Source organism: Peromyscus leucopus, chromosome 15 (assembly GCF_004664715.2).
Source record: "Peromyscus leucopus breed LL Stock chromosome 15, UCI_PerLeu_2.1, whole genome shotgun sequence".
Classification (NCBI taxonomy): domain Eukaryota; kingdom Metazoa; phylum Chordata; class Mammalia; order Rodentia; family Cricetidae; genus Peromyscus; species Peromyscus leucopus.
In genome coordinates, this window is record NC_051076.1 from 13,740,842 (window position 1) to 13,883,521 (window position 142,680).

The window sequence follows — 142,680 nt, forward strand, 5'->3', positions numbered from 1 at the left end:
TGTTATCTAGTTCTTATATCTTAAATTAACCCATATCTATTAGTCTATAAATTGCCACGTGGCTCGCGGCTTACCGGTATCTTAATATCTGCTTCTCATCATGGCGGCTGGCAGCGTGTCTCTGCCTCAGCCTTCTACTTCCCAGACTGAGTTGTTTTGTTTTATGAATGATAAAGGTTTCTGAACATTTGGTCACAGAAGATTTCAAAAGAAAAAAATGGGGAAACTAAAGAGTATTGGTGGCGGCCTGCTAACGGTGGGAGCAGGTGAAGGCATTTGCTGCCAAACCTGACATCGTGAGTTCAGTTCCTGGAAGCTACACGGTAGAAGGAGAGAACCAATTCCCAGAGTTGTCCTCGGACCTCTCCTCTAACCTCATGGCCTTCAAGCACATAGGCATGCATGTGCCCTTACAAACATATGCACAATAAACACATGTTTTTTTCAAGGCAGGGGCCTGAGATGATGTCAAGGCTAGCTTTGAACTCCACATCTTCCAGCTTCAGCCTTTGGGTGCACCACCAAGCCCAGTTTATTTATTTCTGCTCTAGACTCAATAACTCTCTTCTTTCTGCTTCTTTAGATTTAGTTTGCTCTTTTTCGGCCTTTTCTCACATCTTAAGCTAGAACATTAGGTACTGACTGTGCTGGCTGGTTTTATGTCAACTTGACACAAGCCAGTCATTGAAACGGGGGAGCCTCACTTGAGAAAATGCCTCCATAAGACCCAGCTGTAGGGCATTTTCTTAATTAGTGGTTGATAGGGGAGGGCCCAGTGCATTGTGGTGGTGTCGCTGGGCTGGTGGTCCTGGGTTCTGTAAGAAAGCAGGCTGAACAAACCACGATAAGCAAGCCAGTAAGCAGCACCCTTCCATGGTCTCTTCATCAGCTCCTGCCTCCGGGTTCCTGCCCTGATTGAGTTCCCATCCTGGCTTCTTTCCGTGATGGACTACAGTGTGGAAGGGTAAGCCAAAAAAAAATCCTTCCCTTCCCAATGTGCTTTTGGTCATGGTGTTTGATTACAGCACTAGAAACCCTACGTAGGACAGAAATTGGTACCAGGATTGTGGGGTACTGCTGTGACAGACCTGATCGTGTTGTTTGTGGGAGGATCGTGGAAAGACTTTGGAACTTTGGGTAGAAAGGCCATTGAGTGTTCAAAGCTTGGTGAGTGTTCTGTGGGAGCTTGGAAGATAAGAAGTGCTGAGAGAAGTGCAGAGGATGGAGGCCTGGCTTGTGAAATTCCAGAGGGAAGTTTGAGAGTCACTCAGAGACTCTGTTGTGAGTTACGAATCTGTGGTTCTGGTCAGCTGGGATTGAAAAATCAGCTGTGATTAACAAGTGACCAGAACCAATTAAGTAAACCTTTGCTTCACCGGGACAATAGATGTTGGTCAGCTGGAGCTAAGAAACCAGCGATGATTAAGAAAAGACCGGCATCACTGAGGTGAAATCTTCTGGGAAGTGTTTCCTCAGAGTCAGCACACAGAAGCTGTGTTCCAGAGGTGGCCAAAGTTGTAAACAAAGTTGTACTGCCTGGTTGTGCCCGCTAGTTTTATGTTAACTGGACACAAGCTAGAGTCATCTGAAAGGAGAGAACCTCATTTGAGAAAATGATCCTGTAAGACCTGGCTGTAGGCATTTTCTTGCCGGTGGTGGTGGTGGTGCACACCTTTGATCCCAGCACTTGGGAGGCAGAGGGCGGATCTCTGTGAGTTCAAGGCTGGCCTGGTCTACAGAATGAGTTCCAGGACAGCCAGGACTGTCACACAGAGAAACCCTGTGTCAAAAACCCAAACAAACAAAAAGACAAAAACAAAAAAATCTGGCTGTAGGCGTTTTCTTAATTAATGACTGATGCGGGAGGGCCCAGCCCATTGTGTGTGGTGCCGTCCCTGGGCTGGTGGTCCTGGGCTCTGTGAGAAAGCAGGCTGAGCGAGCCATAAGCAAGTAAGAGGCCCTGCTCCCTGGCCTCGGCACCAGTTCCTGCTTCCAGGTCCCCGCCCTGCTTAGGAGGTCCCAATCCTGACTTCCTCCAGTGATGGACTATGATTGAAGTGTAAGCAAAGACCCCTTTCCTCCACAACTTGCTTTTGGTCATCGTATTTCATCATAGCAATGATAACCCTAAGTAGAACACTGACTTTGGAATAGAGATACAGATATAGATATATAGATATTGAGACAGTATCTCAGTGTGTAGCCCTGCTTGCCTCAAATTCACAAAGGTCCACCTGTCTCTGCTTTCTGAGTGCTAGGATTAAAGATCTGTGCCACCACACCCAGCTAATAATTTTAATGTTGTGTGTGTGTGTGTGTGCGTGCGCGCGCGCACGCGCGCACATACACACATGTATGTGTCACAGTTTATGTATGGAAGTCAAAGACAACTTCTCTCCTTCAACCTTGTGAGCTCCTGGGTCCAAATTGAGGTCATCAGGTTTATGGCCTCGAACTCACAGAGATCCACCTGCCTCTGCCTCCAAGTGTGGGGATTAAAGGCATGCGCCACCACTGCCTCAGCTAGGTATTTTCTAATCCCCCTCGTGATTTATTCTTTGACAGGCTGCTATTTAGGAGTGGGTGTTTGGGGTTCTGAATGTTCACTCTTTCCCCATACGTATTTCTGACTCTGCCTTCCCGTTCCCCCAGGCTGCCTGTGTTCCTTGACTCATAGACCTCCACGTTTTCAAACCTGGGACTCTCGTCAGTCCTGTGTCCCGGCCAGCATTGTGTCTGCTCCTATTCTTTTGTCTCCCTCTTTCCTTTGTAAGAACCCTCAATAAACTGAGTCATTTGAATGAAGCAGAATCCTCTCCATCTTGGGCTCTTCAGCTTAAGTGTCTCTGGTAAGTCTGTTTTATCACAGATGTGAACACACTCACAGGCGCAGGAATTAGGATGCTGTATCAGTTGCTTCTCTGTTACTATGATAAAATGCCATGACCAAGAGCACCTTACGGAAGGACAAGGGTCTATTTTGGCTTATAGTTCCAGAAGGGGAGTTCATGATATCAGGAGAAGCATGGCTCAGTGGTTAAGAACATTGGGTGCTCTTCAGAGGACCTGGGTTCGATTCCCAGCTCCCACATGGTGGCTGACAACCAAGGGCATGGCATGCTTGTGGTTATACACATGCATGCAGACAAACACTCATACACATAAAATAAAAATAAATCTCAAAAAAACCCTAAACAAACAAACAAAAAAACCAACAATATTCTTAAAAATTAAAGGCCAGGTGGTAGTAGCTCACGCCTTTAATCCCAGCACTCAGGAGGCAGAGCCAGGTAGATCTCTGTGAGTTTGAGGCCAGCCTGGTCTACAGATCGAGATCCAGGACAGGCACCAAAACTACACAGAGAAACCCTGTCTCAAAAAAAAAAAAAAAAAAAAAAAAAAAAAAAATTAAGACAATGCCAACACTTGTTACCAAGTGTTTGGATGGAATTGGTTGCACCTTCATACTTACTGAAGATGCTCACGGGAGAAACACAAGAATGAATGAATGAATGGATGGATGGATGGATGGATGAATTAGAGCTGGGAAACAGGAGTTGTGCTGTGATTAACCATGTATTATTAAAGCTCTGTATATTTTTCAATGTTGTATTATAGTAACACTTTGCATGTTTCCCCCTTGGGGTAGTGATAGGAAGACAGAGGTTGTAGGGAATTACCAGCGGGCATTGACTTACAGATGCCATGCTTTCGAAAGGGCACCCCCACACAAGGATTTCTTCCCTCCAGACATCCTGCCCTAGCCCTCTTCCTTCTCTCAGAGACAAAAAGCTTTCACAGCAAACTCCCAGCGGCAGCCAAAGAAAACAGAGCCAGGAAGAAGCAGGGTTCTGATCCCTGACTGATAACATTCTTCAAATCAAAGCCGCAGAGCCTGCCACAATGGTGGAGGCGTTCAGGGGACACCCAGGGGACACCCAGAGCAGGTTGGCTGGAGGTCAGAAGGTCCCTGGCTTCCATTAGTCCAAGTCCCAGAGCTCCAGGATGGATATGAAATAGAGAAAACAAATGCTTTCCTCTACACAGGTAAAGACACTCCTCCCCACCCCCACCAAATCCTGGGCCATTTATTTAACAAATGTAAACTGAAAATTTTTACCGCCCTAGGAGGGCAGTCAGATCTAATGCACCTTGCTCCTCCCTCACCGGCTGGCTCATTGCTAGCTCCCTTCCTCAAGGCCACACATTCGGGGCAGTCTGATCACGACTTTGAGCCCTCCTTCCCTGAGATGGAGAAATGCCAGTAAGCCACCCCTGCAGGGCACCTGTCCTTTTTTCCCCCTGCTGGCTCCAAGTTGAGACTTGGAGCTCTTAGTGTCTGGGCTGCCGTGGGAGCAGATGTTGTGTCTGTTGTGGCGGTTCCCTTTCTGACCCTAAAGGAGCGACCCTCTGGGGCAGAGCATCACAGACTGCAGACTGTCCCTAATGTGTCAGGAGCATCGGCGTGTTGGCCTGTAGCCTCGCTTCTCCTCGGCTTTTGAAAACACGTATCCTCTGAGGGCCTCGTGAGCCTGACTCTTCGCTGAGCGGAATCCGGTGAAACTGCTCCTTAGGACGACTCATTGGCCAGGAAGGAAAGGAGCATTTCCTTCACTTCCCCTTGGAACTTCCACAGCACTTCCTCCCCACCCTTTCCTCCAAATCCCGGGCCACAGCGCCCCCTGGTGGAATCATGCGGCAGCGGCCTGGGAGAATGCAGCCGCAGCCTCCCACTCCCCAGGCCCAGGGAAGTCAGGTTAAGTTGGGGAGCAGAGCTTCCTGGGACCTAGGGGCTATTGGGGGTGAGGGTGGGGCAGACAGCATAGAGACAGACCTCCCTATAACCAGATATTGTGAGTTTTCAAGACAAGCTAGAAACCCCCAATTAAACCAACTGTGTGGGGCTGGAAGGATGGCTCCGGGGCTAAAAGCAGCATTCCTCGCTTTTCCAGAGGATTCGGGTCCAATTCCCGGCACCCACATCAGGTGACTTGTAACACCCTGTAACTTCAGCACCGGGGGATCCAAGGCCTCTGTAGGTACCTGTATTCACATGCCATCACCCACATGTACATATAATTTAAAAAAAATCTTTAAAAATAGAAAACATAATTTCTACTCAGGGCCTATAATCCCAGCACTCTGGAGGCCAAGGCAGGAGGATTGATGTGAGTTTGAGATCATCCTGAACTATATAGGAGACCTCATTCCCAAAGAGAAGCCAAAAAATAAAAATTTCTGTTAAGCTAATAATTTTTTTTTCTATTTGAGGCAAAATCAATTTTCCTAAAGGTATATATTCATTAACTTCCAGAATACCAATATTTGAACATTCTAGGAATTTTATTCCCCTAGACAACATGTAAAACCTGCACAGTGGGCCCTGGTCCCACCTGACAGACCCTCCTCTTCCCTACACTTCCCTGGTCATAACTGTTTTCCTTAAGAAAACAAAACAAAACAAACAAACAAAAAAAAAACCACTTTAGATGTTTCCAGAAAGTTGTTATGTTGTGCTGCCTCTGCTTTCTATTTTTGAAACTTCTATATTACCTTCAAAACCCCATTTACGTGCTTGCTCCCAGGGGTCTTTCAGGTAGCCTAAAAGCTACTCAACCTTGTGCATAAACCCTAATCCCCAGTCTCTAGAAAAACAGCTGTTATATCACACACATTCGTTACTTGTTACACATCTTTGTTTAAAAGTTTATTTAAGGTGCGGAATGTTTTGCTGGCACATATGTGTGTATGTGCATGTGTTCCTGTGCCCACAGAGGCCATTAGATGGAGTCAGATCCCCTGGAACTGGAGTCACTGATGGTTGTGAGCCACCATGTGGGTGCTGGGAATCGAACCCGTGTCCTCCTGGGAGAGCAGCCAGCACTGCTAACCACTGTATGGTCTCTCCACCTCGTTTATACATCTTTTGATGTATCTCCCGAGTTATCGGCTCTAGAACTTCAAAGATGCCTGCTAGGTGGAGTCAGGTAGGATTATCTACTGCTGTTGTGTTCACCCGGAACCCCAGTGACAGTCTGCCTTGAGGTAGGGCGGCTCATCTTGAGACAGGTTTAAACATAATTTTTGTTTCTGAGCATTTGGACCAATGACGACAATGTTTTGATTCAGAGTTCGGGCTGCGGTGGTATGTGACAGTGAAGTTCCCCTCCTTCCTGAGTCTCCAGTCAGTTGCTTTGCTTTCTCTACGAGCAACTAACAGTGTTTACTCATGGCTTCAAATCCGCTGGATAAAGTCCACATTCCACTGCGTGGTGCGGCTCTGTCCTGCACTTGTTTATCTGCTGCGGCCTTTCCTTTCCTCTGGCTCTCCCCAGGCTCTCCAGCAGAGGGACTCACAGGGCAGTGCTCAGGTCTCCTCCTGAACATTAGACAGGCCTCATGGCACTCTATCTGGTGCAGCGGGTGCCTGTGGCCTCTCTCTCTCTTCCCCAGGGCGAGCAGCTTGTTGCTCACGTGTGGACTTGCAGTCTGTTAACCTCTGGAGATGGAGGATACACGTGGGTGCTGAGAAGGCCGAAAGGGAGTATGGAGGGCCATATCCAGACAGATTCTTCCAAGGCCACATGTGCGACACCATGTGATCTATGCCAGCTCCTTCCAGTAAAATCGCATAAGCCCTGGTTGATAAGATCCTTCCTGACGAAGACAGCAGGACAGTGGGTGCCTTCCACATCATCAGACCCCTCTGAGCCATGTCTACTGACTGACTTGCGACTTGTGACGTCCTCTGACACCGCATGGTGAATGGATAGTAACCAAGCTTTGCAAATAGCTTGGTCCGTGTTTGATGACGTCCTCTGAAGAAGGCAGCAGAAGCTTCCTGGCTCAGGCCAGGCAGAAGACCTGCTGGAAGGAGAAAATCGTCTGTACAGCCTTGAGAGAACTGTGGAGTTGACGTTAAAAAGAAACATGCCCCACGCTAAGGCAGGTCAAGAGGACAGGCTAACGGCCCCTTAGTGGGATCCGTACTTCTCCGCCTCAGGAGCCCCTCCCTCCACAGCTGCCGCTCACTGCCCCACACTGCTAAGCCTGTCTGCATTCTAAGTTCTAACTCAGAAAGCGGAATCCTTTCTATCTCCTTTTCCTAGCTTCAACTGAAGTCCTAAACCCGACGCCCGAGCGGCTCCCTTTCTCTGAAGCCCTCCGTCCCCACACACCTGTTTTGTGTTCCCAGCCTCGAATTCAGACAGCACGATTTTCTCTTTTTGACTTTTCCATTCCTCTGGTCCTGCTGATATCTCTCACTTATCTGCTCCCTTTTCTGTTTTGTTCTTTATTTCTGCCAAACTCTGGTAACATTGTCTTTGATTTTCCTTCTGTTTAAAAATTCTCCCATCAATGAGACAGAACTGGCAGACAGGACCCTGTGTGCTCTTCCCTGTGTCTGAGGAAGTAATGGCTTATATTGTTCTATTGTTAAATAAAACTCAGGAGTCAGATATTGGGGTAAAAAACCTGATAGATCGAAAGAGCGATGGAGGAATGATCAGCTGACCCAGCCTCTCCACACTTCCAGATCGAAAAGACCCCGCACCTTCCCAAGTCTCCCCTCCTACTTTCTGTGCCATCCTATATTGGTCCTCCAAAACATCTATGGCTAATTCCAGACAGCCAATCATCGATGCCACCCTCTGATTCAAGGTAAACTTCATTACCAGTCTCAGAGTATCATCAGTGTGAACAAATACCTTGAAACATTTCCTCCATTTTGTTTAAATAAAAAGGAAGGGTTTTAACTTTAACACAGTAAAACCATATACAATAAGAACAATTATCAAGTAAGAATTACATTCACAATATTCAGTTCATTTGTATTTGGCAAATTTGAAGAAAATACTCTATTATCTATCTTGATGAGTCCAAAGTCTTGTACCTAATTCACTTTCTATCCTAATTTGTATTACCAATCAAAAACTATCTTTTTAGACCTCAAAACATTTTCTTAGATAAACCATTTAAGCTTTATGTCGCTCAACCTTATACACTTCACACCTCTTTTGTGAGTTTCTTTTCTGAATTTGGTAACAAGGAAAGATGTAACTATGACTATCTTGTCTTTAGCTCCACCAGAGACCCGAGATGGATATAATATTACCTGAGTAAAGAGGGAATGTAATCATCTTCCAAAACTATAGAAATGACAGAAGCAGCTGGCTGCCTGGACAGTCACTCAAAGTTCCTCTGCAATGTTGTGGCATCCATTTTCAGCTTACAGGCCTAGAATATCTGACAGAATTGTTTTTGTGAGGGAGGAACTTTGAGAGACTGTCCTACCTTGTCTTAGTAAAGTTCAGCAATTGCCTTCTGCATCCTGCTTGTCCAGTTTGGACAACATACTGGCAGCAGTTGAGGCAAGGGCAGTTTCTTGCCCAGTGGCTAACTTCACCACAATGAAAGCGAACTCCATATGGAGGTTCTTCGATGCCCATCAGCCTTTTTTGAAGTTAATTGGTACTGCCAGAAACAGATGTGTCTTACTGTCATGAAAAGTCTTATGTTATTAAAACATTTTAAATGCCATATTCTATAGGTCTCTGAAGTGTTTGAAGATCACCTATTTATCTAAAATGTATCTCTGTTTGACCTTGAAAACATACCTAACATGGCCTCAACTTTGATTGTTCTAGATGACTAACTATTAACCTGTATTTCTTAATTATCCTAAATAGATTGTAATAATAATTTTCAAGGACTAGAACATTACATTACATTATTAAATGAGCTGCATAGGTACAATACCTTAAACAAAAGTAGAAACATATATATATGTATGTATATGTACATATATAGTATAACAAAAATAAACTTAAATTTGTATTAATATATGAAAATCCATACCAATATAAAATATTTGAGATTAGTTGTTGCTTTTTTTAGTTAAAAAGTAGATTCAATAATCTACCCTTTTTTTCCTACCACTCCTATATCCCTCCTTTTTTCTTTTCAGAACAAGATCCCTGAATCTAATCTCCATTGCTTAGTTTCCTCCCTGATCATGACCAATAACAACTTGCAACCAATCCCCCTAAATGATGATAAACATCCATAATCCGCTGAATGGCCAAAAACTACCCATCCTACCTCTTGGGAATGTGAGCATCATGTTCTTAAAATTACTTCCTGTTGTCTGGGGACAACTGCCTTTTTAAGGGGCCCTGAGAAAACTGGGATAATGGTCAAGTCTGGGAGAGCTAGCGCTTGTCCAGTCTCGGTGTGATGGGGAAGTGCAGGGCTAATCTGAAGTCCCGACTGGAATAGTCTGTGAGGCTGGACCATCTTAGCTAAGCGCTTTGAAGTTGTCCTAAGCAGTTTGTAGTCCAAAGCTGAATCTCTGGGTGGTGTTTGTCAACTTAGTGGTATTTCCACAATCCAGGTAAATTAATTGTTGCAGGGCCCTATCATCTTCTTGGAAACCTCCAAGGTTGCTGTTAGGAATGGTCACTATTCACTGCAGAAAACTTAAACAATTTAAATGTCATATGCAGTAGATCTCTGAGAGATTAAAGGACCACAGTCTGTTAAATACATCCAGGGTACACAAGCTTAGTTCCTAGTTACCTGCTTCAGATTCAAGCCCAAAATCATGAACAGGAAGCTAGATGAAGCCTAATTTTAGAATTAGTATTCTGGGTTTTTTTTTTTTTTTTTTTTTTTTTTTTTTTTTTTTTTTTTTTTTTTGGTTTTTTAAGACAGGGTTTCTCTGTGTAGCTTTGCGTCTTTCCTGGATCTCACTCTGTAGACAGGCTGGCCTCGAACTCACAGAGATCCGCCTGCCTCTGCCTCCCGAGTGCTGGGATTAAAGGTGTGCACCACTACCACCTGGTAGAATTAATGTTCTATATGAACATTAATATCATGACATAAAGTTTAAATATGTATAATGATCTTATAAATCTTGAGATAATATTTATATCTTAAGAAAAATTTTAAAGAGTCAAAATAAAACCAAAGGATTATGAGATTTGTAGCAATAGAATAGTCCCTTAATTTTGTTTTTTCTTCTGTCCCATATCAGGTGGCTCTTATGGCATGAGACAGAGATTTTGGATTTTTCTCTAACAAGCATGCTTGGGTATAACGAAGGAGAGAGTCATATTCCAGTTCCAAAGCCAGTTTTAATTCTTAATTGAATAGAGACTACAAAAAGACCATTTGCCTTATATGTCTGCGAAGAACATCAGAAACAAACATTTGGGAAGATTTATGAAATTCTATCCTGTTGGAAGTGTGCTATGCCATCAGGCCAATTTTCTCAGCCAGCCACGATGAACAAGCCAGTAATCAGCAGCCCTCTGTGGTCTCAGCATCAGCTCTAGGTTCCTGCCCTGCTTGGGTTCCTGTCCTGACTTCCTTCCATTGTGGACCACAATGAGAAAGTATAAGTCAAACACACCCTTTCCTCCCCGCCTTGCTTTGGTCATGGTGTTTCATCATAGCAATGGTAACCCTGACTAAGAGACTGTAACTTGGAACTGTGATCTAAAATTATTCTCTTGTGCTCTAAGTGACCTTACTTCAGGTATTTTATCATAGTCACAGAAATGACACAGGATCCCGTCACTGTCACAGCCTCCAGTTCAGCATCCTTCATCATGCAGCAGGGCCGGAAGGAAGATTGCTCCCCACCTGAGAGCTCTTTACCACCTGTCCTCACGGCAAACCCAAGTCTCACACAGTAGCAATGTGCTCCCCTCTTTGCAGAAGGAGGCACAAGTGACCATAGAGCTTCCCGGCCCTAGGGCACATAGCTGATTTTCCCTGAGAATGGACAAGGCATGGAAGGAAGCCCTGTTAGCAAAGTTTGGTGTCTTTAGGGCCAATCCACCGTTGACACTGTAAAGTGAGACTTTCCACGCTGAAAGGTTCAAAGGCAGACTCTGCAGTGAGGTGAATTCAGTCTCTTCGGGTTCTGCCCAGCTCCCTCCCCCAAAAGGTAACTGATGGCTTTCTAACTTGAGCTCCTGCCTCACATGTCAAATGGTTAAATTGTAAAACCCAGTGTGTTTCTTTTGTCACCAGAATCATTTTAGGTCAGATTAGTATTATTATTAATTTTGTTTTGTTTTATTTTTCAGGCCAAGGTTTCTCTACATAGCCCTGGGTATCCTGTTACTCACTCTGTAGACCAGGCTGACCTTGAATTTATAGAGATCCGTCTGCTGGGATTAAAGGTGTGTGCCGCCATTTCCTGGCCCTAGGCCAGATTCTTAATGACACCATTAAACACAGAGTTGATTGGAGATAACACAAAATCCACTATGAATGATGAGGTCCCAACGACTTTGTTCTTAAACTTTTGCTCTACTGTGATGGTAGTATAATGTGAACAATGGCTGCCTTCTTAAAAATTAGCATTGTAGGGTATAGTTGGAGTTTCCTTTGGGCTACCAGCTCACAAATAACAACATGGAGACTTCTCACTAATTATGAAAGCTAGGCCTTATCTTAGGCTTGTTTTCAACTAGCTCTTATAAGTTAAAGTAACCCATTTATATTAACCTACACTCTGCTATGTGGTGTTACCTTTCTCCACACTCCTCATCCTGCTTCCTCCCCATCTGGTGGGCGACTCTGCCTTTCTTCTTCCCAGAGTTCTCTCTGTCCCCAGAAGTCCAACCTAACCTCTTCCTGCCTAGTTATTTGCCATGCCGCTCTTTATTAAACCAATCACAGTGACACATCTTCCCACAGTGTAAAGAAATATTCTGCAATAAGTAAGAGTCTGGAGAGACGGCTCATTGAGTAAGAGCACTGGCTGCTCATCCAAAGGACCCTGGGTCAGTTCCCAGCACCCACATGGCAGCTCACAACTTCCTGTAACTCCAGTTCCAGGTCCTCACACAGAGATGCCAGCAGGCAAAACATCAATGCACATAAAATAAAAAGAGAACCATTAGAAAATTATTGTATTTCCTAAAGTTTCAAATTCAAAACTAGGGCCTGTGAGGCAGACTGTGCAGTCATTGCTGTGGACTGATACCAGTACCCTGCCTGTAGCAGGGCTGGAATGCGGGAGCTTGCTGAAGCCAAGTGCTCAGTGAGTGAACACTCCCTCACGATTGCTCATTCTCTCCCCATCGTTTCGACCAAAAGGGGGAAGAGAAAAGCAGATTGATGACTAGTGGCTCTTCAGTGTCCCATCAGCTGCCACCACAGACAAAGATGATTGACAGGAGTGATTCTCTATTCCAAAGTCACCGATGACACCATGGCCCAGATGATCCAACATCCAGAGCGGTTTCAAGGCAACTAGTTCACACAATACAGTCTCACGGACTACCCCATAGGCCTAAAATTTTCTTTGCGTCCCCATAAGATACAGCGCCCCCCTCCAGCAGGAAGTAGTAAGAGATGCTACACCCAAATTCCCAAATATACCAAGCTGGCTTTAGAGGTGGAATTGGCTCACCCCCCCTCTAAACCCAGACATATTGCTTTAAAAAAAAATGGTTAAGAGATTCTTGTGTCCCAAATCAGAAGAGCCCTCTGGTGTGGGACAGAGAAAAACCAATATTTTTATTTAAAACAGGTTGATTATAAATGTGATCTCTTTCTAAAAAGAAAAGGGATATGATATAGATATACAGGAGGATATAGAGATGATAAGATAAAAGGGTAGATTAATGAACCTACTTTTAAAGAACAACTTGTTTAAAATGTTTTACATTGGTATAGATTTTAGTTTATGTTTAAAATGTTTTACATTGGTATAAATTTTAGATTATTGATACAAACTTAAAGTTAATTTTGTTATACTGTATATATATATTTCTATTCTTGTTTGAGGTATTATGTTTATGTAACTCATTTAAAATTGTAATGGATAATTAAAAAATAGGTTAATAATTAGTCATCTATGATAATCATATCTGTAGCCATGTTAGTTAAGTCTTCTAGGTATACATAGATATATTTCAGATAGATAGGTAATCTTCAAACACTTCATAGACCTAGAGAATATGGCATTTAAATAACTTAGAATTCTGTTGACGTGAGACACAATTGCTCCTGGCTGCACCAATTGATCCCGAGAGAATGTTGGGCTTCTAAGACATTTCCATTTGGAAGTTTGTCTTTTTGGCACAAAATGGCCTACTGGGCAAAGAACTGCCCTTGCCTTGATGGATGACAGTACAAATATAATGCTGTCCTTTCTGGACAAGCGGGACACAAGGAAAGCAACCACTGTACTCTGCCAAGACAGGGTAAGATGGTCTCTCAGAATTCCTGCTTCTAAAAATGATCTGTCAGATGCTCTAGGCCTGTAGCCAATTTGAATGCACCAACAATGCTGAGAAACATTAGGTGACTGTCCAGGCTGCCAGCTGTCTTGGTCTACTCTTGCAAGATTCCTGAAAGTTGCTTGCATCCATCTACCATTTCTCAGGTACCATTATGTTCCTTCTCAGGTCTTTGATGTGGTTGAAAACTAGATAGTTGTAATTTCCTCAGTTATGATAAAAGATAAGTTAGATATAAAACCTTAAACTCACAAATATAAGATAGATAGGACATCTTCTTTAATATTGTAACTGTTATTCTTGCTCAATAATTGTTTTGTTATATGTAATTTTACCATGTTAAAGTTAAAACCTTCCTTTTTAAAAAAAGAAAAAAAGGGGAAGTGCTGTGGATATTGTTCTATATAAATAAAACACTGATGGCCAGTGACCAGGCAGGAAGTAGGTGGCCAGGCAGGAAGTAGGTGGGACAAGGAGAGAGGAGAATTCTGGGAAGCGGAAGGCTGAGGAGAGAGACACTGCAGCCACCGCCAGGATAAGCAGCATGTAAAGACTCTGGCAAGCCACCAGCCACGTGGCAAGGTATAGATTTATAAAAATGGGTTAATTTAAGATATAAGAACAGTTAGCAAGAAGCCTGCCACAGCCATACAGTTTATAAGTGATATAAGCGTCTGAGTGATTATTTTATAAGTGGGTTGTGGGACTGCGGGGCTTGGGGAACCTGGAGAGAAGCCCTCCAGCAACAGTCCCTAGCACCGGGATGAGGGGATTTAGACAGGACACATAATGGGTAATGGTGAGCTAACAAAGCAGAGAACTGGCAGTCTCTATGGTGAAGGCCCTCCCTAGTCTGATCAAAGAGCCAAGCAACAGCCTAGATCTGAGAAATCCAGCATCTACAGCTGATGTCTTAACAATGTGCCCCATCACTTTACAACCAGGGCAGCTGGAGCCCAGAAGATTCAGCTTATCTGTCCTGGTAGCTATTTCTTCGTGGATAACTCAACAAACGCTCATTCTCAACAGCAAGGGCTCACCATCTCCATCTTCTCTCCTAGACCAGTCTTTTCTCTTAGGTTTTCAGTCTCCGGAGTGTGGTTCACCCACACCCATCCCAGCCTGCTGTGCTGTGGAGCTGGGGGCCACCACGCCTTGCTACCGCCATCTGACTATGTTACTCAGTCCACGTCTATCCTCAGTGTTTCCCCTGGTTTGGGATGACTTCAGCTGGAGCCAGGGTCTTGGGTCTTATTCAGTCACTCCCTCCCAGAGCAATCAGGTGACATTTTTGATACCCCCTCTGTCCATGCTTTTCAGGTGTCAACATACTAAATCAAGACAAGTGACATTTCCATCTGCGCTCACTGTCCCCCTCACCGAATGCGCTGGAACATTCTAACCAAGCTGAGCAAAGAGCGTTGTCTGACTGTCTGGGTCTCCCTCTTCCAGCTTCTTCAGGCCGTTACTCAGGCTGTGTACAGAATTCCTTCCTCCAGCCCGTCCCCACTCCTCCTGGAGCTTACATCACAGGTTAAAAGCTCTGTCTTGGCTGGAGAGATGGCTCAGTGGGCAAAGCGTTTGGCATGTAAGTCTGTGCACCTTGGTTCAGATCCCTAGAATCCACGTAAAGACAGGTGTGGTGGCTGCTGTAGTGAGATGGGAGGTGCAGACAGGAGAATCACCAGAAACTCGAGGGCCAGCTTGCCTGGCCTACACAGGGATGAACAAGAGACCCTGCTTCAAGGTGGGAGGCAAGGATCGATAGTTAGAGGTTGTCCTTGAACCTTCACACTCAAGCTGTGGCATGCCTACACACACACACACACACACACACACACACACACACACCCCTACACCCCCCCACACCTACACACACACCCACACCTACACACCCACACCTACACACACACACAAACCTACACACACACACACACACACACACACACACCCCTACACACCTACACACACACACCTACACACACACACACATACACACACACACACACACACACACACACACACACACAAGCTCTGTCCTTGGAGAATGCAGACATCTGGGATTTATTTGCTCCATGTCTTGACCAGGCTGTCTGTCTGTCACTGTCCCGTGGACTTGAAGATGGGCTGTCAGTCACACAGATGGACAGGCACTTCATCTAACTTTAAATCTAAGGAGAAGCCCGGTGAAGGATCAATGCGGGTACTGAAAGGAACAGATAAACTAAAGAGACATGGGGTTGGCTCAGGTAGCTCTGTGATGAAGAGCACTGGCTGTTCTTACAGAGGACCTGGGTTCAGGTTCTAGTACTCACGTGGTAGATCACAACCATCTGTAACTTCAGTTCTAAGAGACTGGTGTCCTCTTTGGCCTCTTCAGGAACCAGGCATGCACAAGGTGCACATACATACATATGTACACTCATATACATAAAATAAAAATAAATTTATTTAATTTTATTTTGCCAGGCATCATGGCTTATACCTTTAATTCTGGCACTTGGGAGGCAGAGTCAGGCAGGTCTCTGTGAACTTGAGATCAGCCTGGTCTACCTTTTGAGTTCTGGGTCAGCCAAGGCTACAGTGAGACCCATCTTAATTTGTTTGTTTGAAATAAAGAGACGTTTACCCTGCCAGGAGACCCACTTCTAGTGTGGGTCGTGACTTTATAGGCATGAAGCTCTCACAGAAGCTTGTGGGCCAGGAGGGCTCTGGCCCTCCTCAGGACTGGGCCACAGGATGCTGGAGAGTAGGTCAGGGAGTGAGGCCAGGAAAACCTCACAAAACTAGCAAATGAAAAGAGCACATTGATATGAAAAGAGCACATCGGCAATGTGCAGCTGGAATGACCTTCCCCACCCCCACACGGAATCCACTCATTCCAGTCACTGTCCCATGGAGCAGTGGTTGTCAGCCTGTGGATTGTGACCCCTTCGGGGATCAAACGATCCTTTACATATCAGATATACTGCATATCAGATATCTACATTATGACTTATAACAGCAAATTACAGTTATGAATTTGCAACAAAATAATTTTGTGGTTGGGGGTCACCACAGCACGAGGAACTGAAGTAAAGGATCGCAGCGTTAGGAAGGTTGAGAACCACTGCTCTAGAGTATGGAGGTGACCTATGGGTCATTATAATTCTGTAACCCACACTCCTGCCAAGAGTTATTGTCTCTGGTGACAGTCCAAGCAACAGAAGAATACTTCAAAATTCTACATCCTTAGATTTTTTTAATTTTTAATTTTTATTTCAAGTGTCTGGGTGTTTTGCCTGCACGTATGCCTGAGCATCACCAGTGTTCTGGGTATCTACAGCGGCCAGAAGCGGCTGTTGGATCCTCTGGAACTGGAATTTGTAGACAGTTGTGAGCCTCTGTGTAAGTGAAGAGAGCCCAACCTGGGTCCTCTGCAAGAGCAGCCAGTGCCCTTAACTGCTGAATCCTTTCTCCAGACCCTGATATTATTATTATTATTATTATTATTATTATTATTATTATTATTTTATTATTTTGCATTTATCCCCACTGTGTGCGTGCGTGCGTGCGTGCGTGCGTGCATGTGTGTGTGTGTGTATAAGACTTGGTCCCCCACCTCTCCCCACCACGGGGGTCCCAGGAACTGAACTCAAGTCATCAGTGTTGGCAGCGGCACCTTGACCTGTAGAGCTCCTTTCCACGGATCAGTTAATCACTGACGTTTCTGAGACAGGGTCTGGCTATCGTAGTCCACGATGGTCTTGAACTTAGAGCTACCCCCGCCCCCTGCAGCCTGATTTTTAAATCCTGTTTAGAAAGTTGTCTAAGAACTTTCTTAGACAGGTCCTCCATTCTGGTTTCCCCAGGACGCATCTGAATTGGCCTATGTGCCTGTCACCCTGGGTCACGTTGCTAGAAGCCACTCCGGTCAACTCGGCTCTCCACCTGGAGAGGTTTAGGTCGAGCGTTCAAGAAAGTTCCGTGATCTTCTAGAGACCTGCCCAAAGCTGCTCCCACAAAATCTTCCATTCTTCCTTTCAGTGCAACTTCCGGTGCAACTGAGTGCGACTGTAGAGGGCTGGAGGGTCACTTGGCAAGGGGGCGGGATCGCGTTAAAACGGGGTGGGGGGTGGGGGTGCGGTGAAGAGAGGAAACATAGGCAAAGTAAAATAAGAGTGACCACCCCAAGGCAAGGCTGCCACCCGCGATGGGCTAGGACCTGGCTCCACCGCGGGTCGCGACTTCAGCTGCAAGTTTGACAGGCAGGCGGTGCGGCTGCGCCAACTCTGGCTCCTCCCACCCACCCCGAGCCTTAAGCCCCGCCTCGCCATCGCGGCCCGGGAGCCCAGGCCTGCACCGGATAGTTTAACATGGGTGCCTCCAGCTCCTCGGCTCTGGCTCGCCTCGGCCTGCCCGGGCAGCCGCGGTCCACCTGGCTCGGCGTCGCCGCGCTAGGACTGGCCGCGGTGGCGCTGGGGGCCGTGGCCTGGCGTCGCGGGCGGCTCCGGCGGCCCCGGCAGCTGCGGCAGGTGGGGACGGTGTCGAAGGTCTGGATCTACCCCATCAAGTCCTGCAAGGGGGTGTCGGTGTGCGAGACCGAGTGCACCGCCATGGGGCTGCGCTGCGGCAAAGTGCGCGACAGGTACGAGACCGGCCGGGACGAGGGAGGTGGGGTCTTGCCTGTCCTGGCTTGCAAGTGTGAGCCCTAATCCGGGCGCCCCTCGGTGAGTGTAAACTTTGTGAGCTGAAGCATGGAGAAATTCGTGAGAGGGGTTCTACGCTGCAAGGCTTTGCTGCATCTGAGAAACACGCACACACGTGGGGAAGAGCTGTCACCAACTGTTAACACGGGGCACATTTGTGAGCATGTTCAAGTTGAAATCGTAGTTTGTAAGTTCAAAAATGGCAGTGGGGGGAGGCCTTCCGGGAGGAGAATTTTAGCTTTACAATATGCGAATTTACTCTAGAGTGGAGCAGAGCACCTTGATTTTGATCCCTCCCCTTACCGCTATCAAGACAACTGCAATTCAACTGCTGGCAGAATTCCCTGGGCTCTCAACTTTTGATCCTTTAGCTGCAAGGCCTCTGCTTCTTGGTAAGGTAGTTTTGGAAAAGTGGATTAGGGCAATCCTGGACCCCTGGACTAGAGAGAGACTCTTCTGTCACATGGCCAACCCGGTTGTCTGCCCAGCTCTACTACCTGTAGGATACTAGAAATACAAAAAGCCATTGGCTGAATGTTTTCAAGAGCGTTGGGTCCTTCCTTCCCTCTAGTTCTGGTGACCGCTTTAAGGAGTAAGGAGCGGGATTACATGATTTGCGGGGTGGGGGAGGGGGTAGTGAGGACAGGGAACTAGTCACAAACCGGGGTGTAAAATAATCATAAAGGAGATTAGAATGAAGAAAAGCAAAGACAGTTTGCTGGCACAGAACAAATATATAGATCAGGGAACAGGCTCAGCCAGACTGGGTGAGAATTCTGCTGAAGGAGGGCCAGCCTGGGCTTGTATGACATCCAGCTGTTACTGTGACTGAGGGTGAACCCTTGGAAAGCTTAGGTCAAGAGGCACAACTGAGCACATAGATATTTCTCAAACCTTGAATGGTGGTGTTAGGGTTAGCAAAGTTGTTCCCCGAGGCAGACTCAGCGTCACATGTGTCCTGGTGGCGGTGTACCCCACCCATCTCCTTTTCCTCGCCCCACAGCGGGTTCGATTTTTATGCTATCCAAGGGAATGCCTGTACCCTTCTCTTGCAGGTGGGTGGTCCTCACCGGGCTGAGCACATAGAATTCGTTCTTATAATTAGGATGTCATCTTCTATGGCAGACATGGTAGTTGTACTTCCATATCTGGGCAAAGGAGGGAGTTTGCAAATGGCCATTTCAGGAACCTCATAGCAGAGGTCATGTGCTGCCCAGTGTTCATCCCAGGACACCTGTGTGTACGACCCTTGCAGACCGTGGTCCTAAAAGAAACGCTGGTTCCTGACGCATTGGAAAACGTCGTCTGAAGTGTCTTGCATGAGGGCTTTTCGGCTCATGGGCTTTCCATTCCTCGATCCCATCCTAGGTTTCTAATGCTGGGGAGGTTTTGTTCGTTTTAACATACTGACATACTCAGCCTATCTAATACTGACTTCTTAGGTCCCAGGGATGGAGACATTCATATCTAGCCCACAAAACCAACCTTAGACAGGCTAACTTACAGGACAGGATTTAGCCCAATGGCAATCATAGAATCATTTCACTGACTTTTCCTCCTCTCCAGACCACATCATCTTAAGAACATATTGCTCGTGCTGAGGCATGAAAACCTGTATTCCCAGCACTTAGGAAGCAGAGGCAGGTGCATCCCTGTGAGTTCAAGGCCAACCTTGTCTACACAGGGAGTTCGGTCCAGCCACAGCTACATAGTGAGGTCCTCTGGAAGAAAAAAAAAAAAAAAAAAAGGAAGGAAGGGAGAGAGGGAGGAAAGGAAGGAGGGAGGGAAGAATTTATTGCTCAAAACAAGAGAAACATCCAGTTCTATTTATTTTATTGAACCCCAGGAAGCAGAAAAGCAGGAAAGGGCAAAGGACACATTTTCTCTCTACGCTAGCAATATTTACAAGGAGGCCATGATAGTCTTAATGGTGAGCAGATGTCCCCTGATGATCTGAAGAAACACAGGTGGATAGTGGTCACCTGAGAGATACCCTCTCGTTCTTAAATGGGAAGGAAAGCAGCTGTGTCGGCCTCCTCAGGTCAGCGTTCTGAGCTCCAGCACCCTCTGGTGTTTGGACAACATCCAGTGCCCAGTATCCAAGGTCTTTCCAGCCTCAAGCACGAGCTCTTATCCTTCACACTGTAATAAGTTCTAAACATCCTCTCCTTCACAATGGACTCTGTAAAACCCTTTTTAATTACAGCAGATGAATCACCCGGGAGAGACTTCAACACGCTACAAAAGCCTCCTTCATTCTTGGGGATGTGAGTTCGTCTGGACAGGAATGGGACTCTCGGGAAATGACAATATTTTATTTTGTTTCAGTATACAGACAAGTTTTCATACAGCCCAGGCTGGTCTTGCTCTATGCCCATCTGGGAATGACCTTCAACTTCTGACCCTGCTCTGTGGAGATGACTGGCACGTGCCACCATGCCTCACTTATGTGCTGGAGGATAAAATCCAGGGCTTCATGCACACTAGGCGAGCACTCTCTCTCTTACTGACTGAGCTACACCCCGAGTCCCTCAGTAAATGATAATTCTTTTCTATGAGGAAACTAGTGTATGACACAGGGATGTGAGAAGTGCATGGGAGCAGGAGACCTTGAACAAAGGCATTTAACCTCCCTGAGCCTCAGTTTTGTTTGGAAAAAAAAAAATGAACTTGAGTATATTTATCAAAGGGTGATTACTATTCAGAAGCAGGCTTGCCAGCCAGAACTCTGCTTAATGACTGTGTTTTCCGTCCCGAGAGCAGCACCACCATTGGTATTTCTGGAGGGCAGGGAAAGAGCCCCTTTGTTTAATTTGTGTCTGGATTTTCCTCTGTACTGCCCGGTGCCTCCAGCTACTGAAGGTTTTTGCTAGTGTTCTCAGCCCATTTGGGCTGGACCTTGTGCCAGCTCCCTGAGCTGTGAGGTCAAGGTCCTCCCAGAAGTTGCTCACATGGGCTCTCTGCTTCGGGAGTAGCTTCCTTCCTTGACCTTGTAAATGTCCTTAAGCAGCCAGCCGTGACTCAGTCACCTTCTCTGCCCAGACCCTTCCTTGCAGCCGGCTGTCTATTTCTTCTGCACAAATTTATCATCTATTGATAAAGGGGACGTGTCCCCCCCATGTTTATTCCCGTTCTCACCTCCGTCTTTCCCCTCCCATCTCCTCTTTCAGGCTTAGTCCTTCTTGCTCCTAGCCCCTCCACCCCAGCCCTGCTGGCTGGTGTTTAACTTGAATGGGATTTTTCGTTTGCCCTGGCTTCAGCTTCACCGTTACATTGGTCATTCAAGGCCCCGTTTCCGGTGGGGATTCTGAGCGCTGGGCTGTGGCACTGGCCCAGCTGTCCCCTGCTTGTGCTTTACTGTAAAGTCAGGGTGCTGACTCTTGCTGCAGGTCAAGTTGGGGTAACTTGGTTATGAAACAACCTAGTCTCATCCTTTCTCTCAGCCTTGGCAGAGCACAGCAGATCATTTGTTTACGGGAATCATTTATGTGCACAAGATAAAAAAAAAAAGTAGCCTGAAGGTTGGCAGGGTAACGAGGTGATTGAGGTTTGTTACGTGTGGCAGCTGTCTTCCTTAATTGTTCTTATTGTTGAGACAAGAAGCAACTTGAGGAAAGAAGGGTTTGGAGCAGGATGGGGAGGCAGAGAAGCCAGCGTTCAGCTGGCTTTGTCCTTTTACTCAGTCTGGAAGCCCAGCCCATGGTATGATGCCATCCGTGTTTAGGGTGAGTCTTTGCACCTCAGTTAATTTAGACAATTCCTCAGGTAGGCCCAGAGGTGATTCAAGATCCTGTCAAGTTAACAGTTGCTATCAACCATTACGTTAGCCTTTTAACCTTTTGTCTGTTTTGTGCAGTCCCAAGGTTGGATTCTCTTGCAGTGGCCTTTCGTCTTTTCAGTCACAGCCATTAGCAGGGGGCCACTGAGCATCCCCTCCCACTTTTAACATCAGTATGTAGTTCCCAAGTCATTACACAGTGGCCTGGGCTAAAGCAGAAGGGGTATCCGCTGTGAGAGGGGCTATTTTGGGTGGATGGGAGCTGAGAAGATTCAGCCTAGAGGAGGATTGGTGGTCAGTGATGGCGTGTCTGGTTGAGTACACACCAAGTCTTGTCTGGGGCTGGGGCATGCTGGGAGTTACTGTGTCCAGGAAGTCTAGGGACACACACTGGCGTCTGGTGAGGGCTTCTTGCTGCATCTTAAGGTGGCAAAGGGCATCGCACGAGTGCCAGAGGGAGCTTTTTTGGGGCCAACCACTTTTGGACCAAAAGGATCTGTCCAGACCTGCACAATCTGCCATCAGCTCTCACACCAGGGGGATCGATAGTTCTGAGGTGATGGAGAGCTAAAGGAAGTTCTTGAGGGTCGGGGAAAACTTTCTGAATGTACACCTCTCTGCCTCTCTGCAGGTTTTGGATGGTGGTTAAGGAAGATGGACACATGGTCACTGCCCGCCAGGAGCCTCGCCTTGTGCTGGTCTCTATCACCTTGGAGAACAATTATCTGACCCTCGAAGCTCCAGGCATGGACCAGATGGTTTTGCCTATCAAGTTGCCTTCTTCAAATAAGATCTATGACTGCAGGTGCTCTGCTTGGGGGCAGTGGGGAGGTGGCAACAGACCTGAGTCTTCCTTGCATTTGTTACAGTTTATGTCAGAACTGTAGATGAGGGAATTGGTGTAGGAAAATACTGAAGAGGGGTTAGTCTATAAGGTAGAGCTCAAGTGTGAGCAACTGTTAAAGGTATCCAGGGCATTTATCTATCTATCTTTCTTTCTATCTTTCTATCTTTCTATCTTTCTTTCTTTCTATCTATCTATCTATCTATCTATCTATCTATCTATCTATCTATCTATCTATCTAATCTATCTATTTATGGTTTGGAGATGGGGGGGCTGACATCCCAGGTTGACCTCCGATTTGCTGTATAACCAAGAATGACTTTGAACTTTTGGCCATTAGGCTTTACCTCCTGAATGCTGGGATGACAGGTCTGCACCACCACCACGCTCAGTTTGTGTGGTGCTGAGGATTGAACCCCGGGCTTTGGGCGTGCTAGGCATTCCCTGTACCAAGCGAGAGCCACAGCCTCCAACTCGGAATTAGTTTTAAGCAGGGACGGTGAGAGTTGCAGATGATGAAATGACTGTCATCCAGGAAAAGCTATCATTACATCGATGGGTTCCTAGAATTAGGCTGAGCTAACACAGGGAAGCTGGGGGTGGGGGAGGGTGGGAGGGGGTGGTAGTGGCGGGGCTGGCCAGAGGTAAGTCAAGGAAGGGGAAACTGCAGCCAGAGCCTTTGCTTGGTCTTCTGCAGGAAAGGATTAAGCAGGGTTCAGGTTAGAGTAACTTCAGCATGGGGTGGGGGTGGGGGTGGGGGGGTGTCCACACATAGCAGCTGTGTGGCTTATAGTCTGACATGCTCCTTGTAGGTAAGGACTCCATCAAGGAGGGTTTGCAAGTCATGCGTGCATGTGACAAGACTATTGTCCTAGGAGTATGTCTCTAGCTGTGGCTGTCCCTTCTCCGAGACCTTCAAGATAGCAAAGCAGAAGGTGTAGTTGACCCAAGTGTAGTTTATTTAATAATGTGCACATATGCAGCAGTGTGTGTGTGTGTGTGTGTGTGTGTGTGTGTGTGTGTGTGTGTGTATGTGTGTGTCTAGGTACATATGTAATAGCGCATATGCATATGATAAGAGTCACTTCTCTTCTTCTGCCATGTGGGTTCCGGGGATCAAACCCAGGTCTTCAGGTTTGACAGCAAGTCCCTCACCCACTGAACCAGCTCCCTGGCCCTTGGAGAGATACTGTTTAGAGTTCTTAGCCTGCCATCTAGACAAGAGAAGTTACTGGAGACTTTACCAGTTGGTCTCAGAGCTGGATAGATAACAAGCACGTTGGAACTTTCCAGCCCCTGAAGTGTGCCGCTGAGATTGAGGACTTAGAGCAGGGGTATGTGTGTGGGCAGGGGCGAGGCCTCAGGTCTTGGCATCCTCTCTAGATGACCCATGGCCTGCTGGGTCTTGCCCAAATTTCTTTGTGTGTGTATGTGTGTGTGCACACACATGCATGTGTGCTACTGAGGATTAAAGCTGAGGAGGCCTTGCTCTTTGATGTTGGGAAATCACAGAAACATAGGTGCTTGCTGTGGGATGATGCAGTGTTGTGGATCCCTTGGTAACCGGCTGAGTGCCAGGGTTAGAACCGGGGTTTTGTGCATACTAAGTGGGTGCTCTACCCTTGAGCTGTGCCCTCAGCTCTCAGCCACGCTTTTCTTTTCTCTCTTCTTTCTTTCTCTTTTTTGAGGCAGAGTCCCACTGTGCGTCTCTGGCTGGTTTACCATAAGCTGTTGAGGGCACAGTGTTTTCTCTCAGACTGTTTTATCCTCACTGCCATAGAGGAAGGGGGCAGCCTGTCCCTGGACAGTGGGCCTCGCAGGGCCCTTTGAGACACACATGCTTTGGTCTGGACTGGGCGAGGAGGCCCAACCCCCTTCCAGAACCAGCTTCCCAGTGAGCTCTAACACCATGTGCTAAGCAATCGGGAAGCTCTTTGAACCCAGCCCGTTGGACTTTTATTACATAGTTATGATTGATAAAAATAATTAGCCATTCATCAACTCAGTCTTCAGCCTCTGCCCCCTCAGAGGTCGGGGGTGGGGGGAGTCGGGGTGGCACTAGAGTCCAGACCTCCAATCTTGGAGTAGGCTCCCCTGGCAGTCAGTTCTTGAGGGAGTTGGTTCCTCTATCACAAGGGGCCTGGGAATTGAACTCAGGTTTTCAGGCTTGGTGGCAAACATCGTTATCATCTGAGTCCTTGCCAGTCCCATGCTTTTGTTTTAATGGAAGAGGAAGGAAGAAATTATCTTTGGTCTAAAAAAGGCCTTTGAGGTCTAGCTTTAAAGACTACCTAAGTTATAAAAATAAATACATAAATATTTAAATAAATATATAAATTTAAAAAGATTAAAAAAAGACTAGTTAACTAGTAACATTTGATTCTTACATGTAGTTTGACATACATGTATACATGGGTATAATTAAATTAGGTACAGAAGTGACAGTTGTCTGTCTTGTTAACCATTGTTATCAATTTTTTTCCTAAAAGTCAAAAACAAAGAAAAGAAAATAGTGACTTCAACCTTGTAAAGTCCAACTGAAGTTTGATTTCTCTGTAACTGAGGAGAGAAACCAAACCAAAAGTGGGTGTGATGGGGTGATGTCTTAGTTGTTTTTCTGTGGTGATGAAGAGGCATCATGACTGAAGCAACTTGGGAAAGAAAGTGTTTAATTGGGGTACAGCTTCATGGAGTAAGTCCACTTATTTAATAAGACCGTTTTTGAATTCAGCTGTCCATTCTTCTTGGCTGTGTATATATGGCTTCATCTCAGCATCCTCTTCTTCTCCACATCCCTCTATTAAATGCCAGTCTACTATTGAGAGGCATGAACTTTCAGCTGCTGTTCCATTGCACAACAGAAGCCATCGGCCCTCTGCCTGTTAAGCTGCCTTCAAAGAAAAGGGCACCGTACCTTTTCCGGATGCAAAGGCCACTTCAGGGATGGTGCCATATTGTCCTGGCCTCAGAAGATGCTTTTTGATAAAACCATAACCACACTTGTTTTGGCAGGAATCAGTAGTCCTTTGTTTCGTGTTCTGTCTGTCCATTTTGTCCTGTTGATTCGAGGATACTTTGTTGTCCAGTGGCTAACTTTTGCCACAATGAAAGTTAACTCCATATGCAGTTTCTTCAATGCCCATATTTTCTCTGAAGTAGATTGGTACTGCCAGGAGCCGACATGTCTCAAAAAAGAAAAATTTCTAAGTTATTAAAACATTTTAAATGCCATATTCTGTAGATCTCTGAAGGGTTTGAAGATGACCTGTCTAAAATATCTCTGCTCAATTTTTAAAACATATCTAATATGACTACAAGTTCTATTGTAATGTCTAACTACTAACTTTCATTTCTTTATATCCTAATAGTTGGTAATAATAACATTCAAGGATCAGAAATTTGCATTACATTGTTAAATGAATGGTATAAATACAATTAGAAATATACATATAGCATTTTCTAACAATATCAGTTTCAAATTTGTATACAATATAAAACAATCCAATCCAATGTAAAGTATTTAAAAGTAGTAATTGTCTTTTTCTTTTCTTTCTTTCTTCCTTTTTTTCTTTTTTTTAAATAAGAACCTTAAATCTAATCTCCTTTGCTTAGCCTTTTTCCTAACCCTTGACAACAACTTGTAACCAACCCTCCTAAACAATGATTATTATTCCAGACCCAAAACCCAATGAAAGACCAAAAACCACCCACCCCATACCACCTCTTTGGGAATGTGGGCGTCGTATTCTTAAAATTGCTTCCTGCTGGGTATGGGCAAAGTTTTCTTTATCCTGAAAGAAAAATTTTAGGTTAATTGTCAAATTCTAGGAAAGGTAACTATATCCTTCATTATCCAGTCCGTGTATAATGCCAAAGTTCAGGGTTTATCTCAAGTCCTAATTCAAGTAGTCTTTGAGACTGGATCATCTCAGCTAGTCATCTCAAAATTGCTCTGAGCACCTTGTAGTTCAAAGCTGATCTGTAGATGATGTTTGTCAGCTTAGTGATATTATTATTGTCCACGTGGAATTGTTGTTGTTGTGGGACCCCATCTTCTTCCTGGAGACTTCAGTTGATGTTAGGCCTGGCCGTGATTTCCTGCAGAAAACTGATAAGAGACTCGAACACAAAGTTCGAGTCTAATTGCAGCTAATTGAAGCCTTTTTTCTAGAATTAGTTAGTACTCTATATGACCATTTATATCTTAACAAAGTTTAAAATGTATGTATATATATTAATCTTGTAAATTTTGATATAAAATTTATACTTTAAGAAAAGTTTAAAGAATCAGAATAGAATCAAAGAGTTGAGATTAGTAATAGAATAGTCCCTTAATTAATTTGGCTTTTGTCCTGTCCCATGGCATGATACAGGGAGTTTGCATTTTCCTTTTAACAACATGCTTGAGTTTAAAGAAGGAGAGAGCCATTCTCCAACTCCAAAGTCAGCTTTAAATTTTAATTGAACTGGGACTATTAGAAGACCAATAGTGTTAAATCTTTAGAGAAAAGCAGAAACAAACATTTATGAAGACATAAAATTTTTTAGATAATATATACCCATATGCCGTTTCACTCTGTTTCCTGGGATAGATGATTTGTCCCTTTTCTTCAGTTGTCTCATTTGTCTTGTGTTCTTCAGATTCCTTAACCTTCATTCTTCTAAAAGACAAAAACAAAAATCTTTCCCCAAGACTAATTTTGGGGATGTTCCTTTTTGGCAAGTTATTATCTGATTAAATGAAAAGGCATGTGTTACTGGTACAAGTTAGTTTAAATTGGGTGTTCATGCTGGTTGATGAACTATCACCTCCTCTAATTAAGAGGTTTCTCTTGTTCAAATCAAACCTTTATCAGTTTTGATGGTACCCACAGCTTATCTTCTCCTGTAGAAACAAAAGCAAAACCTCGTCCCCAACGTAATACATAGCCTGGTTTCCATTCTGAGGTCAGCATATCCTTAAAGTATATAGGCTGATTTAATTCTGTAGTTTGTTCTATTATCCAATGTCTCTCTGCAGCTGTTGTTCCTTTCTCATTGGCATTGAGAAAATTCAAAGTTAGAAAAGCATTATGCAGTCTATTTCTGGGGGGTTTAGTTACCCATTTCTGTTTATTTAGCATATCCTTTAGAGTTCTGTTTGATCTTTCTATAACTGCTTGACCTGTAGGATTATGTGGTATGCCTGTAATACGCTTTATATTGTAATAAGCAAAAAACTGTTTCATTTTAACAGAGACATATGATGGAGCATTGTCAGTTTTGATTTGTGCAGGTATACCCATGATGGCCATAACTTCTAGCAAATGAGTGATTACAGAATCAGCTTTTTCAGAACTCAAAGCAATTTCCCATTGAAATCCTGAATAAGTATCGATGGTGTGGTGTACATATTTCAATTTTCCAAATTCTGCAAAGTGAAACATGTCCATCTGCCAGATTTCATTTCTCTGAGTACCCTTTGGGTTACATTCTGCTGGTAATGGTGTTTGATTGTAGAAAGAACAAGTAGGACATTTTTTTTACTATTTCTTTGGCTTGTTGCCAGGTTATGGAAAAATCCTTTTTTTAAACCTTTACTATTGACATGATGTTTTTTATGAAATTCTGAAGCCTCCAGCACATTTCCTATCAATAATTTATCAATCTCATCATTGCCTTGTGCTAAAGGGCCTGGCAGACCAGTATGAGATCGGATGTGAGTTATATATAAAGGATGACTCCTTTTCTTGATTGTATCTTGTAATTGAATAAATAGTGAAGTTAATTCTGAAGCATCAGGGATAAATTCTGCAGTCTCAATATGTAATACCACTCTTTCAGCATACTAAGAGTCAGTTACTATGTTGAGAGGTTCTGAAAAATCCATTAATACCAACAGAATAGCATACAATTCTGATTTTTGCACTGAATTATAAGGACTTTGAACCACTTTACTTAAATTTTCTGATTTGTAACCTGCCTTTCCTTGTTTGTTGGCACCTGTATAAAATGTACGAACTCCAGATATGGGTTTTTCCCTTACAATTCGAGGCAAGATCCAATCAGCTCTCTTTATAAGATCAATTCTATCGCTTTTTGGATATTTGGTGTTAATTTCTCCCAAAAAATTACTGCAAGCTCTTTGCCAAGGTTCACTTTCTGTCCATAATTTTTCAGTGTCCTCCTTAGTTAAAGGTACGACAATTTCTGCTGGGTCTATTCCTGCTAATTGATGAAGTCTCAATTTTCCTTTCCAAATCAAGTCAGAGATTTTTTTCCCCATAAGTTTTTAATTTTTTATTTGGTTTATTTGGTAAAAATATCCATTCCAATATAATATCTTCCCTCTGCATTAATATTCCAGTAGGAGAACGCCTAGAAGGTAAAATAACCAAAATGCAATCCAGCTTTGGATCAATACGGTCCACGTGTCCTTCATGTACTTTCTTTTCTACCAAGGCCAATTCTTTCTCAGCTTCAGGTGATAATTCTCTTGGACTATTTAAGTCCTTGTCACCTTCTAAGGTTTTGAACAAACTAGTCAGTTCATCATTTTTTACCCCAACAATAGTTCATAGATGAGAAATATCTCCAAATAATATTTGAAAGTCATTAAGAGTCTGTAGCCTATCTCTCCTAATTTGCACCTTTTGGGGTCTAATTTTTTGTAGCTCTATTTTATATCCTAAATAATTAATAGAATCTCCTCTTTGTATCTTTTCAGGAGCAATTCGTAATCCCCAGCAAGGCAAAATTTTCTTTACTTCTTCAAACATTCTTTCTAAAGTATCTGCATTTGAGTCAGCTAGTAAAATATTATCCATATAATGATAAATTATAGATTTAGGAAATTTTTTACGTATCACTTCCAATGGCTGTTGTACAAAATATTGGCACAGAGTTGGGCTATTCAACATTCCCTGTGGGAGGACCCTCCATTGAAATCTTTTAACCAGTTGAAAATTATTATAAGTAGGCACTGTAAAAGCAAATCTTTCTCTGTCTTTCTTGTAAGGGTATTGAAAAGAAACAGTCTTTTAAATCAATAACTATGAGAGGCCATCCTTTTGGTAACAGAGTAGGCAAAGGCATCCCAGATTGTAGAGAGCTCATTGGCTGAATTACTTTGTTAATTGCTCTAAGGTCTGTTACCATTCTCCATTTACCAGATTTCTTTTTAATAACAAATACAGGAGAATTCCAAGGGCTGGTTGATTTTTTTAATATGTTGAGCATTTAACTGTTCTTCTACCAGCTCTTCTAAAGCCTGGAGTTTCTCTGTTGTTAAAGGCCATTGCTGAACCCATACAGGCTTGTCTGTTAACCATTTTAAAGGTAGAGCTGTTGGTATTTTTGGAAGATTATCAGTTGTTCTGCCCTGTTCCTGTATAATATGGATGGCTGATGACCACTCAAAATAATGCCTTCTAATATTTCTCTCAGAAACATGTGCTAGTTTATGATTTGTTTCTGAGATCGGAGGGATGTTAATCTGAGTATTCCATTGTTGCAACAAGTCTTGACCCCACAGGTTCATAGTTATGTTAGCCACATATGGTTTTAATTTTCCTCTCTGTCCTTCTGGACCTATACATTCGAGCCATCTTGCACTCTGTTTCACCTGAGATAATGTCCCAATTCCTAACAGTTGAACGTTTACCTCCTGAAGAGGCCAAGTTGGATGCCAAAATTCTGGTGCAATTATGGTAACGTCCGCACCTGTGTCTACCAGACCAGACAACAAAACACCATTTATTTTTATCGTTAATTTTGGTCTTTGTCCATTAATAGAAGTTTGCCAAAAAAATTTCTTTATGTTTTCTCCTGAATTTTCTATTCTCTCTGTTTCATCATCCTGACCAGCATGATTTATTCCAATAGGCATTTGGTTATTTAATCACTCAGAGCAGGGATTTCCTCTATGGCTGCAGGAAAGGTTTGAACTGGATTTGCTATGGGGGCCTGCATGAGGCTCCTCTGGGAGTTTCCCGAAGACTGAGGCAAAGGATTACCCTGTCTGTCCTTTGTTGATCTACATTCATTGGTCCAGTATTTTCCCTTAACACACCTTCTGCATATTCCAGAAGGAAGGGGCATTCTGTTGCCATTGTTCCTTGAAGAAACATTGTTTCTAGGAATGACCTGTTTACAGTCCCTTTTCAAATGTCCTTGCTTTCCACATCCAAAACATCTAACATTCCTCAAACCCTTTGAAATTGCTTCTCCTACCCACATATCATCATGCTCATCAGCCTCAACATTAACTGTGTCTCTAATCCAATCTTCCAAAGGTGCAGATCTTGCCCTTAACGGCCTGATTATTCTTTTGCATGGTGCATTCGCATTCTCAAATGCCAAAAATTCAATTATTGCCTTACTAGCTTCTGAATCCGAGACCATTCTCTTTACTGCTGAAGCCAGTCTTTGTAAAAAAATCTGTAAACGATTCTTTTGGGCCTTGCATAACCTTTGTAAATGACTCAGATTTTTTTCCTGGTTCCTCAACTCTGTCCCATGCATTCAAGGCTGCCATTCGACATAAAATTAGGGTTTGGACATCATATAAACATTGTGTTTGTACTGAAGCATATTGGCCTTCTCCAATAAGCTGATTCTGGCAAACTTGTATTCCTTTATCCCTCCATTGTTTTTCTATGTTTTTAGCCTCATCCTTAAACCACGTTAGAAATTGAAGTCTCTGGCTGGGTTCCAGAACAGCTTGTGCAAGGTCCCGCCAGTCCTGTGGTACAATCCTATTATATGTTGACCAAGAGTTTAACATTTGCTTTACATATGGGGAATGCATGCCATAAGATACTATTGCCTCCTTAAACCTTTTTTTTTTTAAAGATTTATTTATTTATTATGTGTACAGCATGTATGACTGCAGGCCAGAAAAGGGCACCAGATCTCGTTATAGATGGTTGTGAGCCACCATGTGGTTGCTGGGAATTGAACTCAGGACCTCTGGAAGAGCAGTCAGTGCTCTTAACCTCTGAGCCATCTCTTCAGCCCCCTCCTTAAACCTTTTTAAATCCAACATTTCAATTGGAACCCAAATATTTTATGTATCCATTTGATCAGGCATCTGCTGTATGGTTACAGGAGGGTGTGAAAACAGGCTTTCTTTCTGTAACCTTATGATCCAAATTTGAAACAACTTTGCTGTTAATTTCTTCTGTCTGAATTTTTACAGGTTTAACAAGTTTTTCTAAAGCTGTCATCCTGGCACTTAAATTGACTATGTTTTTAAACTGCAAAAGGAGGATAATCATAGTGATAAACTGCATAATTCCAACAATACTAATCTTCTCATATAGTTGTTCCATTGTCAGACTGCCCAAAATTTCGAACAAAACCCAATTTTCTTCCCTTGTACACATAAAACCCATTTTTTTTAATGTGGAAAAAATTTCTCTTTTAAATAGTTTCCTTTAAAATATCTGATATGTTATGACTTACCAAATCTGCGTAGAACAGTAGAAATCCGAGGGAATTTTCAAAACAGCCACCTAGTGTCCGAGGTGTTAATCCAGAGAGAGAGAGAAAGAGAGAGAACACACAAGAAAGCGTAGCCGGCTAAAGCTTAAATCCAGCCACGTGTTCCCTCTTGAGCCGAGTAAAGGCTTGTCTCTGGCTTCCTTAAGCTCCAACCACGTGCGTTGGCTTTACAGGCGGGGCCCTGTTCGGCAGGGCAGGCCTGAGTTGTTTGTAGCACCGGCTTTAAGCAAGCAGGCTTTAAGCAAGCAGGCTTTAAGCAAGCAGGCTTTAAGCAAGCAGGCTTTAAGCAAGCAGGCTTTAAGCAAGCAGGCTTTAAGCAAGCAGGCTTTAAGCAAGCAGCTCACAGTTAGTTTGGCCTGAGGCCAAGCAGACCTAGGCCCGGGCTAGGAAGCCGACCGCCCGGCCTGCCGCCCTTGCGGGAAAGCAGACCTGCCACCAAGCCAAGCGGTTTTTAATGGATTCTTGTCACGTTGGGCGCCATATGTAGATGTAACCAACCGTCTTATTAAATAAGAAACACAGAACCAATGTAAAAGAGAAAGCAGAGAGGTCAGAGCTCAGAGCTAAAATCTCATCCTTCCTCCTGCAGTGGTCTTAGCTTCCCAAAAGAGAGCTATTTCCTGTGTGTAAGTCGTTTCATAGTCATTCTGCCTTCTCATTGGTTGTAAACCCAAACACGTGACTGCCTCGTCACTGTCTGTATGTACAGCCCCCCAGGTCTTAAAGCATATGTCTCCAATGCTGGCTGTATCCCTGAACACACAGAGATCTATGGGGTTAAAGGCATGCGCCACCACCGCCACACTCTGTCTATGGCTCTAATAGCTCTGATCCCCGGGCAACTTTATTTATTAGCATACAATCAAAATCGCATTTCAGTACAATTAGAATACCACCACCATGGTGGGGAGCATGGCCGCAGGCAGGCATGGTGCTGGAGCAGTAGCTGAGTCTGCATCCTTCTCAGCAGGTAGGAGGCAGAGAGAGAGAGAGGTGGGGGAGGGGAGGGATGAGCTAAATGAGAACGGTACCTGACTTTTGACACCTCAGAGCCTACACCCCCAGTGACACATCTCTTCCAACAAGGCCACACTTCCTAATTCTTCCCAAACTGTCCCACCGACTGGGGATCATGTAACCAAACACATGAGCCTGTGGACGCTATTCTCATTCCAACGATGCTTTTCATTCCTTACCACAGAGTGTGTCGCCTCTGGGTCCCCAGTGAGCAAATCTCTTCCAGCACACACCAGCTGGCGTCCACCAGTCTGGTCCTGACTCCATCTGCCTGGAGCCAGCGTCAGCTCTCATAGACTGAAGACTTGGTCCCATAGGACGATCCCTGGCTTCAGACGCCAGTGAGGGTGGCAACCTGACTCTGACTTACCACCTCCTCCTTGGGTTCTGTCAATTTGCTAGAGTGCCTCTTAGAAATTGGGAATCATGTTTGATGGGTACTTAAAAAGGATGTTCTAAAGGCTAAGGATGAGATGAATGGGACATGTAGGGAACTGAACTATAAATGGACGGTTCTTGTTCTGACCGCCGGGTCCCAAATAACCACTCAGAGGCTGAATATGAATTACAAATGCTCAACCAATAGCTCAGGCTTATTACTAACCAGCTCTTATATTTTAAGTTAACCCATATTTCTATTTATGCTTTGCCATGTGGTGGTACCTTTATTATCATGGCATGTTCATCTCCTGCTCCCTCTACTCCTGACTGGTGACTCCTCTGACTCTGGTGACTCCCCTGACTCTATCTTTCCTATCATTCTCTGTGGGCCTTTCCCACCTAACTCTTGCCCAGCTACCAGCCTGTCAGCTTTTTGTGAAACAATGAGAGTAATAGTGTAGAAAAGGATTATTCCACACCACTGAACTCTTGTGTGCTTGCTGGGTATGCCTCCCTTGACACACCTCTAGGTGTTCAGCAGTTAGGAAACTCTCTGAACCTAGTCCTTTGAGCTTTTATTGGAAACTATTACATAGTATACTTGATAAAATATCAGCCACTGATCGACTCAACCTCTAGCCTCTGCCCCTTCCTTGGAGATTAGGGGCTGTGGTACCAAAGTCCAGCACTCTGACCTTGAGGTTGGCTCCCCTGGCCTCAGGCAGCTTAGGAGACCCCAGCCATCAGTCATCCTTGTAACACACAATTGTCCTTCAGCTTCTTACCATTGGCCATGTTTTCCCAACACAGTGTGGCTTCCACTGTGTGAGTCTGTGGCAACCTGTTTGTTATATTGTTTTGTTCATCCTCATAAACATTGTTTGTTTTTTTCTATAATATGAACAATATTCTATGAGTAGTCTTTAAGGTTAGTGTTCATTAGTTTTGATGATGTGTATGTGTGTATCTGTGTGTGAGTATGGTGCAGGCGCCCTCAGAGAACATAGGTGTCAGATCACCTGGAGCTGGAGCTGCAGGCCATGGTGACAGTCCTCCAGAAGAACCCAAGCCCTCTTAACCACTGAGCCATCTCCAGCCCCCTTACGAACATTCTTATGTGTGTCTTCTGAGAGCACATGTGTAAAGCGTGGAGGTCAAGAGGATTCTCTATGTAGCCCGGGCTGACCCAAACTCTTAAACCTCCTGCCTCTGCCTCCCCGGTGCTTAGATTATAGATCTATACAAAACGGGAGGCACTAGAAATGCCAGACTCTTTTCTAAAATGAATGTGCTGATTTGTACCCCCTCAGAGTGGGGTCCACTGGGTAAGCTTGGGCTTCTTACCACATAGATTTTTTTTTTAAATTATTCATCCATCCATCCATCCATCCATCCATCCCTCTATCCCTCTATCCATTTATCTATCTAATCTATCTATTTGCAGCGGGCACAGGCCTAGTAGAGGAATGCCTGTTATCAGTTGGAAGGACACAGTTTGATTGGCATCTTCTTGCCCTGTTGGGTGCTTTCTACTTTTCCAAGGGCCAGTGCCAATCTCCTGTATGTGGTGGATGGTAAGTGGTAGGAGTGTGTGCAGTTTCATATGGGTGCTGTTCTGGAGGAGCCACAGGGCACCCTTGGTGCTGCCCAACAGTGGCTAGGATCCGTTTTGAGTAGTCGAGTGGCTGATTGCAGTTTCAGGAGAATGGCTGAAGGGCAGTCGAGGACCAAGAAGGATCCACAGATCCAAACAGTGCTCCAAGAAGGGTTTCAGATAGGAGGAGGGGCCCTAGAAGCCTTAACAGAGGGGTGTCAGGATCTGACACCAGAGGGCTTGTGGAGGACTTTGAGCCTTCAAGAGCTCAGACGTTCAACTATTAATGAGTATTCTGGGTATCTCTATTGAACTCCTTTGTACACATGACCTCAGGCATCCTCACACTGGCACAGGCTGTGTGTGTGTGTGTGTGTGTGTGTGTGTGTGTGTGTGTGTGTGTGTCTGTGTGTGTGTGTGTGTGTGTGTTTTTTTGTGTGTTTTTTTGTTTTTTTGTGTTTTGTGTTTGTTTTTTTTTTTTTTTTTTGTTTGTTTTTTTTGTGTTGTGTGTGTGTGTGTGTGTGTGTGTGTGTGTGTGTGTGTGTGTGTGTGTGCACTTCTTATGGTGTCGGGCGAGGGGCAGGGGAAACTTTCAAGAAATCAGTTTCCAGATCCTTAAATCCATAGTTTGCACAGAGCATCTCCCACCCCCGGATCTTAGTTAGGATTTCTATTGCTGTGAAGAGACATCATGTCCACAGCAACTCTTATAAGGAAAACATTTAAACATTTAAAACATTGGGGTGGCTCACTTACAGTTTCAGAGGTTCAGTCCATTATCATCATGGCGGGGAGCATGGCAGCGTGCAGGCAGACACGGTGCTGGCTACATCTTGACCAGAAGGCAACAGGGAGTGTCTGGCTGTCACACTGAGTGACGCTTGTGCATAACAGACCTCAAAGCCCGCCCCCACAGCGACACACTTCTTCCAACAAGGCCACACTTACTTCAACAAGGCCACACCTCCTAATAGTGCCACTCCCTTTGGGGGCCATTTTCTTTCAAACTCCCCGCCCCCATTGTAGTGCTGGGAATGGAACTCAGGGCCTTGCATGCCTGCATTACAGAAGAGGGTGTCAGATCCCATAATAGATGGTTGTGAGTCTTCATGTGGGTGCTGGGAATTGAACTTTTTTTTTTTTTTTTTTAATAGAACTTGGTTGTGTGTCCTTTGGCAGCAATATACTGAAACTGGAATGATACAGAGTCGATTAGCCGGCCCTGTGCAAGGATGACACACAAATTTGCTAAATGTTCCATATTTTTCGTAAAACACGTATAAAATTAACAAATAGATGGCGCATGCCTTTAATCTCAGCACTCAGGAGGGAAAGGCAGGTGGATCTCTGTGAGTTCGAGACCACGTTGGTCTGCATAGCACATTCCTGGCTAGACAAGGCTGCATAGTGAGACCTATCTCAATCCCTTTCTTCAAGATATCAATGAATTGGGTTTTGCTATGTAGTTCAGGCTATCATTGGACTCGATATCCTCCTGCCTCAGCCTTTGGAATTCTGGAATTAGAGGTGTACACCATCATTCCCAGCCCCTCATTCTCAGGGCATTAAAGAAAGAAAGGAAGGAACCATGCCTGGTGATTCACTAGGGAGCTGGAAGCAGGAGGATTGTGAATTTGAAGTCAAGTTGGGCAACATTGTGAAATTCTCACCACTTGGCTACACTGTGAGACTTTGCTTAAGTGGGTGGTGGTGAGGGGGAGAAATAAATTGATACTAAACCTTGTCTAAAATTCAGTCAGATTCATGGCTATTCTTAAAGCTCATTAATAAATTATTTTCAGCTGAAATCTGCTCTTTATATTTGGAGACCTTCAAAATTCACAACATACCCATTTTATTATGATCAACTACTTTACAAATCAAAATTGTAAAGATAATTTAATCTCTCCCAAATTCTTTCACATATGGATCCTTAAGAATCAAAATTTTATTGGTTCAAAGGAAATTTTTTTTTTTTTTTGGTTTTTCAAGACAGGGTTTCTCTGTGTAGCTTTGTGCCTTTCCTGGAACTCACTTGGTAGCCCAGGCTGGCCTCAAACTCACAGAGATCCTCGTGCCTCTGCCTCCCAAGTGCTTGGATTAAAGGCGTGCGCCACCACCGCCCGGCTCAAAGGAAATATTTTAAGAGATCAGTAGTCATATATCAGTATGAAATTATGTGAGAAAAGTTGAATGTACATATGTGTTCCAGAATAAAGAGATGAACTATCTAAAACTTTGGATCACTTATCAGGCAGGATGAAACAGCATTATGAGAGGTAGGAGATTCAAGGGTAGCCTCTACTATATAGCAAGTTCAAGGCCAGCCTGGACTACCAGTGATGGCGTCTCAAAGACAGCAACAATAACAATAGTTGGTCTGTTTAGAGAAAATCTTATTTGTGTACTTTAAAAATGGATAATGGTAGATATCAAACTGATAGTATTTAGAAATCACTGAAAAAAATCAAATATAGTCTCATTTTAAATGTCAGTGTTTATAATTCAAGGAAATTAATGTGTTTCACAAGTTAAGTTAAATTGAAATATTTACATATCAATCTATAAGTTCTGTGGACACACAGTTTTAACAACTAACGTAGAGAAGTCAATTTAAACCAAACCAGGAACACAGCAGAGGTCACGGTGTTGTCGGACATCCGTGCCCGCCCCTCTCCCAGCAGGTAGGTAGAATGTGTTTATCTGCAGTTTATAGCAGGAGACAGAGGAGAGGCAGAAATGTTGAGTTTATTAAAGGACAACAGACCAAGGGAAGTGACTGATTCCAATCTGAACCAGGTCTGAGAATTTCCAGCCAAAGGTGCACCTGCCTCAAGCAACACCCCCTCTTTCTGAAAGAAACCTGAATCCTTGGTATTCGTAATGGTCCATGGACCTAGCCACTTAGATGGCTGGAAGCATGTCAGTAATGCAAAGTTCCAGATTCCAACTGTTGTATTTTAAAAATGGTGTGAAGGAGTCAATCCATACAACAGGGCCCACATGGGGGGTTTATTGAGGGGAGGGGAGAGAAGGCAGAGAGCGTCCCTGGGGATGAGAGCAAAGGAAGAGAAAGGGACAGGAAGTGGACAAGGCCGGTCTTTCATAAGGGAACTTAGCGAATTCACCCAGGGGGTGCTCTTAGTGGCTGCAGCTGAGGTCTGTCCTGTCAGGACCCTAAGGGCAGGCCAGTACAGATGCCTGCATGCTAGCACCAACCCCAACCCACTGGACCAGAGTCTGCATCTGAACATGTGTCTAGGTGATTCGCAGACATACGAGCTGGGGAGATCTTCCCCAGAGCATATTCTGGACCCTCTTCTGCTCTTTCCTGGCTCCTCTCTAAAGACCGCTTAGCAGCCTTCTGGTATATTCAGGCCACCATCACTCAGTGTGTCCACACCAGTCATCTGGTGTTCTTTAACTACCCTTCCAGGCTGTTTGGTCTTGACATTAAAGGCAGAGATTGTGGCGATGAGGTGGCGCGGTGGTTCACCAGCTACCTGAAGACAGAACCCTACAGGTTGGTTCAGTTTGATACGAGCATGAAGGGGAGGACAACAAAGAAGCTTTACCCTTCGGAAGATTACCTTCAGAAATATGAGGTGAGAGTCTTCATTCTTCTGGTTACTCTAGGCCTCCGTGCTCCGTCTCAGTGCATAAGAGCCCCTCTGAGACTTCAGTTAGAAAACCCTGACAGTGGTTGGGGGGGGTGTGCTCCAGGGTACAACCTACACGGTAAGGATGGCGAGGGACGTGTGTGTGATGAGGGCTCAGTGCTGGGACATCCGGGGTACATAAAGGGTTATGTATGGGGGATGTGTGGAGGGAGGAGCCAGGGTGACTTCCGGGCAGATGGGGACAGTTTCTGGAGGAAACTGGCTGGAAGCTGAGTGTGGTAGCTCATGTCTGTAATCCCAGCACTTAGGAGGCTAAGACAGGAGGATTGCTGTGAATTCAAGGCCAGCCTGGGCTAAAGGTTAGTCTGTGTCCCAGAAAGGAAAGAGAGAGAAGAGGCCTGGCTGCCAGGGAGAGTGCCGTGCTGGGACTAAATGTGCCTTTCCTGATGCAGACTTTGTCCAGGCCACCTTCCCTCCTGTGTGTGTGATAACTATTTCACAGGCCGGGAAGGCAGTTCCTGCCAGGGAAAAACTATAGTGAGCCACGGTTTAAGATGCAAGTACCCCAGGGATTCCCCTCCCTCCAAAGCCAAGTCAGGCTTATTTATTAATATTAATATCGTTGGTGATACTATTATTTATTTGCTTTATTACAATTGTTCCTCACCTAATACAGTGACAGGTATCTACCAGTGATCAGTAGGTTTTGAGCGAATGGCTGGTGTTGATGAAATTATCGCTAGGGCATACTATATTGGCAGTAGACTCCCCACTGTGTGATGAGGCAGTAGACTCCCCCCTGTGTGATGAGGCAGTAGACTCCCCCCTGTGTGGTGAGGCAGTAGAGCAGACTGGCGAATAACAGCCCACTGGTGTAGTGGTGCACACCTTTAATCCTCTCATTCCTGAGGTAGAGGCAAGTAGCTTTCTGAGTTCAAGCACAGCCTGGTCTACCCAATAAGTTCCAGGACATCCAGGGCTGCCTAGTCCTTGTCTCAAATACAAACATAAATAATTTAATGGAATTACAAGAGCCAGCCCAAGCTGCTGACTTGTCCAGCATGTGTCTAGAAGCCATGTTTCAGTACTCACATCCTGTCTACAAGCACAGCTCCACCCCCTTCTTGAATATAGCTCTCCCCTTGTGCACTTGAGAGGTTTTCCACCTGGACTCTGCCGAGCAATGCCAGTGGGTGGGGAGGCCTGACCATACTGTGTCCTGTAACAGGTAGCCTACCCAGACTGCAGCCCCATCCACATGATTTCTGAAGCCTCCTTAGTCGATCTCAACACCAGACTGAAGAAGAAAGTGAAGATGGAATATTTCAGGCCAAACATCGTGGTGTCAGGCTGCGAGGCTTTTGAGGAGGTAAGTGGCCACTGACACAGATATCAAACTTAGATGTGTGTAGACAGAAGTTTCTGTCCAGCCCAAAACTCCCAAATGCCCAGTAGCCAGACGCAGAGGAAGCAAGATGAGAATGCTGTGCTGAGAAAAGGTACGAAGCCACGTAGCTAGACATAGGTAAGAATTATGGGTTAATTTAAGTGTAAGAGCTAGTTAGAAATAAGCCTGAGCTACTGGCTGAGCATTTATAATTAATGTAAGCCTCTGGGTGTTAATTTGGAAGTGGCATGCCAGGCAGTGGTGGCACATGCCTTTGATCCCAGCACTTGGGAGGTAGAGACAGGGATATAAGGTGGGGGTGGGGAGAGACAGAATCTTGGCCCCCATTTGGTCAGAGGATCCAGGGAAGTCACTGGTGGCTGCTCCGCTTCTCTGATCTTTCAGGTTATTACTCCAATATTTGACTCCTGGTTTTTATTGACAAGACTAAATAGATTCATGCTTCAGATGTGCTGCCCTCAGAGCTGGTGAATCTGAAGTCCCTGAAATGACCCAGATCCCCCAAGGCTGGTGGTGGGAAGATTCCACTTCTCTATGGTCTCTATGGCTGCTAGTGGCCTCCTCGCCTCCAGGGGGCACTGTTCATATTCTTGCTTAGGCTCTAGAGCTCACCAAACTCCAGCTCACAGCCAAGACTGCTCTATCTACCTGTAGCCCGGCATAATAAAAGGAAAGGAAGACAGAGAGGATAGGCCCCTGCCCTCCCTTCCCACCGCCGCCCGGGAGGACAGCACCCTGGGTAGCCCTTGCTGTGGTCTCAGTCTTCTGTGCCTTCCCCAGTGACTAACAGTGGGAAATTCCACCCTCTTCCTTCACTGCAAACCTTAAAGGGACAATCACATAAGAAGCTGGTGAACCCAGCCTCCACACGGCTGGACGCTGCTTGGTCATGAGAAGCTTCAGCGGTTGTTCTGAGCATGGGGAGGAGTGGGCGAAGCTTTCCGAGTACCGGAAGTAACAAGGACCAGGATCGTGAATTGGGTGTGAGGCCCTGAACTGATTAATGACTTCATATGAGGCCCTCCCTCAACCCTGTGAGTCTGCAGTATTATTCCCTGTATATAAGGAAACAGGCTTAGACAGGTTCCCCAGCTGTCCAGCGGATGAGGGGTAACGCTGACGTTACCACCCAAGGCTGGCCTCTGTGGACCTGGGGTGAGGACGTCACTGTAGAGACCTGGGCAGCTAGCACCCAGAGAAGCTCTTGAACGCCTCAGCTCTCCATTCCTGTGGGTGGCTGTGCTTCCTTTTGTGTGTGTAGAGCGTGCCCTTAGTTTTTGGTCTCCATGGTTCATTAGGGTAAACCAACTTAAGCCTGCTGTGTGTGATATTTTGTTTGTGTCCTGACAAAGAAAGCTTGCCTGGAGATCAGAGGATGGAGCTAGCTACTAGTTAACCATAGAGGCCAGGCGGTGGTGGCGCACACCTGGGGGGAGGAAGAAGCAGGAAGATCAGGAGTTCAAGGCCACCCTGGGCTACACAAGATTGAATCAATCAATCTAAAAGAGAAACAGAGCCAGGCGGTGGTGGCACATGCCTTTGATCCCAGCACTAGGGAGGTGGAGACAGGAATAGAAGGTGGGTAGAGACAGGGTCCCGCTCCTTCAGTCTGAGATTCGTGGAGACAGGACAGCGCCCTTTCAGGCTGAGGTTTTTTTTTTTTTTCTTTGTTGCTTAAACTTTATTATTTACAAATTAAATTACACAGCAGCTTTCCATAGCATGGGATGGGAAGAAGGAAGGAGAGGGGAGGGAGGTGGCCGGCTCTGGACATCCTTGTCCACCTTCACCTCCTCTTGTGTGTAGCAAAGTCCTCAGTGATGCCTTCACCCAAGTTTGGATCAGGCCTTGGAACACATGTGTAAGCTGGCCTCTGCTTCTGACGGCCCCAGGGCCACCAGAGCTTTCCACTAGTGGCTTTTTCACAGGTATTGAAGGTGAATGTGAAGGAGTCAGCTTGTCCAAGGTGATGGCGACAAATGAGGCCACTGGAATTCAGGTAGAAGGTGGAGCAGGCATCAGAGGTCCGTAAAGCTTCTCTTTGTCACACCTGTGGAAACACAGGAAGAGCATATGTGTGGGCAGAACATGTGGGCAGAACATGTGGGCAGACCTTCTAGGCATCCGCAGGCTTGCACGGTCCAGTTCTCAGGGTGGTAGGCCAGCTATAGAATCTCCAACCGAAACGTGCAAAATAGTTCCCAGCCAGGAAGCAGCAAAGGGCCAGGGACACAGTGTAGTCCGGCCCTTGGCACGGATGTTCAGGATCTCATTGATGAATTCCACATCCATTGAATACAGAGTAGTCATGGGAGCGAAGCAAGAGAGAGGGTAGGACGCTCTTGTCTCAGTTTCTCATACCTGACAGTCTGATCTCTTGATGGGGCGGCAGAGGAAAGGTAGGAAGCTCCAGGAGCTTGGAAAGTTATCAAAGCCCCAGGATAGGAGCAAGGGGGTCTCTCAAAAAGGCTCCTAAGCCCATCCAGACAACCATTGTGCAACTCAGGTCCTGGTCCTTCCTCCCCCTTTCTCAGAGGAAGAGCCACCCACAATGAGTTGAGAGCCTGGACCTGAGGGACAGGTGGTGGGAGAGCCTGAGGAAGAGGGTACGTGGGAGGATGTGGGGGTGTGAGAGACCAGAGAAGAGGAAAAGATGGAGAAGTGGGTGGAGCGGGGTGGGGTGAGGCCTGGGTGGGAATGGTAGAGTCCGAGGAGAAAGCTGGTCCTGGGGTTGAGCCTGGTAGGTGCAGAAGCAGGGCCCAAGGCGCCGGGCGGCCCCCTGACCCTGCGCCGGTACATGGTGTTCTTGTGGGTGAGAGGATGCCTCCTGCATCCTATCTCCTCACTGGGTGGGCTTCTGTGAAGGGAGAGGAGGGGAGAGGGAGGGGGCACCCAGGCTGAGATTTTGAAGAGGTAAGAACTCTCAGGTGGCTGACTGCTCTGCTTCTCTGATCTTTCAGCTTTCGCCCTTAATATCTGACTCCTGGTGTTTATGATTAAGATTAATCAGATTCACACTTCGTATGTCCACACAGTTTGACAATTTTAAAACAGTAGTGCACATCGAAGATGTCTATTAGCTGATGCTATCCTGCTGTCTTAAGTTATGTTCTTGCCACTATGATAAAATACCCCTGAGTAAAGGAGAAGGATTTTATTTTGGCATATAGTTCTGGAGGGAGAGAGTCCATCATGGCTGAGATTACCGTGAAATGATGCTACTGCTGCTGCTTAATCCACCTTAAGTGAGGAAGCCCAGGAGTGAAGGACTCGATGCACTGACCTATCTCCGGCCATCATAACTCTTCCAAATATTATTGAGAGTGATTAAGCACATACATATTTAATCCTCAACTAATAAAAAATACAGCAGACCTGAGCATGATACCAAAGTCCAGGCCATTGTTTGTTGTAAATGTGGGGCAGTAGGATATGGCGCCGTGGATGTTTGCAGTTCGTGGTGCAGAGTACCGTGGACTTCTCCCTGGGGAGTTAGAGGTTGGAGCTGACTTTAAAGGGCTTGGCACAGGGCGGTGTGTTTAATTTCTGGAACACAGAGGGATGAGGTTGAAAAACAATGTCGACATTTGCTGCTTATCTTTGTCCCCGGCCACCGTGGGGCTCTGTTCCATGGACCTTGCTCACTGTCCTGAGCTGAACTTGAAGTGTTTGAAGGGAGCATCTTCTTTATGTACGTCTTCACTCTACACTTTGAAAGAGCTGGGGGAGAAAACCTCAGAAAAAGCTCAGTGTGTTCTCTGTCACGTGGGAAGGGCTGTTTCTACAAACTTCTGGAGAAGGAGTTTGTTTGTTGGGCCTCAAACTCCCTGTGTAGCTGAGGATAACTTTGAAATTCTTGCCTCCTTCGGGATTCCAGACATGCCATTTGCGAGATGCTGGGAGTCAAACCCTGGCTGCCCGCATCCCGGGCAAGCCCTCTACCCACCGAGTACATCTTTAGTGCCCTGTCTCATTTGATCAAAGGAGCTAAGCAGGCTTAGCCCTGGCATGCACTTGGATGGGAGATGTTCCCAGAGACAGTGTGGTTTGAATCCCAGCCCCACCACTCACTGCTGGCGTGGCCCTGCCCTCACCAGTCCTGCCTTTTCTAGCAGGTGAAAGGCGACATTTTGCAAAATCCTCATTTCTAGACCTTTGTCTCTGATAACCTGAGTTAGGACAACAGTTGTACATGCCCACTTGGCTTCAAGGGTTTTTTTTTCTTCTCCTTCTTTGAAATCTATATGCCTTTAATCAGTACTCAGGAGGCAGAGCCAGTCGGATCTCTGTGAGTTCTAGGCCAGCCTGGTCTACAGAGTGAGATCCAGGTCAGGCACCAAAACTACCCAGAGAAACCCTGTCTCGAAAAACAAAAAAACAAAACAACAACAACAACAACAAAAATCTATATGCATTTATTTTTATCTTATGTATATGAGTGTTTTGCCTGCATGAGTATACCAAAGGCATGTAGTATTCATGGAAGTCAGAAAAAGGTGTCAGATTCCCTGGAACTGGAGTTACAGACGGTTGTGAGCTACTATGTGGGTGCTGGGAATCGAACCTAGTTCCTCTGCGAGAGCAGCTGAATTATCTTTCCACCTCTGTTTATTTATTTATTTTTTTTTGCGTCAAGGCTGGCATCAGCTCTTTGTGGCTGAGGATGACTGTAAACATCTGTCCTTCGCTTCTCCTCCTAAGTCCTAGGATCGCAGGCATGTTTCACCACGCCCGGCTTTGATACATGTAGTTACATATACAGATTAGACATGTGGTCTACAATGATTGCGTAGAGCACGCTTTGATGACACCCTATTCAGAGTGAGCTGCGTTTTGATAAGTGAAGACACGCGCCAGTAATGACTGGCCATTATCCTTGTACTACAAACTGTTCATAATTGTATTGCTACAACTGGCAGTGTGGTGGGTTTGTATGAGAACTGTGTGGCTCCATCATAACTTTATGTGGCCAGGCTGAGAGGAGAGAAACGACTTCTACAGGTTGTCCTCTGACCTCCACACATGCGCCATGGCTCACTCACATGTGCGCGTATAGACATGCACAATACATAAGCAACATTCAAAAAGGTTGAATTTGAGTCTCAGAAAAGTTTATTTATTTATACATGCACCCCTTCAATTTGCACCAAAATAATTTAAGGTGGTTTCTAGTAACCACATGCACAATACAGCATAGTAACTTATGTGCAGCCATGGAAAGTCAGAAGCTGGATTGGGGAAAAACCCCACCCTAGTACTAAGACCCGGGAGGCAGGGCCAGATATAGATGGCCTTCCCGACACCTGAACTTGAGTTCCCCACCAGGACATTCAGCTTGTCCCAACTGTTATTTCTTCCCTGGTCTCTGTGGTTGGCTGATATTTAAGACCCCACTTCGGGTCTGTTGTCATGGGATGCGCACTTTCTCTCTGGCCATATGCATACATGCATTATGGTTATGCACATGTATAATATATTTTATAGAGAGAGATGTATATATAGAAAGACATAGCTGTGGAGATAACTGTGTCTGCTCGCAGAGAGAGAGAAGAAGGGAGGGAAAGGTCTCTATATTAGCTCTTCTTTCCGTTTCACACATCTAAGGCAAACGCACGGATTGTAATGTAAGTTCCGCAGAATGCGCTCACCTGTACTGTTTGTGTGGGGGTCCCCTCCTTGCCCCTAGCCCTTATTTTACATTTTCTCTGGGTCTTGCTTATGGTGGAAGCCTCACATACTCTTAGTTTTCTCTTTACAAGATGTGGACAGCCTGGCAGAAAGTTCCCAGGAGGGGCTGGAGAGGGGGCTCCGCGGTGAAGAGCACTGGCTGCTTTTGCAGAGGACCCAGGTTTGATTCCCAGCACCCACATGGTGGCTCACAACCGTCTACCACTCCAGTTCCTGGGGATGCGATGCTCTCTTTGGACTTCTTCAGGTACCGCACGTGCGTGGTGCACAGACAGGCAGGCAAAATACCCACACACAGTTAAAAAAAAAAAGTAAAGATACATGAATAAATAAAGTTCCCAGTGTTAAGTCCACAGAGTGGAATCCATCACACAGAGTGCCCCCACCCCCTTCTCTGACCATTTCTCTTTCTTTTCCTCTCATTTGTTCCAACTCACCAATTCCTCCTTGAGCTGACTAGACATCACTAGGGGTCTGATTTTGTCAGGGTGCAGATGGGCTTTTCAACCAGCCGGGGGCGTACTAGGCTCTTCCAGTGACCCCTGGAATCTTGCTGGATAATGTATTTCTTTGCGTTGTATTTTATGTCAAGTGAATATTAAACTCATCCATTATGAATTTATTTTTTCAGTTATTTAAAATGTATTGTTTTCTTTAGGGACTGAATTAACCACTGCATTTAAACTTAAGCTTAGTTGTTTTCAAAGCAATTAGTGCTTTTGAGCCAAAATGTGGACAGTGAGAGAGGAGGCTGAATGACTTCATTAATATGAAGCTATTAACAGCGTCAAGACACAGAGTTAGCATTTGGAGGAGTTAACGACCATGCTTAGGAAGCCAGACAATCTGCTAATGAGCCCGGCGGTTGACTTTTGGAACAGAAGGTGACCTAAATCTGTCTTGTTTAGTTAAGACCCTAATTGAACTTTTCAGGATTCCTGGCTTTCTGTTAAAGCCACGATGCAGAAGTTCACAGACAAGTAGCTTGGAATGTTGAACTCATTGTCACTTGGAACAAGGGAATTGAATACAAGATGGAGAGGTCTTGGAGTCCCCAGGCTGCTGGTGGCTCACAAACCTGTAGCTGCAGTGCCCTCGTGTGGTGAAAGAAGTCCTGACACCTTGACTGCGTGCAGTCCGGGGCTCCTTTCCCTTCCCCGGACAGGCGCCTGTGCTGGTCGCCCTCCAGCGGTGGGTTTGGCATGAGCTTCCTTTGAAGTTCCACTGTTTGAACAGGGTGTGTTGCAAGTCATAGCTCCATTTGTCACATGGTGTGACCTTTGCTTTTACAAAGCTTGCCTAGCTCCTGGGCCAACTGATTGCTTGGAAGATGGAGTTTATTCCCACCAGAAGCAGTTTCCTGGTGGAGGGGCACAGGGCATCTGTGGAGACCTCCGTACTGTGGCTGTGGTCATCCTGGGTGGGAGATGTCTGACTTTGAAGACCCATTTGGTACTGGGCCACCAATTGTGCTATGACAAAATCATTTCTGTAGGCCCCCGAAGAGGAGCAGGTTGCCTTTGCATGTGGAGTGGATCGTGATGTCATAGCCGGTTGCCCGAGGGAAGCTTGGACAGTGCCTGTCCCTGCCCTTACTCTGCCTTCTGCAGAAACTTAGGTCCCTCTCAGGCCCGGAGAGAGTCAAAGTCACCAGCTAAGCCGGGAGGGACTCTTTTCCCGACTTCTCTGCACACCAGTTAGACTCAGGATCTTCAGAAACCTCACCTGGTTGAGGTCAGTTTGCAAGGAACATCCTTTGCATCTGAGTGTAGATCAGTGGTCTTGACCCCTTTGGGGGCTGCTTATCAGATATCCTGTGTATTAGATATTTATGTTATAATTTATAACTAGCAAAATCACAGTTATGAAGTAGCAATGAAATAATTTTATGTTGGGGGTCATCACAACATGAGGAACTGTATTAAAGGGTCACAGCATTAGGAAGGTTGAGAACCACTGTTGTAGATGCTGTTGTTGGTTTATGGGACATGTATTAAGATACCATCCTCAAATGCCACCCCCCATTTCTTCCTAGAGTCCTAGACAAATGATTGTACTGTTAAACCTAAGTTTAACAGTTTATCAGTGGGTCTCAGCAGGACCGACACAAACCTTCAAGATAAGGAACTCAGAATATGTTCTTTTGAGACAGGGCCTTGTATAGCCTGGGCTGGCCTCAACTCACTGTGTAGCCAAGGGTGACTTGAACCATGGAATTCCTGATTCTTGTGCTGCTGTTTCCCAAGGGCTGGGATTACAGGCATAGGGCATCGGGCTAAGTTCCTAAGTTAGTTTTTTTTTTTTTAAAGATTTATTTATTTATTATGTATACAGCATGTATGACTGCAGGCCAGAAGAGGGCACCAGATCTCATTACAGATGGCTGTGAGCCACCATGTGTTTGCTGGGAATTGAACTCAGGACCTCTGGAAGAGCAGTCAGTGCTCTTAACCTCTGAGCCATCTCTCCAGCCCCCAAGTTAGTTTTTTATTAGTAAAAGGGACCATAATATAAATTTATATAATTTATAAAGATTTATATAAGAATGTGAATGTGTGATATTTAATATGTAGGTGTAGTATTCAAAACACTCTACATGTGCTACCCCAAAACACGATACTCTGTCCTGTTGATTCTTTTGAGTTGAAGATACTTGAAAAGGCAAATGCAGGGGATCATGCTGACATTTGAGGCTGTTTCTCATGTAGCCCAGGCTAGTGTGTCCTTCCAGAGACAGGAAGCTGTGTGCTGTGGGCTCTGCATAAACACCGAGGGGAGCCGATCTTCCTGGGTTCAGTCATGTGGCCTCTGTCTCTCAACCTGCTGCTCTTTGTCCCATGCAGTGTGTTAGTATTCAGCTCCAGCTGTGTCTTTGAACCTACTCTTTATTATGAAGGCATGGCTCATATGAAATTTACATTAAATTATATATGCATATACATATATGCATTTCTCTTTATTTCTGTTTCACGTCAAGTTAATTATCAGACTTAGCTGGAAAATTCCAAGAGGATAGGAGACATTTTGCCTCCTATAGGATGTAATCCACATAATCTGTGTATATATGGGTGTATGTGTACAGCCAGCCCTTTATAGATTGTACCAGCTGCAGATAACACATAATTTAGTGTCTGGCAAGAGGGCTCAGTGGTTAAAAGTTGTGCAATCTTAAGCACCTAGTACCTGTGTAACAAGCCAGGCATCTCACAAACACCTGTAACCAGCTCTGAGAGATCCAAAGCCCTCTTCTGGCCTCTGCATGCAAACAGGTGCAGGCACTCCCCACACACACACACCCACACCCACCCCCTGCCACACACACACCCACATGCAAATACACTCACACATACACATATAAACAAATAAAATAAATTTTTTTAAAAAAAGAATGTTTCAAAATACTGGGGGAAACATCAATACTGAACTGCACAGTTTGGTCATTATTTCCTGAGTGAAACAATGTGCCTATGACTTACTTTTTTCTTACATTCCATTTGGTATCTTAAGTGAGCCAGAGATAATTTAAAGCAGGACTAGATGAAGACCCAGTACCAGGCTACTTCATATACGAGATAAGTACTTGAGGATTAGGGATTCTGAAGAGGGGGCTGGAAACAATCCTCTTTTGGACACCAAAGGATATTGAAATGTGTGTGTGTAAACCATATGCAGTGTTATGACACAGTGTGTTTTATGTGTGTGCACATGTATGTGTGTTTGTTTTGTGCATGTGTTTCTTCTTTTTTTCTTTCCTTTTTCTTCTTCTTCTTCTTTTTTTTTGGTTTTCAAGACAGTTTCTCTGTATCTTTGGAGTCTGTCCTGTAACTCCCTCTGTGAACCAGGCTGGCCTTGAACTCACAGAGATCCTCCTATCTCTGCCTCCTGAGTGCTGGGATTGAAGATGTGCACCACCACCACCCGGCATGTGTTTCTTTTTTAAAAAGTTACTTTTGCTTTTTTGTGTATGTGTGAACCTGTGTGAGTGTATGTGCACCATGTATATGCAGTGCCTGTGGAGGCCAGAAGAGGGCATCAAATTCCCTGGAACTGGAGTTGTGAGCTGTCATGTGAGTTCTGGGAAGTGAACCCAGGTCCTCTGCAAAAGTAGCCATTGCTCTTAACCACTGGGCCATCTCTCCAGCCCCAGTGCATGTGTTCTTGTATATAAATGTATATAATGTTTGCATATGTGTGCATTTAAGTGTGTGTATATATGTATGTGTATCTATATTTGGATTTATGTGTATGCACATTTGTATGCATGTGTTTGTATGTGTATTGGTGTGTATGTACATGTAAGTGTGCATGTGTATATATCTGTATACATAATTTGTGCATTTGTGTCTATATGTATCGGAGTGTATAGGTATATATATTTGTATGTTTGTACACATAGCTATGTGTTTGTGTGTATATGTCACATATTTGGGGGATGTAAAAGCCTTGCCTTCACAGTAAAATATTTCAAACCTAGCCGTCCTGCTTCCTCCTGGTGTGACTTAAGAACATTTTATGGTGATCTGCATATCTGTCCCTTGGGGAAAATGGGAATCATCACAGCACCTCCCTTGACATCATGAGGGCCAACTGAAGACCAGTGTTCAGGCCAGGCAGTCAGTAGCCATGGAGTGCTGTCCCGTGTTCACAATGCATCCTGTGGGAAGGACGAGTGACGGAATCCTGGTTGGCCACACTCAGGTGATGTCTCACTCAACAGTGAGCCCCCAGACTCTGCCTGGCCTCTGCGACAGTTAAACCAGTGGTTCTCAAGCTTCCTGATGCTGTGACACTCATGTTGTGGTGACTCCCAATCATAAAATTGTTTCAGTGCTATGTCATAACTGTAATTTTACTACTGTTATGAATCATAATGTAGATATTTTTAGAGACAGAGGTTTGCCAGAGGGGTCGTGACCCACAGGTCGAGAACCCCGAGCCACACCATCCGCGACAGTAGGCTTGTCTCAGAAGCTGTGGGTTTCTCGTTGTATGCCACTGCAGCAGTCTGACAAGTCTGCTGTGAACTGCACGCCTTTAAGGCCTGTTCTCGCTGAGTTGGCAGATTCAGTGATTGAGATTGTGAATCAAGAGGACGCCGCCTGGGCCCGGGAGGCACTGCAGCGGCCAGCCGAGGGCTTGGCTCCTGTGCACGGGTGTTGGGTTCCATTCTCAGTGCTGTAAAGGAATTTTCTTTGAAGGGAAATCGTGTCCTGAGCCTGGCAGTGCACTGCCTCCCTTGGGTGCTTCCCAGAGTTCTTTGTGTCCTTCTGTGTCTCCCTCCTCCCGTTGATGTCATACCTAGTACCTGACCAAGATGAAGGGAGCCTGACTCTAAAGGACACCTCTCCCTTTTCTCCTAGGATACTTGGGGTGAACTCCTAATTGGTGATGTGGAGATGAAGAGGGTGTTGAGCTGCCCCAGGTAAAGAGTGGGCTCGGACGTGGCCTCTGGGGTGTGGAGTGCACTGTGGTTTGCAGCCGCCATCTAAGCGTGGGTCTTTGGCAGGTGCATTTTGACAACAGTGGACCCAGACACTGGGATCATAGACAGGAAGGAGCCGCTGGAAACCCTGAAGAGGTAGGACGCCGGTGTGGTGTGTGTGTGTGTGTGTGTGTGTGTGTGTGTGTGTGTGCCCTGTCTTGATGTCACCTGTGCCCGAATTACCTGTGTACCAGGTGCTTGTGTCCAGGCTCCCAGGCGCCCCTGTGATTTGTATCACTCCTTCAATGCGTGTGAGATTCTTCCTCTTTTTGTTTCTTTAATTTTCTGATACATTTTTAGTTGCACAATATTCTATTTTGAAACCTTAATCTCTTATCAAGTTCTTTTGTGTGTTTGTGTGTGTGTGTGTTTTGTGTGTGTGCGCCAGTGTGCCAGTGTGCCAGAGGTTGACAATGGATGACTTCCTCAGTCACTTCACTCTTTTTGGCTTAAAATTTTTTTTATTTGTTTATTATGAATAGTGTTCTGCCTGCATGTATGCCTGCCCGCCATAAGAGGGCACCAGATCTCATTACAGATGGTTGTGAGCCACCCACTATGTGGTTGCTGAGAATTGACTTCAGGACCTCTGGAAGAGCGAGCAGCCAGTGCTCTTAACTGCTGAGCCATCTCTTCAGCCCCTAGATTTCTTTTCTTTTCTTCTTGTGATAATTTTTTAAAATGTTGTTTGCATTGGTGTTCTGCCTGCATGTATGTCTGTCAGGGTGTTACAGAGTTACAGAGAGTTGTGAGCTGCCATGTGGGTGCTCAGAATTGAACCCGGGTCCTCTGGAAGAGGAATCAGTGCTCTTAACTGCTGAACCATCTCTCCAGACCCAGGATTTATTTCCAAAGGGCAGACCTCCTAGACACTCCATCCAGTGTGCTCCGAGTCCTCTCGGTGAGGACAGCGTGCTCTGAGTGAGTCCCCTCGGTGAGGACAGTGTGCTCTGAGTCCTCTCGGTGAGGACAGTGTGCTCCGAGTCCTCTCGGTGAGGACAGTGTACTCTGAGTCCCCTCGGTGAGGACAGTGTACTCTGAGTCCCCTCGGTGAGGACAGTGTACTCTGAGTGAGTCCCCTCGGTGAGGACAGCGTGCTCTGAGTGAGTCCCCTCGGTGAGGACAGCGTGCTCTGAGTGAGTCCCCTCGGTGAGGACAGCGTGCTCTGAGTGAGTCCCCTCGGTGAGGACAGCGTGCTCTGAGTGAGTCCCCTCGGTGAGGACAGCGTGCTCTGAGTGAGTCCCTCGGTGAGGACAGCGTGCTCCGAGTCCCCTCGGTGAGGACAGTGTGCTCTGAGTCCCTCGGTGAGGACAGTGTGCTCTGAGTGAGTCCTCTCGGTGAGGACAGCGTGCTCCGAGTCCCTCGGTGAGGACAGTATACTCTGAGTCCCCTCAGTGAGGACAGCGTGCTCTGAGTCCTCTCGGTGAGGAAAGGTCTCCCACACTTCGTTCCTGTGCGGCCTTCTCATCTGAAGTGCCATGCACAAATCCTTATGGACACATTAACTTCTCTCTGGAATCTGGAATTTCAAACTTAAATTCATAGTCCATGGCCACAATAGTCTCGACTTGGTCCAAACTGTCTGAGCCCGGGGCTTTAGATAACGCTAGGGGACTGAGAGTTTCCTGGGTCAGTCTTAGAGTTCTAAGACATAGAACTCGATCCTTGAATCCCTCTGATGTCAAAGAAGTGTGTCACAGTACTGGCAGGAAAAATGTGTGACCCCCAGCGGCACCTGCGCCAGTGCCAGAGACTGGCTGTGTAAGCCTCTTCCTGCCGGGGCACAGAGCGGTGCTGACAGCCAGGCCGGGCCGACATGCAGCAAGGAGGTGAAGACATACAGTTGCCATGGCTAAGCCAACCCAGGATGCACTTCACTTTATGTCTGAGACAAGGTCTCTCACCAGCCTGGAACTTGCCAGTGTGGGCTCCGGGCACCACCTGTCTCTGCCTCCCCAGTGCCGGGATTCTCGGCAGGTGCCACTGGGCTTTTTCTGGCTGCTGGAGATCTGAACTAGGTCCTTGTTCCTGCACAGCGGGCATTTTACCAATGGAGGCATCACCCAGCCCCTGTCATCAATCTCTAGTAATTCAAGAGGCCCTGGGTTCCGTCTCAAACACTGCAAGAGAAAGGACGAAACCCTTAGTTAACGCTTTGGGCGTTGCTGTGTTTTGTCTGCCCTTCCTCTGTTCTGCTGTTTGTTTCTAACAGGTTTAGAGGTTGTCTCAGGACCCCTCGGATTTACAGTGGAGGTAACTTTCTTCAGCCAGGTCTTAGACTTCATGGGCAGCCCCGTTGGCCAGTGGCATCTCCACTTTACTGTTCCTTTCCAGGGGAACTCCAGTTTTGAGCCTTCATGTTGGAGAAGCTGGAAGCACAGGGGGTAGATGCCTTAAGCCAGAGCCCTGGCAAGTGTTCTTGTTTCGTCGCTGTGGCAAAGAACCTGACAAAAAGCAGCTTCAGGGGGAAAGAGGTTTAGTTTTCGCTCACAGTTCCAGGTTACAGTGCATCACCGCAGGGAAGTTAAGGCAGGGACTTACCAACAGTCCCATCCCACCCTAGACGGTTGCTTGCCTGCGCTCAGCCTGACTCCTCCACTGTTAGACGGTTCAGGAGCCCCTGCCTAGGGAATGGTGCCGCCCACAGTGGGCTGGTAGCTTAATTAAGACATGCCCGCAGGCCAGCCCGGTGCAGACAGTCTCTCATTGAGACTCCCTTCTCAGGTGGTTCTAGGTTGTGTCATTGACAATGAAAGCTAGTCAACACAGTGGGTGAGGGGTGGTTCCACTTGGAGAGTTCATGAGCATTTTTTCCCATAAGTTGTGAGTCCAAGGTACCCGTGTAATAAAGTATTTGTATAATACTTATACAAACCCACACTTACTGTTATTAATATCGTAACTATTATTGTTTTGGTTTTTTTTTTTAGAGACAGGGTTTCTGTAGCCCTGGCTGTCCCAGGACTCACTCTGTAGATCAGGCTGGCCTCGAACTCAGAGATCCACCTGCCTTTGCCTCCCAAGTGCTGGGATCACACCTGGCTTTAGAAAACCCACGATTATTTGGCTACTTGCTTGCAGTCATCCCCGCCCACCTTTAGAAGGGGCTTCTTGTTGACCCATACTTGGCCTAAGGAGCAAACATCTAAGTTCTGTAGAAAGCACTAGACTGCTGTTTTGCAGCCTGATGATGGGTTCTGACTTCTTTCAGCTACCGCCAGTGTGACCCTTCTGTGAAGAGTTTGTACCAGACGGCCCCACTCTTTGGGATGTATTTCTCAGTGGAAAGAATTGGAAGCCTGAGAGTCGGCGACCCTGTGTATCAGATGGTGGATTAAAGGACCCAGTCGGGTGACGTGGTAAAAGTTTCATTTTGTTTCTAGAACTTTGTGTTTTGACAACACAACCACAATTTCTTGTTTTCTGATACTTTAAAATTAAAAAAAAATATTTTGCTGGTTGGTGGTGGCGCATGCCACCTCCCCTTGAAGGTTCTAAATGGTTCCCCTTGCTAAACCTATTACCCAGCCTCCCCAAAGCACTGCTCTTCTTTTATGATTTACTGATTTTTAGCCAGGCGGTGGTGGCACACGCCTTTAATCCCAGCACTCGGGAGCCAGAACCAGGCGGATCTGTGAGTTCGAGGCCAGCCTGGTCTACAGAGCGAGATCCAGGACAGGCACCAAAGCTACACAGAGAAACTCTGTCTCAAAAAACCAAAAAAAAAAAAAAAAAAAAAAAAATTACTGATTTTTAGTTTATGTGTTTGAGTGCTTTTCCCGCAGGCCTGTATGTTTTATGCACTGTATACACGTAGTAGCTCAGAGGCCAGAAGAGGGTGCTGGATGAGAGGTTTAATTAGCTCATTGGTTCACAAGGCCGAAAGTCCAAGGTTAGGTGGTCCCCTCGGTTTGGTCTCTGGTAAGGCTCCCTTGATGGTGTCACAGTGTGGTTGATGGTATCATGGTGCAGAGAGCTCACATGGTGAGATGGGAAGACCGGGTGGAGAGGGCCAAACTTCTCTTTTGAGACAAATATCTCTTCAGGGTGTCAATGTCACCGTCCTATTGCTGTGAAGAGACAGCGTGACCAAGGCAACTCTTATAAAAGAAAGCGTTTGGTTTGGGGCTGGCTTACAGTCTCAGAGGCTTAGTTCATTATCATCATGGCCGCGGGCATGGTGGCAGGCAGATACGGTGCTGGAGAAGTAGCTGAGACCTACATCCTGATCTACCAGCAGAGAAAGGGCCTGGTGTGGTCTTCGGAAACCCCAAAGCCCACCCCCACTGACACACCTCCAACAAGGCCACACCTTTAATCCTTTTAAACAGTTCCACTCCCTAGTGACTAATATATGAACCCTATGGGGACATTCTTATTCAGACCACCAGACTGGGTATCTTAGTTGGGTTTCTATTGTTATGATAAACACCACGATCAAAAACAACTTAGGGAAGAGATGGCTCAGAGGTTAAGAGCACTGGCTGCTCTTCCAGAGGTTCTGAGTTCAATTCCCAGCAACCACATGGTGGCTCACAACCATCTGTAATGAGATCTGGTGCCCTCTTCTGGCAGGCAGGGGTACATGCAGACAGAACACTGTATACAAAATAAATAAATAAATAAATCTTAAAAAAGAATAAAAGTAACAAACAGTCCATCACTGAAGGAAGTCAGGACAGAAGCCCAAGCAGGGCAGGAACATGGAGGTAGTAACTGAGGAAGAGTCCATGGAGGAACACATCTTACTGGTTTGCTCCTCATGGTTTGCTCAGCCTGTTTCCTTCCCCCCTCTCTCTCTTCCTCCCCCCTCCCCTTCCTTCCTTTTTGAATTATTTATGACCAATAGTCTGAGTAAAACAGTAATAGAGATCTTATCATTTACTCAGCTTCCAGGTCCTAAGAGATACTTCTGCGAGTCCTAACTGCCAGCCATGACCGTCTTCCTGAAAACGAATCTCCACTTTTCCTTCAGAGCTTCGGATGCCCTGAGTTAATTTGAGAAAGTACCAGAGGTGGTTTGAGAATGTGAGGGTGAATAAATTTTAGATAATGCTGTTTTTAAAATAAATAAAATTGTGTGTATGATTATTCTGAAAATACTCCCAGGATCACCTTTTCTAATTACTGCCTTTAATATTGCTGAGTAAAGAAAGTTTGGAGTCAACTTAAAAGCTGCCACATTTTTTAAGGTTTATACTTTTTAATGGGGATATTGTGTGCAAAAAATGGGAGAATGAGTCCTCATGATCTTATGTGCTCACAGATGCCTGTTCTTGGCCTGGCTGTTGAGCCCTGCTGAGTTTTCATTTATGGCTGTCTTTGCCTTACAGAGCCAGGGTTCTGCTTAAATGTAGAAATGATTTCATAGATCATGGGGTTATTTTGTTCATAGATTGTATCTTTATATTTTCCTTCTGAGTATATTAATATGTATAAAATTTATCTCTAATTGTCAACTTCTCTAATTCCACAAGAAAATAGAATTTAAAAGCATACAATCTTTGGAAGTAGGAATGAGCAGGAGAAACCATGAACGCATTTTTTAATGTTCATATCTATTTTTCATAACAAAGATGAACTAGCTTGCTGTAAAAAGTAATGTAACATATAAATGAGTTAGGCCACTTAAAATTGTGTGGTTTCTTTGTCACTGGTAAGCGTGAATCTCTTCCTACTTCATCTGTGACATTTGCTTCTGGGTTTCTTTTCATCTTACAGAATCATTGTCACATATCTTCCCTGGTTCCAAACATTACCTCTTGCCACTGGTGTGTACAGGGCACCTTGAACTACATGAACATGACTGTCTAAGCCAGTGGTTCTCAACCTGTGAGTTGCAACCCTTTGAGAGGTCAAATGACCCTTTCACAGGGGTCGCATATCAGATATCCTGAATAGCAGATCTTTACATTACGATTCATACCAGTAGCAAAATTACAGTTATGAAGTAGCAATGAAAATAGTTTTATGGTTGGGGTCAGCACACCATGACGATCTGTATTAAAGGGCTGCAGCATTGGGAAGGTTGTAGACTCTAAGGCATTATGGCTGATGACTTCAAGAGACATCTAATAGTCAACAGGGGGCAGTGGTTGCTTCCTTCTGTGCATAAGGCTGTGGGAACACAGAGCAGGTGACAACGAGTATTTAACAGGTCCACACACTAGACTAATAATGCTCTGTTGGGGAGCCCCACTAGGCAAAGTCCGTGGCTGTGGAAACCGGTTGTTTTATGTCTCTAATTTTCTCATGTGCCACCACTTACCTCCCTAAAAAGAACTGCTGTGGGGTTCTTTCCACAGCCCATTAGTAATGTGTTTTGTATCTTTTGGGCACGCTTATTAGCTGTGGATGGTCAGGAAGATGATTTCTGCTTAAGCTGTATAATTCTGATAATACTAGAATGTTTTTCATAACCGACACAGGAAGAAACAATATTCTCAGTCACAAAGACAGCTAATTTTGGACTTCAGAACAAATTCAAAACAGACTAGCTGAGAATACACAAGGACAGATTCCCAGATGTTTATTGCTAAATCAAGGTCAGACATGAAGCAACTTTGGTAGACATAACTCTCTGCAGTAATTCTCTTTCTGCACGTACCCCAACCACTCAAGGTTCAGCCAACCAACTGTTATTGTTGTCCTGAATGTCATTCTCTGTCTGGGAACGTTAACCAACCACTCAGGTTACATGCTTGGCCAAGCATTACCCACTGGCTGGTCAGCATGACCTTCCCAGCTCAAGAAAAACTATGTGACTTATCATGTGTTATGAGAATGGGTCAGACCCTGAAAATGTAATGTATAGCTGTCCAGAGAGTGTGCTGAAAAGGAGAAAGGGTGAGTGTGTGTAAGCATATGTGTGGGTGTGCTGAAAGGGAGATGTAGCATCGTGCAGAAGAGGTGTGTGTGGAGAATGTGTGGAGACATGTAGCTGTATATAGAAATATATGGCTGTGCAGGAGAAAGATGTGTGTGTAGAGCAGAAATGCGTGTGTAGAGGAGAGAGAATGAGTGAGGGAATGAGAGAAATGTAGAAGAGAAATGCAAGTTATGAATGAAGGAATGTAGCTGGGTAGAGAGAAGCATGTATAGAAGAGAGCTGTGTAGGAGAGAACTGTGGGTAAAGAGAAATGTATGTTACAAGAGACAGCTGTAGGTATAGAGATGTAACTATGTAGAGACAGAGATTGTCAGAAGATTTTTTTTTCAAGATGAAGTAAAAGAGAATTACCCTCAAATCATATGTGAATTATTATAGAAAGGAAATCTTTCTATCCCTGCTCTTGAGAAGTTTTTCTCTAAGTAATCTTGGGTAGCAGTTCTGGGAGCTGGACTCCCAGGCTGTTAATACTGCCTTTGCCTTTGCTGGATTCTGGGCCTGAGTTCAACCTCTCCGGCTGTGAGGTAAAAGTGGTAGGCAAGCTGTATCTTGGGTACCTTTTGGAAATGGTAATTTTTTTTAAAGTCATACTCAGTTTCAAGTCAGCCATTAAATTTTAAGCCATTTTCCCCTTTATGTTTCCAAAGAGAAACAGAAAGGATGATAAACACACTGAGCCTTCGGGGCCTTTGAGATGCCTTTCCACAGAGAGCTCGAGCCTTGCCTGGTCCCCAGGGGCACCCGTCACTGCTCTACCGGTTCTACTTCTCTGTGACAACAATCCCCAAGAGAACAACTTGAAGGAGGAGGATTCATTTGTCCCATGGTTCCATCCATGGTTGGCGGAGTACCACCTGTGGGGACATGTGGCAGAGGGGGCATTCTTTACTTGATAACCATAGGAAGAAGATGGGCGGGAAGGGTCCCGGTGCAGGGAACCCCCAAGAGACTTTCTCCTCAGCTAGGCTGCACCTCTTAAATGTCAGCCTCCCCAGACAGTGTCACCAGCCGGGGACATGAGAGCTAGGAGGTGGCTTTCACATCCAGTCACAATAAACAGCCCAAAACCTGGGAAGCAAGATGACCAGGCAGCTGAGTGCAGTGACTCTGATCATCTCTGGGTGCTGTGGGAGTGAGGAGTGGCAGAAGCTGAGCCATGGGCAGGAAAAAGTATTTAGGTGTATGGCAGGGCACCTACTGTCATAGGACAGATCCTGAGTACCAGAGGGCCCCAAAGTGAGCTAGCTGCCAGCTGAGGCAGGACTGTCCATCATTGTCAAAAGATTATGAGGATTTCAAGTCAGGAGAAAGAGTCAGTGCTTGCTAGCATTCTGCTTCCTCCACTCTCAGTCTTCACAGGAACCCCAACTCGACCACAACCTGAGGTCCTCAGAACCCTGTGAAATCTCTTCCTGGGAGACGGACTGGCTGGCATTAGGCTTCTAGCCTTTTCCTTCTCTCAGTCGGAGACTTGGGGTGGAGGAAGGGGGGGGTGTTCCAGTTTCTTGGGGTCCACTGCTTCAATAGTCAGATAGCCAGAGTCAGGGCAAAAGCTTCTCTTCAGAGAAATCTTCATTCCTGCCTTGTGGCTGGCAGCCACTCACATGCTTCCCCGCCCACCACGGCTGTCAAATCCCTTGCTCCAATACAAAGTCCAATCACCCTGCCCTATGTAGTAGAGAAATAGCTTTCTCCCAGTTAGAACAGTCTTGAATAAAGACTTGACATTTTAACAACTTGACACTTCAGACAGGAGCCTGAGGTGCCTAAGGTACCTGGTTGGCCTTGGCTTTGTTGTTTAAGATAAGACAGTGACAAGTGTCAGGGAAAGAGCCTGAGGGCTTGTCTAAGGGCTAGTTCTGGTCTCAGGCTGTGTGCAGATAGCTCTGAGGCACCAGGCGTGGAGAAGCAGACCTGGCCCGGCCCTGGAGAGCCTCAGGGCCTAGTCAGATCTTTCCACCTTCAGATCCCAGCTGGCCGGCCGGAAGCTCCTCCGCTGCCAAACTGCTTGCTCCCCGCAGTCCCCAGAGGGGCAGCTGCCCAGCCCCCAGATTTCTAATTTCAAAACCACACCATGTTTAGGCAAACGTTGTGTGTTTTAGGTCAAATAAACAACCCTACAAACGCGTAAATAAGCCGTTCTCCTACACTGATTGATCATAAGGGGAGGGTCGGGGTGAGTGAATGAGAGGGGGGAGGAGGGAGGGAGAGAGGGCAGGAGGGAGGTGGGGACAAAGCCGCCACCTCCCGCCCAGGCCGAGTGAAGATGCTCAACTTGGATTGGCGGGGAAAGGTCAGGAGCTACAGGCCCCTGGGCTCAGGCCCAGGCCCAGGCCATCGGGGACAGTCACATTTAGTCTAGCCGGTGTATCAGCAGCGCCTGCCCGGCCCGCTCCGACTATGGATGCCTCTGGCTCCTGGATTCTGACCCGGGTCGCCGCGGTAGGACTGGCCGCGGTGGCACTGGGGATCATGGTCTGGCGTCGCATGCGTCCCCAGCCGCGCCAGCGGCTGCGGCAGGTGGGGACGGTGTCCCAGCTCTGGATCTACCCGATCAAGTCCTGCAAGGGGGTGTCGGTGTGCGAGGCCGAGTGCACCGCCATGGGGCTGCGCTGTGGCCACCTGCGTGACAGGTACGCGGAGCCCGGCGCCACACTGACCTTGGCTGTGTGGGTGCGGGGAGATAGAGGAGTCTCTTCACAGAGTCCTTCCTTCCCAGACAAGGGACCAGGAGCTGGGGAAGGGTGCCGGGAAACGGGGGGTGGGGGGTTGACCCTCACCCTCCACCAGCCAACTCCGGGGAGCTGGAACTCTGAAGTCTGCAGGTTTCTCACTTCCAGGAGAAAATCTTGTGTTCCTTATGAGACGTGCCAATCCGCAAGCAGAAACCTCAAACTCCTTCCACATACGCAGCCGGAAGGGACTGGCCCTTGGTCGCTTTACTTTTAACTTTTTATTTTAAACTCGATAGAGAAACCAAGACAATTGATCTTAGAGCGCAGCGGGGGCACCTAGGCTCGGATCATCATTATCGCCGCAGTTGAACACTTTCTTGCAGTTAAAAATAACAATAATCTGCAAGTGTTATTTCCCCCAGGCTCTTGTCAGATAAAGAAAAGCTCCACTGGGGGTTGGGGGTTCTGGGGGGGGAACTGAACCTGAGATTTGTGCTGTCTTTAGCCACTGAGATTTTGTAAACAGCCATTAAAAGTCTGGTTTAGGCGGGGCGGTGGTGGCCCACGCCTTTAATCCCAGCACTCGGGAGGCAGAGCCAGGTGGATCTCTGTGAGTTCGAGGCCAGCCTGGGCTACCAAGTGAGTCCCAGGAAAGGCGCAAAGCTACACAGAGAAACCCTGTCTCGAAAAACAAAACAAAACAAAAAAAGTCTGGCTGAGGAGTGATCGGTGTAGACTCCAAGGCTTCGGGGAAGGACATCTCTGTCCCTTTGGGTCTGGCCTCCCACCAGCTCTGGACATCACTGGAAGGCCCCCTTTTAGGATCCTCAGAGCCTCGCCTTCGGCAAAGGGCACAGACTGGCAGGTACTGTAACTTCCGCTCTCAGGTCTCTAAAGCTAACAACGCCAGCCCTTAGCTGACCAGGCCAGCCCAGTGGACATGCTGATAGACCGGCTCAGGGAGAAGAAAGGGAGATTCTTGTCCCAAACCCTTCTTGTCCCTTGGCTGATTAGAGGCGGCTTTTACAAAAGGTTGGTGGGTGGTTGTGGGCTGGTGGGTCCCTCCTCATGGTGTGGACCTTGTCTTGTGTGACCCTTGTGCTTTGCAGTTCTCCATGTTTCGGGAACAAAGCTCATTGGAGGCTGGAGGCGGCTGCGCCAAGGCCATCTGGCTGGTTGCCAGGCTCCCTGCCTTCCAACCCCCGCTTGAAAACCCAGACACAGGCGTTCCCAACCAAGTCTAAAAGTGAGCCTCTCACCTCCGCTTCAGGCAGCCAAGGAGCCTAAATATTCCCGGCTTGGTAGGGTGGGCTCTCACATGTGGTAGCTTATTGACGTTAGTTTCTGTCAGCCCCAGAGGCAAAGGGAATTGACATTTGACTATTTGACTACCGCATCGATTCAGAAAACATGTTTCGAACTTGGCCCGCAGCTGTGGTGGCAAACTCGTCACTTTTGTCACAAGCTCCCAGGGAACTTAGGCAGAAAATAAAGAAACAACAACCAAAAAATCCAACCAATCAACCAAAATAATAATAATAATAATAATAATAATAATAGTAATAATAATCAGCTTCTTCACCGGGGGACTGTGGCTAGTGCTGGGAAACAGAGGAAGGGTCCCAGAGGCTATGGGGGGGGGACACTCAGGGAGACTTTCTTTAGCAAAGGAGGTCAGCAGCTTACACTGAAAAGTAGAAAATGGTTAGACACTTTCCAGGTAAGTCGGTACAGCATTCTAGCGGGCTGGGCATAAATCCCAGGCTTAAAGACGGGCACACTCTGATGTGTTCCCAGGAGGAGTGCGGAACAGACTTGGATATAAGGGAGTGCTTTTTTGCACCATTGAAACTTGACTGTGCACAGCATCAAGAAGTGGACAATGGGCTCGGAGAGCACATAAGATGTGGTTGATGCAGATGGTGGAATGTCCCCCAGCTTTGGAAAGGAGTGGAGGTCTGGTGCCTGCCATAACACGGATGAACAATGAGAACAGAACGCTGATTTAAATGAGCAGGGCAGAGGGACCAGCTGTGCAGGAGTTGAGGTCCAATCGCTTGACTCCAGATTCATAGACGGAAAGTGGAGTGGAGGCTCTGGGTCTGGAGGAGGCAGGAGTGGCGAGCCATTGCTCAGTGAGTGCAGGTTGGAAAGATGGAAGGAAGGTCTGGGAGACAGCGGTGAAGGTGGCACAGCACTGAACGCACTGCTGCCATGACCCACTTCACATGGGCTATGTTACTCGTGGTCTACGTCCCGGGTTCTTGGTCTCTTATCCAAAGAGCTGGGATCCAGGGCCCACACAGACTTGCCAGAGAGGCTGGTAACATTATTGGAAGTAAAGCAACAGTACAGCTTCTAGAAGAATACGCTATCAAGAATGACAGAAGCCAGCAGGTGGCGACACACACCTTTAATCCCAGCACTCGGAGGCAGAGGCAGGCAGATCTCTGTGTTTGAGGCCAGCCTGGTCTACAGAGTGAGTTCCAGGACAACCAGGCTACACAAGGAAACGCTGTTGTCTTAGTTAGGGTTTCTGTTGTTGTGAAGAGACACCATGACCATGGCAACTCTTATAAAGGAAAACATTTAATTGTGGTGGCTCATAGTTCAGGGATTTAATCCATTATTGTCGTGGTGGGGAGCGTGGCAGTATGGTGGCACACAGGCAAACAAGGTGCTGGGGGAGGGAGCTGAGAGCTCTTACATCCTGACTCTCAGGCAACTGGAAGTGATCTGAGATACTGGGTGTGGCTTGAGCATAAAGTGAGTCCTCACAGCCCACCTCCTTCAATAAGGCTACACCGACTCTAACAAGGCCACACCTCCTAAGAGTGCCACTCCTTTTGGGGACCATTTTTTTTTCAAACCACCACACCTATCTCAAAAAAAAAAAAAAAAAAAAAAAAAAAAAAAGCCACACGAGTGAGAGTACTCAAGGAGCCTGATTATTGTTCCAGGCTGGGGATCAAGAGAAGGAGGACCTGGTTAGCAAGGGGTTAAATGAGGGTGGCTCTCTACCTTGATTGATGATATAATAGGTCATATATTCGCTTTTTCTACTGCACATATCTCTTGCTATAATGCATTTAATTTCGATCATATGAATGCCCAATTATTCATAGACATAAAATGGTAAAATAGTGTTCTGTATAGTTTTTTGTCAACTTGACACAAGTTAGAGATAGATCTCTGGGAAAAGGAACCTCAATTGAGAACATTCCTTCGTCAGATTGGCCTTATGGGCCAGTCTGTGGGGCTTTTTTCTTGATTAATGATTGATGTGGTATGGCCTAGCCCACTGCAGGCAACACCACCCCTGGCCTGGTGGTCCTGGGTTGTTAAAGAAGGCAGAGAGAGCAAATGATGGGGAGCAAGCCAGTAAGTAGCTCTGCTCTGTGGCCTCTGCTTATCTCCAGTTATCGTTTTCTCAGGAAGTAAGTGTCTCCAAGCCCAGGGAATAGTGGGCTAGAAAAGTATGGTAAAGATGGACGCTAGACCTTCTTAGCAAATTGCAGAATTCACAGCACCCAGTATTTAAACATGTGGTGGGCAGGGCTGGAGAGATGGCTCAGCAATTAAGAGCACTTGCTGCTCTTGCAGGTAGACAGGGTTTTGGTACCAGCCCTTATACAGAGGCTGGCAACCACTGGTAACTCCAGTTCCAGGTTATCTTATGCCCCCTGCTGGCCTTTGCAGGTACTGCATGCATGTGGTGCACATACATACATGCATGCCCACAAACACCCATACACATACAACTTAAAAATAAATAAAAGTGGTTGGTGTATGGGATTGGCATCACCTGTTGCTCAGCTGAGCTCTGTGGCTGCAAACTCCTTGAGGAACAACCCCATCTTTCTGTTCCTGGGAGTTCACTGCTTCCGGCAAGTCTCTGGCCTTCTGTGAAGTGGATTCTTAACATCTTCTCGGGACATGTTTAATGAGCGTGGTGAAGTCCTGGCAACTGGGGCAAAGTATAATTAACATCTTTGGTTCCAAGTATTCGACCTGTTATGCATTAATTCTTGAGCGGTTATTCGCCCCTTTAAAATTAACACACAGTGTCAGACTTGTTTGTTGCCAAGGCAATGCTCAGTAGAGACAGACAGACAGACAGACAGACAGACAGACAGACAGACAGACAGACACACCTCTTCACACCCTCCCGGCTTCTTACAGGGAGGAAATAAGAGGCGGTAATCGTGACTCTGGTAATGGCTGAGACTGCTTGCGCTGGTTTTGCTTTGTCAGGTTCTGGCTTGTGGTCAATGAAGACGGGAACATGGTCACTGCCCGGCAGGAACCTCGCATGGTCCTGATTTCCCTGACCTGCGACAATGACACCCTGACTCTCAGTGCAGCCTACACAAAGGACCTGCTGCTGCCCATCACACCCCCTACCACAAACCCACTACTCCAGTGCAGGTGAGCAGAGCAGGCCTCTGGCCCCGGGGCGCCAAATACACACGCAATTTTTCTTTACTTTAGCATTTCATTGTTTAAATCCACAGTTAGCTTACAAAATAATAGGTGGGTTTCATTATGACGTTTTTATGCGCACATTACTGGTATGTTGCTCATATTATCCCTGTATTCCCTGGTCCTGTACCCCTCCATTGGTTCCTTCTTCCCTGCCAATAACTGTCTCAACATTTCATATCATGTATGTGTATGTAGGGTCGGGGATGCAGCTCAGGGGTAGGGTATTTGCCTACCACACACAAAGCCCTGGATTTACTCTTGATACTACATAGCTATCTAGACATGGTGGTACACACCTGTAATCCCAGCAGGAGAGGTAGGGGCAGGAAGATCTGAAGTTCAGGTTATCCTTGGCTATGTGGTGAATTCAAGGCCAGCCTGGGCTACATGAAACCCTGTCTTTATATAGATAGAATGATGGATAGATAGATAGATAGATAGATAGATAAATCGAGATTCTACATATAACAGAAAATATGAGATTTTTTGTCCCCCCTTTCCTTTAGACCTCTTCCTCCCATGCATAGTCCCTCTTCACATTCATGTCCTATATATACATGTTTGAAGATATATATTTGTATTGAAATCCAGATTGTGCATATGCTCTTGGAACTTTTTTAGGAAGTGTGTGCAATGGAGGATCTCCAGGAAGCACATTATCAACAGTGAGCCATTGATTGCACATGACCCCCCCCCCCCCCCCCCCCCGCGCAGCACTCAGTCCTCTGCATCGTGAGAGGAGAAATGAGGAAATAGTTTGTGTCAGGACAAGGAGCACCAAAGCCCAATGTGGCAGGCTGAGGACATGACCCAGTGGTATACCACTGGCCTCGCATGCTCGAAGCTCTGGGTTTGAACCCCAACTCAAACATAAATTAATTAATTAATAAGTCCAAGGTAGAAAGCAATGGGGGCAAAAACACATCGACAGGAAACTAAGAGAAAAATAGTTCCACCCAAGAATCCAGGACCAAGCACAGCGGCAGGTAGGAAGTGTGTCCCGGAACTGAAGAGGTGTCCTGCGTTCAGGTGGAGGTTGGAGGGAAGCGGACATTGCTGGGGAACTCATGCAGAAGGCTACCTCCTCAGCACTGATGGGCTGTGGGAAGGCGGGTGCTCCAGGACCTGGCTTAGCAGCTAAGAAATCGCAGCTAGAACTTCCTTTTTCCCACTGTGGGACAATGACTTGGCTTAATTATACTTTTGTTATTGTTCTGCATTTTTTTTTTGAGATAGGTGTCTGTCTGTGTAACAGTCCTGGCTGTCCTGGAACTCACTCTGCAGACCAGGCTGGCCTCGAACTCACAGAGATCCACCTGCCTCTGCCTCCTGAGTGTTGGGATTAAAGGCATGTGCCACTACACCTGACTGTTTCTGCATTTTTCTTCTTTCTTTTTTTTTTTTTTTTTTTTTTTTTTCCGGAGCTGAGGACCGAACCCAGAGCCTTGCACTTGCTAGGCAAGCACTCTACCACTGAGCTAAATCCCCAACCCCTGTTCCTGCATTTGTAATTAATATGTAATATGAGTTTATGAGTTGGGCATGGTGGCATACACCTTTCATCTCAGTACTTGGGAGGCAGAGGCAGGTGGATTTCTGTGCTTGAGGCCAGCCTGGACTACAGAATGAGTTCCAAGATAGCCAAGGCTTTACAGAGAAACCCTGTCTCAAAAAAAAAAAAAAAAAAAAAAAAGAAAGAAAGAAAGAAAGAAAGAAAAGAAAAGAACCCCCCAAACCCAAATAACCAAAACAACAACAACAATTTAAAACAACAACAAAAACATGAATGTCCAAGGAAACCCATAGTCTATCCATCTCAGTCAGGCCTGGTGGCATCAGCCTGTAATCCTAGCAGGAGGGAGGCTGGACAGGAGGATCATAAATTCAACAGAAGCCTGGATAACTAACTCAGTGGGACCCTGCCTGAAAAAATGAAGAAAAGATAAAAAGAAGAATGGAGATGTGGCTCAGCGGTAGAGTGCTTGCTTAACATGCACAAAGTCCTGGGTTCAAATCCTGCTACTGCAATAAATGACCCCCCCCCACACACACACAGTGGACTGGGTCTTCCTACAATTAACAGTGGAGACAATCTCCTACATGCCAACTTAGGCAATCCCTCACTGAAGGCTCGTCTCAGCTGATTTTAGGCTTGGTTCTGGGGGGGTTGAACTTGGGCCCTCACCCTTGCACCAACTAAGCCTCCCCAGCCTGCTTATGTTCTCCTGAAAACTCAGTACGGTTCAAACCTATTATCTCTCTTCACCCTCCAGGTAGGGAGACACAGGTGTGCTTCAGTGGCTTTTGCAAACGGGAAAAGCAAGGCTTGAAACAGCACTTTCAATTTCATTTCGTGTCCACAGTGGTCCTGAGGCAGGCCTGGACTAAAGTAAGGTCCGCCGCCGATGAAGAAGGGATGTTGGCCATGTCACAGTTGGATCATTGCAGCTTTTCCCATCCGTCCAGGAACACAGTGTTACATTACTCGGAGCCTCTGAACTGTCCTTGCCCGTTTCCCTGTCCCCTACCGCAGAGTGCATGGTCTGGAGGTTCAGGGCAGGGACTGTGGAGAGGCGGCTGCTCAGTGGATCACCAGCTTCCTGAAGACACAGCCCGTGCGCCTGGTGCACTTCGAGCCCCACATGAGCCCCAGAAGTTCTCACCAGTTGAGGGCTAAGTTCCGGCCCAAGGACCAGGTCAGAGGCTTGTGAGAGGCTCGGTGTGGTCTGAGGGCAGAGGAAAGTTGTGTGAGTCTTCCCACGTGTGACAAATTGCTGATTTGCTAAATGCTGCGGTATTCGTGGCAACCTCCAGACTCCAGAGACTCCAAGCAATAGGCAGAAAGAAAGCGCTTGCCATGCTCAAAGCCTGGGCCCTGACAGCCCTCATGAGTCAGGCTTCTAAATAGAGGTATGCAGAACTAATAAGTCCTGCCCGTCACCATTATCCAGGTCTAGTCTCTCCTGAAAGTTGTCAGAAATGTGTGCAATATCTTCCTGAGAGACAAGTTCCGGGACACCATGGCCCCTTTTCTTCTCTCCTTGGGAATATTCCAGTTTCTTGGGCTCTGTCGTGTCTATAGTCTCATAGCCAAAGGGAGAGCTACAAGTGTCTCTTGGGAATATACTCATTCCTGCCAGGATGGGTACAGGGGTGGGGTTCTTTTTTTTTTTTTTTGTTTGGGAGAGCCTCCACTCCCCCAAAGTATCTACTTTCCTACTTATGTAAACATTCTGGTGCCAATAGAAATACAATACTATTTTGTAGGTGGAGTTTTCCATCCCAGCAGCCACTTCCAAATTACCACACTGAGGCTTATGCTACTTATAAATGCTCAGCTGATAGCTCAGGCTTATTACTAACTAGTTCTTACAACTTAAATAAACCTATTTCTATTCATCTACATTCTGCCACATGGCTGTGGCTTTGCCAGTCCTCCAGCATGTCCTGCTCCCTCTGCGGCTAGCTGGCTGGCTGGCTCCTCACTGACTCCACCCTTCCTCCTCCCAGAGTCCTCTGTGTCTGGCTGTCCTGCCTGTACTTCCTGCCTGGCTACTGGCTTGTCAGCTTTTTATTAACCAATGAGAGTAATAAATATTCACAGTGTACAGAAGGATTATTCCACAGCACTATTTATTCTACAATGGTATCATTTTTGGTCATTTCTGTAACAGTGTGGTCCCAATTTTCCAACTTTCTTACATCTTTGTGTCAGATTACAAGTGCAGGTCAGAGCAGGTGTGTGGAGCAGGTATGTGAAACAGGTGTGGGGAGCAGGTGCATGGAACAGGTGTGGGGAGCAGGTGTGTGAGGCAGGTGTGTGGAGCAGGTGTGTGAAGCAGGTGTGTGATCAGGTGTGTGGATCAGGTGTGTGGATCAGGTGTGTGGAACAGGTGTGTGGAGCAGGTGTGTGAGGCAGGTGTGTGGAGCAGGTGTGTGGAGCAGGTGTGTGAGGCAGGTGTGTGGAGCAGGTGTGTGAAGCAGGTGTGTGGATCAAGTGTGTGGATCAGGTGTGTGGGTCAGGTGTGTGGAGCAGGTGTGTGGAGCAGGTGTGTGGAGCAGGTGTGTGAGCAGGTGTGTGGAGCAGGTGTGTGGAGCAGGTGTGTGGGGCAGGTGTGTGGAACAGGTGTGTGGAGCAGGTGTGCGGAACAGGTGTGTGGAGCAGGTGTGTGGAGCAGGTGTGTGAAGTGGGTGTGTGAAGCAGGTGTGTGAAGCAAGTGTGTGGAGCAGATGTGTGAGGCAGGTGTGTGGAGCAGGTGTGTGGAACAGGTGTGTGGAGCAGGTGTGTGGAGCAGGTGTGTGGAGCAAGTGTGTGGATCAGGTGTGTGAAGCAGGTGTGTGGGGCAGGTGTGTGAGGCAGGTGTGTGGAGCAGGTGTGTGGAGCAGGTGTGTGGAGCAGGTGTGTGGAGCAGGTGTAGAGAGCCCCAGACTTCACATGGTCAGGTTGTTTCTTCAAGGTGTAAGGCGGCAGGAACTCACCATGATGTAGGTTGGTAGGGCTAGACAACTTTAGTGTTTAAAAAAAATGAGGGTCAACATTCATACTTCACATTAATTTGACGGTTGCGTAAAGATAGGCACTATAGAACTGGTGGGTATTTTCTCAAAGGTAACGAAACCGCCAAACCTGACCACCTTATTAAACTAAGGAGATGGATGCTCCGGAAGGTGAGGGGATGTCTTTAAGGAACCATTTCTAGTGACAGCTCTTGTACCCTGAGGTCATGGTCTGTTCATAAAATAAAATAAGATTTTATAGGCACGGGTGTTATACCTGAATGTATGTCTGTGTGCCACATATGGGTAGTGCCTATGAAGGCCAGAAGAAGGCATCAGATCCCCTAGAACTGGAGGTACAGGTGGTTGTGAGCTGCCATGTGGGTGCTGGGAATGGAACCCTGGCTCTCTGCAAGAGCAGCCAGTGTTCTTAACCGTTGAGCCTTCTCTCCAACCCCTTCTTAACGTCGTGCGGTTCTGCAAGGCCAGTTAAGGCTGTGAATTGCTGTGACATTTCTATGTAAAGAACTAGAAAAATAGTTATAAAGGTGTGTGTGTGTGTGTGTGTGTGTGTGTGTGTGTGTGTGTGTGTGTGTTGGGGGGCTGAATTCTCAGGGACTAGATCCATGGTGTCCCTTATGAGGTATTTCTGGGCCACATTGTATCCCAATATCTGTTTCCTTGTCAGGTGGCTTACTCAGACGTAAGCCCATTCTTGGTCCTTTCTGAGGCATCCTTGGAAGACCTCAACTCCAGGATGGAGAAGACAGTGAAGGCGACTAACTTCAGGCCCAACATTGTCATTTCAGGATGTGGCGTTTTCGCAGAGGTAACATTTGGCCTGCACGGCCTCTTTCTTCTTCTTTTGTGGAAGGTGTAACAGTTATTTCCAGGAGATCCATCACCGTGATCCAAGCACAGGAGAGAGAGTCGGGAGGACTGGGAGTTCAAAGCCAGCCTCAGTTACATAATGAGTTCAAGGTCAGCCTGAGCTACACAAGACCCCATCTCAACAACAGCAGAAGCATAACAGTTACTAATGCTGGATTGGACTACGGTTAGAAGTGAGCTGTTCATTGTCTCTGTGCTGCACCATATTCTATTTTTAGGTTTGTTGAGCAACCACCTAAGAAGCGAATGCTAATGTGTAGAAGATGCACACAGGCGAGGCTGAGGTCTGAGGCTTACAGGGAGACTCCTGAGTCAGCAGATTGGCTGTTGACTCAGCATGGACTACATGGTCTGTGTCTCTCATGGAACAAACAAGGTTGTTTGTTGTGTCCTGCTGCCCATCCCACCTGCCTGGTTTCTGCCTAGTTGCTGACTCCCTTGAAGAAGCCCAGCATTTTTAGCATGACTACTGGGTAGGGGTGCGGTGCTTATCAGCATGATGGTGTTCCCAAACACTTCCAAGGCTCCCTTCCTTGGGCCCTCAGGTGTACCACATTGGCCTTCAGTACAAAGAACTATGATACTGGTTCTAGTGTCCTGGGAGGTCCTGGCAGCTGATTGGTCTTTGTGGACAGCCTTTGGATGTTGACTTTGACTCTGTCTGATGGGTCACGAAGTCAGACGCCGGTCATGACAGAACTGAATGTGAGGATTGTGAAAAATGTGGCAATAGTGGCGTTTTGAATGAAATGTCCCCCATAGTCTCGGGCATTTGAACAGCTGATCCCTAGTTGGTGGCACTATTTGGGGAGGTTTAGGGGGTGTGGTGTTCCCAGTTTGCTCTCTCTGCTTGTACACGTGGTTCGAGTCCTCAGCTATCACTCGGCAGCACAGACTCTCGCTTCTGGAACCAAATACACTCTTCCTTCTAGATGTTGCCTTAGTCAGAGTCTTTTATCACAGCAACAGAAAAGTAACTAATATAGTAATGATATGCAACAACTCAGAAACACATAATGAATCTGTTGTTTCTGGCAGTCCTGACCCATATCGTAACACGTGACTTTGCTGCAGTCTTAGTTGCGAACACCTGGCATGCACTTTGCATTATACATACCATTATGCTACCCAACAAGCCAAAGAATGCTTTGGCTCAGATTTGAGACTTCCATTTGCTATGAATTGTGGTAGTTTTTTTCTTGTGCACACAAAGTTTCTGCTCTTTTAGAAACACAGTAGTTTTATTAAAGAAAACAAAGGCAGCTGGGCAGTGGTGGCCCACTCCTTTAACGGTGATGCACGGTGGCTCATGCCTTTAATCCCAGCTGTTGGGAGGCAGAGGCAGGTGGGATCTTTGTGAGTTCCAGGCCAGCCTGGTCTACAGAGTGAGATCCAGGAAAGGTGCAAAGCTACACAGAGAAACCTTGTCTCAAAAAAAAAAAAAAAAAAAAAAAAAAAGAAAGAAAAAAGAAAAGAAAAGAAAAAAGAAAAAAGAAAACAAAGGCAATATTTTCCTACCTTCACTCCTCAGCGCATATCCAATTATAATATCTTTGGATTATGTTTGCTCAGACAAACATATTCATAATCACTTTAGTTTTTGATAAATGGTAAGTACTCTGAAGAATTGTTTTAAAATAGTTGTTATGATTTATTATCAATGAATGTTTTATTACCTATTTTGTATGTCTGTATACTTGGGGATCACATAAAAATTTCTTATATTAAAAAGTGGTTGTGGCCGGGCGGTGGTGGCACATGCCTTTAATCCCAGCACTTGGGAGGCAGAGGCAAGTGGATCTATGTGAGTTCAAGGGCCAGCCTGGTCTACAAAGCGAGATCCAGGAAAGGCGCAAAGCTACACAGAGAAACCCTGTCTCAAAAAAAAAAAAAAAAGAAAGAAAGAAAGGAAGGAAGAAAGAAAGAAAGAAAGGAGGAAAGAAAGGAAAAGAAAAAAGAAATAAAAAAGATAAAAAGTGGTTGTGCCTGGGAAAACTTTTAAGAAGCCTTGGCATGGAGGCTTGGTGATGGAGGCCAGCTGTGGATACCCAGTGAAGATGTCAGCCCTCCAATAGGAATTTACATCTGGTCATGCCTTTTGTGTATAGAATGGGAGAGGCAGAGAAGACAAGAAAGAGGCCCTTACCTCTCCAGTGTCCTTGGATTCCAGGGAGAGACTTAGGCCAAGTGATTGAGTGACTGAATTCTAACCCCTTATATTGGGGAACTAATTCTGTCTCTCAGCTTTTTTATGGAAAGTGGTGGACAAGGAATGCTGGGAAAAGGGCAGTCTAGGAATGCCATTCCCACACAGCCACCCCTGATGATTTTTAAATTGTATTTATCTATTTGTTTGTTTGTTTATTTTGTGTGTGTATACATGCCACAGTGCACATGTGGAGGTCAGAGGGCAACTGTGGAAGTTGGTTCTCTCCTCCAGCTGTGTGGGTCCCAGCAACTGAACTCAGGTCTTCAGACTTCATGGCAAGTGTTTTTACCAGTGAGCCATCCAGCTTGGTCTCTTCTGGTGTTTTATAGAAAACATTCCTTGCATAGTCTCAGATCCAAACATGTGCATTCCTATGAAGATGGCGAGTGTCTGGGCAGTGAGTGAACTGTATGCATCCTTATACAGTGACTGCAGTGAGTAAACTTCATGCATCCTTATACAGTGACTCTGCAGCAAGTGAACTACATGCATCCTTATGCAGTGACTCTGCAGTGAGTGAACTGCATGCATCTTATATCTGCAAGTAACTAGCTCTATACAGTGTGAGTGAACTGCATGCATCCTTATACAGTGACTCTACAGTGAGTGAACTACATGCATCCTTATGCAGTGACTCTGCAGTGAGTGAACTGCATGCATCTTTATGCAGTAACTCTACAGTGAGTGAACTGCATGCATCCTTATACAGTGACTCTACAGTGAGTGAACTACATGCATCCTTATGCAGTGACTCTGCAGTGAGTGAACTGCATGCATCCTTATACAGTGACTCTACAGTGAGTGAACTGCATGCATCCTTATGCAGTGACTCTGCAGTGAGTGAACTGCATGCATCCTTATATAGTGACTCTGCAGTGAGTGAACTGCATGCATCCTTATAGTGACTCTGCAGTGAGTGAACTGCATGCATCCTTATGCAGTGACTCTCCCTCCCTCCCTTCCTCCCTCCCTCCCTCCCTTCCCCCCTTCTCAGTCATCTGCTCCATTTTCCTGCAGCTGTTGCCTAATCTGTCACTTACCCTGTCACTCCTTAGGTACATACAGCCCTGGGCTTCCTCTGAAGGGCTGAGTTCTGTTGCTAAAGAAGGTCCATTCTCCCAGTGCCCTCAGGCTATTCTCCTACCCAGAGTCCTTTTCACGGTCCAACCTCTGCCTGGGGCAGAACGCTTTTTCACAGAGCTTAGCTCTGGACCTTTGCTCCTGCCTCCTCCCTCGGCCCTGCTCCTCCCAGGCCCAGTCACATGCACTTGCCTTGTGATTCTCAGTTCTTGGCCACCTGCTAGGTCAGACTCATCATGCCTGGACCACAAAGTGTTCCCTCTTGAACCCTGGAGAGGCAAGGGACAAGCTCCCAGGGGCCCCGTGGGAGCTCTTACACTCTTCCATGTGACTGCCTTGCTCAATAGCCTTCAGTGGCTCTCTGTCTCTCAAAAACACCCATGCTAAGCTTGTGAGCTGGCTCAGCTCGTGAAAGCATTTACCATACAAACACGAAACCGGAGTTTGGTCCCAGAACTTGTGTAGAGGCAGGACACACATCCCTTCCCCCCTCATTCACATACATGCGAAAATAAATAAACAATAAAATTTAAAGTCAACCACATATGTAATTAATTAAAAAAGGTCCTCACCCCCTCTCCAACACTCAAGTCAATCAAAGCTCCTCTGCCATTGTGGCACAGCTGACTTCCTTGTTTCCCATCAAAGCTCTCCAAACAGCCAACTGGACCTGCAGCACTGTTAACCAAACCCAGGCCAGACTCCGCTCTGTCTAGACCTTTCTGGCTCTGAGGCCATCTCAGAGTCATTACCTCCAGCCAGTGTGTCTCAATGGAAGACTCCCATGGACTCCTCTGGGTCAACACCTTTCCAGGCCCGGTGCGAGGTCAGTAGGAAGAGATTTTCTCCTCTTCCTTCCCTTTGCTAAACAGGCTCTTTCCAGATGGTGGAATTTTTTTAACCTTAATTTTCTTTTTTATAACCTCCCCCCTTTTTTTGAGAGAGAGAAGCATCTCACTATATCACTATGTAACCCTGGCTAGCCTGGAGCTCACTATGTAGACCAGGATGGTCTCAAGCTCAGAGCAATCCATCAAAGGGGTATACCGTTACACTTGGCAATCTTCTTTTAAATAAAAAGATTTATTTTTAATTATGTATATGTGGGTGTGTGTGGGTTGTATATGCACATAAATGCAGGTGCCCCTGGAGGCCAGAAGAGAGTGTCAGCTCCCCTAGAACTGGCATTATAGTGGTTGTGAGCTGCCCGAAGCAGGTGCTGGGTATTGAAGGCTGGCCCTCTTCAGGAGCAATACACACTCTTAACCGCTGAGCCACGTCTCCAGACCCTGTCTTAGTTTTCTATGTCTTAATGTCCTCCTAGTTTTGTTCCATCTAGAAGAGGCTTTGGGAATAGTTCTCTAAGTCGTAACTAATTAATTCCCTAACCAGGGGCCTCAGCTTCCTTTTATCCTTTTATGTGCTTTATTACCACAGTGGCCCCTGCTAGAGACATGCTCACAGGACAGGCTGTGGTTACTAGAATCTTCTGTGCCCAGTTTCCTAACTTACTGTGACACAGAGAAAGGACCCATGTTAACTTAAAACCAAGCCAAGGAGTCTGGGGAGCTGGCTCAGCAGTAAGAAAGCGCTTGCTGAGGAGTGTGGTTCAGTTCCCAGCACCCACATGGTGGCTCACACCCATCCCTAACTCCAGTTCCAAGGCAAGGCATCCTAGGCCCTCTTCTGACCTCCGTGGGCATCAGGCACACACATGGTATACTTACACACGCACAGGCAAAACACTCACGCACATAAAATGATTAAGTCTAAAAATATAAAAAATAAAAAACAAAACTGAGCCAAACAAAACCCATGCAGGAGCCACATGGAGAACAAAGTGAGCCATCAGGATGAAGGCCACAACTTAGGACACTCTTTTGCCAGATCTGACACCAGCACCTTGCTCACCTCAGATACTTGCTTCCGGCCCCCACCAGCTCCGCTTCCTCCCTTGTCGGGGATGGTCTGACCTCTTTCCATGCCCTTTGGCCTTCTCAGTGGTGACTTCTTTCTTTTTCTTTTTGGAGTTGGGGATGAAGGACCTCAGGCACGCCAAGCCAGCCCGGCCTTCCTTTTGACTTCCTCCCTGGCTGGGGTCCCCTCACCCTTCTGCCCACTTGGCTTATTCTACAGGCTTTTCCTAAGCCAACCTCGCCTGGCGTGCTCCTCTGGATTCCTAGGATCCTTGTCTGCGCTTCAACCGACACAGAGCACCCTGGGTTAGAATGCGTTTCTTAAGTTTCCTGGAAGTCTATTGTGCTTTTTATTTACAACATGATGGATTTCACGGTGACATTTTTATGTACACATTTAACACACTCCCCCGCTTATCCTCACTTATTTCTGTGGTCTTTCACTTTTACAGTCAATTATCACATTGACTGATGATTGATTGATGGATGTGTGTGTGTGTGTGTGTGTGTGTGTGTGTGTGTGTGTACGAATGCACGCTACAGTGCATGTACCGAGGCCAGAGGACGACTCACTAGAGTGGGTTCTCTCCCTCTCCCCGAGGACCCAACTCAGGTTGGCTAGCTGGCAGCCAGCACTTTGCCTCACTGCGCCACTCGATTTGCCCTGGGTTTTTTATTTTTCAACGTTTCGTGTCTATGCCCTGTTTCTCACTGAACTTGAGAGTCTTCAGGGGCTCAGTCCACTGACTTGCTTGACCTTGAGGCACAGTCTCTACTCACCTTGCCCACAGGCCAACACCTGGGAGGTCGCCCCTGTGGGAGCTGGGACACTGGACACCGCAGGGGGAGAGGGATGGGAAATAAGAACACCAGGTCACACAGCGACTTGGCGTTTGTTTTCCAGACAGGGTCTGGCGTATCCCAGGCTGCTCCTCAAGCTTGCTATATAACAAGGCTGGCCTAGAACTTCTGGTTCTCCTGCCTCTACCTTCTAAGTGCTAGGATAGAAGGTGTGTGACATCATGCTCCGATTATACAGCTTTGTGGCTCCAACCTAGGATGTCATGCCTGGGTAAGCTTTCAAAAAGGAGAGAGGACTGACATTGCTTAGGAAGAAGAAGAACTCAAAAGGTGTGGGGTGTCCTTGGCCTCTCCAGACTGAGGTGAAGACCACCACCCCGATGTAATGACATCATTAGGTGTGACTCTCCGTAAGTCGCTGCACAGGTGAGGCCCAGCGGTGCTCATGGGAATTTGTTCTTTACTCTCTAGGATTCTTGGAATGAGCTCCTCATTGGGGATGTGGAACTCAAACGCGTGATGGCTTGCACCAGGTGAGGCCCTTTCCTGTCCCCGTGGGGGGAGGGGCAAGGCTGCTTCTCTGCTCTGTTCCCTGTGTGATGCTTTATCTGTGTCCAGGTGCCTTTTGACAACGGTGGATCCGAGCACAGGAGTCATGGATGGGAAGGAGCCTCTGGAAACGCTGAAGAGGTAGAACCAGGCGGACGGGGGTCTCATCCTGAGGTTCAGGTGTCCGAGGGGCCATGTTTATTAATGTTTGTAAAAGGGACCTGTGAAAACACCACGCCCATGTGGAGTGGGAGCTTTAGGGAGTCCTGGCCACTGAGTAGATGGTATGTACAGAAGAAAACCAGTATGTCCAGGGTGCCATACTGCCTATGGTTTCCAAGACCGCTGGAGGTCTTGGGAAGTATCTCCAGAGAGTAAAGGGGACTCCTGTAAGGTACTGGGGGGAATGTCTCTATGTAAGGCAGGTACTGCAAAGGAGCAGGCTTTGGGGCAGATATAGTGACACACTGCAGCTCTCGTTCCCATCTACTCAACGTTCGAGCAACGGAGAGTCTGGTGTTTTTATTGTCCATGGAACCAAGGAGATAGAACAAAGAGAAAGGAAGGCTGGGTGGCGGGAAGAAACCCGGCCATTGCAACACTGTGTCTGTCAGCAAGTCTCCTCTGCCAGGCCCTGGCTGTTCTGTTTTAGGATTCTAGGGACTGGATCCAGGTCCTTGGGAATACTAGGCGAGCTCTTCTACCATTGAGCTCCGTCTCCAGTCATCTTTTCTTCCTTCTTATTAAATTTTGTTATTATTATTATTATTACTATTATTATGTGTGTGGGTGTTTGCCTACATGTATTTGTGTGCAGCATGTGCGTGTGTATGATGTCCACATAGGCCAGAAGAGGATGTCAGATCCTCTGGAACTCTAGCTACAGACAGCTGTGAGCACCCTGTGGGTGCTGGGAACTGAACCAGGGCGCCTCTGCAAGAGCAGCAAGTGCTCTTAAGCAGCTCTTACTTTCTAGTTTGAGGCAGGGTCTCACTAAGTCATCCAGGTTGGCTTTGAGCTCACTTTGTAGCCTTGGTAATCCTTGGACTTTGTGGTTCTTCTGTCTCAGACTCCCGAGTAGCTTGGACTACAGGTTTGTTCCACCAGGCATGGCTCTGGTCCTCATAAAATAAAAGAAATGGGGGTAAAACTGGGTAAGTCTCTGTGTGCATGAGACAAACGACTTGGGAACCAGTTGTCACCCTGTATTTCTTGATCTCTCTCTCCCACACTCCCCGGTCTCAGATTTCCTTTCCCTCTGACTGTGAAGGGCTCTGGTGCTTGGAGAACAGACTCCTCAAAGCACTGGGCGGGTTCTCTGTATTGTCAGAGCCCCTCTCTTGGGAGGCTATGTTTGTAGAAAGAGAATAATGGACTCCAAACACAGAGCAAGGGCAGGAAGCAGGAATCACAGGAGCCCATACTCACCGCCTGATCTTCTGCAGGCTTCTTACAGCCCAGCTATCCTGCCTTAATTGCTTTTAATACCCAGGGAGACAGTGCAGGCAGCCGAGGTGTCTTCTAGCTCTCCCCGAGATTTAAAATGCCGTGAGTATAGTGATTTATGTCCTTCCCAGGACAGGTGGTCATAAATCGGACAGGGAGAGGCCCCGCTGCAGGGTATAAATCACAGGCGGAGCACACAGCCCCTTCCACGGCATCTCTGCGTATCGCTGGTACCCAGGGGTTGCTGCTGCTTTGCATTGAAAGTGGGGGGCAGAGAGGCTGACCTCTCACCCACCTGCCTAGCCTTGCTTCTATATGGTCAGAGCCCAGCTGGACAAAGCAAGACCCCTACCACAGAGAATTATTCCAGCATTGTCTAGTTAGGACAAGCATGGGGAGGCTTGTCGTCTGCTTGTGGGAAAGGAGGAGGATGGAATCACTCCGCTCTTTCTTTCTTTCTTTCTTTCTTTCTTTCTTTCTTTCTTTCTTTCTTTCTTTCTTCCTTCTTTCCTTCCTTCCTTCCTTCCTTCCTTCTTTCTTTCTTTCTTTCTTTCTTTCTTTCTTTCTTTCTTTTAAATTTTATTTAATGTGCATTGATGTTTTGCCATGGGTGTTGGGTCCCCTGGAACTGGAGTTACAGACAGTTGTAACCTGTCATGTGGGTGCTGGGAATTGAACCCAGGACCTCTAGAAGAGCAGTCAGTACTCTTTTTTTTTTTTAACCCACATTTTCTTTTTCTTTTCTTTTCTTTTTTTAAGATTATTTATTTATTATGTATACAGAAGAGGGCGCCAGATCTCATTACAGATGGTTGTGAGCCACCATGTGGGTGCTGGGAATTGAACTCAGGACCTCTGGAAGAGCAGTCGGTGCTTTTAATCACTGAGCCATCTCTCCAGCCCACTCTGCTCTTTCTTTCTTTCTTTTCTTTTCCTTTTTTTTTTTTTTTTTTTTTTTTTTTTTTTTTTTTTTTTTTTGGTTTTTCAAGACAGGGTTTCTCTGTGTAGCTTTGCGCCTTTCCTGGAGCTCACTTGGTAGCCCAGGCTGTCCTCGAACTCACAAAGATCTCCCTGAGTGCTGGATTAAAGGTGTGCGCCACCACCGCCCGGCTCACTCTGCTCTTTCTTAAAGGGCTGGCTGAAGCAGGCACTTTGTTTTTTTAGGGGAATGGAACACTGGATCTTGGGCACAACAGGCAAGTGCTCCGTTACAGAGTTCCATTTCAGCATGCTTAGGATCTTGAGGCCTCAGTTTCTATATTTGTAAGAACTGAATTTACAGGACGTCTCATAACTGAAATAAAGCAACTTGTATCATCTTCAATAGGTGATCAGGTCCTGACCACAGGCCCCAGCACACCTGGTCCTTGACAGCTTACTGTATCAATTTGACACTCGAGAGCAGGAGAAGCCAGAAGAACTTTCCGTTCTTGAGGCTGACTTCCTTTGATGACACCTGATCTAACCCCGTCGGTAGCCAGGGGTGGAGGCAGTGTCTATGTGTCGCCCCTCCGGGAGGTGTCACAATGATGCTCACCTCAGAACCCAGCCACGGAGATAGACTGGGAGGTCTCAGACAGAGGACTGCCCATGGCTTTGTGATCTCCACCTGGGCACCGAGCAGAGAGAGACCTTGCCTGTAGCCATGCCTGGGCACTGATGTGAGGAAACAGGACAGTGTGACACAGCCCTGCTCCTCACTAGTGCACAGCACTTTATAGATGACAAAATGTTTCCATTCACACTGCCATGTAAGGATGGAGATGTCTAACTGGAGGAGGAGGAGTTGTTTGAATTTTTTTTTTTTTTTTTTTTTGAGTGCTGGAATGGAGCTCAGAGCCTCAAGCCTCAAGACAGAAGCTGCACCACTGAGACCTCTGTTTAGGTTAAAAAACATGTTTTAGGACCTCTTGCATATCAGAATAATTGCATGTTCTATATGCATTAAAATGAAATGCATGGAGATATGTTCTTTGAAATACAATTTATTGCTCAGTGTGGTTGCTGACATTAGTAGTCTCAGTACTTTGGAGGCTGAGGCTGAAGGATTGCTGTAAGTTGGAGGCTAACCTGGTCTACATAGTCTACATAGCCCCAGGTCATTCTGAGCTATAAAGTAAGGTCTTATCTTACTTTAATTTGTTAATGCCAACAGAGGTTGCACATGTATTTATATAGAGATGGAGAAAGATACAGATATAAATACATGGATAGAGTATATATATGTAGATATAGATGTAGATATATAGATAAAGTCAGAGAAGATCCATTCATCAGTCAAGATCGAAGAAAAGGCTTGGAATACACCTCTTGCAATACTGAGTTATGTCCACAAGGGGCCGCTGTTGACTTCACTTTGTCTCACTCACCTGGCAATCAGTAACTGGCCAGGCTAAAGGTAGATGAGTGATTGTTGAATCTCTGGATTCTTACCAGGCCTGGGGAGGAGGGTTGCTTAGGAAGATGTAAATATGAGGAGTGGCAGCATCCTTGCTAGAGGATGAGATACCTTTGAAATCCTGATCCTCGGACTGGGCTTTGGTATCAGATTAGCATTTGGATACAGGATCCTGGGCACATAGGTTTAGGCTCCGAGAATCACCTGTATAGGTGAGTCTCACATTCCTATTAAGGCTTTGTAGCAGGGGTTGAAGTCATGTGGGAAGTGCTTGGTGCATATGCACATATGCGAGAGGCACAGGACTTCCCTGAGACAGGTAGATCACACAGCTCCACAGTGTAGAGCCTAGGAACAAGATATGCCAAACCACAGAAATGATTGCTGTCTCCTCCCTCCCCCATCCCCAAAACCTCTTTCATCATATGGTGACCAAGGGAGAGGCAAGTAAAAAGAGCTGCCTGGGTTCATGGTCCAAGGCTACCGCAAGCTATACCGTGAGGAAGCATGCTAGGCAAGCTGAGACAGCCCAGAATAGCAGCTTTATTCAAACATCTGTCCATCTGTCCGTCCACTCATTTGTCCGACCGTCTGTCCATTCATGCATCCATCCATCTGTCCGTCCGTCTGTCCATCCGTCCGTCCATCTGTCCGTCCATCCGTCCATCCATCTGTCCGTCCATCCATCCATCCATCCGTCCATTCATCTGTCCATCCATCCATCCATCCATCCATCCATCCATCCATCCATCCGCTCCTCTCTTGAATGGCTGCCGTGTGCCAGGTCCCATTGCAGGACTACAGCAGCAAATGGGGAGACATACTGTCACCCCACAAGCTGGGGGAGGGGTTGGGGGCTCCCGAGGAGACAGGTTCAGCTTTTGCTTCTTTTTTAGTTATTGCTTTTAATTTATTCTCCGACAGTTTCCCACATTTATATACTCTGGTGCGGTAGCTCAGGGGCTGGGGCTAGCCTGGCACACCAAAGGACCTACACTTCCTTCCACAGCGCCTCCTAAGCCGGGACAGTGTCACACAGGCCTGTTATGGCAGCAGGAGGGAATCATGAGTGCCACGGTCTCCCAGCTTCAGTCGGCTCCTGGCCCATCTGGACCGCAGGAGATCTTGCCTCAGGTCTACTTTCTCAACAGAACATTTAGATCTCTGTTGGTTGTGGTAGCACACACCAGAAAGATACTCTGAAGAGGCAGAGGTGGGAGGACCATGAGATCAAGGCTATCCTAGGCTGTTCCTTCTGCCTATGGCCATACCACCCACCCCACACATGTGGAGTCTTGTCTGGGCCTCTGTTCTCAGTGGCCATTTCTGTTTTGAAGAGTAGTTAGAACCACGTTTTTACAGTGTGTTGTTTTAAAGGTGAAGTAGAACAAAATCAATGCTTTCAATAATAATGATTTAAATAGAAGAGTGTTGTAGAATTGGGGTTAGCTTAAGTGAGAAGCAGAAGCAAGCTCCCCTGCTGGAGGCGGGGTCTTACCATGATATTCCCACATTGGCTCAGGGCTTCTTTTATTTATTTATTTTTTTATTTATTTAAAGATTTATTTATTTATTATGTATATAGTATTCTGCCTGCATATATCCCTGCAGGCCAGAAGAGGGCACCAGATCTCATTACAGATGGCTGTGAGCCTCCATGTGGTTGCTGGGAATTGAACTCGGACCTCTGGAAGAGCAGCCCATGCTCTTAACCACTGAGCCATCTCTCCAGCCCCAGCTCAGAGCTTCTTGAGTTTTCTGCCTGACAAAGGAGAATTTCCTACCCACCCACCCCAAGGTCTCACTGTGTAGTCAGGTTGACCTTGACCTTGCCTCCCTCCTCCTGTCTCAGTCTCCTGAGTGCTGGATGACCACATCTAGCTCATACTGTCTTTAAGAATGTCACTTACCAATACTCTTGCCCATTCAACAAGCAAGTGTGGGGCCAGGAGTGACTGACGAGGCCCAGAACTAGGTGTGAGTGGGACAAGGGAATTGGACACTTTCAGTTCCCCAGGGTCACTCTGTCCCATAGAACAGACAGATGTGTGACCTGAACCTGTAGGACAAAAAGTGGCAAGAGAAGAGAAATCAAGAAACAGGAAATTGCTGCTGGTTTGTGGGACTGTGGCCTTCTTCCCTGGGACAGGTTGGGCCTGGAGGAAAGGGTGGGATCCTGCTGCTTGGGGAAGGGGAGGAGGGTGGTTAGGAGTCACCGAGCCAGGTAAAGCACAGTGGGTTACCTGGAGTGTCGCATGGGTGCTGTAAGCAGCCGAAGAGAAAGGTTTGAGAAATCTGGCCGTGGCCAGGCAGGAGGCGTTGTACACCATGCAGGGAAGGACAGTGTTATTCCTTACACACTGGTGTAAATAAAACTGGTGTAAATAAACTAGGGTTTCCTAGTTGAAGAATGATAAGATCAGTGTGAAGTTAAGACAGCATGGGGTTGGAGAGATTTCTCAGTGAGGAAAAGCACTAGCTGCTCTTCCAGAGGACCTGGGTTCGATTCCGATACCCATGTGGGGCACTCATAATCACTGGTAACACCAGCTTCAGGAGAGCCAACACGCTTTTCTGGCCTCCTCAGCCACTGCACACATGTGACGCTCATATACACGCACAGAGAAACACCTGTACACCTAAATAAAAATAAAGAAATATTTTTTTTAAAAAAGACAGTCATGGGGCTGGAAAGATGGCTCAGGGGTTAAGAGCACTGGCTGCTCTTTCAGAGGACCCAGGTTCAATTCCCAGCATCCACATGGCAGCTCACAACTGTCTGTAATTCCAGTTCCAGGGGACCTGACACCCTCACGTAGACGTACATGCAGGCAAAACACCAGTGCACATAAAAATAAACAAATCTTTGAAGAAAAAAAAGGCAGTCACAGAATGTGTCTATACTGAGTTGGTGTGGGGGAAAGAAAACTGGAGAGAGGTTGGCTAAGAAGCTGCTACATTTCACTTCTAATGTAGCGTGGGCATGTCGGCAGCAACATTGGAACAGCTGGAGCGGGGGTGGCGGGGACGGTAAGGGAGCAGAGTCAAATGGTACTCTCTGAGGACCTCTGATCTGGGCAGCCAGGGACGAGGAAGGGAAAGACGTAAAGGAGGGGGTGTCAGTCTGTCCAGGACCTTGGATGAGATGACGTATGTGGAAGAGCTGTGAGGGAAAAGAAAAATTATGGGCATGTCCAGGCATATGGCATATCTAATTTTTTTTCTCTTTAAAAATTTTTAAATCTTTCTTAAATTTTGTTTGTTTGTTTGTTTTTATGCGCATGAGTGTTTTGCCTGCCTGTGTGTCTGTGTGTCATGTGTGTGCAGTGCTGACAAAGTCAGAAGAATTAGGTCACAGAGCTGGTGTGATCCAGCTGTTACAGGCAGTTGTGAGCCTCCTGGTGTGGGTCCCGGGAACCCAACCTCATTCCTCTGGAAGAGCAGCCAGTGCTCTTAACCACTGAGCCTCCTCTCCAGCCCCAAGCACCTCATTTCTTGATGCTGGAAAAGGAAACATCACTAGAGTGAAAAGCCATCAGGATGTAACTTTTGGCCATGCCTTGGTGCTTCCAACTGGCCTGTGGCTCTCTGGTCCTCCCCAGGGGGTGCTGGGCTGTTAGGTCTGACTGGACCCTGGTTCTAGGCACAGCCTGCCTGAGTGGGTGGACACCTGCTTCGGCCCTGACGGAGCTGCGCGGGGTTCAAGTTGTTCCTGTTCCCTGTGACTCATCGAGGTCTTTTCCTGTTGCAGTTACCGCCTGTGTGACCCTTCGGAACAATCGTTATATGGAAAGCTACCCCTCTTTGGACAGTATTTTGTTCTGGAAAATCCAGGGACTGTCAGAGTGGGAGACCCTGTGTACCTTCTGAGCCAGTGATGGGAACTCCGTGTTCTGGAACAGCAGATGTCTCTCAGAAACATCTTTGAAACTGACATCACTTGAAATGATTCTTCAGCCTTTTCTATGAGTCTGTGATTTCCAAGTTTTCCTCTTTCGGATCTTCTGTCTCAGTGTTTCCTGGGTCCAGCACACAAAGCCGAGAAACCCAGTCTTGCAAACATAGCAGGACTCGATTGAGTTTCTTGAAGAATGAAGGGATTATCAAAATGCTCTGTTTATAATTATGGAGTAATTTTTCTACTTCTGCACTCTCTCGCCAAGGCAGCAGATGTCCATCATCTCCCTACCCTTCTTTGGGGAGAGGGAAGAAGACAGGAGGAAGGCTGTATAAGCCAGAAGAATGTCCCAGAATGTTTTTGCTACCCCTGGACATCATGCATACAATGGAAATTAAATACTTTCCCAAGTAAGGTTGGAATGATGACATTTTCCTTTTTTCCTCAAGCCCAGGGCTGGTTTTCAAAGAGGCTTAATAAAGAGTAAGCACTGGAGAGATTAATTTTTCCACAGATCCTCCTGAATCTGTAGAAATTGTCTGTACAGACTTGTTGGGTCCTTTAACTCAAGGAACGCCTCTGAAATGTCAGGGTACAAAACCAGCTCTCTCGAGCATTCAGGCTGCCCCCAGCTTTGTGAAAAGCAAGGAGATTTTCTATCCTTGAAGCAAAGTGTTACACATCCTACTAAGGAGTCAAGATCTTTCCTAGTGTGTGTGGGCAAACAGTGACATCAGAGGCGGGGCGGGGTGGGGGACTCTCCCTGGGTGTCTAAGATGAGATTTGATCTTGCCCAGGGAAATGATGGCTCTCCATAGGAACAGAATGAAATGGCCCCAGAGGATATGGCGCCATCTAGTGGTGGTGAATGACAGCTCAGCCCACCTTGAGTTAAAAAAAAAAAAAAAAAAAAGAAAAAGAAAAAAGAAAAAGAAAAAGCAATCTTGTACCTGCATCTAGTTTTCTGTAGTAGAAACATTTCTGTCTGAAGAAAGTGGAGGATCTCCTAGGTGCCCTATGTTTCTCTGCTTCAGGAAAATGACTTTCTTTTGTTTTTAAATTTTTACTTTATTTTTAAATATGTATGTATATATTAGTATATTAAATGTGTGTGTGTGTGCGCACAAGTGCCATGATACACAAGAGGAGGTCAGAGGACAACTCGAAGTCAGTTCTCTCCCTCTACCATGTGAGACCCTGGGATTCAAGTCTGGTGGTCAGGCTCAGCAGCTCCCCCTTACCCCCAGGTCACATATTCCTAACACCTTGTAAAAGTGACATCCATTTCCCCATGGCTCACCACTTCAGGCGAACCCCGCCTTGTCTCTGGACAGAACTTTGTGTGGGGTAGCTAGAACTAGCACTGCAGAGCAACCCCCAAATGGAAGAAGGCACCCAGACACCCTTCTCATGTAACACTTCCCTTCTGCCACTGGATGAAGGGTTCTGCTTGAAGACAGAGCAGCCAATGACCTCAGGAACATCTGGGTATCTCTCAAGCCCACTGTCAGTAAGATTCAAAGGCCGTCCACATGTGTTTATTTTAGAATTAATGAGTGGGTTAGTACTAAGGGCAAAGCTGCTGTCCCATTTTCTTTGGATACTGATCACATTCACTTGAAATACCGGACCAGGACCATCACAAACCTCCAGCAAGAGCTCACAAGCGCCAGTGATGGACATGTGAGGTCAGGCCCAAAGATCTGTCCTTTGCGGGTGTTGTGTGCACGGCACCTTCATGGGGCAGTCATGGCCGAGAGGTGAAACCCAGGGCTGCCAAGCAGGAGCGCGGCTGTGGGATGACGCTGGTGGGTAACCTCGGAGGCTTGCTGTCTTGGCACTCCACAGAAAGACCTAGACACTTGCCAGCAGGAAGTAGCAACATAGGCACACAAGAACAGAAAGAAAGCAGAATGGAGCAGGTGTGGTGGTGTGCACCTGTAATCCCAGCCCTTGGAGGACAGAGCCAGGGGCTCATCAACCATGGTTGGGCTACACAGTGAGTCTGAGGCCTGCCCTCATTTTGTTTATATTACTGTGATAATACGTCATGACCGAAATCACCTTAGAGGAGAAAAGGCCGATTAAGCCAACAGTTCCGGGTTACAGTCCATCATGCGGAGAAGTCAAGGGTGCAGGTACTTGAGGGAGCTGGTTGCACCCAAAATTAAGAGCAGGGAGAGAAACGAATGCACACATACTCCCTTGCTTGATTATGCTCAGTGAGATTTCTTCACGCTCCAGTGTAGATGATGCCCCATCTCTTCCCAGATGGTTCTAGGTTGTGTCAAGTTCACAAAACTAAACCACCACATGCCCAGTCTGGGTCACGTAACAAGCCCCTGACCTTCATTTTCATGTGTGTATGTTTGTGTGTAAAAAATGCCAAAAGTCAATGTCAGATGTTTTCCTATAACCCCCTCCAGGGTAATCTGAGGCTCACCATTTTGAATTTGCTGACAGGCTAGTGAGTCCCTGAGATTATCTGTGTCCATTTCCCCCTGCTCCCTGACTGGAGTTACAGATGCACCTGTCCTCTAAGTGTGATGCTAAACATCTGGACTTAGATCCTTATATTCCAAACCTCAAATCTAAGGGCTTCTGTTGAATGCATACCACTTTCTCACCATCATCAAATCAACAAGTCCTAAGCTGGACTGTTGTAAGTCAGGAATCACTTGGATTTGAGTTCCTTGAAAGTGGTGGAGTGTCTCTCAGATACGACCTTGACCGGGCATCTAATGGAGTGTTGTTGGTCGCAAACCCCTCTGCTACATTTTCCAGAGTGGAGGCCTGAGTGCCAGGGTGTGTGTGTGGGGGTGTATGCTCTTAAAAAAGAATGCCATGGAACAATAAGTTTGAGAAGCCCAGCATGCCTCAGTCTTCTTCAAAGACAGAACAGCCCATCTGAAGGCTTTGGAAAGGCCTGTGTCAACATGTGCTTGTATTTCATTTGGCCCTTTGAGAAATGTCATTCTCATTTCTGGTATCTAGAGAAACTTGTGGCAGAGTGCAGGAGTCCTGTTCAACAGGCATGGTGCATTCATGGGAAACCTGTAGGAGATAAAGTGACCCCACTGCTAGACCCTCCACAGCCCTGGCCTCATGACAGCACCCAGTGCTAGAAGTGCCCAAGGATGTCTAGTGTACTCCATCTGCTAGCTTCGTCTTTATACACAGGCCTTCTTAACTCATCTATCTATCATCTGTCTGTCTGTCTGTCTATCCTATCTATCTATCTATCTATCTATCTATCTATCTATCTATCTATCCATCCATCCATCACCCACCACCCACCCACCCACCCACCCACACCACCCACCCATCCACCATCCATCCATCCATCCATCCATCCATCCATCCATCCATCCATCCATCCATCCATCTATCTATCTATCTATCTATCTATCTATCTATCTATCTATCTATCTATCTATCTATGTATCATATCTGTATATCTATCTATCTATCTATCTATCTATCTATCTATCTATCTATCTATCTATCTGCATACTTTTGAAACAAGGTCTAGCTGCATATGCCAGGATGGCCTTAAACTCATAATCCTCCTGCTTGAGACTCACCAGTGTTGGGCTGAGAGATGTTCACCGCCATACCTGTCTATATGCCTTTTTAACTGTGCTCGTGTTAACAAGAAGACAGTTTACTTCTGCTACTTTATTAGATATGGTCCAGTGAGTTGGGACAGTTCTATTGTGACAGATTCATTTATTTGTTTGTTCTTTTTGAAGTAGAGTCTGATATAGCCCAGACTGGCCTCAAACTCGCCATATTGCCAAGGATGACTGAACTTCTGGCCCTTCTGGCACCATCTCCTGAGTGCTAGGGTTACAGGTGTGCACCACCACACCCAGTTGTAGGCAGAGTTGAGGATCAAACCCAGGGCTTCATGCGTGCCAGGCAAGCACTCTACCAACCACACTACATTCACCAGCCCCGCGTTATGACAACATTGTAAATCACTTCATTTCAAACAAGAGGAAAAAAAATCTCTCAGTACCACCAAGTCCTTGGAATCTATCTAATAAAAAATGTGCCTGTTGTACCCCCATTCCTCATCTGCTCTAACCATACCCTCCAAAGAAGTGAGGCCACAGCTTTGGCTACAACCCAGACACAACTCTGGCCAGACCAGTGGAGCTATCAGCTCCCACACTGCCCCAGCTCTAAGGCAGAGTTACCCTTGGTCACAGCATTAGTTTTCTTGGACAGCCTGTGGGTCCTGTTTCCCATCCACCTTCTCCTGAGGCCATTTTGGATGGGTGGGTCAATTTGGCTATTGACCAATCTAAAGCATTCACCCTTGGTGGTCCTCAGTTATGTGTCTTAGCCTTTACAGAGCATTCTGCATTGGAGCCCACAGCCTCCCAGTCTTCCCCTTCATTCTCCTCTCTTGCTCTCCATGCATCCCTGACCTGGGTCCTCAATAGTCCATCCCCATTGAGCCTAATGGGTTCTGGGTCAAGCCTACCTTCTCTCACCCTCTTTAGGATTTTTCTGAGAGTCCTGTATATAAAGTATTGTCATAATTATCCCTGATTAATATTTTTGCACCTAATAAAGTCTCAGGGCCTGGGCTGGGGAGGCTCACCTTCCAGATGGCTTCTCCAGCAATTAAAGTGACTTGTTAGTTGGAGGCCTGGGATGGCTGAGGACAGCTGGAGAGCTGTCCTTTGCAAGCGGTTCTGGTTAACATCAACCAGGAAAGCTCTCTGTAAACACATGAATAATTGATTGTGCTGCGCTCACATAGCTACTGCGGATCTGAGCCCGGATGACTCACTTGTGAGTCCTCCCTGTCGTCTGGATGCCATAACATTGGAGGAATGATGACGGTTTCTTGGAGGTTCTTCTGTGGCCGGCGTAGCCAAGACGAAGACTGTAATGGTTTGTTATGATGACCTTTGCTATTCCATTAGGCTCAATTGCTTTAAAAAATGATGTGCGCGTACTTTAGGAACATTTTTACCCTTTACGTTGACCTGACATCATAGTTTATATTAGCAAATGTATTAATGACAGAGGAGTGTTTTCATGTCCCGAGGACAAGTTTTAACAACCATAATCTGCCCTCAGTCATCATAAATATAAATGTATTGGTCAAACAGACCTCGTTAATGTGGCCAAGATAAATGCAAGTCTATATTTTAAGGCAGTGGGAGCCCTAGAGAATATGGGGAGCTTTTTGCGGGCCTGTGAGATTCTGTATGTGTGTTATCTGCAGGCTGAGAAAATTAACATGTTCCCCTCTGGTTCTGTATCAGACAGATATAAATGTCTTAAGGATGTCGAGTGAGATTGTTCACATAGTTTCTGGACACCGTTAATGCCTGGTGGGGTGAATCTTAGTTCTTCAGGCTTCCTTCTCACTCTACTCACAGGGCTTTTAGAGAAAAAGAAAAGATCCTAAGTCCTGGCAACGTGCTACCCAACTGACATGTCTCTGAGTTATATAGTGTCTCAGCTTTTTAATTATACTATCCTCCTTACTCTCCAGGATCTTCTTTCCTGTGAGACGGGACCTCTGTTGTGGATGTGTGCCTGACGTCTTGCCTCACCCTGGTTGGTAAGCCACATGTCAGCAGACAGTGTTCCGGGTGTTGTCTATAGGCAGGATGTGAGGGACTCTGCTTTTCTCTGTGTCACACCACATTCTCAAGTGCTGGACTTCATTAGCAGTGTCTGTGTTCCGAGCCGCTTAGGTAGAAAATAAATAGCTTTTTAATGGTGTTTTGTTTTGAACTGTGAAAAAAAAATGCTCAAAGCAGGAACATCTCAGGGCCTCTCACAGAGAAGACTGTTTTTAGAGTGAGTCTGTCTCCCCCTGATGTGATCAACTTGGTGCCATTGGTAACTTGTCTGTGGGTTGTGGTCACCTGATGATGAGTGCTGGATGGACTCCTCAGTGAAAGACGTTGGCTCTTGAATCTCCCTAACTGAATCCGCTATTTTTTTTTTTTAAATAGCACCAAACATTGGACTGTAGGATGTAATCTTGCCTGGATAAGTTCTCTGGGACAAGGGCCTGGATTACTTTCTAAACTTGTCCTAAAATAATCTCTTTTAACCTTTTGATGGTTTAGAAATTGAGGCATACTCAGTATTTTCATGGCATAGTTTTTCACAACACATGAGAGGCAGATAACTCCAGTGTCCTCGCACAGATGGACAAGCAAACATAGGCACTCAGTGGGATGTTATTCAGCCTTAAAATTTAGCAAGCCTCTGGCATGTGTTCAACGTAGATGGACTGAAACCAGCCACCCATCATACATGCCACACACTCCACTTATGTGGGGACCTAGTAGTCAAACTTAGACATGCAGAGAGAAGGGACTCTGAGGGTGGGGAGAGCAGGGGTTGGTGTCTAACGGGTTCAGCACTTCAGTCCTACAAGCTGAAAGGAGGTCCAGGCGGCCATTGTGCAGCAGTGAGGAATGGTTCCCTGGCAGATATTTGCTAATATTTAAACAGGATATGAAGAAGAAGAAGAAGAAGAAGAAGAAGAAGAAGAAGAAGAAGAAGAAGAAGAAGAAGAAGAAGAAGAAAAAGAAAAAGAAAAAGAAGAGGAAGAAAAAGAAGAGGAAGAAGATGAGGAGGAGGAGGAGGAACAGAAGCAGAAGGGAGAGGAGGAGGAGAAGGGGGAGGAGGAAAAGTGTCAAGCCTCGAGGGCCTTACAGGTGAATTTAAACATCAAGGCTCTCCTGGAAAGACACTGTAGGCACCAGCCCTGGGAAGAATCCCACCCTCTCCAGGCCCACGAAGGTGCCTTCTCCCAGAGACTAAAGCAAATGAAGTTGAGACTTAATGTCTTTGAGCCCTGCCTCCATTGAGAGTGAGGTAGTTGCCCAAAGTCCTTCTGCTCTCTCCTCTGAACTGTGGTTCATGAGGACACGGGACTCCTTGGCATTGGCATTGGTAGGGTTTACATTCAGATCCAGAGTGCCATTATTTTCTCTCTCTCTCTCTCTCTCTCTCTCTCTCTCTCTCTCTCTCTCTCTCTCTCTCTCTCTCTTTGGCATTTTATTGTTGGGCCATGTTTATGATACCACTTGAGTTTCTTGTTCAACCCTGGTAGGTTGTGCTGGTCAATGCGGATGGAGATAATTTGAGATGGGATACAGAAAAGGGAGTCAGTTCTCCGTGAAAGGAGGGTCTTTGGGCCATGCTGTGGTACTGATTCATCTGAGGGCCCCATGGGCAGGAGCCCTACCTAGAGGAGCTATATTGGAGATGGGTTTGGGGCTGGATCCCTGGGAGAATCTCTCCTGTGTTCAGTTAATCATATGCATCATGGATTCAAAGAATACAAAATCGAGCATTTTTTTTTGTAGAAACTTCTATTTTGTTAGTTATTGTTATGTGTGTGTGAGGGTGCATATGTCAGAGGTCAGAGGGCAATTTTGTGGAGTTCTTTCTCCCCTTCCACTTCTACATAGGCTCTGAAGGCGGAACTCCGGTCACGAGGCTCGCACAGTGAATTAGTTTGCATCTCCGTTGCCGTGATAAAACGCTCTGGTGAAAAGCATCTCGGGGAGGAAAGGGTTTGTTTGGCTTACAGGTTACAGTCCATCGTCAAGGGAAGGCAGGACCTGAAGCAGAAGCCTGGGAGGAAGGCTGCTACCGGCCAGGGGGAGCAACCGGACTGCTTGCTCAGCCTTTTTTTCTTACACAGGGCAGGGCCACCTGCCTAGGGCCAGGACTGCCCACCATGGGCTGGGCCCTCCCACATTAACCACCAATTAAGAAAATACCAAGCCGGGCGGTTGTGGCGCACGCCTTTAATCCCAGCACTCGGGAGGCAGAGCCAGGCGGATCTCTGTGAGTTCGAGGCCAGCCTGGGCTACAGAGTGAGTTCCAGGAAAGGCACAAAGCTACACAGAGAAACCCTGTCTCGAAAAACCAAAAAAAAAAAAAAAAAAAAAAAAAAAAGAAAGAAAAAAGAAAAGAAAAAAAAGAAAATACCGGACAGACTGCCTGCAGACCCGTTCGGAGGAGGCAATTCTTCAGCTGAGGCTCCCTCTTCCTAGACAACTCTAATGTGTCAGATTGACCACACGCGAACAAGAAAAGGGCACACACACACACAGCAAGGCCCTTTACCCACCAAGCCATCTTGCTGGCCCCTCAAGTTGAGGGAGTTGGGGCGGAGGTGGAACCCTGGCTACCTGTCTGTAAGCAGCTTCAGTATCATCGTCGTGTTTACCCCACTGGACCTGAGTGGAGAGACAGGGTTTAGCCCTGGTCCCTCCTGGCGACCTCACATTCGGTAGCTGTGTGAAGTGACTGGTAAAGTGTGGTCAAGAGTGGCTGCGCCAGACCCTGCTCTCGCTCCTCCCTGCTCCTCTGGGCTCTGCTCACCTGGAAGGTAACGGAGGGCTTGGCTGAGAGGACCCTGCCCCAGCTGGAGGGGGACCGACGTTCTCCAGCTCTGCCTGAGGCTGGCAGGATGAAATCCACGCCGGGATTTGGTACCAGAAATTCCGTTGTTGTTTTCAAGTTTCTAAACCACAGCTTCAGCTTCCAGCTTATCATGTGCCATTTTTTCCTCCCTTTCTTCCCCGCCCCTTTCTCCCTCCCTCTTTACAGTGCTGGGAATTGAGCCTGGGGCCACCAATCTGCTACGTAAGTGCTGTCACTGAGCTGCACCCCGACCCCCAAGCCAGCCCTTTATTAGTGAGAAGCAGGCAGTTTTATCTCCATGAAACAAAAAACGATAACAGCAAACAAAATGTGAGCTCTCCGCGTCCCGCTCCAGCTGCCATACCTGCCATATCTCCCCACCGCCATGAGCTCTCCTCCCTCTGAAACCATAAGCCCAAATAAATTCCTCTCTCTATAACTTTCCTTGGTCATGGCATTTCATCACAGCAACAGACAAGTAACTGACATGAATATGATCTTTTTTTTTTTTTTTTTAAATTGCACTTAGTATTATTGTGTGTGTATAAAACATATGTGTGTGGCCCCACGTGTCACAGCGTGAGTGTGGAGATCAGAGGACAACTATGTGGAGTTAACTCTCTCCTTCCACCCTCACGTGGGTTCCAGAGATCAAAGTGAGGTCGCCGGGCTTGCCTCCCCCCGCCCCCGCCCCGGCCCAGTACATTCCAGTTGTATCTTGTGTTTGTAGGGGGACTGGAGGCTGAAGAGTGACTCTCTAGTGAGTGATGGAGGAAGGATGCAGGTCTCTGGGGAGCTACGAGTCCCATCCCTGCCCCCGGCATCTCCTGAGGCGTGCCTGAGGCAGTAGATTTGAGAAGGTTAATTAATCTGCCCACATTATATATGGGAAGTTAGAATCAGAACTCAAGGCTTTGGCTTCTGGAAACACATGGCTATCCCCTCAAAGAATGGAAGAGTGCTGTCCATTGGAAACTCCCCCCACCCCTGCATTCTTGTTTTTAAATATTTGCTTGCAATTTAATGATAGACACCAGAGCTTGGGGTAGTAAGTGTCACGTGTGTTTGGATCACCCGGGACTCTTGTTTAAAGTGGTTATTCATGTGTATGACTCTAAGCTGGTCCCAGCTGGTGGGTCTGCAGTGGGTCTTAGGAATCCCCGGACCCCAATCTTGTTAAACTCTCACCCCTTTTCTGTACACCAAGTTCCAACCTAACTCTGCACAAGTGACATTAATGTCAACATCCTCCATACAAAAGAAATCAGCCGGGATGAGACATTCTTGCTCTCTGTGAAAAAAACGGAACCCACTAGAACGCATCATGGCTTAGGAGGGGTGTGCTCATTTTGGGTGATGAGTTCACAGGGATTCAAACACCTCCCACAGCCCCGACTCTGAGATGCCCCAGAGCCCCATCTGTGCCCTCAGAGATGGGAAACAGGGCAAAACCCTAGAGGCAGCAGGCCTCCCACAGAGTTTCCACCCAAAGCAGGGACTAGCCTATTATGAATTCACCCTCATCATTAAGGCATGGGGCTTAACTAGCATGTACAAATTGTGTAACACGTTGCCTGTATGTGTGAACATTTGTGTGGGAGAATAAACGGGACAGGGCGCTTTCACAAGAACATGGGCTTAAGAAAATCAGCGGCTACTTTTTTGATGAGTCAGTAAATAGAAGACGTTCAGAATCCATCACGGCCAGTTTCACAAGCATTGGGGCCAGCAGCATGGCCTTGCTTTTTTTCTTTTCTTTCTTTCTTCTTTTTTTCCTCTGTTGCTTTCTTTAAGACAAAACTAGGATCGGGAAAGCTGCTTGAGGCTGGCACATTCCCTGCAAAGGAGAGAGAGGGGGAGGGAGAGATGGGGAGGGAGAGAGGGAGTCCTGGCTTTCCTCCCCCTGCCTCCGCCATGCTTCACGGAAACTGGGAAAGATGAATTTCAGGCTTTGTCCAGAGCTCTGAAACCTTAAATCCTTCTAGAAAATAACCTGTCTCTCAGGAATGTTAGGTCCTAGAGAATAATAAGCACCCCTCCACCCCCCTCCTGGGCAGTGGACCTCCTCCCCGCCCCCCACCCCTCCCTGACGGTGCTTTTGACTGTGATTACTTAAGTCGGAATAATAGAAGGATGTAATAAATCTGCAGGTATCTGCCCTGGTTGTGGTGGGGCAGAACTACATGACAAGATCAGTTGCAACCATAGACACAAAGCAGCACTTTTTCCTCCCACGGGGGCATTGTGGCACCGAGCTTCTAAAAAATCGTTCTGTGTTCTTGATACCCTGATACCTGCTAGATTTTCTTCTTTCTGAACACAAATGCTGAATAACACAGCTTCTGTTCAGATCACTTGACAGCAGGCTGAGTGTGAGTGTGTGTGTGTGTGTGTGTGTGTGTGTGTGTGTGTGTGCACAGTGAGTGTGGAGGCCGACCTCTAGTGTCATCCTTAGCTCTTCTCCATATTTTTTTAATCATGTGTCTGTGCATGTGAGTGCCTGTAAAGACCAGAGGTCTCTCTCTCTCTCTCTCTCTCTCTCTCTCTCTCTCTCTCTCTCTCTCTCTCTCTCACACACACAACACACACACACACACACACACACACACACACACACACACTCCCCAGCCACAGTTGGACTTTCAGGTGGTTGTGAGCTGCTCCATAAGGTGGAGCTGGGAATTGAACTGAGATCCCCTGCAAGAGCAGTATGTGATCTTAACTACTGAATTACCTCTCCTTGTTTTCTGAGACAAGATCTCTCACTGGCCTTGGGCACACTAGTTCTGCTAGTCTGACTAGCCAGTGAGCCCCCTGTCTTGATCTCCTCAGCACTGTGCTTTTTTATGTGAATACTGAGACTCCACACCCTGTTGAGTAGGCAAAGTCTTTATCTGCTGGCCCCCACCCCCACTCACCTGGCTCTGCATTTGGAATTCAAACCTAGGCTCAAATGTTCCTGAGAGAAACTCTTGCTGTAGTCTACATCTCAAGTATCCTCTAAAGGGTGCCGAAGGCTTGGTCCTCAGCTTTATGTCAGAATCAGAACCCTTTTATTTAGACAAAAAAGGGGAAGTGTTGTGGGAATTCGTTCAGTTCAGCCAATGACCTTTGGGCTGTCTGGCCCGATGGGTGTGGTCTTTTCTGGGTACTTGACTGGTTAAAATCGAGGAGGGGACACCTGTTGGCTCTCTTCGGTGGTCGAGGCCCGGGCAAGTGGTCAAGTGGCAGAAAGCAGCTTGTGGTTGGTCCCCTTCCTGCCCAGGACAGAAGGACAAGACAGTGGCAGCAATGTCTTCCTTGTTCTGTATTAATGAGTCTGTTTCCCTATTGCACCTTAATAAATTTACACACACACACACACACACACACACACACACACACACACACCACCTCTATGAGCTCTCGTTTTAGTGGAGTCTTTAGGAGATGGGTCCTAATGGGAGCAAGTCGGGTTGTTGGGGGTATGCCTTGCAGGGGATACTGGGGCCTTCCTGTTCTTCACTCCCTGTTTCTTGGCTGTCAAGAGGGGGAGCAGCTTCCTTCACTATCTGACCCGCCATCCCCTGTTCCTCTGTCATCAGGCCCCAGGCAGTGGGACGACTCCCATGGATGGAAACCACTGAAACTTTGAGACCAAATAAATGTCTCCTCCTTGTCAAGCTCAGCTAGTCCAGGAATTCTGTCCTGGGGACAAAACCAACTACTGCAGAACTCCTGGTCAGAAAGACGTTCAAAGACAGTGAGTTCATCCAATGCCCTCACCTTCTTTTTAAAGGCAATGATATTTAAGGCAATGATATTTTTCTCCTTTTCAAGGCTTCAAGAGAAAGTTTTTGCAGCCACCTGGAGGAGCAGCAGGGAGCAGAAAGTGAGATGCACAAGTCAAACAAGAGGCACGACTGTGCAGAGGAATGAGTGTTGAAACATTCTGGGTTCATCTTCTCTGTGGTCCCCAAAACCGTCAGAACAGCTCTTGGTGACGTCAGTCTGGGAGTCTGTGCTCTTGTGTTTGGCTGGACCACCCGGGCTTTGCTTGATTAAAAAAAAGGTGACAGGCAGGAGACCTTTGGACCGCTGGATGACCTGCAACTGTTCTGAGAGTCACCTACATGCCCTTGCCTCACTTTTGGCGTCGGGGTGAGCAGCCCTGCTGCACTTCAGTTTCATAACACAAAGTGGATGCTCACAAGGATGAGAGCAATGGAGCTCACACGTGAGTGCCGAACATGGCTATAGTTCTCCGTGTTGCTGCTCATGCGTCATTCTTATGTGAATACTTTCCTTGGATGCTTGCTTTTTCAAATGGGTTCTCATGTAGCCCAGGCTGGTCTTGAACTCACTACATAGCTCAGGATGACTTTCCACGCCTGATCTTCCTGCCTCTACCTCCTGAGCACTGGGATTACAAGAATGTGCCACTGAGCCCCATTTATATGGTGACTAGGCTCGAACCCAGGGCTTTGTGCATGCTAAATGTGCTGGTTTGTGTGTGTGTCTATGTGTGTGTATCTGTGTGTCTGTGTGTACTTGACCCAAGCTAGAGTCATCTGGAAAGAGGGGACCTCAACTGGAGAATTGTCTCCATCAGATTGTCTGTGACTATGTCTGTGGGGGGATTTTCTTGATTAATGGTTGAATGTGGGAAGGTCCATTCTATTGTGGTGGTGCCACCACTGGGCAGATGGTCCTGAGCTGTATGTATAAGACAAGGCACAAGCCAGTAAGTTGCATCCTGCATGGCCTTTATTTCAGTTCCTGCCTTGAGCTCATGCTCTGATATCCCCCAGTGACGGAGTATGACCTGGGATGTGTAAGCCAAATGAACCCTTTCCTCCTCAGCTAGCTTCTGGTCACAGCATCTATCACAGCAATGGAAAGCAACGAGGGTATAGGCAAATGCTACCAATGGAACGTTCTCCTCAGCACCAGATATGTTGTTTCTTATGATTAAGAAGATAGACTACTGGGCCTGGAGAGATGGCTCAGAGGTTAAGAGCACTGGCTACTCTTCCTGAGTTCAATTCCCAGCAACCACATGGAGGCTCACAAACCATCTATAATGAGGTCTGGTGCCCTCTTCTGGCAAGTGTATAAATAAATTAATTAATTAAAAAAAAGAAGATAGACTACAAATGAATATATAACCTTAAGGTATTTGTGTACTTAATTTTTAAAAAATATTTTAAGTAAAATGTTATTATGGCATTTGTGTATGGTGTGTGTGTGTGTGCATGTGCAGTCACACACACACACACACCACACACACACACACACACACACACACACACACACACACACACGCATGCAGGCACATGCCATGGTGTGGGTGTAGAGATCCAAGGCCGGCTTTCAGGAGCTGATTCTCTCCTACTGTGGGTTCTGGGGTTTGAATACGTGCTGTTAGCTTACACGACAAGCTATTTTACTGGCTCAGCCATCTGTCCCACCAACAATCCTTTTCTAAGCAGTGAGAATACTGACAGCATTCCACACACTGTTCGGAGTCCAAAGCCCAGCCCCGCACTCCACTGGAAATGTGGCTCGTTCAAATTGAGATGTGCTGTAGATATAAATTATACAGCAGATTCAAAAGGCTTCGCGCAGTAACAGTGTAAAAGGTCACTGGAATTATTTTCATTTCGTTGAAATGTCATGACTTGAATGCGTGGAATTAGAATAAATTATTAGAATTAATTTAATCCGGCCCCATTAGGGTTAATGTTTATCTTTTTAATATGGCTGTTACTCTTTCAGCTGCATTTGTGGATGCTGTGAAAGAAGGGCTAGCAACCCTCCCCCTGACAAGGACCCAGGGCCCTCGAGCCTGTGCGACACACCTGTTGGTAAGGCCTGGCCACCTCACCTCACCTTGGCTTTGAGGATGGAATTAACCATGTAGTGAGCACAGGGCTTCTCTGGGGTTGGTGGAGATTTTCTGGGACTAAACAATGTTACTGGTTTTGTGTATGGTGTGTGTGTGTGTGTGTGTGTGTGTGTGTGTGTGTGTGTGTGTGTCTTTTCTTTGACTTTAAAAAAAAGTCAAAATAAAGTCAAAGATATGGTATTAAGACTGTACTAAGTGTCCCTAATAGTAATTAAAAAAAACTTTAAAGATTCATTCATTTGTCTTGTGTGTAGTGTGTATTATTGGTGGGCACATGCTTCCCACGGCATGCCTGTGGAGATCGAGGGTACCTTTTGAGAGTAGGTTCTCTCCTTCTAACACATGGGTTCCAGAGATTGAACTTAGATTGGCAAGCTTGGCCACAAGTATCCTTACCTGCTTGAGCCATCTCGATGGCCCTTATAAATTTTTTAAAGCCCTATCTTAACACCACAACAATTGACACATGCCACCTTGTGCTTCTGACATGTAATCCTTGTTTAAAGGGGTAGAGGGTATGGTTTCCTGCAAAAGCAGGTCTCTAGAAATGGTGGGGGGGGGGGGGGGGATGGGTATATGTCGGGCTGAAGATGACAGGTTTGAACTCTCTTCCCTCCCTGGTGAGAAAAAAACACGTGTTTTGAGTTTTACCAGTGCAGTGGCTGGAGACCCAGCCTCTCGGGCTCCAAGCTCCTCCAAGCGCCTTCATTTCTTCATTTCACTTCACCTGCACACTCGGCATTCTGCCCACAGTCCTGTTTCTCACTCAGACGATCCTTTCCCGAAGAGTCCTCGCAGTTTCTGTGGTGTTAAGGAGTCAGTGATCTTGACAATTAAAACACCAGAGTCGGGGTTAAGGCGCCTGGCCTCCTCGTTCTGTAAGGCAAGTTGGTCTTTTATCCCCTAGGTCTCTGGAATTCTGCTTCTTAAGGTAACTCACAGAGAGCAAAACGTATGTATGGGTTAGGGCAGTTACCCTGGGGTGGGGTTAGGGAGCGCGGGTGGGAGGCGAGGGGTGGGGATGGCTGTCGGAGGATGGGAAAGGCTTCAGACTAGGGAAATACTCTAGGCTTTGGCTTATTTGAGTGTGTCCGTTTGGCGGAGTTTTTTGAGGCTGTGAAGCTGTACATTTTTTTTTTTTGAATGCATGTTACACATCAACTAGAAGTTAAACACCTTGCCTGTGAGTACATTTTTTTTTAAGTGAAAAGCCCTGGTGTTAATGAGATGAGAGAAATGACCACAGGGGGGCGCTGTATCCCTTTCCTGTGCGCAAGAGGCCCTCCCCAGGGTTGCTGGAGTTGCGGACCCGCCATCCTTAGAGGAGAGATTTGTGGGTGAGTGACCCACCTTGGACAAGCCTCCTGAGTAACTTATGTCTGCACTTGAGGCATCCACACACAGAGAGACACAGACGGAGCCGACTTTTTCTTTTTAAGTCTTGATTCAGGGCACTGGCTGCAGAGGGTGGGAGCGAGGTGTTGCAAGCTCACTTGGTGGTCCCGTGTAGGTTAAACACCTAAGGAATGCCACATTCTTCGGAGAAATTAAGATTCCTGCCTTGCTGTAAATAGACACCCACGAGGAGATGGGGCAGTTCTGGAACGGCCAGGCCCTGCTGTTATCGACGGAAATCCTGTGTGGTGGTAAATATGGCCCTCGGAAGAGCCTGGAAAAGAGATTATGGGAGCAGAGAGGGGCTGAGAATGCAAATGTGGGAGGTTATTGGCTAGATAGTGGCCAGGAAACCAGAGACTGGGGCGGGGGCGGGGGGGGGGGGGGGGAGTTGGGCTGAAGAGCATCAGAGGAAATACGGAGGAAGAATAAATACACGAGATAAGCGGCTCCCTCAGCTTCCTCCCTTGTTGGCCTTTTGTTTTGCATCCAGGACTCTGGTCCTTCTGGGTCCTCTTCTGGGGACAATAGCCTGGAGTCTTGAGAAGCAGGCCTGGCTCCCATCTCTCTAGTCTATCTCAAACCTACCGGGCCTGCTTCCCTAAGCAGCCAGTGGGCAAGGTCTCCAGGCTCAGGCCTGTGCCGCCCGCCCCTTCTCCCCCTCCAGGGACTAGAGCACGGGACTGTGTGCCTGGCTGCTCTTTCCAACATGCACACATGGCCAGGACCCAGTGTTGGGTCTCAGATGTTGGGGGGCTCAACAGAGCTTAATAACAGTGTTGGGGACCAGGGACGTGACTCAGGGTAGAACTTGGCACCATCAAGGCTCTGAGTTCCATGCCCAGCACCCAAACTACAGAATACGTGGACAACAAACACCAATGTGGCCATGAGGAGAGCATCCCCTGTCTTGGAAGGGAACAGAAAACGATGGGGTGGCTCCACACCGATGTGCTAGTCGGGCCCACCTGCCCGCTGGGAAATGTCCCGAGTTCCCCCAGCAACATCCCAGATTCAGCTGGAAAACCTGTGGCTCTCTGAGGCAAGTGAGAGAGACCCGAAGGTGACAAGAAGGACCTCCTGGCCACGCCCCAACTCCACTCTCTGTGTGTCCTAATCTTTGCAGATCCCTGTGGGCACCCAGAAAACAGGGGAGAGGCTCAAAGCTCCCTGTAAGGTTGCAAGAATCTAACAGCCAAATATATGCGAAGCACTCTTCAGTGTGCAGAGCACTGAAGTGTTAGGTATTTGTCAGGACCACTAGCCTACATAGAGCAGGATGTATAGGGATGAGTTCCCACCCCAAACTGAAAGAACTCAAGTTTGTGAATAGTTGACTTTGACCTTGGAGAATCACAGAAAATTATTCCTCTGATAAACATCAATCATCTTGGTGCCACCAAGGGCCCAGAGCTGCAGGCTCCCCCAAGAGGGGAATGAGGCACCAGAAAAGCCAAGCCACCCAATGCTGGCCACTGGTCCTTGAACTGTGACTCTGGGACTCCAATCTGAGAACTCTTTATTCCATCTATGGGATATTTCCATACTTCTCAGCCTTGTGTCCCCAGGAATCATGGGATAATACAGCAGACTCACTTTTTCAGTCAGCTCCCAGAGAAGATGGCTTGTTTCAACCCACGCCAGTGAATCCTCTGTCTGCTGGGGCTGCCTCTTAACATGTACAACTCAGTTTGTAATGGGAGATTCAAGACAGTGCCTATGGGATGAGGGAGCCAAGGGGTGAACGCTTTTGACTGTTCGTCTGCCTTATGACTGGTCCCCATAAGGACTGTGTCATGTTGGAGGCAGGGGATAGCATCTTAGGGGCTTTGGTTAAATTTTTGTTGCTCACCACCTATGTTCCAGCACGGTGGTAGTTATGGACAAAACAGACATAGACAAATGGAGCTTACGAGGTCAAGAGCAGGGGTCAAGCAACGAAATATATATGTTGTTAGACACCAGTTAGCTGCCTGAAGCACAGGGCACCAGGAAGACATTTCAGCTGAGCCCCGAAGAGAGCCGCCTCAGCCTGGTGGAAGTGTGGTGGTGCTGGGGTTGGAAGTGGAGCAGAGTGTTCCAAACAGTGACCAGTCTGTGTGTCTGCCTCTACAGAAAGGGTCAGAGGGCCATGGGGAGTCTGCTTATACCCACCTCAATCTGACTCCCGCATCCCAATACCTTCTTCTTCTGGAATTCTGTAGAAAATTTCTTGACTGGACATCCAGATGGGGCGAGATCATATCTAATGATGAGGCTGTCCCATTGGGCACACTTAGTACATTTGTAAGCCCCGCCTTCCCACCCAAAGAGAGAAATGTTAAGAAAATACACATTCTGAATTTATTATAGTTACTATGACTCAGACAGCTGAAGGCTAAAATCTAATGGAGTTTTCCTAAGATTCCTTGGGGGATTTGAAGGATTCTTTTCCCACCAGCCATAGAAGGAGGATTATAAAAACACATTTCCTCTGGACAGAAGAACTCCCCTGAATCCCAAGTCCTGGAGATTTCAGTGGTGGAGGCTACCCTACAGACTCCCCTGTCTCCACATCGGCCTCCCTTTTATTCTCTTTACTATGTCTTCCTCTTGTGTAGTGGTGGCCGAGTGGACAAGGAATTGGCTGTCATTTGGGGTCTTGACCTTGTCCCTTCACCAAGATGCTGTCCCCTTTTATTTTTTATTAAAATTTTTGATGTTTTTGAGAATTTCATATATGAGTTCTAGATCTACATCATTTTCACCTACCACTCTCTCCTTCCAACATCTCTTTTCCCCCACTCCCTCTCAAATTCACAACCTCTTCTTCTTTCATTATTATTACATATAGGTACACACATATATCACACACACACACACACACACACACACACACACACACATATCTACTACTGAGTCCATTTAACCTTGCTCATATGTACATGTGTTTAGAGCTGACCACTTGGCTTGGATACTCCAGATGAAGAGCTCCTGGTAATCACTGTCCTCTTCCTCTTTAGACTCAGCTTCTTCAAATGTGGAGACTAGATCACAGCTTCCTTATAGCTTTAACGTCCCTGGTCCTCATGATGACACTCAGCCAAGAGGCAAAGGAGGTGAGTCCCATGTGAGACACCAGGATTGGTTGAAAAATCTCAGGATGAAGTTGGAACAAAGCCTTCCTTCTCCTCAGGTAACTTAGGCAGACACAAAGCAGACACCAGAAAAGGGTCTTCTGTTTCTCTCCTGCTCAGCCCCTTTTCCAGAATGGCTCCACGTTACTCACATTGTATTTCTTTCCATAAGCTCTTAGAGCTCCAGGGTCTCCCTAGCTTCCCAGCTGAGCTGCTCTTCCCTACAAGGATTTCTGTGACTGTCCAGACCAAGAATGCAGTCTCCAAGATCCATAACATCAACCAGACGAGAGATCTTGGGAAGACCTCAGAGACAGTGAGGACCATGACCAGCTCAAGGGTTGTGTATGACCTAAGGGGACTGATGTGAGTTGGTCTCTCTTGAGAAAGAGAATTGATCAGGTATGTCAAGAAGACTTAAGATTGGAATTGACTCAAGCAGATATGAAAGCCTGGAAGGTCCACCATGTGGTACCTGCAAGCTAAAGAATGAAGAAGACCAGCATTTTCGTACATCCTGGGTCTGAAGGTCTAAGAACCAAGCCAACTTCTGAGGCAGAAGATAGAGAAGATGGGGAGATGGATGTTCCAGCTTAAAAAAAACCCCCAGAATTTCCCCCTTCCTCTCTATTCCATGCAAACTCTGGGTAGATGAGATGGTGTTGCCTGTCATGGTGGGGGTGGGTCTTTATCATCCACCAACTCAAGTGACAATCTCTTCCAGAAACCTCCTCCTGGACACACCTAGAAATGATGTTCTCATCAGTTTCCTGGGCATCCTTGAGCCTAGTCAGGTCTACACAAAAAAATTAATAATCACAGAGTTTGATTTCCACTAAACCCAAGGCAGAGTCACTCTGGAATAAATGGGCGGTGTTGCCATTTACTCTGCTTCCACAGATGCTGAACACCGACATTTTAAGGTCAGATAGAGAGAGCTCAACTTAAAAAAGAAAAACACAACACGGGCTGGTGAGATGACTCCATGGGTACGGGTGCTTGCGATACAAGCCTGGCGACCTGAGTTCAATTCCCTGGATCCCATGAAAGAGTGGACGGAGAAAACCTGCTCCACAAAGTTATCCTCTGACCTCCACATGTGCACTGTGGTGTGTGTGTGTGTGTGTGCATACACATGTAATCCATAAATAAATTAAATAAATTTAGAATCAACTCGTCTCCAACAAACAAGAACAAGCATGATCTAGGACATAAGCAAAAGTCTGTGGATCAGATGCAGCCAGTAGCTGCTGTCTGTCTTTGAGGTCTATCTTTACAAATTTTACAGGACTCTGTCTGTCTCTTATGCTGTGCTTACTAGGCCTATCATGCTTGGCTCTGCAGCCATTCATGAACTTTTTTACTTGTCACCACCTACAAGTGGACGTTGTGGGATGCTGGGGAGAAAACAGGACCCAGCACATCTGTATAGAAGGGACAGCAGTGTGTTCAGATCAGTGTCTGCTGGGTAGGTGTCCGTCCTTGGTTCATCCACAGAGCCCAGATATAACTCCATCATGCAGGTAGCACACAGGGCAGGTAGTCGTGATTTATTATACATTTTTTGAGACAAGGTCTCACTGTGGAGCCCTGGCTGGTCTGGAACTCACTGTGTAGATCAAGGTCAACTTGAACTCACAGGAATCCACCTTCCTCTGCTTCCCTAGTGCTGAGACTAAAGATGTGTGCAACCTCACCTGGCTTGCTCATGATTTCTTGGGTTGTGACTTGTCACCTACCAGGCAACTAAAACCATTTCACTCAGTCCTATGCGCCCAGCATCCCACAGAGCTGACACAACACGGTGGTTTAGGAAAAGAACCGAGACAGCTAAGTAAACAGCCAGTGACTGCTCACCCTTCAAGGCTGTGGAGGCAGAGGAGGGTCCCCTGTGGTCCTGAGAGCTGTCTCTCAATTCTGGTTCTATAAATCCTTTGTCAAAATGCAGGCCTGTGACTTCAGCATGCAGAGGAGGCTGGGGCAGGAGTCAGAGATCAGCCTGGAGGACAATGTAGAAAAGCTGTCAACAATGGAAAGCAGGGATGGCTATAGAAATGACTGTGTGTTGTGAGAACCCAAGTGCAAATCCTTTGCACCCACATAAAAAGTCAAGTGTGGTTGTGTGTGCACATCTGTAATCCCATTGCTGTCTGGGGAAAAGAGAGGACTGCCTGGGCTTGCTGGCTGCCAGCCTAACTCCGGGGTCACTGAGAGACCCTGCCTCAAAGGAATAAAGCAGAGAGTTGGCACAGTGTACATGACATCACCCTCTAATCTCGTATGATGACCTATGTGTACCCCCCCAGATGTGCTCAAACACAGCAGAAAATAAAATAAAAATTCTGAAGAGAAGTAAGATGTAGAGCAAAAGGGAATAAGACCTATCTCTAGACGCCAAGGATGTGAGTTCATTAAGGAGACATCAAAATGGGTGACCTCTGGCGGGCTATAAAGGGCTACAAAGAATGGGCTTTAGAAATGGGCATTGATGGACATCTTGGTGGTGGAGAAACCATGAGTTTAAGAATCAGATTGGCACTGGGCTGTGGTGGGGCACGCCTTTAATCTCAGCACTCGGGAGGCAGAGAGGCACGCAGATCTCTGTGAATTTGAGGCCAGCCAGGTCAACAGAGTGAGTTCCAGGACAGCCAGGACTACACAGAGAAACCCTGTCCAAAAAAAAAAAAAAAAAAAAAGTCAGATTGGCTGGTTGCTGGCCTATGGTTGGCCTGCTGAGATCTTCAACAAACTACCCCCTCCACCCAGACCTCAGTTTCCCTACTGTAAAATGAGAGGTGGGTAGACTCTTTCCACAGTTACTTCTGGCTTTCGCAGGCTCTGCTTCCCAGCGACAAAGTGGTTCTTTGGAAATGACATTCCCTGTCAGGAAATAAAACACGTGAGTGGACATGAGCGTGCCTCTCCTACAAGGGTAGCCAGAGCTCTGCCCACTGCATATAGGGAGTAGATAACTGCACCCTTGAAAGATTCCTTCCTTCAGAACTCAGACCACACCAGAACCAGCCAGGTTTCCACAACACTGACTATTGGTGTATTTTTCTGCATTTCAGTCCTTTTAGGCCCAATTGGGTGCCTGTCTGTTCACACTGCAGCATGCTCTAGCTGGAACTCCAGGCAAGAGCACAGGCATGGGCAGGGTAAGGGGAAGCTTGGAAGAAGGCTGGGAAACTCTCCCTCAGGGGCCAGAAATCTGGCACCATCGATGCCATTAAGTCTATAAAATCAATTCCCTCTGGGATTAAGTGCTTGCTTGATACACTGTTTTTATCACTCAGTGAGTCTCATTAATTGACTTATTCAAAATTTTCACTTGTTACAGTTGATTTCTCTGGGCTCATGGCTTGTTATATTTCTTCCTTGGATGGTATATCAAATTTCAGCTATAACAACTCATTTATTTAAAGGGAACACACCCCAACCAAAATCAACCAGCAAAGCTTGCTGTTTCCTCCTTAAGCTTCTTTCGTATGAGTAGACAACTGTCCACTGCATGTATTTTATAGAACATGGAATTAGATGTGCATTCAGAGTCAGCAGGGTAAAATCCTCCACCCTCGCTGGGGTGGGAAGCAGAAGCTGGCTGGACAGTCTCCTCTCACAGTTCCTTCACCAAAACACTCTGCAGTGTTTGGCCTTGGCAGTCATCACAGGGAAAGGTCACCTCTGGAACTGAGTTGTGCTGAGGTAGAGGTTCTGGACAATGCCCAGAGGAGCAAGTTTGTATAGGTGTGTTTAAAGCAGAATTACATCACCTTGTCGTACCTTGATACACGCCCGCTTTCCCAACTCACTTGGAGGCCATAAAATCGAGAATAGAGGTTCTTGACCCTCTGCCAAGGTATGCGCCACCAGTGAAGGTAGCTAACAGTCTCCAGCGGACATGAGCTCAGAAGAAATGAAACGGGAACACAAGGAACCCAAGAATTGTGAAAGAAATGCCAAAAACCAGAGGAAGCAGAATTAATGGACCAAAGCGAACAGGAATGTAAATTAAACTTAATAAATAGCTTCAAAGTCTGAATAAAGGATATTGGAAACATGACACAGGGAATAACTTCTGACCTTGGGCCAAATGGAAATTCTGGATGTGAAAAATATATAAGAGAAGAAATAAAGAACTCCCCGCTGGGTTAGAAAGGCCTTTTATGCCCTTCTTAATTTCTTTAAAATTTATGATTGTTCAAAGCAAACTATCTACTGTCTACAAGATGGATGCTTTAAGAATAAGACACGGATTGAAAGTAAACAATCGACAATGATGAGCTAGAGGCACAGGAGAGCTTTATTAATTATAGGTGATTAATATGCTAATGTCAGACAAAGCATACCTCAAGAGTAGACATCATGCCAGAGAAAGGAAGTTTCATAATAATAAAACATGAATTCATCAGGAAAGCGTAATAACTCTCTAAGCGTGTATGCACATAATGATAGCTACAAAAGACTTGAAAGAAGTTGGCAGAATCAGAGGGAACAAAAAACCAATTCCACAATCAGAACTGGATACACTTTTTTTTTAATGTCTTAGAAATCCAAATGACCAGACAAAACTCAAAACAGCGAAATTACAGAAGATCTAGACAATAAACTAGCCTATCTTGATCTGAAAGACATTTATAGCCTTGTAGCCAACCCCAAAAGATTACACATTCTCTTCCAAGTGCATGTGTAGACTGGGGGTGTAGCTGAGCTGGGGTGTAGCTGAGCTGGGGGTGTAGCTGAGCTGGGGTGTAGCTGAGCTGGGGTGTAGCTGAGCTGGGGTGTAGCTGAGCTGGGGTGTAGCTGAGCTGGGGGTGTAGCTCAGCTGGTAGAGTGCCTGCCTAGCGTGCATAATGTCCTGGGTTTAACACCCAGCACTACATAAATCAGTGTGGTGGTATATACTTGTAATCCCCGGACTTTCGGAGGTAGAGACAAGAGGATCAGTTCATGTACATCCACACAAGCAGGTAGGCCAGTCTACCCTTTAGGCTTAGTACACCTTAGTTTGTACCCCCCCCACACAGTGGGACCACACAGACCAAGATGTGGAAGTGACAGGGTTGGGTTTGTTTTGCTTGTCTTGCTCACCAGACCATGACCAGCAGAGTTAGTTATGGAGGTGGACCACCAATCTGAAGGCGTTGAGGCCTTGGGTAGGACCCATCTTTCTGAGGCAATGGAGAAGGGATTAGGCTGAGGGGAAACTGAGGTAGGATGCAGCTTGTGCTCCCCTTTCTGTCCAAGAGAGGTCCATGACAAATCCTGGGGTGCTAGACCCACGGTTGGGTCTTCCAGGTGGGACTGACTGAGGGGCAGATGAGCAGACAGGTCTGAAAATAGAAGAGAGAAGAGGGAGTGGGGAAAGGCAGCTGCAAGCTCATCCAGGAGATCTGGAGTCTGAGTGGGGGACATTCCAGGCAGGGGAGAGCCTCCCCACTGTGCCTTCTCTGTCCACTGTCTATTAACTATTTATTCCCAGGATTTGTGGGTTGGACCCCAAATACCCTCCCCTAACCTTATACATGTGAATCTAGCAGTAAAATTCTCTAGCAGCAGCAACAGTGGCAGCAGCAGCAGAAAGAAGAAGGAGGAGGAGGAGAAGGAGGAGGAGGAGGAAGAAGAAGGAGAAAAAGAAAAAGAAGGAGAAGAAGGAGAAAAAAAAAGAAAAAGAAAAAGAAGAAAGGGGGTATCCTCAGCTACATAGCATGTTTGAGGTCAGCCTGGGCTATATGAAACATATCTCAAAACAAAACAACCAAACCAAACCAAACAAAAAACCTCATGGTGCATCCGAGCATTTGCTAGGGTGGTATGTGGGATTATGTGATAAGTCCGAATGCATTTCAAAAGATTGAAACCTTTTTGCTGTAACAGAATTGGATTAGAAATCATTATCAATAAAGACTATAAAGACAGATATGAGTGCATATAACTATATAGGTATTTATAGTTACAGTGTGCATGTGGAGGACGGCCCTTTATTAAGTCTAAGTTTCTAAACCTGTAGTAAATACTAGCTAAGAAATTGCAGAGATAAGAAAAGAAATCACCGACATGGGAAAAACAATAGAGGCCATTAAGAAAACAAAAGAAATAGTTCTAAGAGATTAATGAGAGGAAGCATGCCCACAGAAAGAGTTTTACAAGCATGTTTGTGAGAACGTTATTCGTAAGACCCAGCAACTGAAAACAACACAGCTGTTTATAGATAAGCCAAACGTGGTGTGCCGTACAATAGTATCTGATACAATATGAGGAGAAGAATTGTCAACAAATGCAAGATCCTGGACCAGGTTCTCCATCTTGTTGAAGGACAGAAGCCAAACAGAAAGAGCAGATCCTGGATGATTCATTTATATGTTCTCAAGAGCAAGCAAAGAGACAAGAATCAGCAGTGAACAGTATTAAAAATGGCTTCTGTAGGCGGGAAGGTGGTTGTCCAGGGAATTCTTTGGGGTGGTAGGAATGTTGCCCATCCTGAGGGTTCTGTGAGAGAGATGAGTGCATGAGTTTATCACTGCCTATGGAATTGTACACGTAAGATTTATGCACTCATTTCTAGAAAGTTTATAGAGAAAACTAGAAATGAATGTTAATTAAATTTGCTGATTGGGAGAGGTATGGGTTAACATATGAACAACTTTATCAAGGGTAATAAAAGGTAGATTTCTCATCATTGGAGTTACAATTACCGTAAAAAGAAAATATAGGGTGTACTCTGTGTTACTAAGTTGATACTAGAGATATCAGTATGGACATCAATATGGTAGCTATAACTATATAGATGTATAAAAATATCCCTTATATATGCTATGATCACGACAGCCTGAAACGTATATATAATATATATCTACACACAACATCAGTATCAGAAAGAACATACACCATTCGTTTATGTAATCTCAGTTCCCAGAAGACCTAGAAATCATGACACATACTGGATCACCTTCCATTAAGCAAATCAGAGCTCCTTGGAGGAAAGGCTGATTCCAGGGTGAGGAAAGAAATCTAAATGAGTGTAGGATATCCTGGTGTAACAGAGAGCCAGGCAAGGTTCCACCCACAATGGGGATAGCTATTTCAGCTTCAATATAATTTTCACTTTTATAATCAAATTAGTAATAAGAATAAAGTGATAATGAGCTGCAGAGAGGGCTCAGTGGTTAAGAGCACTGGCTGCCTTTCCAGAGGACCCAAGTTTGATTCCCAACACCTATCCTGGGTAACTCACAACCATCTGTAACTCCAGCTCCAGGGAACCTGACACCTTTGTCTCCATGGATATGGGCACATACATGCACATACCCACACTCACACTCAACACACATGCTATGATTAAAATTAAGACAAATCTTTAAAAAACTAGATAAATCCAAATTGAAGAACAGTCTACAAATAACCAGTCTATAGTCTTCAAAAGTGTTGAAAATCAAAGAAATGACTGAGGAACCATTCTAAATTAAAGGAGAAAGTAGATAGGGCATAAAATGGAAGCATCACCTGGTACCTCAATACTAGAGTTAATTTTTATATTCTATGTACCAGTTAAAATGCAATTGAAATTAAAAATAAAATTATTTTTATTTTTAAATTTTATACAAATTAAAATTTTATAAAATTTTTTCATAAAAATTATTTTATAAAAAATTAAAAAGAGATATGTCAACACAAAACAAAACACAATCTGAACTAGCTATTGGTTTGGGATGGCAAATCACTGGGACCCAGGATGCAATTTGAATGTGCACTTTTAGCTAGCAGTGTGTCATCAATGTTACACATTCTTAACTTTGTAATGAAACTTATTATGAAATTTAATTTTATAATGAATGTGATACGTAAGAGAATGGTTTTTGTTTTGTTTTGGTTGAAACAGATTCTTACTACGTAACCTTTGCTGGCCTAGAACTCACTATGTAGACCAGGCTGGCTTCAAACTCATAGAGATCCTTTTGCCTCTGCCTCCTGAGTGCTGGGATTAAAGGAATACATCACCATATCTGGCTTTTTTTATTTGTTTTTTTAGATTTATTTATTTTATGCATACAGGTGTTTTACCTGTATGTATGTGCACCACATGTGTGCCTGGTGTCCTCGGAGGGCATCAGATTCCCTGGAACTGAAATTATGGAAGGTTGTGAGCCATGACGTGGGTGCTAGCAATCAGTCCAGGATCCTCTGCAAGAACAGTAAGTACTCTTAACCATTGATCTATCTCTTCAGCACCGTTTTGTTTGTTCTTAAGGGAATAAATCACTGAGATACTTAGGGATAGAGTAGTTGATATCTACGACTGACTCTCAAATGCTTAAAATGAATTCATATAATTAGAAATGAGTAGATAGTGATAAAGCTCATGGAGAAAAATCTAAGTGATTGATTAATCTGGGTTAAGTGTGCCATAGGCTATTATCATCTAGGGTTGTGTAAGTATACTCTACGATGTTCTGACATCCACAAAGTCACCTGATGATACATTCTTCAGAGCATCTCTGTTGTTGACCAATACCGTGTGTGTGTGTGTGTGTGTGTGTGTGTGTGTGTGTGGTGTGTGTGTGTGTGTGTAGCAACATGATCTAGGTCTTCAAAGCATACTACCTTATGAACAAAGTAAAAAGTAGGATGAGTCCCAGCTGCGCACTCTGGAGTGGGTGCTGATGAGGGGATGCAATGGCAGTTGATCTGGAAGAGTAAAAGGAAGGAAGAAGACAGTAACATAAGACAGGAAAGAGCCTTATAAGGATTCAAAATGATTATGTAATGTGGATTAGTGTATGGGCGAGATGATTAGTGTAACTGGTTGCCACCGGTATCCAAGGAGGGGATCTTTAACTATTTTTTTTTTTATTTCTCAATTTATTCATGAAATGCAGAGTAACTGTCCACTGGCCATCTTGTTAGATGTGGGGTAAGCAGGATGAGTAGCCAGGGAATGTTTCCTGTACTTGCTGGATTGTCTAGGAAGCTGACCTGGGTGAGTGTGCACACCTGCAGGACTGGAGATGTCAGCTCACTGTGATCGGGCTGAAGGAAGCTCAGAAGAACCACGCTTGCTGGAACCACTGTTCTGCTCGTGTGATCGGATTGCAGGAAGCCACGTGACCATTTCCCCTAAACTTACAGTTCTTTACCATTTGCAGGATCCCTTCTAATTCCTGGTGTCTGTAAAATGTCATCTTTTGGTGTGAGTGTGTGGGGGGGACCTTGTTTTGATAAAGTGACCCTACAATACTGTGAAGAATAATCCTTAGAATTGTGAAGCCCCAGTCTTAAATCTACCTTCATTTCATATTCCTTGTCCATAATGCCCTTTGCTGTGGGGTCTGGTGGACCCACCAAGCTTTGCCTATGACAATGTAGGTGTTTTTTAATGCCTGGTTTGTCATAACATTTTCCATATATCAAGCTTTATTTATACCTAATTAATAATGGTATGAAGATATGCCAAGATGAAGACTAATAATCTAGTTGAAGCCTCTTGACTCTTGGTACTGATGCTTGCAGTGAGATCTCCATCAGCTGCTGTTGTATTCTATTTAGAAGAGAAAAGAATTTAAAGCATTTTTACAAAGCTTAGCATAAATTACTGTATCGTTTTTGTCAGTGGTCAGCAGCTCGGGATCCAAGCAACTGGAAGTACATTTTCCCACAGATAGTCTGGGATGCAAACCACATTGTTCAGACTGTTGAAAAAAAAAAAAGAAACGAAAAAGAAAAGAAACAATAAAAATAAGATACTGGGCGAGCTTTGAAGTGCTTGGGCACAATGGTAGATTCCTTTGTTGAATAGCGGATTTTCCTAATGCCACGAAGCTAGATCTTTATCTTACATTTCTGAGCAGGGGACAATGAAAATGACCCAGCATGAATAAAAGAACAGATGAGAAATGTGCTGTGATAAAGGCTGGGAGGAGGCCAGCAAGTGCCCAGGCCCTCCTTGAAAACAAACAGCTCGGAGTGGGGAGAGAGAGGCATGCTTTATCCTACGACGTTCTTTTTATAGCTCTGATCGGAATTGTTTTCCCTTGAAAATGAATGAAGTGCCAGGGAACGCTGCATGGCCTTGTCTCCTGGCCTTTTCATTGCTCCGTGCCACCATGTGAATGAATGATTGCTCACAGTCACCCTACCAGTCCCATGACCATCCATATCCCTGCTTTGGAGACGGAGCTTAAGTGAGACGAGGGCTGGGGGTGGGGGGTGACACTAATGGACCTTCGATATGTGAGGGTCGTGTGGCTAAGGATGGCAGGCAGCTGTCCTGGGGAGTTTCCTGAGTCCCTGAGGGCAGAAGGGGAGGTGTGAGTAGAGCTGAACCAGGAGGAGGATGACACTAGTCCCAACCGGGAAGAGTGCCCCCCATGGTGTGAAGCGGAAGAGTGCCCCCCCCCCGGCCCCCACGGTGTGAAGTGCTGCGAAGGCAGGGATCTATCCTCTCCTCTTGCTGTAACACCAAAGTTGTATGTGTTTCTCGCATATAAATGCCCAGTTGGCTGATTGATGGGCAGATCCTAACACAGGGGTATTTCAAACACGGCCGGAGACACACTGGTGTGGGCGGAGTTGATCCGTCCAAGAAAGGCTCAAACACTCTCAAGAGTCACTGCCGTTTCTCGGGTTGCACAAGTCGTGTCTGTGGGATATGGATTCTTCAGTTCAGATTTCAGACAGTTCAGTTCTCGGCCCTTTATGGTGACGGGGAAGGGGGTGGGTGAGGCGCTGGGAGGATGGCAGAACCTAACCAGTCCAGTCGTGGTCCTGCCCTCTTAACGCAAAGCATGGACCCAGACAGGAAGGAAGGCGTGTGGGCCTTACACCACAAGAGTCTGAGCCTATGAGCCGTGCAGACTTAGGGATCCAGTCCAGATCTGTGTGGCACAGAAAAGAATGTGTCCAAAGTCCAGTTTGAGAAACGGGACTGTAGGGAGGCACAACAGCACTCCAAGCTGTCGTGGCGGCACACCAGACAGACAGCACTGCTTTCCTTGATTTTGATTTTATTTTTTTTTTATTCAATTCTTACAAAACTTGCTGTACTAGTCAAAAGATCATAGATTCTTTCTTTCATGGAACCTACTATTGTTATTTTGGTAATGGCCAAATATTTTAGATTCTGTCTTAATTACTTTTCTATTGCTATGATAAAACACCATGACCAGGGCAACACCTATAAAAGGAAGCATTTAATGTGGGGCTCGGGTTTCTAGAGAGTTAAAGTCCATAACCACCATGGTGGGGAGCTTGGCGGCAGGCAGGCAGGCATGGTGCTGGAGCAGCAGCCGAGAGCGCACATCTTGATCCACAAGCATGAGGCAGAGAGAGCCAACTGGGAATGGCTTGGGCTTTTGAAACCTCAATGCTCCCCACCGCACCCAGCCCAGGGACATACTTCCTCCCACAAGGTCACATCTCCTAATCCTTCCCAAATAGTTCCACCAACTGGGGACCAAGCATTCAAATCTGAGCCTCTGGGAACCATTCTCATCCTGACCGCCACAGACCACCACAGATCTGGGCTGCTCTTAACCTTCATCAGTGAGCCTTCTTAATGTAGTGGGCAGCAGTCAGGGCAGGGGCCAAGAACTGGTCAAAGTGCTGATAATAGGCAACTGTGACTGCCTAGCCCCAAATGGGACATTTTTACCAACCCCTTCCCTACCAAGGCTCAGGGAATGTCCTAGAAGAGGAAGCAGAATGGATGTAAAGCTGGAGAATGGGGCTGGGGAGGGGGGAGTGCAGTAGAATGCTGTCCTCTGGACACGACCCGGCTGTTGCATTCATAAACTCACAGCAGCTGTGCTTATCGGCACAAGACCTGAACAAGATCAAGCCACCCAAAGTGCCAGCGTGGATGGGGAAGAGCTCACAAGGCCTCACTTTTATGTGGGGAGCTACTGATGGTTGATAGCTCCTGTCTTAATTAATTAATAAAAAGGAGCATCATTTTCTTTTGGGGGTGTGGCTGCTGACAAGTTGCCTATGCTTCAGTGGCTGGACCTATACCCGTGCACATATGGGCAACAATCGCCTACTAATTAGAAGACATAAAATTGCAAGGGGTGTGTTCCAAGGGGGCTGAGAGGGAGCTAGAGAGGGAAAATAGGTAGTGGATATGATCATATTTTATTGTATACATGCTTGAAATTCTCAAATAATAAAAATCTTAAAACTCTGCACAGTAAGTATCAATGCTATTTTAATCCCATTCATGATAATTCAGAAGCAAAAATAAGCGAAACAGGCTTGAGAGATGGCTCAGAGGTTAAGAGCACTTGACTGCTCTTCTGGAGGACCCAGGTTCAAATCCCAGCTCACAATTGTCTTTATCTCTGGTTCCAGGGGATCTGATAGCCCCACACAGACATACATGTAGGCAAAACACCAATGCACATAAAATAAAAATAAATTATTAAAAAGAATAAGTGAAATAACTCATCAATAAGCACTTGAGGCAGAACAACCCATGTAGTCTAGCAGTTTATGCCGTCTCAAAAAATGCATATATTTAGCAATGCTACGTACTAGTCTCTGAGACAGGTGCTTCATATAGATTAATTTATTTTTTCCCATTTGGTTTTGGTTTTTGAGACAGGGCCTTCTTGTGTAGTCTAAGACTAATCCCAAATTCATGATCCTCCTGCCTCTGCTTTACAAGTTTGGGGATTACCCTTCCAGGTCCTTATTTTCCCCATTTTTTTAAAGCACGAGTCTCAGAAAGATTAAATGATTTGATCAAGTAACACCATTTACAAATTTCAAATAGGGTATTCAAGCCTAGGAATGTATGTTCTCAAATGTGTAATTCCCATTATCAAAAGAAAGTCAGGCCAGGTGTGGTGGCTTGCACCTTTAATCCCAGAACTCAGGAGGTAGAAGCAGGTGAATCTCTGTGAGTTCAAGGCCATCCTGGTCTACAGAGTGAGTTCCAGGACAGCCAGGACTACATAGAGGGACCCAGTCTCAAAAAGCAAAAATAAATAAATAAATAAATAAATAAATAAATAAATAAATAAATATAAGAAAGTCATCAACAATATCACCCAGCAGTGAATCCCAATACCCACCTGCCTTGCAAGATGTATCACTGATGTAAGAATGGCAGGAAGGCTGTGGGGCGTCCAGCTGCTCTGACTGGAGCTGAGAGCCGCCCGACAGGAGATGATTCAGGCTTGGTACCATAAGCCTGATTTAAATGCCATGGTTCAGAAGATCATAGTCTCTAAGGGGTAACCTCCTGTCTTAGAGTCTCTATCGCTGTGAAGAGACACCATGGCACCAGCAACTCTTATAAAGGAAAGCATTTAATTGGGGGCAACTTATGGTTTCAGAGACTTAGTCCATTATTCATTTAGTCCATGCAGGATATAGCAGCCAGCATGCAGGCAGACATGGTGCTGGAGAAGGAGCTGACAGAGCTACATCTTGATCCATGGGCAGCAGGAAGTGAACTGTGACACTGGGCATAGCTTGTGTATAGGAGACCCCCAAAGCCCACCCCCACAGTGACACACTTCTACCAATAAGGCCACACCTCCTAATAGTGCCACTCCCTTTGGGGGCCATTTCCTTTCAAAGCACCACACCTCCTGCTGTCTGGACAAATGAACGTGTTGTCAAATTACCTTCTACGTATTTACGTTCATACCCACAGATTAGTGCTGCTCTCAATCTTGAACAGAGATATTTCATGCTGCCGGGGCAACAGTTGATGCACAGACTCATAACTAATCAGATGGCTGAGAAGGGTGACTATTGAGTTCTAAACGGGACATCAATATCCCCCCCCCACCATTGAACACAGTGAACACAGCTGGAGGGGGAGAAGAAGGGAGGGAAGAGCTGGAGGGGGGGAACGAAGCTGTGAGGTGCTGTCCTCTGGAGGAGACAAGGCTGCACTCAGGAACTCACTGCGGCTGGGGTTAGCTGCACATGGTCAAGCCGAGATCAGCTAACTTTCCAACAGGCAGCACTGACTGGTCCTGAGGTTACAAAGGAAAGAGAGGACGTTAGGGTGAGAAGGAGTCTGCATCAGCGCCCGCCTCCAGGCTCCTGCCCTGACTCCCTTTGAGGATGGACAGTGATGTGGAAGTGGAAGCCCAAGAAACCCTTTCCTCCCCAAGTTGCTTGTGGTCATGGCGTTTCATTATAGCAATGCTAACCCTAAGACAGAAGGGGACGTGTAGGGGGATGTCGTGGGAGAGTGGGAAGGAGGAGTTGGGGTAGGCATAATCCAGATATACTGCACACAAGTATGAAATTGTAAAAGAATAAATAAAAGATATTGAAAATAAATCCTAACCTCCTTTGGGGGGTAAGAAGGTCGTGAGGATGAGGGCCTGGTGATGGAATTAATGTTCTTATACAACAGACTCTACATCAGCACCGCGGCACACTCCTGCCGTCCCAGCATGCAGTGTGCTGAGGCAGAGGATGCTCGGGGTCCTCAAGACCAGTATCAGTGACACAGAGAGACCTCGCCTCAAGACCCATACAGGGCTCTGGAGGGTACTAGCTAATGCTCTACCATGTAAGCAAGACGGCAGCTGTCCATACACCAGGAAGAGAGTCCTCACTGGTGCCCGGCTGGGCTGACACATGACATATGATTTCCAGCCTTCAGAGCTATGAGGAATAAAGACTCCAGGTTTATAAACCTCCACCTCTGTTCCGCACTTTGCTCTGGCAGCTCAAACTCACTAAGACGAGGTATTAGTTGGTTGTTCTCATTGATGTGGCAAAATGACCTGACGAAAGTGACTGGAGGAGGCAAGGACTGATTTTTGACTCATAGTTTGAGGGTACTGTCCGTCATAGAGGGGAGGGGAACGGTAGCAGGAGCCCGAGATAACTAGTCTCAGGGTATTAACAGTCAGGAAGTGCAGAGAGACTAATTCTGGTGCCCAACTCACTTTCTTTTAAAATTTTATGTATTTGCAGGTGTGTGTGTGAGTGTGTGTGTGTGTGTATGTGTGTGTGTGTGTGTGTGTGTGTGTGTGTGTGTGCTTACACACTTGGAAGTCAGAGGCCAGTCTTCAGGAGGTGATTCTCTCTCTACTTCAGGGACTGAACTCGGGTTGTCAAGTTCGCATGGTAAGTACCTTTTCCTGCTGAGACATCTCACCGTCCCTGCTTTCTCCTTTTCATTCTGTCCAGGACTCTGGCTCATGGAATGATGCTACCCACATTAGTGTGGATCGCTTCACCTCTGTTAACCTATTATTGAAACTCCCTCTCAGGTATGCCCAGAGTTTTGTGTTCTAGGCAATTCTAGAGCCTGTCAAATTGACTATCAAGATTAACCAGTACAGTGTCTCTCTCCTGAAGAGGTCCCAGGTTCCCTTATAGATGTCCGTTTGATGAGGTGAGACCCACACGGGATGATCTCCCTCTGGTTCACTAAGTACCTGAGTCAGGACCTCAAGAACAGCTGAAAATCTCTTCTTCTTTGCTACATGATATAACCTAGTCAGAGGAGTAATACAGCTTCCCATACAGAGGACTCACCTGCACTCACAGAGAATTGTGTGTGGCATGTACGTGGGGGTCTGGCATTTGGGGAGGTCATCTTTATAATTCTCTATACTATGCCAAAGTTGTTCCTAGGACTGAGCATGCCTTGGCCTCCTTCAGGTGAGAGCATGGCCCCGTTATGTAGGCATGGCTAAAGCAGGCTCCACCAGCTGCCTGGGCTTGGGGCTTCGGTGTTTGCTTCCTCTTGTTCATGGCTCACACACCACCCATCAGTCTGCTTTGGCCATGGATCAGCAATTGCAATGAAAGATTTCATGGGAAAGGGGTGACATTTATGTCTAAAATTGACTTGGTGGCTGACCGGGGTGTTATCTTTTTAATTATCTCTGCTTCCCCTCTTCCACATTGTTGTTGACAGTCAAGATTTAATTGTGGGTATTATTTATTGAAAGAACTAAAGAGGAAAAGGCCAAGGTAACGCCTTCTAAGTGAAAGGAAGCAGCAAGTCTGAAGACATCAGAATGTCAATTGATGGAACTGGCCTCTAGACTTAAAGATGTTATCGTTAAGCATCGTGGGAAAACAGCATCTTAATTCAACCAATTCAATTCCATCTTGTAATAGAATTGGATGGCTGTTTCAGTTGCTCGTCTGTTCAGAAGACTCTGCCTTAGGGTTTTGTTTTGCTTTGTTTTGGTCGGCTTCCATTTTCTCACATACACACTTTAGCCTCAAAGGGGCCGAACAAAAAAAAAAAGAAGGCCAGCTGGGACACCAAGAGGGTTTGTAAGAAAACTATTTCAGGCTTTCAGTCTCATCCAAGAATGTCTGGCACTTCAGTATCCTAAGAAAAAGATTTTATAATAGCTGTGCCTAAATAGACAACTTCTGCTCCAAAATCAAACTTCAGTGGCGATCACGATTTCGGTAGCGCTGCCATTAAAAGGACTGCCCTTCATCCAACCTCAAGAGTTCAGTTCCGCCATTTCCCAACGCGTCAGTCAGTAACTGCTGGACTCGCTAAGGCTCTGCTGCTGAGGATGGGTGAGGCAACATTTTATTTATTTATTTATTTGGAGGCACGATCTCATGTAGTCTAGCCTTGCTCCCAGTGTACTGTTACCTTGAACTTGTGATCCTCCTGCCTCTACCTCCTGAATGCTGGGGTTTTGGGCATGGCTACTGTGCTGTGTTTACATGGTGCTGGAGAATAAACCCCAGGGCTTTCCACATGCTAGGCAAGCATGCTACCAACTGAGTTACATCTCCAGCCGTGCGAGGAGCATTTTGACAGAATGAGAGGTAGGGGAAATGTTGTGAACTTCATAGCTGTGGTCCCAGTGGGGATCAGCATGAGTCTGGAATATTCTTTCAGTGTTCCCCTGTCCACTCACCCTTTCCAAACAGCTTCAACCCTGAAGGCCTCCAAGAGTTTAAACATCTTCCTGGATCTGTAATGAATCTGTGTAATGAAGATGCTTATAAATATTACAAGAGATTTATTGCTTTGGTGTGAATTTCTCTGATACCAGCAGGGAGTTTTTAAACACAACTGGCAATGAGAAGCGTACGGTCAGAGAGTCAAGTTACTGTTTTCTTTCTTTCTTTTCTTTTTTTAATTGTTGTCTGCCAAGGACAATATATTTTTTTCCCTTCTTCAAAATAAACTCTGCGCAGGAATGTGCCTCAGCAAATGGCTGGGGCTCTATTATATTTCATGCAGCTTTCTAAACAATTTCCAAGCTTCATCTGGCCTGGTGTCAAACAGAAGGCAACCAACAATAGCAAAATCCCATTAAAGCCAAGAAGGTTCCTTCCTGAGGTGAGCCTGGCCAGAAATAGTCATCTTGGCTCATTCTCCAGTTTGGCACCAGGGACTAATAACGCACGGTCTCCTAATGGAAATTGTCTAATTTCATCCAAGAGCTGCTCCAGAGAGAGCCGGGCTGACGCACTAACAGTCCATATAACAACATTCTTCTTGGAGTGCTGAACAATGGGCCTTTGGGAGAGACTGTGATAAACCACGTCAGACTCCGGACAAACACGAGTGTAAAAATAGGCTTCAGAGGCATTGACACAGCCACCCAATTTCTCAGGAGGAAGGCCCTTGGAGGCGGGCTCATTCAGAAGGCTTGTTGGGAATACTTCATCAGATGCAGTGGGAGAGAGGGGGGTGGGGAGAAAGAAGAGACAGAGCAAGAGTGAGAACGGGAAAAAGTGAAGATGATAAGAAATGAAAGAGAGGAGAGTGGTCCACGGACAGGGTTAGTCAACATAGATTTCACACGTGTGAGATTCCCATTAACATTCCAAGGCAGCTATCTGCAAGGAACAGCCAGGAGGCATTATGCCCCACTTAAGATATACATGTATGTGTCCTTGTTTTTATGTTCCCTTGTGATATTATGAGGAATATGACAATGGGTGAGGCAATGCATGCCTATAATTCCCCCACACTCAGGAGGCTAGGGCAGAAAGATCGAAGGTTCTGTGCCAGGCTAGGCCTCGTAGTCAATTGCAGGCCAGCTATGACTCTGTTAGCAAAAGGTCTCAAGAAAACACCAGCGAACCAGGTGGATGGGGAGATGATTCAGTAGGTAAAGGTTTGCTGTGCAGGAATGAGGGTCTAAGTCCAGGTTCTCGGCACCGTCGTCATCAAATCTGGGTGTGGCAGTGTGCTTCGATAGCCCTGGGTGTGGCAGTGTGCTTCGATAGCCCTGGGTGTGGCAGTGTGCTTCGATAGCCCTGGACTGGGAGTTGGAGGCAGAGACCGGTGTGTTCCTTGGGTTTGTTAGCTGAAACAAGCCCCAGGTTCAGTGAGAGACATGGTCTCAAAAAAATAGAGTGGAGAGTGATAGAGAAAGACATTGGCCTCTAGCGTCTACACACACGCGCATGTGCGGGAGTGCACACACACACACACATACACACACACACTCACTCACATACACACTCATACACACACCTCCACAAGGGAAGTTTAAAGCATTTTTCCACTTTCTCAGATGTAAAAACAAAGCAAATCTAATTTAAAATAAATAATAAAATGTCTTATCAAAACATATGGGATACAACTGAAGCAACGTACAGGAAATTCTGTAGTTGTAAAACATATGTTTCTTAGAAAATGACAGGTCAAAAATAATCAGAGCCTTTACATCAAAGAATAACACTAACAAACAAAATTAATAAAGATAAAAAATAAAATGGAGAATATTAATACACATTCATTTTCTGGCCCCTTAGAAGAAAAACACTGCATTTTTCTTCTGTAGAATACATTAAACTGAATGTTGCCAAGTATCTATTTAGAGAAAGTATCAATAAAGATGATTTCTGGTGTGTTCTGCACAAAACATCCCTACAATTGAGTGATATTATGTAATAAAGTCTTTGCTGCAGTAATTGGCATTAGAATAAGTCTTAGCTATTAACTGTTATTGTTATTAGGTATTTTTGTGTGTGAGGAAGAAGCCTAAAGCTCCCTTTAACGGTTTTAGTTTTTAAAAATGTGTCAGCCTGGTATTTCCTTTTGACCCCCCCCCCCTTTTCTCATTAGTTCTGCTAATGTTTAGCTCAGTTCCCTGTGGGTGCTCCTCCAGTCTGGAAACGTGGATCAGCGAACTGACTGCCTTTTACAGAAGATACCATTTCAAATATGTGGTCAAACAGGGTGTCCATCCTGCCTGGGTAGCCTGACTTGTCTAGAGGGCAAAAACATGCCCAGTTGTTTATCTTTTCTTTGCAAGCGATGGAATCCAGGTCCTTCACATTCTGTTCTCTGTCCCGAGCCTTCCGTTACCTCCTGCCATACTCTTCTCCTTTTCTGGGAGTCATTCTGATTACTTGGTCTTTGTAAGGTCCATGGAATCCTTTCTTCATTTGGTATTTGTAATGCAATCAATATTTTTGTTTTGTTTTTTGTGCCAATCTCGTTGTCTATGATTTTGGTCAGACTAGTGTCTCTGCAAATCACAGACAAATCATTTGCTGGTCACTTCTTGTCTGTCATTCCACATGCTGGGTATGGGAGACTCGGAATGAGTCAGTCTGTCCAGAGATGATGACTCTTAGCCAGGAGCGTGTGTCTGTCTTTGTGAGATTGCAACATAACATGTTAAAGGCCATCACCAAGGTCAACACAGATGCTCTGGGATCTCGGGGAAGGAGAAATCCCGAAGAAATTAAATGAAAAGTGGGAATGAAGTCAGGGGAAGTTTCCAGGAAGAAGGGTCTCAAGAGACAGCTCTGAATGACAAACAGGAGTAAGCCAGAAGAGTGAGGGGAGAGGAGAATGCTTCAGAGGGGATGCTGTGCACAAGAAAAGGAGGGTGATAGTATACTCGAGGGGCAGTGTCTAGGAGTTGGAGTACTGTGGTTTTGCTTTTCATTTCCCTAGTGACTGATGTTGACATCTGTTTACACAACTCTAGCTGTAGTGTGTATTCAAGAAATGCCCAATAGAATCCATCGTCCATTTTTAAATTGGATTCTCTTACTGCCTTGATGTAACTGTTCATTATTAAAGGGAACTTCATTTTAGTTTCTAAATTGCATTTATTTGTTTAGTGTGTGTGTGTGTGTGTTGCACACGTTCCACTGTGTTCATGTGTGAATGTCAGAGGACAATCCATGGGAATTGGTTCTCTCTTTCCTCTTGTGGGTCCCAGGCATCAGACTCAGGACATTGGCCTTAGCAGCAAGCACCTTATATCCACTAAGCCATCTCACCGGCCTACTTTACATAATCTCTATACAAATCCTTTATGTACAGAAATTTCATAATTTCAATGTATCTCTCCCATTCCATGGATTTTCTTTTACTCTATTGATTGTTTCCTTGGAAATATAGAAATTTTTAATTTAATTTTTGGTTTGGTTTTTGAGACAGGGTTTCTTTGTGTGGCTCTGGGTATCCTGGAACTCACTCTGTAGACCAGGCTGGGTTCAAACTTAGAGATCTACTTGCTTCTGCCTCGCAAGTGCTGGGATTTAAGGAGTGTGACACCACTACCCAGATTAAGAACTTTTCTATTTTTTTTAAGTCTAGTTTATTTTTTTTAAATTGTATTTTGGTGCCATGTGTAAGAAATCATTGCTTAGTGTAAGATCTCAAAGATATTCTTATGATATCTTCTACAGTTTTTTTTTTTTCTTGTTTAGGTCCACGATCTACTTTGAGCTACTTTGTATCTATGGTGTGAGGTTAGAACACAGCTTCAGAATTTTGTGTGCTGATGTCCAGTTACCACAAGTCACGTCCTAAAAAGAATGATCTTTTCTCGTTATGTTGATCTGGCATTACTCAGTCACATTCTGTTGCCTTTATGTCTCGCCTGTGCCAATTCAACACCTGGAACTCACTAACCAGGATGGTTTTAAACTCACAGAGATCCACCTATCTCTGCCTCCTGAGTGCCAGGGTTAAAGGCGTGCACAACCATGCCCAGCCAGTATCTACCAATTTTACACCATTGCTGTTAGTCAGTCTTTGGGGGAGGTAGCCTGAGGTTAGGGATATCTTCCCTAGAGCTTCTTGCTAGACAAAAGCCTAAGGGGAGCAGAGAAGAGGCTCAGTGAGCTTTGGATGAGCCTAGAGTGCAGAGGACAGTGTGTTTGTCAGGAAGGGCAGAGGCAGGAGACCTGGGAGAATAACAGGGAACCGTCTCACAGAAGTCTTTGTCCACTGAGACTTTTATTGGGGTGGGCACAAAAACTGTTTTCTTCCCAGTTGATGTGACCTACTGGCTGAAAATACTTTACCACATCCCCTTACTGTTGGCTTTTAACTTTAAGCTAATTAAAGTCTGTTTTGTGTGGCCCAAACTCAGTATGGGTGTTTGAGATAGGAGATAGCCAACCAAATTTATTATCCTGAAAGTTTACCTTTTAGCTTTTGTTTGTTTGGGGCCAGGAAGGAACAAAGGACAGCATCTGCTGCGTCAGTTTCCCCCTGGGATTGGGGGACAGTTGGAAACCCTTAGGCTGCTGTTTTGGTTAATTTCAAACTTAGCAGAGACAGGGAGTTTGAGAACTGCTTGTTGAAATATTAACATTAGAAGGGTTTGAGCTGCTGTAGTTGTTGGTGTTGTTGGTGTTGGTGGTGCTGGTGTTGTTGTTGGTGTGTGTGTGTGTGTGTGTGTGTGTGTGTGTGTGTGTGTTCATGTGTGTAAATGTGGAGACCTTTTTTTTATTGTCTTCCAATATTGCTCTCCATTTTAGCATTCTTTTTTTTTTTTTTCACTTGAGAGAGTGTCTCACTATGCACTCCCGGCTGGCCTCGACTTACCAGTCTATCAGGGAATTCCTAGAGATCTGCCTGTTCCTGCCTCCGCAGCGTGGGGTTAAAGGCTTGTGCCCCCACACGCGGTCTGCCCTTCTGAGACAAGATCTCTCACTGGACCCAGAACACAGTGATTTGGCTTCAGCAGCCGGCCAGTGAGCTCCTGCTAGACCTGTCTGTCTCCACAGCCTGGGATTACAGGTACACACGGCCACACCCAGCTTTCATGTGGGTGCTGGGGACCCAGACTCGGGACCCAGACTCGGGACCTTCTGCTTGAGCAGCAAGCACTACACAGCGTCTCCCCAGTCTCCTAGGTGCCCTTCTGAGAGCCTGCCTCCTCTCCCAGTGTCACTCACTCCTTACCTACACCACCATACCCTCCCTGTTTGTTGCCCTGCATGTTTGGCTTAGCATCTGGGCAGTTCCATCTAACCATAAAGACTAGTGTTAATCAAACCTGGACCGGAACCAATATGATCTATGATCTTGAACGAACCCAGTCAGTTATTGAGTGTCAGCCTGAAGAATTCAGTCAGCGGACATCCCACAATCACGTCCACGGCCTTGTGCTACATTTGCAGGGTGCAGCCACCGCCCCGTGGACTGGGTATAGAAAAATGCAGCTTTTCCATCTCCCACCTCTCAGCGTCTGTCCTCTGGCCCTGCTTTGTTTTTATTCCCAGCATTTGTCACTATTAGCAATGACACATCTGGCCACTTTTCTTCCTGTTTTGCTGCAAGAGCTTGTGCTTCTTGAAGGCAGGAGGTTTCCTCTTTTCGCCAAGGTTCCCAGTGTTTAGAGGAGTTCTTGGCATATAGGACCCAGCTCAACATATCTCTATATCTATCTATCTATCTATCTATCTATCTATCTATCTATCTATCTATCTATCTGGATATAATGAGTGAATCCCTTAACCAACTTACTAAGCTTTTTTAAAAATAAGAAATGTTATTGGTTTGACATTATTTGAAAAAATAATCTCTCTGCTTCAATGGGCCCTATAAGCTTTTCAGAATGCAGATAAATGCTACTTAATACTCTAGGCTGGAATTTCCAGGAAATAGTATCTCATTTACTAGCTTGGGGCTTAAAACTCTTTTAAAATTTGGAGATTTTTTTTTTTTATTTTTGGTCTCTGGGTTTTGGCCATTTTCCCATTCTTCATAAATTCCCCCAAATGCAGTCAACAATGACTCTAAGATTACATTCTTCATAAATTCCCCCAAATGCAGTCAACAGTGACTCTACGATTACATCAGCATTCTTTTAAGTGTTTTGGAAAAGGTTGTGAATCCAAGCTCAGGGACCAAAGCAATTTAAAATAATTGCTTTTATTTTCAAGGTGTGTACTGGATTAGAACTCTGAATCCATGTTAATTGTCTAAAAATCCATCTGCAATTTGAAAATCCTTCTTCCTGAAGGACAAGACTTCCTGAAGTACAGCCGCCACGGGTGGTTCTGATCTATGTGCTGTTAGCTGGGCTCCACCACTTCTAGTGAGAATGGTGGGATGAGACTCTTCCACTCTTCTCTCGGGTAGATTTAGAAGTCCTGTTTGTTTTATTTTTTTATTGAAAATAGATTTCTTTTCACAAAACATATTCTGGTTGGCTTTCTCTCCCTCATCTCTCAGATCCTATCTCTCCACCTCCCCACCTCCTCAAATCTACACCCTTTCTTGCTCTCTCTCATTAGAAAACAGTGATTTAAAATAAAATAAAAAAATACATACCATAAAAACAAACCAGAATAGGGCAAAACAAACAGAAGAAAGAGCCGAAATGCACAAGAAACACATGTAGACACAGAGACACACACGTTCACACACAGAGAAATCCTGTCAAACCACAAAACCAGAAACAATGATATACGAGCAAAAGATCTGTAAGATCAAAAAAACAAAAACAAAAACAAAACAAAACAAAAACAAAACAAAACAACAACAACAAAAAAAAAAAAAAAAAAAAAAAAAAACACCCGGACAAAGCGTTATGAGACAAACCCCTCCAAAATTACCAGAGTTCATTTTGTGTTTGTATCTACTGCTAGGCATGGGACCTGCCCTTAAGTGTGGTTCGTCTACCCGGTGAGATCCCACTGGAGAAAACTAAGTTTTCCATTGTAAGCCATTCTTGATTGGAGATAACTTCTGGGTTAAGGATGGGCACTTACTACCATTTCTCCCTCTCAGCTCTGGAACCTCATCTTTAGATCTGTGGGGTCCCTGTACATGCTGCCTCAGTCTCTGTGAATTCTTATGTGTGGTGATATATTGTATATCAAATAAAGCTTTCCTGAACATCAGAGGACAGAGGCAGCCACTAGATTAAACATAGAGGTCAGGCAGTGGTGGCACACATCTTTAATCCTAGCACCCAGGAGGCAGAGATCCATCTGGATCTCTGTGAGTTCAAAGCCACCCTGGACTACATGCGATTGATTCAGGTTAGGAGAGAAACAGAGCCAGGCAGTGGTGGCACACACCTTTAATCCCAGCACTTGGGAGTCACATGCCTTTAATCCCAGCGCTAGGACGGGAGTGAAATGGCTGGGCAGAGAAAAGTATAAAAGGCTGAGGAGACAGGAACTAGAGCTTTTCAGCTAAGCACTTTTTGATTGAGGACTCAGAGGTTTGCAGTCTTAGGATTTGTGGAGACATCGCCTCCCTTTCAGCCCGAGGATTTTGTAGTGGTGAGAAGTTTCTCTAGTGGCTTGTTCCTTTGTCTCTCTGATCTTTCAGCATTGACCCCAATATCTGGCTCCAGGTTCTTATTAAGACCATTTAGGATTCATGCAGCACTTATGTACATCAGTCATGTTGTATCTAGAAGGCACTGTTTCCATAGCATCCTCCATCCACAATAGCTCTCATGATCTTTGCACTTTCTTTTCCACAGAGTTCCTTGAACCCTGGGGAGAGATTTGATGAAGACATCCCATTTGGGACTGAATGTTCCAAGTTTTTGTCACCTCAGACACTTATTTTTAAAGGTCTGGCCCTTCCCTAGGTTCTAGCCCTTCTGAAACCTTTTTTTAAAAAACATAAGTGTTTATTTACATCTAAGTGTTTTGCCTTCTTACTTGTATGCGAATTGTGTGCATGCAGTACCTAGAGAAGCCAGAAGAGGGCGTCAGGTTCTCTGCCACCGGAGTTAGGATGGTTATGAGCTATTATGTGGGTCTCTGCAAAAGCCGCGAGGGCTCTTACCTTCCCATGTTGAGCCATGTTTAGGAGTCTTGTCGTTTTCACAAACTTCATCTTTGTGACTTCCAGCTGTGGCATAAAGCTTATCTGTGCAGGGCCAATGAGCCGGCTCAGCAGAAAAAGGTGCTTGTTGATCAGGCTGAGCCTGTAACCTGAGCCCAATTACTAGAAGGCACGTGGTGGAAGGAGAAAACTGATTCCCACAAGTTATCCTCTGCCTCCGTGAGCACGCGCGTGCGCACGCGCACACACACACACACACACACACACACTAAATGCAATTAAAAAGTTTAAATCTGTCATTTGAAGGGAAAAGAATAAGTTCTTGTGCAGTGAAAGCCTAGTTACAAGTCCTCTGTGCAGCCATTTTGGCTTTTTGCTGTTGTTGTTGGGGGAGGGGACAGTGTGGGGGGCAGGGGGCGCAGATTCTCACGTAAATCAGGCTGGCATGAAACGTTTTATGTAGCTGGGGATAACCTTGAACCTTCTCTCTCAACCTTCCACATGCTAGAGTTACAGGTGCAGGTCACCACACCCAACCAGGTGTGACTGAACCCAGAGCTTTATGCGCAGTAGACAAGCACTCCAGCTGTTGGGCTCCATCCTCAGTCCACCCTGGCTTTCTTGGGTATCTTCCCTGTTCCATGGGGATCAGGCACAAGGAGTTTGTTAGTTCTGGCGTTGGTTTGAGAATCTGATACCTCCTCTAATACATAGTCTTCAGTCATAGGATTAAAATGACAATAAGAAACCTTACAAGTAGTCACATTTTTCTCTAGTTCTTAGAAAATGTCCAAATTAACAAAAACCCTGAGAGATTTCTACACCGAATAAGCACATAGCCCCACGACAGGAACGTTAAGGGGAACTAGAAACGAGGACATTATGTGTTCAGACGGCTCAGTGAAGAACGCTTGCTGGGCTTGAGTGACGACTTGGGCTCAGACCCTCAGCGCCCACATAAAGACCTGGGCTTGGGGCCCTGTGCACCTGGAATCGGGGCGTTCAGGGGCAGAGGCAGAAGGACCCCTGGGCTAGCTGGCCACCAGCCTAGCTCCAGGTTCAGTGAGAGACCCCATCTCAAGGGAATGAGGTGGAGAGTGACAGAGCAGGACACCCAATGTCCCCCTCTCTCTGAGGACTTACAGGAGCATGCATCCGTGTACACATTTTCATATATCACCCCCCATCCCGCATAATATTACAACTGAGCTTATTAAACACTTGTATTTTAAACATATATTTCAGAGTTATATTTGTGAGTTATAACCACTACTGCCTGTTTGTTATAGAATTAACTGTAGGTTTTTGGTTGGAGAGAAGTTAAATTTCACTGTTCCCTTTTTTCTCATTTCTTTCTTTTTTCTTTTTCTCTCTCTCTCTTTCTTTCTCTCTTTTTTCCTTCCTTCCTTCCTTCCTTCCTTCCTTCCTTCCTTATTTTTTAAATTTTGGACATGTTCAGCCCTGGTATCGTTAAATGAGACTAGAAGAGCTGAGAACAAGATCCAAGCAAAGTCAAGGTTTCAACTGCCAGGGAAGTTAGTTGGCTCACAGCAAGCTCTTGATGCAGACTCTGTAATATCCAGAGATCCAAGGCAGCCCAGAAAATCTGAGCCCCAGAGAGCCCTAAGAAGGAGTGAAGGGCTGTCTTGGGAAGGGTAGGGAACATTATGACAGCTATTAGGAGGGTGCGGACATTTCTACTTCCAGGCCTGTATATCAAGAGCAGGCTATGAATTGGGAATGGGTAAGTCACACACACACACACACACACACACACACACACACACAAACACACACAGACACACACACAGACACACACACAGATACACACACACACACACACACACACACACACACACAGAGTCACAAAACACCTTTAATAAAACTGTCCGCAGTGGCTATGTTAGTTTCATGTCACTGTAACAAAATACAGGAGGTAATTAATCTAAACAGAAAGGTTTGTTCTGGCCCATTTTCAGAGGTCCAGTCCACGGCTGGCACAGCCTCTGCTTCGGGCCTGTGATAAGGCATGTAAGATGTCAGCAGCACCCGTCAGCACAACTGCACACTTCAGCAGCCAGGACGTGTGTGGTCTGTCTTTCGGGACCTAACTGTGCTATGTTCATCCTCCTTGTGAAGATGGGAGACACAGTACCCACGTGAGGAGATAAAATGAGGGAACAACACCATGTGAGGCTAACAGGGGAGGAGAGTTAGTCCATCATAGACACTTGGCACCCAAAGAGATGGTCTGCTAACCCAGGAGACTGCTAAATGACCGACAGATGACCAACAGGCGGGTGGTCCATACGGTGTGGATGATGTGTGTTCTAGGTAAGATGGTGCTGGTTGGTGTGAGACTTCACCACAACACTTAGAAGTGCACACAATTTTAACCTTATAAACAAATAGTTTGTTTCCCAGAATTTTCCACTTAATGTTTTTTGAACTGTAACTGGTGGTGGGTTACTGAAACCTCAGAAAGCAGAACAGCGAAGAAGGGAATGTTGTACACACCCATTCAACAAAACACGTCCACGGCAGGGTCTCTTTAAGGATGGAGTCACCCAGTCTCCTCTCAGCCCCCGACCTGCACACTTCACTCCGCCTCATCTCACACATTCAATGTCATTCCCATCTTCGCGAGGACAGTTTAAAGCAAGGCAGAGCCAGCAGGGCAGTGCTTAGCAGGAAGACCTGTTTTGTGATTCCAGGCCTGCCTCTCTACTTCTTCTGTCTCAAATTCTCTTTCAACAGACCAGGGTTACTTAACACTCAGACTGTGCACATGGGCTATGATATGCGCTGTGAGTGCGTGCGTGCGTGCGTGCGTGCGTGCGTGCGTGTGTGTGTGTGTGTGTGTGTGATTTGGGGCCTCAGAAGTGAAAGGTTATTCACATTATGGAGTTGAAAGGCACTGAAATCCTACACAACCACTTAGTGCTGGATGGTGTGGATGGAGCGCTTCAGAATGCAAGCCCCCATTCCTTGAAACACCATTTCCTAACAACTGTAACCTTGGACAAGCCACTTAACCTCTAGGAGTATCCGTTTCCTAAGCCCAAAAACTCTCTCTCCCATGCCCTAGCGGTCCATTATTTTAAAGAGTAGGTGAGATGCAGCACAGTGTTATTGCTGGTACCCGCTGATTCCCTCGCCTTGTCTGGTGACTTTTAACTCATGACCTAAGGGCTTCCCCACATTTTTGTAAAAATCCAAGAGTCAACTTTCATCCCAATAGTGCTGCTGGTGTAGGGATGGTCCAGCAGGTGTCAGCAGAGGGAAGGGAAAAAACGCCTGGTGCTGAGACAGGGCTGGTGGATTCTGCTATCATTTCACAGCTGCTCCAATTCGGGGGCGGGGTGGTGGTGCAGATTCAGAGCTCTGAGAGGGAGATACACCATCGGCTCAATCTACAGAGTCCCTCTCCAGGATCCTTACCCCTCACCTGGTTTCTTCCCGTTCTTGCACGGAACCTAGAAGCAGCCCTCGGTGTCTTGCTTTCTGCAGCTAGACTCCTCCTCCCAAAGTTTCCACTACCTCTCAAAATAACGCCGCCAGGTGGGGACCACATGTGCGACACATGAACTTATGGGCGACATTTCATATTCATACCATAACAAGGTCATGAGAGCTGCGTCTCCACATATGAATTAACCCCACCATGCAGGAATGAACTTATTACTGAAGAGGGAGTTTGGGGACCCTTTCTGCCCTAGGATGAAGCAGCTTGGAAAATCCATGTCAACTCTCTTTGCGTTGTGTGTTTCCTTAAAGAAGCCCTGCTCTGGAATGACTGCCCTTTCTCCTGGGTGGCAGGTTTGTTTTAAACATGGAGTTATTTGTTTATTGTACCCAGACTTCCCCCCCCCAGCAGCAAACCATTCAGATTCAATAATTCAGGAAACAAACCCCAGCGTCTAGTCAATGGCTAATTCCCTGGGAGCTGGAGAGCACACCTGACCATGAGCAAATGGTACCCGGTGTACTAGATGTCCTCTCAGTTTCGCTGCAAATGGATGTGCTCCAATGCACATCCCTAGTGGGTTGGGTTCTACCCCAGCTCCTCTGAGGCCTGAGGCATTACTTCATGTAAAGATGAGCTGGCTAGAGAAGCCGATTTTCACATCAGGAGCAGGTTTTAAACCGCTTACCTTGATTACCACTCCCCCATCTCTAAGGGGAGTGGGGAGGGAGAGAGAGGGGAGGGTGTGACATGAGGGGGTAGGAAGAGAGCCAAGTGTCTACACGTCTGCAAAGTGACACATCCTAGAAACAGGAAAAAGGGAACAGGAGAGACAAGCGGCCCCCCCCCCCCCCCGCCCTCCAGAAAAGGGCAAATGGGACCAGACCCAAAGGGCCTCGGAGATTTGGGTGCCAGACCTGTGGGATAAATAAAGTTTAAAGGGGAAAGATTATGGTCCTAGGAGAGGGCGGGTCACCTGAGAGCCTAGCATACCTAGGAAGTGGGGAGGAAAGAGGGAGGGAGAGAGAGAGAGAGAGAGAGAGAGAGAGAGAGAGAGAGAGAGAGTAAATCAAATGGTTACAGGTGCCTAGAATCCTGTTGCTCTTCCCGCGTCATAGAAAGTCTAGTCTTCCCCAATCCAAGTAACCCTAAGGAGATCAGGAAAGGGAGGTGAGCCTACTTAGAATACCTCCCCACTTTACTAAACTGTGCTATGTAGAACCCACAAGGAAAGAAAAGTCCAGCATTCACCACTAAGCATGAGCTGGGCATGCAGTCTATAAATCAAACCTCAGCTGGCGGAGCGATGGGGCCACTACACACAGGTCACCACCGAGTTGTGCATGGAGTCTCTCAAATGCTTAAATACCGGGGTACGCTGTGTTCCCTCCCCCTTTTGACTGCGGATATTTATTTCTCTGTCCTTATAAAAACAACACAAAAACCCCTGAGAAGGTAGTATGTTTGAAAGACCCTTTAAAGTGAACTGGAGAGGGAATCCCCAGGTGGAGATAGGAGTAACTTTACATATTATATTCCCCAAAGTCTTAAGACAAAACCAAAAGCCCTTGGAAGATCTGGCTGATTTAAGCCCACCTGGAGTTATCTTCCGGCAATAAAGAATGCCTAGCATGCTCTCTAAAGGACCTTGTGTGTTCCTGGGTTTAACGCAAGAATTTGCCCCTTTGAGAGAACTAAACCCTTCTCTTGTGTGAGTATTTGCATCCATCGCTTTCCTCAGTCTTAAATTCTCATAAACCACATTGTCAATTAAAAAAGGGACCCACCTAGACCTTGACTATTCCTGGTATTGTGAAATAATATTTGGCTGTGTCTTCTTCTGGAAAAGAAGAAGGGGTTGGCTGCAGGTTGTATAGACAGGAATCACAAATGACCAGACGCCCCAGGCACGATAGTGTTTTTAAGGACGTGTGTGTGTGTGTGTGTGTGTGTGTGTGTGTGTGTGTGTGAACTAAGTTCAAGTAATTTGATTTAATCGGGCCCATTTCTATCCCTGGTGGTTACAAGGTCTCTCTCGGGAGTCCACGCCTGTGCCCCTAGGGCCTCCCTGCTCAGGCAACAACAGCTCTGAGCTAGTTCATTTCGCCACAGCCCCGAACCGCTCGGAAAGCAAAGATTAAAGGCGAAAGTCACAGCTGTGTATTTATATTTTCATTGCTAGAAGGGAATTGATTTCCGTGCATTTATTTTGGAAGTTGTAATACAGAAGAGCGGATTTGCGTCACCACAGCAACTTGCCGGTGGAGATAAAGTTGCACAAATATTGAAAGGGGAAGTGCTAGGAGTCATTATAGAGTTTTTCTCCGGAAGAAATAAGGATTTCTGCAGTATCCTAAAATACTAGGACCGCTTCTATTTTGAGACCAATCTCGCAGGCATATCCGCTCATTTAGTCCAAGTTTGAGCCCATCAAAAAAACAGGAGATGACCTGAACTCCGGCGAGCCCTGGGTTTCCTGCTGCGTTCTTGGTTCTGAAGGGTAGGGGGTAAAGAGGAGAGCAGTGCATGGGCTCCCACTAAGGCAAGTAAGTGGCCTGCAGGGGTGAGGCTTGGGACTGGGGCAAGAAAAACCCACCAACCCAAAGGCTTCATTTTGTCTTTTCTTTTTCTTTTGCGTTCGCTCCCCCCACCCCACCCTCCCATCCCCCGGCCTTGGGTAGTGAGTGGGCTGTAACGATCGCAATGACGCCGCCGGCCTGGGAGAACAGAGGATCGCCCCGAGCCTGTAAAGCAGCCGCGGGGCTGTGGAGAAAGCAGCCCTTGCAGTCTATCCAGGTTTTGAGCAGCCGGCCACTCCTGGTTTCTAAGCGCGGCAGATACGACGATGAACCCTGCCGGATACCTAGAGCGTTCGGGTTCTGCACCCACATCTCTGCACAGCGGGTCTCAAACAGCGCAAAGAGGAGAAAGGCGTGGGAGCCTTATTTCTAGGGGAGGAGGTGAAGGTGCAGGCCTCTGGGCGAAGCGCTAAGTCCTTTTGAACTGGGACTTTGGTCTAGGCCGCTCCCTGTCTGGACGTCTGCGGTCAAACTGGGATCGCAACCCGGTGACAAGGCTCCTAGAAAAGAGGCGGGTGAGCAGGGGAGCCTAGACTTGCTTTCCCTAGCACCCGATGAAGTTGGTGAAACTGTTGACTCTCACCTCTTCACACCAGAACCTTTAGCCCAAGTCTCACCTCCGGTGGCCCTGTACTTGTCACAAGTCCACCCCTTGCTAGCTAGACATGATTTCCGGCCTCTCTCGCCCCAGGCACCGCTGCCGTCGACTGTCTATACCCCTCTGCCTCTGGATGTAGTTACTGCCTCTGTCCCTGAGGCCCGCGGGAGTTAGGGCCGGGCAGCCTTTCTGGGAGAGAAGGGAAGGGGACTGGGTGGAAAGCGAGGAAAGAACAGGGCGGTGGGGAGGGAAGAGAGAGGAAGAATCTCAGTGGCTGCAGATCCTGTGATCGATTAGCCATTGATTGCGGTTAAGGCAACCGCTGAGGATGACAACGTCGCTGAGGAAGGCCACGGAGCTGCTAGACATTAATTAACTCAGGAGCCCACTCCAATCCTGAACTGATAACAGCCTGGCACAACCTCCCCTTGCGTTTTCGGGTTTAACTGGTATCTTAGAGCTGAGGAGAAATAAAACATGCCTTGGAATCTCATTTAGGAGATGCTTATTTGGACAATCGAAAACAAAAATTTTTTGATGGTTTCGTTATTGCGTTATTTTATTTTCTTCCTGAAAATGTGCAAGAACAGCTCATCCGGGTGGCCTGTGGTCTGTTTGGGAGAGGGGCGGGGAAATCCATTCTGGCTATAATTTAAAAGAGAACGAATTCTTAAAATATCTTAAAATAGAGATGTTGATGCGACAGAAAATCCCCACGACACCTACCCTGAGTTCTAAGGACCCGGCTAGAATGAAAGGCGCTGACTGTGGCGGCTGGGACAGCGCCTCCCGCCAACAGGACAAAGCGGATCCTGGAAAAACGGCCACCAATTGAAAGTAGGTATTTAATCTCAAAGGCAACCGCTCCCGGGCACTTGCAAAACATCAGCTCCACGTGACCCGGGGAAGTGGTGGCCGCGAAGGGTGGCACTTCCTACAAGGTGCAGGGAGGGGACGCGCGCGCTGCTCTCCTGGGCCTGGCCAGAAAGCCCGTTTTGTTGTTTCCGAGGCTCCGGGCAAAAGTTTGGATGTGTCTCAGGGAGACGTTTGGAGCCATCGGTCTTATTTTGTTTGAAAAGTCACTCTTTCAAGTTGTCACTGGAATGACAGCTCAGAATAAAACTAATCTGCGGCCGGCCCTCCTTCTGGCTTCTCTGAGGAGCTCCTGTGAGCGGAGAGGCAGACCGAGGGCAGACTGGGGCCGGGATTCTAGGTTGCAGGGGCCCGGAAAAAGATGGGGCCTTTGCCTAGGGCACTAGCACTTGGGATAAAAGCAGAGAGGAGAAGAATCGCGTGAAAGTAGACTCTAGAAGGACAGCCTATGGGCCGCCCGCCTGCTCCGCTCTGCGGCGTGAGAGAAGCTGTTCACTCCAGCCGAGCATGGGAGCTTCCCCCCTCCTCCGCCCCCCTTCTCGGCAGCTCCAGGAAAACTCCTGAGACCCGCTCCTCTCTCCCGGTGGCGGGTCCCCGAGCTGCAGCAGGGGACAGAGGACAGCCAGAGGCCGGAGGAGCCGACTCTCCGCCCCTAAGCGGCTCCCGGGGACTCGCAGTACTCAGCTCGGCCCACGCGGCCGCAGAAAACACTTTGGTGTGGCCGGGGCGTGGCTGAGGCCGGGCCACGCCCCCTCTTTCCCAATTCCCCTCCACTCCTGAGTCCCATTGGTCACACAGTCGTCCAATGAGCGCCCGGATCAAGGTCCTACCCCGGGTCTGACTCGAAAGCTCCTGCCAAAACTTTGGGAGTTTTTAGAGAGGAGTTTTTTTTTTTTTTTCTTTTTTTTTTTCCTCCTTAATTTTTTTTTTAAACTAACGGATCATTATTGTTGTTTTAAATTTAGCTCTTAGGGCTTAGCTGTTTGGGTTTTTCTTTCGGTGTCGGGCTCCTGTCTTCCCCCCCGCTTCTCCGGAGTAGCGGAGCGAGGCCGCACCCGCCTGGCCGCTCCAGCACCCGGCGACCGCCTCCATCCCGCGGGGAGCGCGCTCGCCGCGCCGCCTTTCAAGCCAGGCCAGGGGCCCAGGCCGTGGCGGGAGGCGACCCGGCTGTCGCCTCCTCTCTCGGTGGCGCTCGGGCTCCCGGCTGGCCCGGTGCTTCAGTGCGGGCGGAGAACCGAAAGCAGATCGAGCTTGGCTGGGCACCGCTTCTCCCCGAGCACGCACCCACTCACCCACTCACCCAGGACCCCGGCAGGACCCTGCGAGGATGTTCGCCGCCGGCCTGGCTCCCTTCTACGCTTCCAACTTCAGTCTCTGGTCGGCCGCTTACTGTTCCTCGGCCGGCGGCCCGGGCGGCTGCTCCTTCCCCTTGGACCCGGCCGCTGTCAAGAAGCCCTCTTTCTGCATCGCGGACATCCTGCACGCCGGCGGCGTCGGGGAGCCGGGGCCGGCGGCTGAGGGACTGGTGGGGGCTTCGGCCGCCCTCACCGCGCACTTGGGCTCCGTGCACCCGCACGCCTCCTTCCAAGCTGCCGCCAGATCCCCGCTACGTCCCACCCCGGTGGTGGCGCCCTCCGAAGTCCCGGCTGGCTTCCCTCAGCGGCTGTCCCCGCTCTCCGCTGCCTACCACCAGCATCTCCCGCAGCAACAACCAACGCAGCAGCAACAGCAGTCTCAGCCACAGCCTCCGCCTCCACCCCGGGCGGGCTCCCTGCAGCCACCACCGGCTTCAGGGACGCGGGTGGTCCCCCACCATAGCGGCTCCGCCCCTGCCCCCTCCAGCAAAGACCTCAAATTTGGAATCGACCGAATTTTGTCTGCAGAATTTGACCCAAAAGTCAAGGAAGGCAACACGCTAAGAGGTACGTCCTGGCTAGGAGGCTTCAGGCCTCAACCACTCATGAGGGCCCCGATCCCATGCGCATTTGGGGTGATTTTACATTTAAGGGCAAATCAGTAGACTGAGGGAGAAGAAGACGAACCGTAAGAAAACTATGAGGCATTTAAAACTCAACTATACTCCATGTAAAAAGTGACTCTCGGATGTTTAAACAGCGCAGAACGGGTGTCAACACTGATTGCTGTGAACTTTTGCAAAAGTGGGTGGGTATAATCTATCTTTTGAATGACGTATCTACCGAAAGACTTAGGCCTTTGTCACAGGGAAATCTCAGCGTGAGGACATTTTGCATTAATTTGGTTTCCAGTTACAATTCTTCCCAAGAATTGTGGGGTAGCAAAACTGCTAGTCTAAGCTTCTGAGGGAGCAGGCAGAGTGAAGGGCCTACCACCTTAGGACCGCTTTAAGAAAAGCCTTTTCTTGCCGTGGGGTGGACTGGACGTGGTTGGCACATGCAGAGGCAGTTCAGGCCCATCCTTGGCGGCTGTGGGGTAAAGTGCTTCCAGTGGGTATGGGGGTCTTTTTGACTTCCGCTTGGATAAAACTGGTTCAAGGGAGAGGGGAGGGGAGGAAGAAATCTTCCCAGAGGGTATGAGTTTGTCCAAGGTGTAACTGACTCTTCTTTCCCGCTCCCCAGATCTCACGTCGCTGCTAACCGGTGGGCGGCCTGCAGGGGTGCACCTAGCTGGCCTACAGCCTTCGGCCGGACAGTTCTTCGCATCTCTAGATCCCATTAACGAGGCGACTGCTATCCTCAGCCCCTTAAGCTCCAACCCAAGAAATTCTGTTCAGCATCAATTCCAGGACACATTTCCAGGTAGAAAACTTCCCGAGTTCAGTCCGTGAGCCTCTGAGTCTTGCCTCTCAGTCTGATGCCGCAAAGGCCAGCATCGAAACCCCACAGCTGGGGTAGGAGCCTCCTAAGTCCTAGGAGAGAAACTGAATGTTCTTTTTAGCAGGACAGTTGGAGAAGAGATGGAGCCAAGATAGTGTGTATATGGGTGTGAGTCGCTGTCCCTATTCTTTTCGCTCAGAGAGGGTGGGTTGAAAATGAAGCATTCAAAGATGCAGGTTACACACACACACAGTTTTGCTTGGCTGGTTATATCTTCTCTGAAAGACAAATGCGGGGGAGTATAAGGCTGTCACTGGGAGGTCATTCAGGCCCCAGGGACAGTTCCAACTATTTCATCGGGTCCGGTGGCTGTCCGTTAAGTTTATGCATTTCTCTTGAACAAATTCACGGAGTAGCGGGCTCTTCCCGGCCTTAGGCCTGAATTGGTCCTGCAAAGATCTGTTTTTTTTTTTTTTTTTTTTTTTTTTTTTAAATCTTCCTTAGGCCATTCCGGCACAAGGGAATGGAACTGGGAGGCGACTGTGAACTCAGAACACCTTTAAATATCCCTGAGAACCAGAGGCTCGCGGGCTGCGGCCCTAACACTAACGTGGCCCTGAACCTCTCTTCCTGACGGTTGGCAGGTCCCTATGCTGTGCTCACCAAGGACACCATGCCGCAGACGTACAAGCGGAAGCGCTCGTGGTCCCGCGCGGTCTTTTCCAATCTGCAAAGGAAAGGCCTGGAGAAGAGGTTTGAGATCCAGAAGTATGTGACGAAGCCGGACCGGAAGCAGCTGGCAGCCATGCTGGGACTCACAGACGCACAGGTAAGCCCAGCGGCCCCGTGTTCCCCGGCACACGCAGTCAACAGCACACCGGGTGGGACCCGCAGGCCTCCTCCGCGCCTGCTCTCACCTTCCGCAGTCAAAACACAAGGTCTTGAATTTCATGAGGCTTTGCGGTGTAGCAACTCCAAGCCAGAGGAGAGGCGGGTAGGGGTGGAGATGGAGGAGAGGGACGGAGAGAATAGTCCATTCCTGAAGATGTATGTCAACAAGCACTGGATGTTTATTTTGGCCAAGAGGCCAAAGAACCGCGGAGAAAGGGAATCGGCCACGGGAGATGATAATGATGCACCAGACTGGAGTGCGCCTCGCTGTAGGAGGCAGTTTATTTCAGAAGAGATAAAAGCCCAGTGTCAATAGTTTATTGTTGGTCCCTGCCTTCCTTCACTGGATTGTGAAATCCCACTTGTGAGGAACTGAAAATATAATTTCAAACGGAATGACTTCGAGTCGCTTTAAGACAGGGAGTGAGTGGCTTGGAGCAGCCACAATCCCACTTTCTAACAGCCCGGCCTGAGTGAGAGGAAGGAAAAAAAGATTTCCTTAGAACGTCCAAGAACGTTTTTCAGTAGGTCCTGCAGACTTGATTTTTTTTTTTTAAGACAATAGGAAATCTATTGTCCTGGAACTTTTTTTTTTTTCCTTTCTCAATTTCAAGAGTTCGAGTTTCTCTTTGCCTTCTTGACTACAGCACACTCCCCTCGTTTTGCACTCCTGACTCCCACAGAGCCAAAGCCAAAGCTTGCCGGCCTCTCTCTTTCTAGCTGCCTGGTTCGGACTTCTGTCCTCCCGTCTTTCTGTTCTCCATTACACAACACGCTTCCTCAGCACACAGAGACACACTGGAAAGCCCAGCCACATTCTACCAGCTGTGCGTGTTATTTTTAAAGGGGAAGCTGGAACTTGTGTGAATGTGTTGGGTCCCCGAGGGGATCGTATATTTATACAGATTCTCCACTCCATCTCTTCCCTATTCCTGCATGCTGCACATTCAATTCCAGCATTTTCTGAGCCCCAGGAGAATAAGTTTGTCTCACACAAAGACAGGATCTCTATCAACTTTTAGGTGAAAATGTGCCAAGGCGGAATTCCTTTACTTGAAGCCCAGCAGGTACCCATTCTAGTGGGATTAACTCTTTGATTCCCCTGTCCTTTTGCCCGCTTCCACCCTTAAAACAAACAGTGGCGGCCCAGGGCTGTAATCTGAGTACTCAGGAGGCAGAGGCAGGGGGATCTCAAGTTCAAAGCCAGCCTGGTTCAAAAGAGACCCTGTCTCAAAAATCCTAAGGGGATGGAGGTGGTACAGCGATTTTTTTTTTTTTTTTGAAGTGAATTGCTTTGGGTACTGAATGCCTGGAGACGAGGGCCCTCAGAAGTTCTTAATATTGGCTCACCAAAACCTTGACATGGTGTACACAATAGGGGTATATGTGCAGTTTGGGGGCCAGGACTCCTTAATTTTAATCAGTCCTGCGGGAGTCCTGAATTTGGTGAGATTAGGAAGCAATTCACAAGAAATCCATCCTTCCCTTGCACCCAGGTCGTTTCAGGCTTGAGGTTCGAGGGCCACATTTAAAGAATGGTCCCTAGTGGGTTGGGCCTGTTTCACCTTTTGATGGCTCCTGGATCTTCATGCTTAAGTTACAGTGTCCGGGTTCCGGAGGCGTAGCAAGCGTCCGCCTGCTATCCTGTCTTAGGGGGCTAACGCTAGGCGTAGTGAGCTCGTTATTCATCTCGCGTCTCTTGTGATTTGCACACAGGTGAAAGTGTGGTTCCAGAACCGGAGGATGAAGTGGCGACACTCTAAGGAGGCTCAGGCGCAGAAGGACAAGGACAAGGAAGCCATCGAAAAGCCTTCAGGTGGAGCCCCCGCCGAGGGCGAACTGGAAGAGAGAAGCCCCAGCCGATCCGAAGGCGAGGCCGAGAGCGAGAGTAGTGACTCGGAGTCCCTGGACATGGCCCCCAGCGACACGGAACGGACTGAGGGTACTGAGCGGTCCCTGCACCAAACTACGGTCATCAAGGCCTCCGCCCCGGGCGCCCTCATCCCAGCTAGCAGCAGCGCGAACGGTGGCGCCTTCAGCTTCGGCAGCGCCGGCAGCCTGGGTAGCAGCCACAGCAGCGCGGGGAGCGCCAACAGCCTTGGCGGCGGCTGCTCGGAGCTGCTCCCGGCTCACCAGCCTTCAGTCACCAGCAATCCCCAGAGCCCGGAGCCTGCCCAAGCCCCGCTTGCAGCCTTATAGACTGGACCAGGGTACCTACGGCATGGCATGGCATGCAGCCTCCCCAACACTGGCCGGAGTTTGTGCCTACTTTAGTTGGTGGCCAGGGTGGCCAAGACGCTAGACGCCGCCGAGGGCAGTTTCTTGGGAGGGGGGGTTCCACACCCTTTCTCTTGCTGCCTAGGCTGCCTGAGGCCTACAGCTCCCCAATGAGAGGAGAGTTGTGAGGTTCCCCTGCCAAAGAATTTAACTGTTCTCCCTACCCAAGCAGCTCACACTGTGAAGTGTTGGATGGAACTGTTCCTCTGAGCACCAGGGGTCTTGACGTAAGGACACGCGCTGCACTTAGGAGGCCTTTAACTTGTAAATAAAATGTTTACTACGGTTTGTAAAAGGCCCAGTTTGGCTTGCTGGCTTGCTGGGGTAGTGAGGTTGTTAAGTACCAAAGATCGGGGACCAGAACCTTAGCCCCGACACACAGCAGATGGCAGCAGCTGCAGGAGGGGGACGCAGCCCCGGAGCC

At 46.6% G+C, this 142,680-nt stretch overlaps 3 protein-coding genes, 1 long non-coding RNA gene and 2 pseudogenes across 5 annotated transcripts; 5 read left to right on the plus strand and 1 right to left on the minus strand.

Annotated features, from left to right (window-relative positions):
* Positions 1-17,531: 17,531 nt before the first annotated feature.
* Positions 17,532-56,879, plus strand: Mtarc2 (mitochondrial amidoxime reducing component 2). The gene is made up of 8 exons (XM_028855756.2): positions 17,532-17,889; positions 22,360-22,533; positions 38,484-38,652; positions 39,896-40,036; positions 51,124-51,185; positions 51,270-51,341; positions 54,457-54,604; positions 56,135-56,879. Exons 1-7 carry the CDS (start codon positions 17,618-17,620, stop codon positions 54,581-54,583), a joined length of 1,017 nt encoding a protein of 338 aa, XP_028711589.1. The 5' UTR covers positions 17,532-17,617; the 3' UTR covers positions 54,584-54,604; positions 56,135-56,879.
* Positions 36,214-36,314, plus strand: LOC114682008 (annotated as a pseudogene).
* LOC114681998 lies at positions 41,917-42,908 on the minus strand (annotated as a pseudogene).
* Positions 56,880-60,408: 3,529 nt separating the features above from the next.
* Mtarc1 (mitochondrial amidoxime reducing component 1) lies at positions 60,409-85,988 on the plus strand. The gene is made up of 7 exons (XM_028855770.2): positions 60,409-60,767; positions 65,064-65,237; positions 67,828-67,990; positions 70,480-70,620; positions 77,160-77,221; positions 77,307-77,378; positions 84,833-85,988. The coding sequence occupies exons 1-7, from the start codon at positions 60,535-60,537 to the stop codon at positions 84,957-84,959; spliced, it is 972 nt and encodes a 323-aa protein (XP_028711603.1). The 5' UTR covers positions 60,409-60,534; the 3' UTR covers positions 84,960-85,988.
* Positions 85,989-89,539: 3,551 nt separating this feature from the next.
* Positions 89,540-91,485, plus strand: LOC119089103. The gene is made up of 2 exons (XR_005092933.1): positions 89,540-89,887; positions 90,498-91,485. It is a non-coding gene; the product is annotated as an uncharacterized LOC119089103 (long non-coding RNA).
* Positions 91,486-134,535: 43,050 nt separating this feature from the next.
* On the plus strand, positions 134,536-142,554 carry Hlx (H2.0 like homeobox). 2 transcript variants are annotated; one of them, XM_037211159.1, is made up of 6 exons: positions 134,536-134,789; positions 134,925-135,337; positions 136,110-138,215; positions 138,891-139,070; positions 139,733-139,917; positions 141,696-142,554. In XM_037211159.1, exons 3-6 carry the CDS (start codon positions 137,621-137,623, stop codon positions 142,176-142,178), a joined length of 1,443 nt encoding a protein of 480 aa, XP_037067054.1. In that variant the 5' UTR covers positions 134,536-134,789; positions 134,925-135,337; positions 136,110-137,620; the 3' UTR covers positions 142,179-142,554. The 2 variants fall into 2 exon arrangements, with proteins under 2 accessions (XP_037067054.1, XP_028711602.1); XM_028855769.2 differs by having other exon boundaries at positions 134,925-138,215.
* The last annotated feature ends 126 nt before the right edge of the window (positions 142,555-142,680 follow it).

Excerpts from the sequence above, each read along its gene's own strand:
- Mtarc2 (XM_028855756.2), top strand. The coding sequence starts at position 17,618 with ATGGGTGCCTCCAGCTCCTCGGCTCTGGCTCGCCTCGGCCTGCCCGGG. Across the intron at positions 40,037-51,123 it reads GCTGCGAGGCTTTTGAGGAG|GATACTTGGGGTGAACTCCT; the intron begins GTAAGTGGCCAC and ends CTTTTCTCCTAG. Across the intron at positions 51,342-54,456 it reads CCGCTGGAAACCCTGAAGAG|CTACCGCCAGTGTGACCCTT; the intron begins GTAGGACGCCGG and ends GACTTCTTTCAG.
- Mtarc1 (XM_028855770.2), top strand. The coding sequence starts at position 60,535 with ATGGATGCCTCTGGCTCCTGGATTCTGACCCGGGTCGCCGCGGTAGGA. Across the intron at positions 60,768-65,063 it reads TGTGGCCACCTGCGTGACAG|GTTCTGGCTTGTGGTCAATG; the intron begins GTACGCGGAGCC and ends TTGCTTTGTCAG. Across the intron at positions 77,379-84,832 it reads CCTCTGGAAACGCTGAAGAG|TTACCGCCTGTGTGACCCTT; the intron begins GTAGAACCAGGC and ends TTCCTGTTGCAG.
- Hlx (XM_028855769.2), top strand. The coding sequence starts at position 137,621 with ATGTTCGCCGCCGGCCTGGCTCCCTTCTACGCTTCCAACTTCAGTCTC. Across the intron at positions 138,216-138,890 it reads GGAAGGCAACACGCTAAGAG|ATCTCACGTCGCTGCTAACC; the intron begins GTACGTCCTGGC and ends CCCGCTCCCCAG. Across the intron at positions 139,071-139,732 it reads ATTCCAGGACACATTTCCAG|GTCCCTATGCTGTGCTCACC; the intron begins GTAGAAAACTTC and ends GACGGTTGGCAG.